The 144,179-nt window shown below is 38.6% G+C and overlaps 8 protein-coding genes and 1 long non-coding RNA gene across 10 annotated transcripts; 4 read left to right on the forward strand and 5 right to left on the reverse strand.

Annotated features, from left to right (window-relative positions):
* Positions 1 to 21,696: 21,696 nt before the first annotated feature.
* On the reverse strand, positions 21,697 to 24,330 carry LOC105439403. The gene has a single exon (XM_030986470.1). The coding sequence runs from the start codon at positions 24,328 to 24,330 to the stop codon at positions 21,697 to 21,699; it is 2,634 nt and encodes an 877-aa protein (XP_030842330.1).
* A 647-nt stretch (positions 24,331 to 24,977) lies between these two features.
* LOC115924334 lies at positions 24,978 to 27,512 on the reverse strand. The gene has a single exon (XM_030986471.1). The coding sequence runs from the start codon at positions 27,510 to 27,512 to the stop codon at positions 24,978 to 24,980; it is 2,535 nt and encodes an 844-aa protein (XP_030842331.1).
* Positions 27,513 to 28,732: 1,220 nt separating this feature from the next.
* Positions 28,733 to 30,616, forward strand: LOC115924335. Its single transcript, XM_030986472.1, has one exon. The coding sequence runs from the start codon at positions 28,733 to 28,735 to the stop codon at positions 30,614 to 30,616; it is 1,884 nt and encodes a 627-aa protein (XP_030842332.1).
* Positions 30,617 to 31,165: 549 nt separating this feature from the next.
* On the forward strand, positions 31,166 to 50,978 carry LOC763212. The gene is made up of 4 exons (XM_030986474.1): positions 31,166 to 33,758; positions 42,992 to 43,158; positions 46,107 to 46,242; positions 47,600 to 50,978. The coding sequence occupies exons 1-4, from the start codon at positions 31,166 to 31,168 to the stop codon at positions 47,668 to 47,670; spliced, it is 2,967 nt and encodes a 988-aa protein (XP_030842334.1). The 3' UTR covers positions 47,671 to 50,978.
* Positions 50,979 to 54,712: 3,734 nt separating this feature from the next.
* Positions 54,713 to 66,494, reverse strand: LOC584869 (galactocerebrosidase). Its single transcript, XM_030985543.1, has 15 exons — positions 66,182 to 66,494; positions 65,851 to 65,919; positions 64,704 to 64,856; positions 63,834 to 63,998; positions 62,113 to 62,291; positions 61,264 to 61,381; positions 60,688 to 60,850; positions 60,184 to 60,317; positions 59,601 to 59,690; positions 59,091 to 59,180; positions 58,625 to 58,766; positions 58,001 to 58,175; positions 56,981 to 57,138; positions 55,807 to 55,883; positions 54,713 to 54,923 (listed from the first exon to the last, which is right to left on the reverse strand). The coding sequence occupies exons 1-15, from the start codon at positions 66,347 to 66,349 to the stop codon at positions 54,771 to 54,773; spliced, it is 2,034 nt and encodes a 677-aa protein (XP_030841403.1). The 5' UTR covers positions 66,350 to 66,494; the 3' UTR covers positions 54,713 to 54,770.
* Positions 66,495 to 69,518: 3,024 nt separating this feature from the next.
* Positions 69,519 to 84,432, reverse strand: LOC584891 (galactocerebrosidase). Of its 2 annotated transcripts, none has more exons than XM_030985545.1 (15): positions 83,971 to 84,432; positions 82,896 to 82,964; positions 81,181 to 81,333; positions 80,030 to 80,194; positions 77,996 to 78,162; positions 76,971 to 77,088; positions 76,294 to 76,456; positions 75,835 to 75,968; positions 75,331 to 75,420; positions 74,668 to 74,757; positions 73,420 to 73,561; positions 72,582 to 72,756; positions 71,960 to 72,117; positions 71,319 to 71,395; positions 69,519 to 70,110 (listed from the first exon to the last, which is right to left on the reverse strand). In XM_030985545.1, exons 1-15 carry the CDS (start codon positions 84,115 to 84,117, stop codon positions 69,958 to 69,960), a joined length of 2,001 nt encoding a protein of 666 aa, XP_030841405.1. In that variant the 5' UTR covers positions 84,118 to 84,432; the 3' UTR covers positions 69,519 to 69,957. The 2 variants fall into 2 exon arrangements, with proteins under 2 accessions (XP_030841405.1, XP_030841404.1); XM_030985544.1 differs by lacking the exon at positions 77,996 to 78,162 and adding an exon at positions 78,674 to 78,840 and having other exon boundaries at positions 83,971 to 84,427.
* Positions 84,433 to 86,045: 1,613 nt separating this feature from the next.
* Positions 86,046 to 90,064, reverse strand: LOC584912 (sepiapterin reductase). Its single transcript, XM_784756.4, has 2 exons — positions 89,206 to 90,064; positions 86,046 to 87,065 (listed from the first exon to the last, which is right to left on the reverse strand). Exons 1-2 carry the CDS (start codon positions 89,718 to 89,720, stop codon positions 86,747 to 86,749), a joined length of 834 nt encoding a protein of 277 aa, XP_789849.2. The 5' UTR covers positions 89,721 to 90,064; the 3' UTR covers positions 86,046 to 86,746.
* A 45,811-nt stretch (positions 90,065 to 135,875) lies between these two features.
* Positions 135,876 to 136,765, forward strand: LOC115924274. The gene is made up of 3 exons (XR_004064251.1): positions 135,876 to 136,008; positions 136,299 to 136,397; positions 136,688 to 136,765. It is a non-coding gene; the product is annotated as an uncharacterized LOC115924274 (long non-coding RNA).
* Positions 136,766 to 141,834, forward strand: LOC105445351 (sushi, nidogen and EGF-like domain-containing protein 1). Its single transcript, XM_030986475.1, has 5 exons — positions 136,766 to 136,786; positions 137,054 to 137,219; positions 137,515 to 137,613; positions 137,909 to 138,007; positions 141,040 to 141,834. Exons 1-5 carry the CDS (start codon positions 136,766 to 136,768, stop codon positions 141,315 to 141,317), a joined length of 663 nt encoding a protein of 220 aa, XP_030842335.1. The 3' UTR covers positions 141,318 to 141,834.
* The last annotated feature ends 2,345 nt before the right edge of the window (positions 141,835 to 144,179 follow it).

Raw genomic sequence — 144,179 nt, forward strand, 5'->3', positions numbered from 1 at the left:
ATACTGATTTTGTGATACTTTTTTAGAGCGTCATCATATTTCAAATTTAAAGAAATTTTTCTTCTTCTCACCCCTTTAACTTTTATCAACACTGCTGATTACTTTCAATCTTTCTTAATAAGAAACAGTACTTCACTAGATTTCTTCAAAAAACAGCTGAAAACTTACCTGTACAACTCCTCTTAAATTGTTGATAGTTTAAAGGGAAAGTCCACCCCCAAATAAGTTTGTTTCGATAGAGGCAGAATAATAAGAAAATCAGGTGAGTGAAAGTTTGAGCAAATTCTGAATGAAAATAAGAAAGTTATGAATTATTGAAGTTGTGATCAATCAAATACAAATTGGCAACTCTGTGACTTATTATACGAGCTCTCCTTCATTTGCTTTGTGCATAATATTCCATAAAATCCTGTTTTCTTCGTTATTGATGACGGAATATATATTTGTTCCTTGCAGGGGGAGTATAGAAACATATTTGCAATTATTATATTTAGGGTGCATGTATGGTTGAAATTTTTCTTGAGGGAAAATGAAAATTTTAGATTTTTTTAGTACTGAGCAAATGGAAGTTGAGCTCGCATGATACGTCATAGAGTTGCCAATTTGTGTTTGATTGATCAAAACTTCAAAAATCCTAACTTCCTTATTTTTAATCGGAATTTGCTCAAACTTTCACTGACTCGTTTCTCTCATTTTTCTACTCCTATTAAAACTAACTTAATTTCGGGGTGGACTTCCCCTTTAAGAGACAGGGCCTTGTAACCTTTGGAAAAGGCGCTATATAAATCCAATTATTATTATTATTATTAATACAACTTTATCTGCAAAACAAGGAATTTTCCTTTAATAATTAGATCAATTCACAGTGTACCAATATCAATTGACCTCAAGGATTATTTCATCTTTATCTCTGTCTAATCCATCTTTCTCTTCTTCTATTTCCTCCCTCCAGCACCCAAGAAGGATAAAGTGAGAGACGGGATTCCTTGTTTTTTCATTGAGCAAAGCATTCCAAATCCCAGAAATCCAAGATGGCTGGCATGGCAGCAAAGATGATTCTCGGCAACAAGCTGAGTAGCGTGAAAGGTAAGAACCTCAATCGTGATATTGTTCCCTTGGGGAAAATTGAAGGCTTTGCAGTGGAAATACTTCTTTAATACGTATACGTTGATAGTAATAACTGATTTGTGCTACTATATAAATCACAGTCATTCAAAAATTCAGCTCAAATTCACTGCCGTGAGGAAGATATTTCTCAAGGCAAAGATCCTCGTATTAGCAACTGTTTTTTCACAATAAACCATCTATTATCCTTAATATGAACCCTTAAATCGATGCCTTGTGGAGAATTCCTTGTGTTGCTGATTAATAGAGGCAGTTTTCTGTGGAATTTCTGGTTTGGTGCTTTGAGTTACAGATACAAACAGTTTTCTGTAATAATACTTGTAATACTTCACAATGTTGGAATTATTAGTGAAATTGTGTTACATAACTAGTAGTTTTTCTGTAACAATTATTATATCTAGATAGATATGTTTAATTAAGATGTAATTGGGTGGTGTGTCTGATGAAACAAACACCAATTAAAGCCAGAATAACTCATAAAAATACTAACAATTAATAAAATATCTCACTGCATTAAATAGCAGAAGCAGTAAACATGTAATGTATGCCATAAACATGACATCTGATAGTAACATAGTACGCTTATCTATTTAATGAATTTACAAAGTAAGTATATCCAATACCTGTCTTGGGTTGAATTTGACATGCTTGTTAGCCACTCAACTGTGTAACAATTGCGAACTATGGAAGATGAACATGTGAGGATCTCAACATAAACTTGTGCCATTCATCAAACTTTTTTTGATAATGATAATATGGTGAATTTTTACACGACTAATACTATGCTTCTAGGCGCCATGATGCTGATGTTGTCGTAGCAGCCATTAGGTGAAGCATAACTTGTTTCGCTATAGAGAGCTAGGACAACAGCACCAACATTACAATGTTACATAATTCATAATATAAATACTGGTATGATATGAACTACCAAAATAGAAGCATAGATAGAGAAAACAGGAAGTGAGTTTCTTTATAGTGGGTTTATAATTATAGGGATTGTATAATAACTTTTTTTTACATGGCTTCGAAGATGTGTAGGGATTGAGCATTTGGAATATGGGTCCTAGCATCTGGATATGACAAACAATTATTTGGTTTGATTGATTTGATTTGATTTGATTTGAAAAGGTATTTATTAAAAACCACATTGCAGCTCAACAGTTGAATTGAGTGGAAAATACATCATAACAATTCAAATAAATGCAATACACATTAAATATGATACAATTTGACATGAAGACTTATACATAATCAAAGAGAAATACATTGTAGGCATAGCATGTAATTATTTTGAATGCCTAGGCTGTAGTTCATGTTTGGGAAGCTTGGTTTCTGGTCTTCACTTAAAACTGATAGCAATCTAATGTTAATGCATACTAAATACCTTTTTTCTACCGCAACATTCATAACGGATCAAGCTACCAATCTACCGAACTGCAGGTATAATGGTGAAATCATATGGAATAAACATGAAAGATGTACCATACGATCTACCGCAAGCCGGTGGAATTCATTGACCAAATTTCCAGACGAGGGCTCTGAGAATTGATGCATGTAATGTAGAAAGCAAGGTGATCGCTGATCAAGATGATTCTGAAGATAGCTGCTTAATCCTTTCACACAAGAGAATACTTTCACACAAGAGAATACTTCATGTATTGGTCACATAAATTAGGCCAATACATGTAACTCAATAGGCCCGTTACACATAACAATTAGTGCGATTTGGATCGTGACGCAAAGATTGATTTTGTTTGGCAACCATTCACACATAGAGAATTCTCGCTCTATGGCAAAATTCAATTTTTAAATCTCACTTTTTTCTGTAGGTGTGAACGCCCCTAATATAGACTGCATGATAAATTATGGTCATTTGAATGGGCTGCAACAATGCTGGATGGCTAAAAGGACGTTTAGCATTGTTTAGTACAAGACTCGGATCGGTATGATGGTTTCATAGAAGACTTGATATGTAAATCAGGTAGAACTTGAGAGTAATACAAAAGACCTTTTATTCTAGATAATAGTGTACACCTACAACAAAAGTCCTCTCGTGTGAACAGCTCCTACATGAACTTGTATGACTTCAGGCACGACCAGATTAAAGAAATACAGGTATGACCTGGTGTTTACTAAGACCTCCTAATTAAAATTGGCATTTATGGACTATAAGATCTTACAACCTGCTTTTAGAAAGTATTACCAGGATTTGCTTGACATATAGTGAAAATTGAATCTCTGATTATATTTTATGCTTAGTTGATTCCTTTCTTCATCTTATAAAAGTTCCAGATGCAGTTGTTAGCCTAGAGATAGAGGCCGATTTATGGGGTTCAAGATGACAATAATCCTTCTCATCTATTTCAAAGTAAATTACCAAAGTTTCCAGGGCATGTTTCTTAATATGAATTTGTCCCGGTAATCCCCGGAAAAAAGTAAGAAAAAAAAAGCTCTAAATCCTCGCACCTCGGGATATTATGATATAAATGATGTACTGTAGTTCCATGGTGCCAATGTAAGTAGGTTGAAGTTTGCTAGATCATATCAAGGTTAAAGACTACATGTAAATTATGAGATGACTTGAAATTGAAATTGGTCAAATGTCCAGAGCCTACTGTAGGATTGGACTGGATGATAGAAGGGGCTTTGATAGTAGAGGGGGTTATTTTCCCAACTAAACTTCATTCAATGAACTATATTTCCGTTCTGTGGCAAGTTGGGCTGTTCTTGTTGCTTGATCTTCTCAATTGAAAGTGCTCTCGATATCATTTTCATATGAAGATACTCCTCTCAACATGTTACTTCATATCTAATGGGTAGAGCCTTTAAAACCAAGAAGGGAAAACCCCTGTTCTGTTTCATCACACACACACACCTCCAGAAAATCCTCGGTCATCCATCACAGGGCGGATGTGATTTGCATAATGGTCTAGATTGATGCATTGCCATTGTATCGTACTGCTGCTTCTTAGGAACGCTGTAGGAAACAATATCCCTGATTAGTGCCTTGAGCATCCCTGGGGTGAAAATATGTTTATGTAATGCTGCTCATTACTTCACTAGTTGAGTTCTTAATACACTAGTTGAGTTCTTAATTCACTAGTTGAGTTCTTAATTCACTAGTTGAGTTCTTAATTCACTAGTTGAGTTCTTAATTCACTAGTTAAGTTCTTAATTCACTAGTTGAGTTCTTAATACACTAGTTGAGTTCTTAATTCACTAGTTGAGTTCTTAATTCACTAGTTGAGTTCTTACTTCACTAGTTGAGTTCTTGATTCACTAGTTGAGTTCTTGATTCACTAGTTGAGTTCTTGATTCACTAGTTGAGTTCTTGATTCACTAGTTGAGTTCTGTTGCAGAGGGTGCTACACAAAATCATTTTTGTGTGAGATAATGAAAAACTGAGTATCAAATTCGAAAGAATATACAATTTAAATGACAAAATCATCTTTCTTTGATCAAAATGGGTTCAGAGAAGACTGAAATATCCATAAATATAACCATTTCTAATATTTGTGTACCACCACAAATATTCAAGAATTTGAACCAGCCTTTGAAAAAAAGAAATAGCCGCGCCTTATACGTTCTATTCCAGTCAATGGCGATGTTAGCTTTTTGTTTGCTTTTTGGTGTTGGCTATAATACGCACAACCAGTCGGCCCGTGTAATTAATCAATTAACGTTCACCATATTTCTTTGAAAGTGGAGCTGAATTGGTATGATCGTATTGGCTAAATTTCATACATTTTGGGGTCTAAAATTATCTTCATTGCAATTTCAGGTCTTAAAAGAGCACTAGAAATGTCATAAACAAGAATAGCAATAACCATGCACTTTGAAGGCATTTGCGGTCTGAAACAAGAACTCAACTATCCCTTTACATTTCATGCTGTTCATTCAGCAGATACTGTACATACTACATCTAAAGACATGATTGGTATACAACAAAATAGAAGAATAGCATTGAAGCATTCAAGAAGAGTTTGAATTTAGGGGGGAGTTTGCTTCGAATCTGTCACATTTCATTTTCTGTCATTGTGAACAAACTTTAAAGCGCGTCTGTACCAGTGTGGACAGGAGGGATTAGACCACTCAGTGAGGTCACTGACAGGTGGCTATCTCATCAACTCAGCTCTCAATTAACATAAGAAAAAGAGGATCATGAGGGACCAACAGGCACCGATTAGGCATTGTTTTCTATATAGAGGGAGCAAGTAGCTACAAGTAGTACAGTGGGCCTTTAAGATATCATCAAAGAGAAGAGATACTTGTAGCACTCTAGATTGATTGAAACAGCTGCATGCCTACAGCAGCCACGCCATCACGTCGATCATTACAAAACATGAAAGATAGTGTTTGATCACCATATTCAGTACAGGCATCAAGTCATACATGTAGGTCTTTAGATTATCATAAACTTGCCTTTTCTGCTTATAACCAAAATGTACAAACCAGAATCCATTTGTAAAATCCAACTTCTCGGAAAGGGAAAAGGTTTGGAGTACAATAGGTTAGTATATTTTTCATGAATGAACGATACATACATGTATGCACAGTTAACTTGTCACTAAGAAGAAAAAACACATTTATTTTATTATTTAAATAGGTAAAAAAACAGGCTTTTATACATGGTAAATAGGGGCTTATTTTTTATTTATTTGATCACCGTCAAAATAGAACTTTAAACTGTTATCTGAAGTCTGTTAAATTGTAAAAAAGAAGAAAAAAAGTTTTTGAAACACTAGTTTTAAAAAGGTATTTGTTATCAAATGATATCAGGAACATCTGACTAGTTGATCCTCCTCAAAACAAAATTGTAATCTGTTTGACATTTTGAACTATTTTTCTGGCTTGCACATTTATCAACTCGACATGAGCTACCAAGTGGAAACAGTGACGCCCGAAAACTACTGGATGCTTGACTTATCTGAAAGTATTTGTTATTGTCTTTGAAAGAATTCGCCTTATCATTTCCTTTCCTTTGGGTAACGTTTATAAAGTCCCTGTTCCCATCGGTTGATAATGTCAAGTATCTGTACCTTCAAATTGTGAGTCCCTCGCGTCAGGTTAATGTATTCTATACTCCAAGCCTTTCTGAACCAGTAAGTGGAGCATGTCAAGTAGTCTTGATGGCACAGACCCTTGTATAGCTCGTGAGAGTGGTCTGTGATCAAAGACTAATAGTAATAGAATAGAGATATTTTTCAAAAGATAGAAATGTTCAAATAATAAAGTGAAGGGCAAGGTCAAATCCATCTTCATATATGTGAACTTGCTAACTAATACACAAATATTGTAATAATAATAATGAAAATACAGCATTTGTTATGCACCATCGATCTTGTAAACTATTCTGAGGCGCAGAGGGATAGAATTAGAATGAGTTACATAGAGAAATGAGAAGGAAAAAAAAGGGAACTGAAAGTTGATTTAGTCTTTAGTGAGTCTTTAGTGGAAGAGGGGTTGGAAGGGGATCAGGATTTCCACCCCCCCCCCCCCCCCAATTGATATTGAAGAGAACACATTTGATAACCATGTGTTCGAAGTGAAAGTTGTTCTTTTTCTGAAGTTTGATAGATTTATGGGGATTATTTACATGTAATCAATTTGAAATGTTTGTGGATTATCTACATCTATACAGTTGTATACATATATTTTACTGTTTGACTTATAGCATCTGATTGCCTGATAAAGATCCAGAGATATCATTCCCAAGACTTCACACATGTAAGCACAGTCTGGGAATTCAAATTATATGAAATCGATATTAGAGGAATATTGAGTGTACATGTAATCCAATTCCCAGGAGACACATCATCATCTTAGAGCCAAAAGGGCATTGATTCTATGTAAATCTTATGAGTTAATGGCCCTTCTAGCTATCAACATATTACAAGTGATTTGATATTAGATCTCTTTATTAATGACAAGCTGATGCAAATATTAACCTCATTGAATTCATACATATATTAAGCATACTGCTCTATAGCATGTCTTTATATAGATCCTACCAAGATGATTAAATCCCTTACAAGGAGTGGGTGTCACTTTTCTCTATTGGAGATGCTACCATATGGTCAGGTTCTTACTGGAGTCCTCTCACTCTCTCTTGCTCTCTCTCTCTCTCTCTCTATCTTGTTCTTTCTCTCTCTCTTGTTCTCTCTCACTCTCTCTTGTTCTCTCCCTCTAACTATCTCTTGTTCTCTCTCTCTCTCTCTCTCTCTCTCTCTCTCATTCTCTCTCTCTCTCATTCTCTCTCTCTCTATGTTCAGTCTGTCTGTCCGGATTCTTTTTCTTAGTATGAAGATGGCTATTTCACTCACAGGGAGTATGTGTCACTTGTCATTCTGTGAGATGGAACCATATGGTCAGAGTCTTGCTGGTAGTTCTCTCAATCTTTCTTTCTTCTAGTTCTCCAGCTCCCCCTCTCTTTGTATATCCCTCCTCTGTGTGTCTCTGTCTCTGTATGTATGTCTGTCTGTCTGTACACATTCTGTTTCTTAGTCTCAAGATGGTGAAGCTGGCTCATAAGGAGTGGGTGTCACTTTTTTTCTAATCTATATACTACCATATGGTCACAGTCTTGCTAGAATTCACACTCTTTCTAACTCAATCACTCTCTTTCTCTCTCTCTTTCTTTGACTCTGTCTGTCTCTAGTTTATCTCTGTTTCTTTCTTCCTTTGTCTTTCCTTGTGTCTCTCTTTCTTTGTCTTCATCTCTGTCTCCCCCATCTTTATCTCGCCATGTCCCTGTCTCTTGATGTCTTTGTCTCTGTCTCTCAGTCTTTCTCTTTTTTGTCCTTCTGTTTCTGTCCCTGTCTAGCGGTCCTCATATCTGTCTTTATCTCTTTCCATGTTTGACTCCCTTGTTTCTGTTTCTCTCTCTCTCTCTCTCTCTCTCTCTCTCCTTTGTCTTCTTTTGTGTTTAATCTCTATCTTAAATAAAATTATATATGGGGCATGTCAAGTCATTATCACCATTATTTTCAATCTACTTTTCTTTGACATAAAAAATCTCACTATCTATGTCCGTTATATTGGCTTATGTTCTTCTAACCCTTTCTGGCACCCCTCTTAACCTTTATCTTTTAGCTGTCCAGGGGGCATTGGTTTCATTTCTTTGTTCTATACTTTCCCATATTATCGCTTTTATTTTTCATTCTCTGCAGTTCACATTTTCCATTTCATTTTCATGTAATCTGCAGGCTTGTGTTTCTGACTCCAAATTAATCTTTCTTTCGAGCATTACATGTTAAATGAGTTGACCATCTGTTTCTTGATTGCTCTCTTTCTTCCCACCCCCTCTCTCTCTTCCCACCCCCTCTCTCTCTCTCCCTTTCTCTCTCTCTCTCTCTCTCTCTCTCTCTCTCCCCTTCTCTTTCTCTCTCCTTCTCTTTCTTTCTCTCTCTCTATCTACATGTATCTACCTCTCTCTCACTCTCTCTCTTTCTATCTCTTTCTATCTCAATCTCTCTCTCTCTCTGTCTCTTACTCTTACTCTTACTTTTTTTTTTCTCTCTCCCTTTTATTTTTTTCTCTCTCTGCCTTACTGTATTTCACCCCTTCTCTCTTAGTCTCTGTACATGCCCTCATGTTTTTAATTCATCAATTCAACAATATATTACCGTCTCTGTATCTCTCCCTTTCTCTCCCTTTCTCTCCCTCTCATTTACATCTAGATCTGCTATAATATTCAGTGTCCTGACAACGCATCAATATCTAGTCTTGATATTCAGACCATGCATGTATATTTGTTGGCTGTCAATATTATATTGACTGTTTGGAGCCAGAAGGGTGTTAACTAGGTGTTAAAGTATATGAGTTAATGCCCTTCTGTTTCCAAACAGATGATATGCAGTATGCTATCATGAAGCTAGGCTGACATTTGTTGTGTAATTTATTCTCTGAAAGCCTTGTTTTAGTAAGTGTGGGCCTGCTTACACATTAGCCAGGACAGTTCATCGCTTGGATCTTTTATTTCATTTGTTCATTCATTTCCATCTTCATATAAAAACAATAGATCATTACAATATTATATACAAATAAAAAAAAATACATGCAATCATACATGTTAACAGTATTAAAAGAGACTAAAATTTACCAGTCGAAAATGAGAAAATGGGAACTAAAATAAGGCTGAAAGGCCTTGTAAAATAAGTTCCCTAACCAACATCTTTAATCCTTTCACACATGTACATCCTCATTGATTGTACATGTGCTCAATCATATCTATACTCAGTAGTAATTCAGGATTCAATGGCATGTGGGGGGGGGGGTGTACACAAGTCTGAACATTTCTGGTACAAACAAAAAAGTAATAAAAAGGCATTGGTTTTGTTGTGTCATGTTTGGCAAAAACGACAAAATAAAACAAAACATAACAACAACATGCCACAAAAGATCATCAGCCCACGGTTCTCCTTTTCTTTCTTCTTTTCACCCCCCTCCTGGTACCCCTTGATCCCCCACCGATATTTCAAATTTTATAAACAGTAGGCTATATGTTCCCGGTTCTCATACCCATTAATAGACAACTAAATAATGTTGTAAACATCAGAATCTATGGTCCAAGTAACAAGCTGTATTGGATTGTTTGTCAGTTATCTTCAGCTGTCATTCCAGACACCATAGCTGACTTTTACAAAGTGCTTAAAAACAATGTTGGGCGCTTTAGAAGAACTATTATACTTATGACTTCATATTCAATTCAATTCAATTCAAGGTTTATTAACAAAAATACAGAATAAAATAATACACATGCTGCAGCAAAAAAAGTTAAAATATATGTGTTTACAACCATCAAGGATATATATCAATAGAAAAAAAATATCTACACTGTATTCACAAAACATAATCGTACCATGAAACCATAACAGTTATGGTACTGGTCTGATTAAAAAGATAACTGTTTATATATTTTCTTGTATGCCTACTGATTACTTGTTTTGTAGTACATCTGCAGTGTACGGTAGCTACTACACTTTCATTGAAGTTGTATCCAATCAACACTAATTAACTATATCATTTTTACAAGCTTTTACATTTTTGGGAAGAAAATATACAACTTTAGTTGCACAATCTATAACACTAATTCATATATCGATACATTAGTAAAAAATTAAAAATAATGAAAATGTATTGTCCTTTGACATGCATGCGATTGTATGGAACCAGAAATGCTTAAAGAAAAAGAGATTAACACAATGAAACATGATAGTAAGTATTCTCACAGGATTACATTGTATTCAGAGTCTGAATGAAAAGACTATGCTTGTCCGCGGTGTCACTTCACACAGTGCAGTACAGCGGGCCTGTGCTGTGCTGCCAATAGCGGGGTGCCCAGATGGCAATTAATATTCATGAGTCTAAGAGCTCTCTACATGCCAACTCAGTCTGAGCATATTGGATTCAGCTTGAGACCAGGCGTGTTGTGTTCTGTACCATGGCTGCGTTATTAGGTGAGTCGATCTCGATCGTTTGCATCTGGTTCAAGAACCATAACGTTTGGAGAATATTCAAGTGGCAATATAGAAATATGGCTAAGTCGCTTTAATGTATTTGTGTTTTGCCTGGGGGTACTTTGATCAAGTCTTGAGATGCTTGTCAGATTGTTAAAATCTAGGTAGTGCCGTAAAGTGCTTCTTTAAGATGATGCAGAGTAGAATGTTTATATTATTATACCAGTGCCAGTAGTTGGGGGTTTCAGGTGAAAGTGGTCGTTGGAAGTAATTTAGAGTTTGAAGGATATGTGTGTTCTTAGTTCTGTGTGATACCATGGGCCTGCAACCTAGTATGACGGCCATGCTCAAATTATGATAAGAGATAATGTATGTAGTAAGGAAATTATTGATTTTCTAACATATCAACTTACTGACGTACCAGATCTGTGTGCATTCCCCAATGGGCAGATTGCCTCGTTTGAAGTTGCAAAATGGGAGCATTTAATGTGCTCTCATTATATAACTCCAAATATTTTTCAATTAATTTGAGTGAGTTGAAACTGTTGTATCAAAGTGATGTTTTTATTTCTCCAAACCTAATATAATATTTTGTTAAGAGCAAGATTGAAAGTGCTCTAGTAACGAAAACACTGCGTGCAAACATGCTTTTATACCAATTGATCTGTACAGTCTTTAGGTATTTCTTTGAATTAATTGCGCTTATTGCATGTCAGTCTTTTTAAAAATAATCTTTGTTCTTTTGAAATGATATATGAATCAGAATCAAATGGACAAACATTCCAAGAAAATTCACAATATTAAACACTGTCACACACATCATACACTGTTGAAGACATATCATCCATCAGTTTGGAGCCAGGAGGGCGTTATGTCATATACTTAATCATACAGTTAATACCCTTCTGGTTCTGAATAGACAATGTATTCTTCTAGACATATTGTACTGCATAGTCTGCTGCTGATATTAACCAGAAAGGCTTTAACTCTGTATAGAATGATATACGACCCAATAGCATTCTGTGTCTGGCTGATTATGACTAAGTATTTTTGCTCGCCAACTGCGAAAGCAATATGCCTCGATACGGTGGTGATAAAGCATGGTTGACTGACCACATTATATCCTGCTGTTTATACATCCCCCAATGCAATATGCATTTGGCGGAGTGGTAGGCATAATGGTGGATTGATAGTTTTATGTCTATGTTGCAATATTATTGCCGACAACATATGATTTGAATTTGAAGCAAGTCAATAGATGTGTCATACTTGACTTTGAAGGAGACTGTCACCAATTTATATTTTGCTCCTTATTTTTTAGGTTTCATGCTTTTATCTGATTAAAAATCAGCTTCAAAAGTAAGCTTTGTCATGAAAGATATATTTGCAAGTTTAAGGACTATAATTGCCCTCTATAGGCTATCCAAATCAAGAGAAAGGCACTATGAGAGTAGGCTAGTAATGGAAAATCTTGAAATGAAAACACCAAGATAACTTAGATGTATATGCAGGTCCCCCCCCCCCCCACTTTGAGAAAAAACGAATCTCCTTCTGCATGGTCTGTATGTCTCATATCAGAAGGGTATCAACTCATATTCATTAATGCAGAGTTAATGCATATCTTGCTCTGAACAGACATTGTAGTGTTTTGTAGACACCAGACACACTTATCACAGGCACTAATGTGATGTAGACCAGTAAGTGATTGGGGGAGGCCAGAGGGGACAAGGCAATATAGATGTTGCACGATCTTCATGGTTACTTGTACCCAAGATATCTGGTACCAAAAATATATGATACCCCATTTTTTCAGACCCAGAAGGGCATTAAATCTTCAGGGGGGGGGGGGGGGGGGGGAGGGGGTGTTTCACGAAGACTAAGATCAACTTTAAGTTGCTCTTACTATGTCTGGCCATTTATGTCACTGTTTGCTCTCATCATTATGATCTTTAGATAATATTTTTATGCCTCCGCCACCGAAGGTGGTGCCGGAGGCATCATGTTTTCGGGTTGTCCGTCCGTACGTCCGTCCGTCCGTCCGTCCGTACGTCCGTCCGTCCGTACGTCCGTCCGTACGTCCGTCCCGTTTGACCGTTATCACAATATCTCAAGAACCATTTAAGATTTAAACTTAAGACTCGGGAATAGTATTTATCACCATAGGAAGACGATCTGATTAGATTTTGGAGTACATAGGTCAAAGGTCACAGGTCACAGAGGTCAACTTATGAAATTCCTTGTATTGAGTTTGTTAGCGCGATATCTCAAGAACCATTTGAGATTTAAACTTCAAACTTAAGGATAGTATGTATCACCATAGGAAGACGATCTGATTAGATTTTGGAGCACGTATGTCAAAGGTCAAGGGTCACAGAGGTCAACTTATGAAATTCCATACATTGAGATTGTTATCATGATATCTCAAGAACCACTGGAGATTTAAACTTCAAACTTAGTGATAGTGTGTATCACTATAGGAAAACAATCTGATTAGATTTTGGAGCACGTATGTCAAAGGTCAAGGGTCACAGAGGTCAACTTATGAAATTCCATACATTGAGATTGTTATCATGATATCTCAAGAACCACTGGAGATTTAAACTTCAAACTTAGTGATAGTGTGTATCACTATAGGAAAACAATCTGATTAGATTTAGGAGCACGTAGGTCAAAGGTCAAGGGTCACAGAGGTCAACTTATGAAATTCCATACATTGAGATTGTTATCATGATATCTCAAGAACCACTGGAGATGTAAAAACTTCAAACTTAATGATAGTGTGTATCACCATAGGAAGACATTCTGATTAGATTTTGGAGCACGTAGGTCAAAGGTCAAAGGCCACAGCGCACATTATGAATGCAAAAACAGCTTGTGATCGCGTTATCTCAAGAACCGATTGATGGATTCATGCCAAAATTAGGTCATGTTTGTTCCTTGCAGAGCCAATGAACTGAGTAGATTCTTGGTTCATAAGGTCAAAGGTCAAAGGTCATGGGCCCATTATGTATGCAAAAATAGCTTGTGAACGCATTCTCATTAGAACTGACAGATGGATTACTATTTAACTCAGAACATCTTGCAGAGCCAATGAACTGAGTAGATTTTATGGTCATGAGGTCAAAGATCAAAGGGTCATATATGTATATGAGAAATTGCTTGTAATCACAATATTCTGAGAACCTGTCAATGGATTACCATTGAACGTGAATTCAATTTTTTTTTTCTGTTTTGGTTTGTAAAATTGCTCTATAACGGAGGCATCATTTTCGACTGCGCGCAGTCGAATTCCATCTAGTTTCCTTCTATAATGAATTATCAAAAAATGTGAATTCTGTGGATTTGTGACCATGACTTGTACCTCCCTTGAGAGACCAATGCCATTAAATGGTGAGAGCAAATAGTGGCATGAATAGTCAGCCATAGTTAAGTCCAACTTAAAGTCAATCTTAGTGTTTGTGAAACACCCCAAGGTTGCTTTGCTAAATGCCCTTCTTGCGCTCTCAGCACACATTGTGCAAGAGATTGCAGGAGTGCACTCGATACAGATCTCGTAAAACAATCCTACGAATGGGTTAGTGAAACAGGGCATAAAGGGGTGAAGGTCGTCATGGGAGTTTGGGACTCATCATGTATTGCTTCTGTATTATTCATACGGAATGCATAGAAGCAGAAATATGTAATCTCACTCTAAATGCATGTCTGTGGAATTTGAAGGCCAGAGAAGTCGTCAGCTTCCCGCAAGAAGGCTGTAAGGGCTGTGCATTGTCAATGTCAGTAACGCCTTCTTCCGGGCAGCCTAGGATATCTTTGTACATGCAGCTGAACATCTATTTTCTACGAACCCTCCTCCTTTGCACACAAGTCATAAATATTTGAATACGATACAAAACAATCACATACCAATAATAGCATGTAATACACATGTCGTGATGATGATAATACCAAAAGTGGCTTCTTGTAGCTATAGTCTAGTGATGCACATAGCATTGTAATGTATGGTTTTATAAATGTACTGTCTAAATGTCTGCAACCCCCTAATTTCCACACTTTTTAATATATTTTTGTGTAGGCACCATACAAAACAACCACACACAAAATGCCATTATCATTAGGCTAATTGTCATAGAGATTGAACACTTGTACATGTAAAATTGCCTCTTGATAATGACAGTAATTATAGCTTGTCTTCCTTTGTGTTGCTGATGTCCGTGACACTGTGACGCTTCCATTGCTCCAATGAAAGGATGATTTTGCATTGTTTAATAGGGGAGGGGCAATTTGTTGTCATGGTATTCATGAGAACAAGAGAAGAGGAATTATTGAAAACTATAGAGAAATCCATTATCCAGCTGGAATGGCAGTCCGGATCAACCATTAATGGCCCATGAATTGTAAATGTTTTACCAAACATTAATTTTGAATTGATGTGAAAGTTTTGTGAGTGTAGGGCTTATGGATGCAGGTTTGTGCTTTACGCTTCAAAACAGCTCTTAAAGAACATCCATTATGAAGTCATCAATATAAGTAATTAGAATATTTATGTATTAATGGTTTTAGGATTTCAGCATTTTAAGAGCTGTATACGTGACCAGAGGCAGAAGAAGATATCAATTTTGGACACCTTGAAGTGCACGTTTTTGTATTTTATGCATAGAACATGTAGTTATGCATAAGATACTAGGGCTATACTTTTGCATGATTTTGGAGACCAGCATCAGGCAGTCACTTTAGTTATTTAGTCAAAGTTCCCCAAATCTGTTCATCTGATTCCTTCAAACCATTACTCTTGCGATTAATTGATCTGAGGTAGATGTAAACTCATCAGACATAATCTCTGTAATTTACTTGAAAACACTTTATGAATTGAGAACCCAAGGAGTAATCAATCTGAATTTAATGAAAAATCAGTTCTAGGATGTTTAATTTTTGTTATCGTAATTAGATGATCTGTAGTAGATGTAGACTCATCAGGTATTTTTTTAAAGCAGATGTTTCTGCTTTTATTGATAAATCAAATATAAAACATTCAAATAACAATAATAGTATATTATATCATCGATTTACATAAAGAGTGACAACTTAAATACACACAAATAAAAATGCATAATTGAAAGCTTGAAAGTATAGAGGTAAATCAAAACAAGTAAAAATATTCAAGATAAATGCAGAGGCCAACTATCATAGCAAGTTGGTCTGCATATTATACATTTTAAATCAATTTTATCGTTTGTTGATTGAGGGCCCAAGCAGTAGTGACTCTGAAGTTAATGACACAAAATTGGAGAATAAAACAGTTTGTGTCATGAATAGATGATCTCGGTAGATTTAAACCTATAACCTCCTTTATATATTATCCGTTTGGAGCCGGAAGGGCGTTAACTAATATCATTATAAACATAAATGCTTGTCTTGTTCTTGTTCCAAATAGACGATATGAAACCTATTAATTTTTGTATTGATGGCTCGAGAAATGTTGTACTTGTTTTATAAGTAATCAATCTTTGGTAGATGTAAACTGATTAAGCGGAATCTCAGTTCTCACATATCTATTTTACTTGTATTATATCTAATTGATCCACAGTAGATATAGACTCTCATAATTTAGGCAGAACCTACTCATTCACTTCATTCTTTACATACTAACAAAGTATGAATCTCTCGTGGTAAACCAGAGGTATCATAAAGTGGGAGGTCACAGGTTCGAAACCAAGTCCATTCTCTTGTGTCCTTTGATAAGGCATTGTTTCTCCATGACTTGTACCAAGTCCTATGAATAAGGCCTAAAGCTCTAGATCCCTGGCTGCCTATCCACAAGCATACCACATTGGTCTACTTGCTTTCTTAGTAGTGAGGTAACATAGAAACAACATCATTTCGTCGGCCGGCTGGCAGAAGGGCGTTAGTGCGCGAGCGACTTGAAAAATACTTTTCGAATTATTAGCATTCAAAGATTTGTTTTATATTTAAACTGCTTTCCATCCCAATAATTGGTTTAAAACTTAAAAGACTAATGGATATGTTATAGCAGAACACGGCCATAATGTTTTTCTTGGAAATAAGTCAGTTTTATAAAAGGTTGAGGCGCTTTAATGCCCTTCTGCTTAACGCTTCATATTGTACCTAAGATTCGAACTAACGCCCTTCTACCAGCCAGGCGACGATTTATAGTAGACAAAGTATTTTGACAGGACATTCTGTCTGTTTGGAGCCAGAAGGATCTTATCTCTTTATCAAAGTATATGAGTGAGTCACTGTCTATCTATCTATCTATCTATCAGGCTATAGTTCATCCAGACGTTGGACAAAGCCCTCCTCATGAAATTTCCATTCTCTTCTGTCTCTAGCTGTCCTAGTCCAAACGGCCATTCCCATGTATGATGTTAGGTCATCTCTCCATCTTCTCTTCTGCCTTCCGCTTCTTCTCTTTCCCACCCGTGGTTGCCATTGTGTTAAACGATTTGTCCATCTATTGTCCTAAAGTCTTGCTACATGCCCAGCCCATCTCCACTTTGATTCTCTGACTTTCTCCATGATGTCTTTAACCTTGATGACTTTAACCTTGATGACTTTAACCTTGATGACTTTCTCTGACTTTCTCCATGATGTCTTTCACTGTCCATCTGGCTCCAAACAAATGTATAAGGTACGCAGATATCAATAAAGGAAAGAAATGTTTGCACAATATACATTACTCATGGAGAAAAGTATATCAAAGGATGTTATTCAATGCTAGCTCTTTTGTTACAAAAGGTGTACAAATAGAAACTCATACCAAGAGTAAATGTCAGTGGTTTGCTTTTACAGAATGTAATCATGTGCAATTAAGTTGTTCATAATTGCATGAATAAGTTATTACACAGTATTATATGTACTGTAAGTGAGTTGGAATAAATTGCAATTATACAAATTAGCTCTCTGATTATAATTAGCCAGAAAAAATATAATTACCTGTACGTAAAACCATACAACTACCTTCATCTCCGCCTTTGTTGAGGTGGAGGGGGGGGGGGGGGGGGGGGAGGGGGGGGGGGGGGGGGGACCTTCCAAAATGTACATGTATGTTACATGCAGTATTGCTTGAAATAAAGTAAACACATTAAAGGTATTACAAAGTTTTGGTATGGGGTCATGAATGTGGTTCAAATTAACATATTGGAAGCATGCGTTCCTACAATATTCATTGATCGTTGTCGCGGTTGAAATCGAGTCTAAAGTTATGAAATTATAAATAATAAACTCTTTATGTTGTATAGCTCCCTCTCAAGGTCAAGATATTAATTTAGCTATGAAACAATATTTCTTGACTATCGACCCATAACCTAATCCCGTTTGGAAATTATATATCACAACTACATATTCTGAGATTTTCATGGTCGCAGCTATCATTGCACGGCCATAGGCGCTATTTGAAATTTATCAAAATTTACAGGGACCACCGGTAAATTTTTATATTCAATTTTTCTCGAAAATAGAAGTATTTTAAGGGCTATTTTTGTTAGAGCTTATAATACATCCACAGGGGCATCCAAATATATAAAAATTGTAAAGATTCACTACCCACCCAATTTTCAAAATTTCCCAAAACTTTGTATTACCTTTAACACCTAGTCTCACCAAAGTCTATGAAAAAATACATGCAGTCACACGTGACACAGACGATTCATCCACATGAGAAAAATGTAATAGAATAGATGAATAGATGATATTTATTTCATTCAGTTAAAAAAGACAACATTTCAAATAACAACCAGCTATATAACATAAAATACACATTAAGAACATATTTGATAAGGACATAAAATAAACTGAATAGGTTGCAACCTGAAAGGAAACACCAAGACTGTTGAAATTCTTTTCATTTTCATTCAATTTTGACAGTTTTAATGTTGCTGGAGGCAAGTGTGATTGGATAAGAAATATGTTGGGGAGTGTTACAACATACCTAGTAATGTAACATGATCCATTTAACATAATATTATAGTACCTGTACGGTATACTGTATACTAATGTTTTCTTGGCAGGTGTTTTCGTAGAGTTGTTGTTGAAAATTCATGAAATTTGATCGTACTCACCAATCTTTTATGAAGTATTCATTTTCTCCGTGAGAGTAGATGTTATATTGTTTGTAGCAGTCAAAATGAATTCCCCCCAAGCATGAGGAAACTTGTTATTTTTTCCTTTTTAGTGTCTCGAATTGATTAAAATGATTTTGTTTCATATCAGATTTGGAATCGTAAAATCTTTTTTTCTTCTTTTCTCAGACGTAACATAGGAGAAGAAAATGCCTGCATAAGTTGAGATATATTCTGCCCTCTTTAAATATTCATTTCTGTTAACATTGTATTTTGAGAAAATATGCATGGTCGGTTTGTGTGATATAAAAATTGTATATTTTATCATCATCATTATTATTACAAAATTAGTTAAAGAAATGTATACCTGTAGATGTAGAGAGAGGAGGAAAGAAAGAATGACGGAGAGAGAGAGAGAGAGAGAGAGAAAGAGAGAAAAGAGAGAGGGAGAGAGAGAGAGAGAGAGAGAGGAGGGGGTGGGACAAGGGAGGAAAGAGAGAGAGAGAGAGAGAGAGAGAGAGAGAGGAGGGGGTGGGACAAGGGAGGAAAGAGAGAGAGAGAGAGAGAGAGAGGGGAGGGGGTGGGACAAGGGAGGAAAGAGAAAGAGAGAGAGAGAGAGAGAGAGAGAGAGCTAGGGCAAGAGAGTACATAAATGAATAGATAAAGAGAAATAAAGGCACCCAGACTTATAGATAGATGTGCATATGTAATAGAAACATACATACATAGACAGAGGTAGAAATAGTTAGATAAAGCTCAAACATGATAGGGAGATAGAGAGATGGAGAGTTGAAAGAAACCAGAGTGAAAACAGTTTTGATTACAAACGCTGCCACCGCAAATCTGCAGCAAACTTGAGCAAAGCGGTTCGGAGAAAGCCCATGGTTGTATTAGAAACCTTAGCTAGTGCCCTGGAAAAACAAATCCTCCCATCCCATTAACGATTACTCCATCGACAAGGTACAGCGTGCTACGGAGAGACCCAGATAAAAGGAATTGCTTGGAGCTACGCTGAAATCCTGATTTCCTTAGCATCCATAGGCAAAGTAGGTTGACATGTGTAGACATACAATAAAAGTTGAAGAAAACTCTGCTGCATTAAAATATGTATTTCTGATTTTAATTAGAACAAGTAGATTAATTTATTAAGAAAATTAATCGAGTTCTCAAGATTCCATCGTCTAGTTTAAGCATACAAGCATGTATTGGACTACCTGATTTTTTTAATGCATTATTTCAGTACGAAAAAAGACAGTCTGTTTTATATTTTGATTGTCACAACGCAAAGCAGCCAAATACGATTTATGGTTTAAGGTTGTTTGTAAGAGAAATGAAATTATTTATTCATATTTTCAACTTGAAGCAGGCAACTGTAACCTAATTATTAGTATTGAATGAAACGTGAAAATGAAAGGAGATATTCTGATGTGTAGAATCATCCAGAATGGCATAGAAATGAATATAATTTAGTGAATACAAATGATTATTTACATAAAAGCATGCCTTTGACCAACAAACAATTGAAAATACAATTACTGTTTTGTGTTTTAAGAGCCATAATGGCGTTAACTCTGTGTTAAAAGCATACAAGTTAATGTCCTTCTGGCCCTCTGCATGAAACTTTCATGAATTTGTAAAACGTTCATAGAAGCTCTCCTGTTTCTCCTACAATGTAGACAAAGGGTTAAAAGGTCATAATTTATCTGAAACAGATATATTTTCGTTCAGTGCCCATAAATGCACTTTGACGTCTATTTATCTTTCGTCTACCGTAGATGTAAATGCATTGCAGTGCTAGTCTTCAGTTTCAGACTTGTTTAGATGTGGACGGGACCACTGTTTTCATCCAAGGAACTTTTCCAGACTTTGCAAATATGATTAATTAATGTCTGCTAAGATTGTTATTGCTTTTCAGGGTACTAGTCTGCTATTCCAGACTGGTTGTGTAATCTTAGAGATTAAACACCTTGTATACAATGTATGTGCATGTCAATGGACAGTAGCATACCATTGTTTCTTGGACAAAATGATTTATGCAAATCTTGTGGTGCAGAAGTTGTATTCTTAAGATAAAGACCAGTTCTGGTCATGCAATTGCATTGTGAAAGAAACGTTGTGGAATCTATCAGAAAAGGTTGATCAGCTCATATAAGTTGGTGTGTACTGCAAGGTTCTGGAATCATCAAAATGATACGAAATTTGGCCCAGTCTTTGTAAAGTTACAAGCACTGTACACAGAAAGATGTATATGGGACTATTCGACACGTGTGTTTATCTCTCACACACCAATAGATAAACTAATTTACCAAATATATCAATTAGTAGGCGGTTTCTCGGCAAAATTTTTATCATCATATATTAGTCAAAACATACTCTTTCACATGATTGGTAATGAGAGCTTCCATTTCATTTTTTGAAATTGGGGCGTTTCCAATACTGGTCTTTACCTTTAAACAAAGAAACAATAGATGATGTTTGAAGGTTTGCATGGTGGTATGAATAATCACGGAAGAGGTTTACGGTACACCATGTGTAAAGTCCTCGAGGGACTGAGGAAAGTGGATAGAAAATAGAAGTGAGATGGAAAGGCGAGAAAGTGGAGGTTGGAAGGAAGAGTATCTTTCGGAAGTGAGTATAGTCCTGAAAAGGACTGTAAACCAGAAAGTTGTAGGAGGGATGAGAGGTTTGAGTAGAAGACTGGATTGAGTTGGAGAGTTGAGTAGACGAGTAGAGTTGCAGAGCAGGAGTAGGAGAGTAGACTCGACGTTTCGGACAGGTTGACTGTCCGTCTTCAGGAGTGAGTGTTCGCTAGGCGTGCGGCGGTTCTTATGGCGTGGATGCGGACTTGGGGGAAAGCACTGGGCCGGCGGGCTCGGCAGGTTGGCAGGCAGCTGTCGGTGGTGGCGCGCGGTTGTGTGAATTGGCGGGAAACGAGTGGGCGGCGGTTATGCGGACGTCGTGTGGTGGGTGTCGGCGGGGTAGCGGGGGGGTTGTGTCGGTCGTTGAGTGGGTGTATCGATCGGCGGTGAGGATGGCTATTAGTGGTGTCGGTCTGTGTGTGTTGGTCGGCGGTTTCGGCGTTGGCGTAGGTTGTAGCGAGGTGTGGGCGTGGGCGGTGCTTGTGTGGGTGAAGTGGCTAGTTGAGAACGTGTAGTGCTTGATTGAGTGGGTGTGGTTGGGTGGTTGTAGGTGGTGTCCGGGCTAACGGATGGATGGATTGGTGAAGTGTTGGTGGTTGGCGTGTTGGTTGTGGAGTTGGTTGAAGATTGGTCGGAAGTAGGATGGTGAGGGAGGATTGGGTGCCAGATACTGTTGATGTGAAGGCCTGGGTCTTGGGGTACGGTGTTGTGTTGGTGGATCTCGATGGCTTCTCGGACTCTTCGGGTGTGCCAATGTCGGATGGGGGTGATGAGGTGACTTTTATCCCAGTGAATGTGGTGGAGCTCTTGTTGTGCGTGCTTGACGATGGCTGACTTGTCCCAGTCGCTGCGTCGGTGGTGGGTCTTGTGTTCTTTTAGTCGGGTGTCGAAATCGCGGCCGGTTTCTCCAATGTAGACTTTGCCGCAATCGCAGGGAATCTTGTAGACGCCTGGTTGTTTGTTGGATGGGTGCTTGTCCTTGTGAGAGTGAAGAGTGGAGTAAAGCTTGTGGTTGGATTGGTGTCTGACGAGGATGTTGGCTGAGCGGAGGATGCGTTGTAGTCGGTGTGATGTCTTGCCGATGTAGGGAAGTACGATGGTGGCGGTGGGCTTAGTATCAGGTTGGGTTCCGGTGGTGCTGGTCTTGTGGTAGGGAGCTCGGGTGTTGATTTTCCTTCTTGGGTACTGGTTGATGGAAGTAAGTGCGTGCGTGATGTGCTTGAGTTCTTGCTGGAGATGTGCTTTATCACTAAGTTGGTGGGCTCGTCTGATGAGTGAGTTGGAGACTGATTGGTGGACTGATGGATGGTGGTGAGATCGGAAGTTGAGGTAGCGGTCTGTGTGGGTTGGTTTCCGGTATATTTGGTGCGAGGGGAATCCTGATGGTGTCTTAGTGATGAGTACGTCTAGGAAAGGGATTGAGTTGTCGTGTTCGGTCTCCATGGTGAACTTAATGCTGGGGTGTTGGTTGTTGATGTGGTCGAGGAAATGGTGGAGGTCTGGTGTGCTGTGTGGCCAGATGACGAAGGTGTCGTCGACGTAGCGTAGCCATAGTGAAGGAGACTTGTCGGCGGACTTGAGTGCTTGGTGCTCGAAGTGTTCCATGAAGATGTTGGCGATGATTGGTGAGAGTGGAGATCCCATGGCTGCTCCTTGAAGTTGTTTATAGAAGTTGCTGCGCCACTTGAAAGAGTTGGAGTGGAGGCAGGTGAGAAGGAGGTCGTGGATCTGGTCAGGTGTGAGCTTGGTCCTAGATTCGAGGTCTGGGTCTGAGATGAGGCGTTGTTTGATGATGTCGCATGCTTGGTCTACAGGAACGTTGGTAAATAGAGAGGTGACATCGAAGCTGACGAGTGTGTCGGATGGCTGGATCTTGGTTTTGGAGAGGATGTCGATGAAGTGCTTAGAGTTCGTGACGTGGTGCTGCGTTTGGCCTACGAGTGGTTGTAGAATATTGGCGAGATGACGTGCAGTGTTGTAGCAGGATGATCCTCGGGTAGAGATGATAGGGCGGAGAGGGATAAGCGGCTTATGAATCTTGGGCTGTCCGAAGAGGATGGGTGACTTAGCTGACGAGGATCTGAGTTGAAAGTAGAGTGCCTTGGGTAGTATGTCGGATCTGTGTAGGGTTAAAAGTTGTTGGTTGATCTTCCTTTCGTTGGCCGGGGTTGGGTCCCTCTTGAGTTTGGAGTAGGTTTCCTTATCTTTGAGTAGGTCGCAGATCTTATCTTCGTATGTATCTTGGTCCATGACGACGGTGGCGTTTCCCTTGTCTGCTTGTAGGATGTGGATGGATTGGTTCTTGCGGAGGTCTTGAATAGCGGATCGTTCTTCTTTAGATAGGTTGGGTTTGGGTGGCTTAGCTTCGGCGAGAGCGTTGGTAATTTTGAGTCGGATGTCGTTAGCAGCAGCTTTGGAGAGGAAACGGAGCTTGGGTTCTACTTGTTGCACGATGTTGGAGAATGGTATCTTCTTGGGGGCTACGGCGAAGTTGAGTCCTAGGGATAGAACCTTGTGTTCGGCTTGGGAGAGTCTGTGTTGACTGAGGTTGACTACTGTGTCCTTAATGGGTTGAGTCGTTGGAGGGTCGTTGGTGCAGATGCGCTTGCGTGAACGTAATTGGTCGAACTTCCTAATTTGCTTGAGTTTGGTGGTCTGAAAGGCGAGTTGGGCGGTGTGGTCGTTGAAGGACTGTACTTTGCTGAGGTCATCAGGATTGAGTTGTTGGTTGATCTTGGACTGAGAAGCAGAGGTAGCGGTGTTGAGATCGTGGAGTTGGTGGCGTGTGTGTACGATGCGTTCTCGGGTAAGGTCAATACCGGCTTGGTGTAGTATGCGCTGGGCTTTGGGGGTGTCAACGGCGGATTTGAGTTGAAGGCCTAGAGGGATGGTGTCGGAGTCGCGGCAGCGTTTGAGGAAGGTTAGGTGGTTGGTGAGCTTGGCTGTCTTAACTAGGTCGCGCTGGAGTTGTCTGACGCTGAGTTGAGTAGGCTCCCCGTAGAGCTGAATCAGATGATGTTTGAAGGTTTGCATGGTGGTATGAATAATCACGGAAGAGGTTTACGGTACACCATGTGTAAAGTCCTCGAGGGACTGAGGAAAGTGGATAGAAAATAGAAGTGAGATGGAAAGGCGAGAAAGTGGAGGTTGGAAGGAAGAGTATCTTTCGGAAGTGAGTATAGTCCTGAAAAGGACTGTAAACCAGAAAGTTGTAGGAGGGATGAGAGGTTTGAGTAGAAGACTGGATTGAGTTGGAGAGTTGAGTAGACGAGTAGAGTTGCAGAGCAGGAGTAGGAGAGTAGACTCGACGTTTCGGACAGGTTGACTGTCCGTCTTCAGGAGTGAGTGTTCGCTAGGCGTGCGGCGGTTCTTATGGCGTGGATGCGGACTTGGGGGAAAGCACTGGGCCGGCGGGCTCGGCAGGTTGGCAGGCAGCTGTCGGTGGTGGCGCGCGGTTGTGTGAATTGGCGGGAAACGAGTGGGCGGCGGTTATGCGGACGTCGTGTGGTGGGTGTCGGCGGGGTAGCGGGGGGGTTGTGTCGGTCGTTGAGTGGGTGTATCGATCGGCGGTGAGGATGGCTATTAGTGGTGTCGGTCTGTGTGTGTTGGTCGGCGGTTTCGGCGTTGGCGTAGGTTGTAGCGAGGTGTGGGCGTGGGCGGTGCTTGTGTGGGTGAAGTGGCTAGTTGAGAACGTGTAGTGCTTGATTGAGTGGGTGTGGTTGGGTGGTTGTAGGTGGTGTCCGGGCTAACGGATGGATGGATTGGTGAAGTGTTGGTGGTTGGCGTGTTGGTTGTGGAGTTGGTTGAAGATTGGTCGGAAGTAGGATGGTGAGGGAGGATTGGGTGCCAGATACTGTTGATGTGAAGGCCTGGGTCTTGGGGTACGGTGTTGTGTTGGTGGATCTCGATGGCTTCTCGGACTCTTCGGGTGTGCCAATGTCGGATGGGGTGATGAGGTGACTTTTATCCCAGTGAATGTGGTGGAGCTCTTGTTGTGCGTGCTTGACGATGGCTGACTTGTCCCAGTCGCTGCGTCGGTGGTGGGTCTTGTGTTCTTTTAGTCGGGTGTCGAAATCGCGGCCGGTTTCTCCAATGTAGACTTTGCCGCAATCGCAGGGAATCTTGTAGACGCCTGGTTGTTTGTTGGATGGGTGCTTGTCCTTGTGAGAGTGAAGAGTGGAGTAAAGCTTGTGGTTGGATTGGTGTCTGACGAGGATGTTGGCTGAGCGGAGGATGCGTTGTAGTCGGTGTGATGTCTTGCCGATGTAGGGAAGTACGATGGTGGCGGTGGGCTTAGTATCAGGTTGGGTTCCGGTGGTGCTGGTCTTGTGGTAGGGAGCTCGGGTGTTGATTTTCCTTCTTGGGTACTGGTTGATGGAAGTAAGTGCGTGCGTGATGTGCTTGAGTTCTTGCTGGAGATGTGCTTTATCACTAAGTTGGTGGGCTCGTCTGATGAGTGAGTTGGAGACTGATTGGTGGACTGATGGATGGTGGTGAGATCGGAAGTTGAGGTAGCGGTCTGTGTGGGTTGGTTTCCGGTATATTTGGTGCGAGGGGAATCCTGATGGTGTCTTAGTGATGAGTACGTCTAGGAAAGGGATTGAGTTGTCGTGTTCGGTCTCCATGGTGAACTTAATGCTGGGGTGTTGGTTGTTGATGTGGTCGAGGAAATGGTGGAGGTCTGGTGTGCTGTGTGGCCAGATGACGAAGGTGTCGTCGACGTAGCGTAGCCATAGTGAAGGAGACTTGTCGGCGGACTTGAGTGCTTGGTGCTCGAAGTGTTCCATGAAGATGTTGGCGATGATTGGTGAGAGTGGAGATCCCATGGCTGCTCCTTGAAGTTGTTTATAGAAGTTGCTGCGCCACTTGAAAGAGTTGGAGTGGAGGCAGGTGAGAAGGAGGTCGTGGATCTGGTCAGGTGTGAGCTTGGTCCTAGATTCGAGGTCTGGGTCTGAGATGAGGCGTTGTTTGATGATGTCGCATGCTTGGTCTACAGGAACGTTGGTAAATAGAGAGGTGACATCGAAGCTGACGAGTGTGTCGGATGGCTGGATCTTGGTTTTGGAGAGGATGTCGATGAAGTGCTTAGAGTTCGTGACGTGGTGCTGCGTTTGGCCTACGAGTGGTTGTAGAATATTGGCGAGATGACGTGCAGTGTTGTAGCAGGATGATCCTCGGGTAGAGATGATAGGGCGGAGAGGGATAAGCGGCTTATGAATCTTGGGCTGTCCGAAGAGGATGGGTGACTTAGCTGACGAGGATCTGAGTTGAAAGTAGAGTGCCTTGGGTAGTATGTCGGATCTGTGTAGGGTTAAAAGTTGTTGGTTGATCTTCCTTTCGTTGGCCGGGGTTGGGTCCCTCTTGAGTTTGGAGTAGGTTTCCTTATCTTTGAGTAGGTCGCAGATCTTATCTTCGTATGTATCTTGGTCCATGACGACGGTGGCGTTTCCCTTGTCTGCTTGTAGGATGTGGATGGATTGGTTCTTGCGGAGGTCTTGAATAGCGGATCGTTCTTCTTTAGATAGGTTGGGTTTGGGTGGCTTAGCTTCGGCGAGAGCGTTGGTAATTTTGAGTCGGATGTCGTTAGCAGCAGCTTTGGAGAGGAAACGGAGCTTGGGTTCTACTTGTTGCACGATGTTGGAGAATGGTATCTTCTTGGGGGCTACGGCGAAGTTGAGTCCTAGGGATAGAACCTTGTGTTCGGCTTGGGAGAGTCTGTGTTGACTGAGGTTGACTACTGTGTCCTTAATGGGTTGAGTCGTTGGAGGGTCGTTGGTGCAGATGCGCTTGCGTGAACGTAATTGGTCGAACTTCCTAATTTGCTTGAGTTTGGTGGTCTGAAAGGCGAGTTGGGCGGTGTGGTCGTTGAAGGACTGTACTTTGCTGAGGTCATCAGGATTGAGTTGTTGGTTGATCTTGGACTGAGAAGCAGAGGTAGCGGTGTTGAGATCGTGGAGTTGGTGGCGTGTGTGTACGATGCGTTCTCGGGTAAGGTCAATACCGGCTTGGTGTAGTATGCGCTGGGCTTTGGGGGTGTCAACGGCGGATTTGAGTTGAAGGCCTAGAGGGATGGTGTCGGAGTCGCGGCAGCGTTTGAGGAAGGTTAGGTGGTTGGTGAGCTTGGCTGTCTTAACTAGGTCGCGCTGGAGTTGTCTGACGCTGAGTTGAGTAGGCTCCCCGTAGAGCTGAATCAGATGATGTTTGAAGGTTTGCATGGTGGTATGAATAATCACGGAAGAGGTTTACGGTACACCATGTGTAAAGTCCTCGAGGGACTGAGGAAAGTGGATAGAAAATAGAAGTGAGATGGAAAGGCGAGAAAGTGGAGGTTGGAAGGAAGAGTATCTTTCGGAAGTGAGTATAGTCCTGAAAAGGACTGTAAACCAGAAAGTTGTAGGAGGGATGAGAGGTTTGAGTAGAAGACTGGATTGAGTTGGAGAGTTGAGTAGACGAGTAGAGTTGCAGAGCAGGAGTAGGAGAGTAGACTCGACGTTTCGGACAGGTTGACTGTCCGTCTTCAGGAGTGAGTGTTCGCTAGGCGTGCGGCGGTTCTTATGGCGTGGATGCGGACTTGGGGGAAAGCACTGGGCCGGCGGGCTCGGCAGGTTGGCAGGCAGCTGTCGGTGGTGGCGCGCGGTTGTGTGAATTGGCGGGAAACGAGTGGGCGGCGGTTATGCGGACGTCGTGTGGTGGGTGTCGGCGGGGTAGCGGGGGGGTTGTGTCGGTCGTTGAGTGGGTGTATCGATCGGCGGTGAGGATGGCTATTAGTGGTGTCGGTCTGTGTGTGTTGGTCGGCGGTTTCGGCGTTGGCGTAGGTTGTAGCGAGGTGTGGGCGTGGGCGGTGCTTGTGTGGGTGAAGTGGCTAGTTGAGAACGTGTAGTGCTTGATTGAGTGGGTGTGGTTGGGTGGTTGTAGGTGGTGTCCGGGCTAACGGATGGATGGATTGGTGAAGTGTTGGTGGTTGGCGTGTTGGTTGTGGAGTTGGTTGAAGATTGGTCGGAAGTAGGATGGTGAGGGAGGATTGGGTGCCAGATACTGTTGATGTGAAGGCCTGGGTCTTGGGGTACGGTGTTGTGTTGGTGGATCTCGATGGCTTCTCGGACTCTTCGGGTGTGCCAATGTCGGATGGGGGTGATGAGGTGACTTTTATCCCAGTGAATGTGGTGGAGCTCTTGTTGTGCGTGCTTGACGATGGCTGACTTGTCCCAGTCGCTGCGTCGGTGGTGGGTCTTGTGTTCTTTTAGTCGGGTGTCGAAATCGCGGCCGGTTTCTCCAATGTAGACTTTGCCGCAATCGCAGGGAATCTTGTAGACGCCTGGTTGTTTGTTGGATGGGTGCTTGTCCTTGTGAGAGTGAAGAGTGGAGTAAAGCTTGTGGTTGGATTGGTGTCTGACGAGGATGTTGGCTGAGCGGAGGATGCGTTGTAGTCGGTGTGATGTCTTGCCGATGTAGGGAAGTACGATGGTGGCGGTGGCGGTGGGCTTACGAAGATAAGATCTGCGACCTACTCAAAGATAAGGAAACCTACTCCAAACTCAAGAGGGACCCAACCCCGGCCAACGAAAGGAAGATCAACCAACAACTTTTAACCCTACACAGATCCGACATACTACCCAAGGCACTCTACTTTCAACTCAGATCCTCGTCAGCTAAGTCACCCATCCTCTTCGGACAGCCCAAGATTCATAAGCCGCTTATCCCTCTCCGCCCTATCATCTCTACCCGAGGATCATCCTGCTACAACACTGCACGTCATCTCGCCAATATTCTACAACCACTCGTAGGCCAAACGCAGCACCACGTCACGAACTCTAAGCACTTCATCGACATCCTCTCCAAAACCAAGATCCAGCCATCCGACACACTCGTCAGCTTCGATGTCACCTCTCTATTTACCAACGTTCCTGTAGACCAAGCATGCGACATCATCAAACAACGCCTCATCTCAGACCCAGACCTCGAATCTAGGACCAAGCTCACACCTGACCAGATCCACGACCTCCTTCTCACCTGCCTCCACTCCAACTCTTTCAAGTGGCGCAGCAACTTCTATAAACAACTTCAAGGAGCAGCCATGGGATCTCCACTCTCACCAATCATCGCCAACATCTTCATGGAACACTTCGAGCACCAAGCACTCAAGTCCGCCGACAAGTCTCCTTCACTATGGCTACGCTACGTCGACGACACCTTCGTCATCTGGCCACACAGCACACCAGACCTCCACCATTTCCTCGACCACATCAACAACCAACACCCCAGCATTAAGTTCACCATGGAGACCGAACACGACAACTCAATCCCTTTCCTAGACGTACTCATCACTAAGACACCATCAGGATTCCCCTCGCACCAAATATACCGGAAACCAACCCACACAGACCGCTACCTCAACTTCCGATCTCACCACCATCCATCAGTCCACCAATCAGTCTCCAACTCACTCATCAGACGAGCCCACCAACTTAGTGATAAAGCACATCTCCAGCAAGAACTCAAGCACATCACGCACGCACTTACTTCCATCAACCAGTACCCAAGAAGGAAAATCAACACCCGAGCTCCCTACCACAAGACCAGCACCACCGGAACCCAACCTGATACTAAGCCCACCGCCACCATCGTACTTCCCTACATCGGCAAGACATCACACCGACTACAACGCATCCTCCGCTCAGCCAACATCCTCGTCAGACACCAATCCAACCACAAGCTTTACTCCACTCTTCACTCTCACAAGGACAAGCACCCATCCAACAAACAACCAGGCGTCTACAAGATTCCCTGCGATTGCGGCAAAGTCTACATTGGAGAAACCGGCCGCGATTTCGACACCCGACTAAAAGAACACAAGACCCACCACCGACGCAGCGACTGGGACAAGTCAGCCATCGTCAAGCACGCACAACAAGAGCTCCACCACATTCACTGGGATAAAAGTCACCTCATCACCCCCATCCGACATTGGCACACCCGAAGAGTCCGAGAAGCCATCGAGATCCACCAACACAACACCGTACCCCAAGACCCAGGCCTTCACATCAACAGTATCTGGCACCCAATCCTCCCTCACCATCCTACTTCCGACCAATCTTCAACCAACTCCACAACCAACACGCCAACCACCAACACTTCACCAATCCATCCATCCGTTAGCCCGGACACCACCTACAACCACCCAACCACACCCACTCAATCAAGCACTACACGTTCTCAACTAGCCACTTCACCCACACAAGCACCGCCCACGCCCACACCTCGCTACAACCTACGCCAACGCCGAAACCGCCGACCAACACACACAGACCGACACCACTAATAGCCATCCTCACCGCCGATCGATACACCCACTCAACGACCGACACAACCCCCCCGCTACCCCGCCGACACCCACCACACGACGTCCGCATAACCGCCGCCCACTCGTTTCCCGCCAATTCACACAACCGCGCGCCACCACCGACAGCTGCCTGCCAACCTGCCGAGCCCGCCGGCCCAGTGCTTTCCCCCAAGTCCGCATCCACGCCATAAGAACCGCCGCACGCCTAGCGAACACTCACTCCTGAAGACGGACAGTCAACCTGTCCGAAACGTCGAGTCTACTCTCCTACTCCTGCTCTGCAACTCTACTCGTCTACTCAACTCTCCAACTCAATCCAGTCTTCTACTCAAACCTCTCATCCCTCCTACAACTTTCTGGTTTACAGTCCTTTTCAGGACTATACTCACTTCCGAAAGATACTCTTCCTTCCAACCTCCACTTTCTCGCCTTTCCATCTCACTTCTATTTTCTATCCACTTTCCTCAGTCCCTCGAGGACTTTACACATGGTGTACCGTAAACCTCTTCCGTGATTATTCATACCACCATGCAAACCTTCAAACATCATCTGATTCAGCTCTACGGGGAGCCTACTCAACTCAGCGTCAGACAACTCCAGCGCGACCTAGTTAAGACAGCCAAGCTCACCAACCACCTAACCTTCCTCAAACGCTGCCGCGACTCCGACACCATCCCTCTAGGCCTTCAACTCAAATCCGCCGTTGACACCCCCAAAGCCCAGCGCATACTACACCAAGCCGGTATTGACCTTACCCGAGAACGCATCGTACACACACGCCACCAACTCCACGATCTCAACACCGCTACCTCTGCTTCTCAGTCCAAGATCAACCAACAACTCAATCCTGATGACCTCAGCAAAGTACAGTCCTTCAACGACCACACCGCCCAACTCGCCTTTCAGACCACCAAACTCAAGCAAATTAGGAAGTTCGACCAATTACGTTCACGCAAGCGCATCTGCACCAACGACCCTCCAACGACTCAACCCATTAAGGACACAGTAGTCAACCTCAGTCAACACAGACTCTCCCAAGCCGAACACAAGGTTCTATCCCTAGGACTCAACTTCGCCGTAGCCCCCAAGAAGATACCATTCTCCAACATCGTGCAACAAGTAGAACCCAAGCTCCGTTTCCTCTCCAAAGCTGCTGCTAACGACATCCGACTCAAAATTACCAACGCTCTCGCCGAAGCTAAGCCACCCAAACCCAACCTATCTAAAGAAGAACGATCCGCTATTCAAGACCTCCGCAAGAACCAATCCATCCACATCCTACAAGCAGACAAGGGAAACGCCACCGTCGTCATGGACCAAGATACATACGAAGATAAGATCTGCGACCTACTCAAAGATAAGGAAACCTACTCCAAACTCAAGAGGGACCCAACCCCGGCCAACGAAAGGAAGATCAACCAACAACTTTTAACCCTACACAGATCCGACATACTACCCAAGGCACTCTACTTTCAACTCAGATCCTCGTCAGCTAAGTCACCCATCCTCTTCGGACAGCCCAAGATTCATAAGCCGCTTATCCCTCTCCGCCCTATCATCTCTACCCGAGGATCATCCTGCTACAACACTGCACGTCATCTCGCCAATATTCTACAACCACTCGTAGGCCAAACGCAGCACCACGTCACGAACTCTAAGCACTTCATCGACATCCTCTCCAAAACCAAGATCCAGCCATCCGACACACTCGTCAGCTTCGATGTCACCTCTCTATTTACCAACGTTCCTGTAGACCAAGCATGCGACATCATCAAACAACGCCTCATCTCAGACCCAGACCTCGAATCTAGGACCAAGCTCACACCTGACCAGATCCACGACCTCCTTCTCACCTGCCTCCACTCCAACTCTTTCAAGTGGCGCAGCAACTTCTATAAACAACTTCAAGGAGCAGCCATGGGATCTCCACTCTCACCAATCATCGCCAACATCTTCATGGAACACTTCGAGCACCAAGCACTCAAGTCCGCCGACAAGTCTCCTTCACTATGGCTACGCTACGTCGACGACACCTTCGTCATCTGGCCACACAGCACACCAGACCTCCACCATTTCCTCGACCACATCAACAACCAACACCCCAGCATTAAGTTCACCATGGAGACCGAACACGACAACTCAATCCCTTTCCTAGACGTACTCATCACTAAGACACCATCAGGATTCCCCTCGCACCAAATATACCGGAAACCAACCCACACAGACCGCTACCTCAACTTCCGATCTCACCACCATCCATCAGTCCACCAATCAGTCTCCAACTCACTCATCAGACGAGCCCACCAACTTAGTGATAAAGCACATCTCCAGCAAGAACTCAAGCACATCACGCACGCACTTACTTCCATCAACCAGTACCCAAGAAGGAAAATCAACACCCGAGCTCCCTACCACAAGACCAGCACCACCGGAACCCAACCTGATACTAAGCCCACCGCCACCATCGTACTTCCCTACATCGGCAAGACATCACACCGACTACAACGCATCCTCCGCTCAGCCAACATCCTCGTCAGACACCAATCCAACCACAAGCTTTACTCCACTCTTCACTCTCACAAGGACAAGCACCCATCCAACAAACAACCAGGCGTCTACAAGATTCCCTGCGATTGCGGCAAAGTCTACATTGGAGAAACCGGCCGCGATTTCGACACCCGACTAAAAGAACACAAGACCCACCACCGACGCAGCGACTGGGACAAGTCAGCCATCGTCAAGCACGCACAACAAGAGCTCCACCACATTCACTGGGATAAAAGTCACCTCATCACCCCCATCCGACATTGGCACACCCGAAGAGTCCGAGAAGCCATCGAGATCCACCAACACAACACCGTACCCCAAGACCCAGGCCTTCACATCAACAGTATCTGGCACCCAATCCTCCCTCACCATCCTACTTCCGACCAATCTTCAACCAACTCCACAACCAACACGCCAACCACCAACACTTCACCAATCCATCCATCCGTTAGCCCGGACACCACCTACAACCACCCAACCACACCCACTCAATCAAGCACTACACGTTCTCAACTAGCCACTTCACCCACACAAGCACCGCCCACGCCCACACCTCGCTACAACCTACGCCAACGCCGAAACCGCCGACCAACACACACAGACCGACACCACTAATAGCCATCCTCACCGCCGATCGATACACCCACTCAACGACCGACACAACCCCCCCGCTACCCCGCCGACACCCACCACACGACGTCCGCATAACCGCCGCCCACTCGTTTCCCGCCAATTCACACAACCGCGCGCCACCACCGACAGCTGCCTGCCAACCTGCCGAGCCCGCCGGCCCAGTGCTTTCCCCCAAGTCCGCATCCACGCCATAAGAACCGCCGCACGCCTAGCGAACACTCACTCCTGAAGACGGACAGTCAACCTGTCCGAAACGTCGAGTCTACTCTCCTACTCCTGCTCTGCAACTCTACTCGTCTACTCAACTCTCCAACTCAATCCAGTCTTCTACTCAAACCTCTCATCCCTCCTACAACTTTCTGGTTTACAGTCCTTTTCAGGACTATACTCACTTCCGAAAGATACTCTTCCTTCCAACCTCCACTTTCTCGCCTTTCCATCTCACTTCTATTTTCTATCCACTTTCCTCAGTCCCTCGAGGACTTTACACATGGTGTACCGTAAACCTCTTCCGTGAAAGAAACAATAGTCAATATTTAATTTTCAAATCAGATGTAGAAATTATTGGTCTTGTACCACCAGGAAGTCAATATGTTATGATCGACTGTTGCTGTCTATTTCAAAACATGCCAAAACTACTCCAAACCTACTCAATGGTAGCTGTTACTGTGATTACTCTGCTTTTACTTGCAATTATTATACATTAAAAAAAATGTACATCTCATCTAATGATTATCTTTCAAAATAAATTGAGCAACATACTACACCCTTTTAATCTGCAAGATGCCTATATTATACATGTACATGTACATGTACAGTTTATAATGATGATAATATTACATTTATAGGGCGCTTTATAAGGCGTTTCTAAGCGCACAGGTGGAACTGTCTAACTCAGTCTAATTATTCAACCTGTTCAATAGCTTAGAAGCAACTAAATAAAATAAAATATTACTAATAAAGTATACTGGTTGGAACAAATTGCACCATGCATCCATGACCGTGTCTGTTTTTTTAGACTAGCATGCCAATGGAGTATAGCCAGGGCTCTATGCTCTGCTAGCTTTCAGACGTAATTACCTAGAGCAAGTCGTCCCGTACCAGTGCTTATAGGGTATTGATCGCATCATATTGTTCCATGATCGCATCCCTCCTGCATATACTCACTCTCTGTGCCATAGACTTATGCATGTAGCATTTCGTCCAACCACTTTCATTAAATATGCGCTCATAGAGGCATACTTGTAAAGGGGAAGGGATGGTATAGGGATCTTTGACTAATTGCATTGGATTATGGATTGGTGTTATGTAATAATGATTAACATACCGCCATGGCTTCTGTTTTGTGTGTTTGGTTAAGAGTCTTTTGTGATTTTAATCCAAATATGGGATGCAGAGAAAGGGATTATATATAGTGAAAGGATGAAGACAAGGAAGGTTGGTTGATGGACCATCTGCTTCCAGAGCCAGCTGGATGCTGTAAATCTATATGAGGGATATTAACTCTTTGGACATCCAGTTTTACAGTGAAGTTGATTGCTATTCCATAAGGGTTATTTTACAGTACCTATTTAACTATCTTGACATTCACTCATGGACATAAATGTAAGCAGAATGTGGCTGCATTAGCATTGTGTAATGACCCCCCCCCCCTCCCTCTCCCCCTCTCACCATCTACCCTGAATCAGAACGAATTCCCCCTCCCCCCAAAAAAAAGAAGAAAAAAAATGGAAAAGAAAAATTGCTTTGTACATATTTGGGGGTATTATGCAGGGACAGACACTGAACAGGCATCGAAAACTGTTTCTGTGTAAGGAGATTTAGCAAGTATAACACCGAAAACTAGATCTGTTGTTAAAGATTAAAGTGACTGTTGGAAGTAGGCTTAAACAGATTTACAAGTAATTCCTCACTAAAATTGAATTTAATTGTGTCAATACCCTCATGCCAAGATCTTTCTTTAAAGAAAAAAAAAAGTTTTTACATTTTTTAGTTTTTGTTTATTTTGAAAGAAACTATCCAAAAGTTATCAGGAAAAGTTGATAAGAAGTAAATAATTGTGCACTGTAAGGTTTTAGAAATTGTCAAAATGAGAACAAATGAACTAAATCCAGCTGAAAATCATATTCAGTGAAAAGCACATATTAAAATAGGCCTATGAGTATATGGGACTATACACACACCTTTACAATACAATAATATGGTCTAAAGTGCGAAGCTACTTCTAAGTATATTGGAGTATAAAGGGCATTAAGGGCATTTCAAGAGAGATTATTTTCATGTGACATCAAAATGATATAGGAAGCTCGCAAATTATTTTTTCACCTGTACCAGAACTGTACGTTCTCCTTAAGGTCCTATTTTGCAAATAAGTGAAGTGATGAATCTGTTTTGAATGCATGAGCTCCTTGTGATAGAAACTATAATGAGTTGTGGTTAAGATGGTGGTTTCCGATGCAATTTCTAATATGTGGGACTATGGTCATTTGTTTGTAACACGCCAGAGCAGTTTAGTATAAAATGGTTGAATTATACCAGGTATTTACGCCTCAATAATTGAGAGATGCAGACAGGAAATTACTGAACATGTGGGCTGGAGTAATTCTTTAGTATACTTTCGAGAGAAACATTGTAAACATTCTCAAAAATAAATGGTTAAATTATACCAGGTATTACATTGTAGGCCTCAATAATTGAGTGATGCAGACAGGAAATTACTGGATATGTGGGCTGGAGTAATTTTTTAGTGTACTTTCGAGAGAAACATTGTAAACATTCTTAAAAATTGACATTTAGCCAGACAAATACACTACAGTCTGTCCATGAGGAAACAATCATGTTTCCAAGTAACCTTTAGACAAAGACAGTTTATAGTTGTGCCAAACTTTTGGGGATTTTCGCTCAATTTGTAGGGAAAAATTCATAGTAGTTATTTGAAAAAGTAAAAATTGCCCAAAGTTGGTCGCATTTGTATATTATTGCCATCCTGTTGGCCAATTTTTTTTAACTGACAGCTTTCTAAAGTGTACATATCTGCTTTTGAGCTCTCATGAAAATAAATGGATAATTGGAATGTTAAAAATACTCACTAAAAAAGGACAGATTAAAGAAAAGGTCTGGTATTGTAGACGAGAACATAATAATAAGTATAAAGGGGAGTTTTGTACATGGACTAATGGCTAATATTTTCATGAATATCTAACAGGTACATGTTCACCTTTCAGGGCTCATGAAATCATTAATCATTTTATAGAAACTCAGAAAGTGAAACTACATGTAGAAACTCATTAACTAAAAGATAGAGCTTAGCAAATGTCTGATATTGCAGACTAGCTAGAGCATAATAACATGTATCAGGAGACGAAACGAGAGGAGACGAGAGAAGACGAGACGCGTACAAGGTCTAGATTTGATGAGTCACATTAATCAAATTGATGGGGCTTGCATCTAATACACTCTAGCTCTTTCATCATAGATGGCTTCTAATTACTGACATGTGTGCGTATGGGGAAAGTGAAACAATGATGAGATCATGTACCTATTGTGAATCTATTGATGAAAGGGTGAATGACCATGTACATGCATGCTGAGTATGAGCATTATATATAGTGATGATACATTATTGATGAAATGATTGTATTGTAGGGGCACATTGGCAAGGGTCAAAGGTCTCTTCCATGGTCACATGTCTTCATGATATGTTATTAACCGCACCCCCCCCCCCCCCCAAAAAAAAAAAAAAAAAAAAAAAAAATCAGCATATTTTTATGTGTATTTATATGAATGGCAACTGCGCTCAACAAAGGTATCGGGCGTACCGGTATTCAGTGAACTATCTGTTATAAGATACACTAAAACTACCCTTTACATCATCATAAAAAAAAACTGCATTGGTTTTGCTGCATCGTGTCTGAACAAGGCCTAAGATACAACTTTATGTAATCTCATTTTATTCTTCATTGCATATATAGACGATGACTGCAAAGCACTTCATCTTGCATCATGCTACATGTACATGTAATAATTAGCTCACCATTATAGGCATGACATTATTTTTGCACCTCAATATGTACAGACAGTTACGATAGAAAAAGAATTATTATCCCTATAATTTCCACACAAAAAATATTGACATATATCATCTGTTTGGAGCCAGAAGGGCAGTAACTCTGTGTGTTTGGATAGACCTTTATGAGTTAATGCCCTTTTAGCTCCGAACAGATGGTATCATACATTGTACATCATACCTAAATCACACAAGACACCTTCTGCATTTCTTGATATCTTGCACTTGTAAAGAATTTCCCAATTTTAGTATTCAATAATATTTGTCAAAGGGTTCATATGTACCTGAAATAAGTAATTTAATTTTAAAACATTGTGATGAAGCTATTTCTATCATCTGCCAAATCATACAGTCTTTGCATACATATACATGCACTAATTTATGCCATGAGTGACACAAATTGCACACTTGAGTGTGCTAGCTTGTAATAATATGCAACTGCCATGGATATTGGCTTTTTCTCGACAAATAAATCAATTTCACCGTCACAGGTGCGACGTCGAGTGCTTAATAAGCCTCGCATAATCCTTTTAAGCTCTTACATGGTGTTAACACCTGTGCCCGTACTTGACATAGTAAATGAGATCAATTAATTTGATTTACTTAATGGAAAAATGTTACAGAGCATTGATTTGAAAGGGGAGGGGGGGGGGGGGAGGGGGTGGGGGAGGGGATGGGGGAGGGGATGGGATGAAAATTGGTTATGGAAATAGGAGTGGCAGTCCTTTTTTATGCAAACAACTTAACATGGGGCTGTCAATATTGGGTGAATTAAAACAAATATACTGTGATGTATATTGGCATGCTGACTGTATGGTGAATAGTAAAAACGTACAATGTATATCATATGTGTATGCGTATACCAGAGGACAAAAAGCACTCATATTCATAAATGCGCCATGCATACAAGATATGAGAGAATTGCAGAAATTCTTGCATTGTACAATTCTTCAGATATGTTGAAAATTCTTGATAATTTGGGAATAATATGGAACATCTGCATTTAATTTCGCCAATTCTATGGAAATGGAAATACCACCTTTAACGAAGGAATTTTGAGTTTTGTGGTAATACTTCTTCAAAAGTTTCTATTTGTATCATCATCCCTTTTGCCAAAACATGATTATCAAGAACTACGCTCATAATGATAATCATAATAATAATGTTGGCTTCTTGTATAGCGCACATGTGCGTCATGTTGTGATGCTTCTGGCGCTGGTGAAGACTTGCAGCCCATGCAGCTCAAGTGTGAATATTGTTACATAAGGATTTATCTTGATGCTATAATAAATACATTAATGGAAAAGGTTTATGAAGAGCTTTGTTGTGATTGGCAAGCCATAAGATGCTTCTATAACCACTCACTTTCCATCCCATTTCTTTAGCTATCTCTCTCACTATCTGTTTCTCTTCTACATGTTTGTCTCATCCTCTGTCCCTTTTATCAACTCTAGGGCCTAACTTATGTGGCAACCTTCTCATCTACCTGTGGTCTCTCATTCTTTTTTTTCCTACTCAACCATCATCACTACACGCACCCCTGTTTTTTTTCTCTCTCTCTCTTCCCTTTCCTCCTCTTCTTTCTTTCTTTCTTTCTTTCTTTATTTCTTTCTCTCTTATCTCTACCTTTCACTCTCTTCCTCTTATCTCTATTCCCCCCTCTCTCTCTCTCTCTCTCTCTCTCTCTCTCTTTCTCTCCCTCTCTCCCTCTCTCTCAATCAATCTGAAGTGTGCTCTTTTATTTATGTAATTATCTACCATATATATGTTTTCTTCATTATTATTGTTCCATTATTATTGTTATTATCTTCCATCTCTTTGAAGAGAGAAGAGTTTGGTTGTGTAACAAAACCCATATTCACTATGCTATGAAATAGGTGGGTGTTTTTTCTTGAGTGGGTAGTCAGGTGTAATTGGACAATTTGCAGCTTTAACTGTTTCGGAGTATTGCCCATAGGCAATAACATGTGACAACTGTTTTTTAAATTTGTATCGTTTGTCAACAAATTGCCTGCTCCCTGATTTTGTTTTTCCTCGGGTAGCTTTTTCCTCTATCTTTCTCTTTTTCTCTCTCCCCTTTCTTTTCTCATTCTCTATCTCTCTGCTTTCTTTCTCGCCATTCCCCTCTCCATCTCTCTCATTCCCTAGGTATCTACCTCTGCTCCCTAACACTTTCTCCCATCTCTCTCTCTCTCTCTGTCTCTCTCTGTCTCTATATCTCTCCCCCTCTGTCTCTGTCTCTCTCTATCTCTCTCTCTATATATTTCTCTGTATATATTTTTCTGTATATCTCTCTTAATTGCCCTCGTTCCCTCTCTCCCTCTGTAGGTTTGTGTTTTACTTTATTCCACATCAAGCAAACATCCAATATATTTTTACATACTATGAAGCCACCTACTCTGTATATTCTGTCATCCCTCCATCTAACTTCACCCTGTTTCCAACCTTCAAGTATATCGTCAAAACCCCTTTTTACTGTTTTTTTTGTTGCTCATTGACTTGTTTTCTATCATTGAGCATGTACCTTTGTATCTCTCTGTCTCTGTCTCCAGTTTTCTCTCTCTTCTCTCTCTCCACCCCTCTCCCCTCTCTCTACCCCTCTCCCCTCTCCACCTCTCCATCCCTCTCCCCTCTCCTCCTCTCCCCTCTCCTCCTCTCCTCTCTCTCCACCCCTCTCCCTTCTACTCCTTCCCCCTCTCCTCTCCCCTCTCACCTCTCCTCCTCTCCCCTTCTCCCCTCTCCTCTTCCTCTCTATTCCTCTCCATCTCTCTCTATTCCCCTCCTCTCTCTCAATCCCTCTCTCCTCTACTTCTCTCCCCTCTTCTTCTCTCCCCTCTCCTCCTCTCCTCTTCTCCTCTTCTCTCCCCTCTCCTCCTCTCCTCTTCTCCTCTTCTCTCTCCTCTTCCCCTCTCTTCCCCTCTCATCCCCTCTCTTCCTCTCCATCTCTCTCTTTCTGTGTCTACTAGCTCCCCCTTTCTGCTTGTCAACTCTCAGACTAAATCTGAGACTAATTTATCCCTTTTATCAAATTTTTTGGGGTGTACATTCAATACTGTCTTGGTTCTCTCAACTTTCTCTGCCTTTCTTTCCTTTCTTGCCTTTCTTCGTTCATCTCTTGCCTTTTATGGCTATCACCTACTGGAAGGTGGCCGGTGCAATATTGCTTGGCAGAGAGCCAATTTTAAAGGTCATGCTCGTGTAGCCCAAGTGAAAACACTGATAGAATTTCACAATTTCTAACTTTACTGGAGGGATGATGATATCCATTTCCAACGTTATTGGGGGGAAATAAAGAGATAGATAACAGCACACCCACATACCCTATTTTTGTCACTTATTGTTAAATACCTTGTGTAGATAGTTAGAATAATTGCCCTTAAAGGTAAACTTTTGAGTTCTATTAAATGGCAGACAATAGAATTTCACAGATTTAAACCAAATTTACATGTTAATCTTCACAACTTCTATGGATGATATTTGCCTAATGGTTTTGTTTGAAAATGTGTATTAGCTGAGTAATGTGTGAAGGAAATAAAAGGAAATTGCAAACCAGTCGTCAGTTTTGTGTGTCAAGTACTCAAACTTGTTGTCATATCATTATGCATACGTGTAGGTAGGGCTTTTGAGTAAATATGACTTTCAGAGAGGTTTGCTAGCTTGTCTATGTTTTGCTGTGCACAATTTGCAGAAGGACAATGTAGAATTGATTTAAGGCAGTTCTCCTCAAGATGCTGTCCATTACAAGAACCTAAAATTGACATTTTCAAGTTTCAAGTTTTATTTGTTCCCCATTTTACAAAAAATATAGACAATTATACATAGAATAAAAATTATACAATACATGTAGTATAAATGAGCACATCTGAATGATTCTCAATTCATATAATAGATTAAGAAGAATGTGAGGAACATCAAAAGCAGTGCTTGTATATTATAGATTCCTTCTAAATTAAGTATTGATGAAGAAAACGTAGCATTTTGTTGCATTTGTATCTTCCCCATGTAAATATGAAAGAGAATTAAATACAATGAACTTCATTTTTTCGAGTTTACCTGGAATAATAATCCAGAAGATAATAACAATTTTTTTTAAAAGAGTAATCATGATTAGACGATCAAAAAACAAGAAGGCACTGCAGATTTATTCTGTGAACAGCGATCGCAGGAAAACATGTCGCTGTTCAGGGTTTTGTTTTTCTTGTGGTTCACATGAAACCAGGACATTTGAAAATCCTGTTTATTTCCTTGGGTGGTTATAAACTTGTAACTAAAGAATCATTATCAGTGGAGGTGGCAAATGAAAGATACTGGTTTTCTTGCTTTTTAACGATTGGAGTATATTTTAATAACTACCAGACTTAATTTGATTACTTTTTTCTTTGTACCTGGATTATTAACAACAATATATTAAGAAATAGATACTACTTTTAAAATCTTGCCATAGTTTGTTCTTTTATTCAGAGTTTGTATTCATACCTGGCATGCTGTGTTTAAAATTATTTGAGTTGAAACCCCTCTGGCTCCAGACAGACATTTTTAGTTCTGGAACAAAACACCTAAATGTAGTATAACACATGAGACTTTTTCAATTTCTTTCATTAGAGCAAAGTTGTGAAATAATGTGGAGTGTGAATACGTATACTTTAATATGACTTTGCATACAGTTTTAGAAACTCAGAGAACCAATCCAGACTAGCTAACTTTTGGTTCTCCCTGTAACCACATTTTAAGTTTTTAAGTTTAAAATATCCTTTATTTGAATCACTTAAACACTATTGAAACTCTGTGAATTTCAATTCTAACTACACTTTTATGTATCTTTGAGGAATCCAACCAAATCTCTACGTATTATCATGTTATGGCTTATTCACAGGTTCGATATGACATGATATATGATTAATTAAATTTGTACATATGGTTCAACTATGGATATTTTCTTTCTCTTTGTAAATTATGTACATGGATATGTATACAACATCAACTGTAATTGTTGTTATTTTGTTACCCACTGGAATACATTTGTAACATTGTGTTATGTTAATAAATTCAAATTCAAATTCAATTCAAAGTAATCGATCTTACAATTCAATCTTATTCATTCTTGCCAGGTGAGCTCGGAAACTTGGGCGGAGGGGACGGAGAAGGGGACGGTAAGGATGACGAGGAGGCCGCTCTCATCGAAGAGGCGAGACAGCAGCAGGAGGAGGAGAGGAAAGCTAGACATGCAAAGATGGAGGCAGAGAGGGAGGTGGAGAGGCAGAGGATACGAGAAAAGGTGTGTTTTAATTCAAGTACCCCCCCCTCCCCTTCCTCGTGATCCACCCAAGATAAATATGTAAATAGGCAAGGGGGTGCCATTCAGGGGAAAGGAGAAGATAGTTGCCCCCCCCCCAAGAGAGATAGAGAGAGAAAGAGAGAGATAGAGAGATAGAGAGAGAGAGAGATAGAGAGAGATAGAGAGAGAGGGGGGTTGAGATAGAGAGAGAGAGAGAGAGAGAGAGAGAGAAAACAAAAACAAATGAACAAACAAACAAACTGGTGTTACCTGTGTGTGTTTTTAATACATAAACCCCATGGTCACTGTCCTACACTAACTAAATTCCTAATTATTCCATGGACCAAACACTAGCCCTACCCCTACACCTATCTCAACTTAACCTAACACCACCCCTTCACCTAACACCCTATTATGCGTACACTGTACAACCCTAAACGAACCCTATATCTTTGATGAAATAAATTCAGGAGAAAATTCCAGTTAACATCAAGTTTAGACCTTTGATTATAAATGTGTTTGTCCCCCCCCCCCCCCCCACTTAAAAATTTCCAAGCCTCAGAGTTTTAAATATTTTTTTTAGTCATCACCGGTATACATTTTAAAAATCACAAGCGCTCATTTCAGTTGAAATAAGAGTGGGTGATATTTCACATAATCTGATAGAATGTATATAGAATGTACTTTAAGTTCTAAGACCCATGTAGTAATCAAAAATGCAATAAAAATGAACATAACTGTTCTAGTATCTCAAAGATAATTTTCTTTTGTTTGTCTTCACTTTTCATTTCCTTTTTTAAACATAGAGAGAAAAAAATTGCCTGTGTTTGTATAAAGCCTTTATATTTCTTGAGAACGTCTAGACTCTATTTTTCCATTTTGGGTCACACATCTTGCTCTCTACCCTTTACATGTTTGAAGACAGAAGGGCGTCAACTCATTAAACTAATATACTTTAACACATCGTTAACGCCCTTCTGGCTCCAAACTGGCGATCACTGTATCATGTTTATGAAACATGACTAGACGTGACTTTCATTTGACAGCCCTCATAAATCTCTACTGTGAATTTTTAATGGGTGTATGAAGCATTAAAAAAAAAAATCCATGAAACCTTGTAAATTTCATCATGACTCACTTGTAATTGATCAATTCATGGAAGGAGAGTGATTAAAACCAACAGTACAAATCTTATATGTACTAGTAAAATTACTCGTAAACATGGTTGCCATTTTTAAGGCTACTGCTAATTAGTTTCATCCCACTATTTTAGGCTTTTAGTTGTAAACAAAATACAGGCTTCAACATTCACGAGTCTCTTTTCAAACTACTTGGAGAAAACCTACTGATATCTCTGTATTTATATACTTCATGTTTGATTTTTGGATTTGAATGATATCTTGATGACATTTAAGCTTGTCATTTGAAATCAGATTACAGGATTTTTGTCAGAAGGTCATTTGATACTGATCGATAATTTCTAGATGCAATTAAGGCTCATGGTCCTAGTTAGATATGAACTTATTTCACTTGACAATGTAGAGAAGTCCATGGAAGTACAGAATGGCCCAAAAGTCTGAATTAACCCACATTTCCTTCAAATTGAAACTATTTGTATGAGTCTGGCATGCTCAATATCAAAATTTAATGAGATTTTCATGATTTACGTGCTGTTTTCTTTAATTTGAAAAGCTCTTTGACAGTGTAATGTCCTGCAACAACTGAATCTTGATGACATTTAAGCTGGTCTTTTTGATTCAATCAGTAGGTTCTAAGAGCGTTCACACCTACAGAGATTAGAAAATAGATTTTTTTGCACAACGATCCAAAAATCGTTTTTTGTGCGTGTGTGGACAGAATAATTTCACTAATCTTTGCAATTCGCATCGCGGTCCAATTCGCAGTAAGTCTTGCAATTTTTCAGAATAATCGTGATAGTTTGTGATAGTTCGGATGTTCTGGCCATCGAGCAGGAATCCTCCGTGTGTAAATGGTCGCCCCAAAAAATCAATCATTGCATCATGATCCAATTCGCACTAAATTGACACGTGTGAACGGTTGCAATTTTTTTGTTGATCTTTGTATCGCGATCCGAATCGCACTAATTGTTAAGTGTGAACGGGCCTACTGTAAAATTGATTAAATATTTTGGTTAAAAGGTCAAAGGCTGGTGTCGATTTCTTGTGATGCAATTAGGGCATGTGATCCGTGTTAGATATGAACTGATTCGACTTCAGGGTTACAAAGCAGAGTTAGACCGTGGATTTTTACAGCATTTTTACCTAGGTCTGAATTTAGTTTTCTATCCTCCTATATTCTTTAATAGGACAAAATAGAATATGAAATGAACTATCCTGTGTGAATGAAAATTACAAAATGCTCTATAAAAATTGCCAAAATTTTTGGTGAAAGAGTGGTAAATCAATTCCATAATATGTTGTCAATTTGAAGATTTTGAGGTATGCTTTTGTTTATAGTTAAATGTTCAGCAACATAATATACTGCAACATAAATGGATTAAAAATTATTGATACCTTGTACTACTTGTTCTTATCATTTATGAAGTAGATGTACAGGTATGTAATTCAAAGCATTTTACATCTAAAAATAGTGCTAAAGAAAAGCTTAAACTGTTTGTTTGAGAACATTGTAGGTTTCTTTACTTACATTGTTTTTGTTAAAGACTGCTTTAATTTCTGTCCCTTTATGTGAACAATTGGTAGTAGTGTACATGTATGTTCTTCATGTATCAAAGAAAATATTTAAAAATGCTAGTATATGCTAGGCATGAATTCCCCTATAAGATTTCATCTATATTAAAGTGAACTATTAGACTGTCTGAGAATAGTGTTCACTGTAGGTATTTACATGTTTTAAAAATAGAAAATGTAATGTACCATAGACAGAATAATGTATGTTTGAATTGATCCCTTTGTGCCTGCATTCAGTATGGACTAAAGAAGAAAGTCGCAGAGGAGCCAGGAATGCTTCCGGAGCCAGATGATGCGGGCCGTATCACGAGAAAAAAGAAGACACCTGCCGAGATGCAGCAAGCGTTACAACAACAGGATGATGAGGAAGAAGGTGGGTCTCTTTCTTCTTTTCTTTCATCTGTCTTCCCCCCCCCCCCTCATTTACTATCTCTTCCTCTCTGTCGTTCTGCTCTGTCTTTCTCCTCTATTTTACCTTTTACTTTCCCCTCTCTCTATCTCTCTCTTTCTATTTCTATTTCTCTCCCTCTCTCTCTCTTTCTATTTCTATTTCTCTCCCTCTCTCTCCCTCTCTTTCTCTTTCTCTTTCTATTTCTCTCTCTCTCTCTTTCTCTTTCTATTTCTATTTCTCTCCCTCTCTCTCTCTCTCTCTCTTTCTCTTTCTATTTCTATTTCTATTTCTCTCCCTCTCTCTCTCTCTCTTTCTCTTTCTATTTCTATTTCTCTCCCTCTCTCTCTCTCTCTTTCTCTTTCTATTTCTCTCTCTCTCTCTTTCTCTTTCTATTTCTATTTCTCTCCCCCTCTCTCTCTCTTTCTCTTTCTCTCTCTCTCTCTCTCTTTCTATTTCTCTCCCTCTCTCTCTCTCTCTCTCTCTCTTTCTCTTTCTATTTCTATTTCTATTTCTCTCCCTCTCTCTCTCTCTCTCTCTCTCTTTCTCTTTCTATTTCTATTTCTCTCCCTCTCTCTGTCTCTCTCTCTCTCTCTGCCTCTCTCTATCCCCCCTCTCTCTCTCTCCAATAAGTTTCTTCCTTTTTTTATATCTACATGTATCTTCAAAATAGATATAAAAGAGAGATAAAAGTGGTATTAACATTAAAAAAAAATCAGTCTTGAACCAGAAGTTTCATCTACACTCTGCCAGATTTGATCTCTCTGTATACTTTTTACTGGCTTTATGATTCTAATTAAAAGATTCATGTTGAATGTCTCTCTCTTTCTCTCTCTCTCCTCTCATTTGCTCTGTTTCTCTCCTTCTTGCCCTTCCTACTCTCCCCTCCATCTCTCCCTCTCTTGTTCTGTGTTTCTCTCTTCTCTCTCTCTTCTCTTGCTCTCTTTCTTATTCTTTCTGTATGCCTATTATGTTTCTCTCCCATTCTGCCTGTCTGTGCGTCTGTCTATTTCTCTGTCTCCATCTAACTGTCCCTGTTTATAAGAAAATGCAGTTTTCCCCCCATGGAACCATAAAGCGTAAACGCTGTTTTAACTACATCATGAGTTAATGCTGTTGGGGTTTCAAACAGACCATGTACTGTTACTCTTATTGGAGTACGTTTCAGAAAACACTTACGGATGTAAACACGCATGAAGCAATACTTGCTAGTCAGTTTCCATTTATAGACTAATCATGGGCACAAATCTAATAAGCTGTGATACAATATATACACCCCTGGATATGTTTTTCCTAGTTTGATGAAAAAACAACAATTCTCTTTTTCTCCTCTCTTCTCCAGGTTTTATGGATACCGTGAAAGGTTTTGTAGCACCGTTTGCGGAGAAACTCGGCCTGGATCTCTTCAAATAGGCAAACATTTATCAGGCAGATGACATTCAGGATTGTATCTTAGTTAAACCGTCAACAATCCCCTCGTGTGTAAACCAGGTCGAACCCATGTTTCTGGAAATGATTCCACGAAAATAGTTATTTTCTTGGTTTTGCTCTTAGTCTGGTAAATCTGTGGCAAATCAAGAACTTGCCATTTGTCTTTTAAGCCCTATTTCTCCCAGTGTACATATATGGTACTAACTATAGATTTATTATTATCTCTTTCCTATAATGATTTACCACAGGTGTTTGATAACTGAAAATATATTTCTAAACAGTTTTGATATATTTGACAGTTTTTAATTTACTTAAAAACTAATTTTGGATTATTTTGGAAATCTGACAGAACAATTTATTGCACTACTTAAAGGATATAATGCAGTATTAAGATTAAATGGAGATGTTCTTTAAAAAAAACAGACAATATCCCCATTCTTTTTACTATGCACAAACCTGTACCTCAGGTTGTTTTTTCTGTAGAATTTTAAGGACCAAATTTGCAGAAATTTGGTCTCTGAAGTTTGATTAAGAGTGTGATATTGGCAGAGCAATATTGAACTTTTTAGTCCACTATTTAACTCCAACAGTGTGTGGCTATTTTGTATTTGACATTGGGCCTATTTGTAAGGCCCTTAAACAAAAAAAGATGATGCCATTTATGCACACAAGATAGCTCCTGAACTTTAAAAAAAAAATCACTGCTATTTGATACTGCATGACCTGTTTAGAGGATTCACAGTTAGAAGGTAGTAACTCCACAAGTGCTAACACTTCACATCTATTTGATTATGCCTGTGCCATGTCACTGATACACAGCAAGATGGTAGTAACTTCAAGTCCCAACACTTTATGTTTCACCATAGTTATTTAAATCCTACGTAGAGGATACACACACAGCATGCTGGGAGCACCTCATTGTATGTGAAAAGAACATCGCTTCACAGTAGATAAGCACTATACAATCCAACTGCTATCCAGTTCTGAAAGAAATTAACCAGGAATTTGTCAGATATGACGTTATGAACATGTTAAATCGTTCATGAACAAAAATATGTGTTTGCAGTCGGATGGTATAAAGTGCGATGGGCTCCATTCATTCCTAATGTTAAGACCTATCAATTAACGTTTATAAGGGTCTGACAAGTTTCCACAGTTGCCCACTCACTTGCACAGCGGTTGTGTGTTTCACCTCACGTTTTAAAAACGTTAATATTACACTGCATGTGTATACACCCTGCATATTTATAAGCAAGCATTCCTACCACATATAACTACCTCCGTAATACTTTCCATAACCATCAAAACCATGAGCATCCAAACATATTTAATTGATTTCAGTATATGAAACCGCTATTGATTAGGTGCTTTTGTTTAAAAAATAAAACGTGCAATATTTTTGTGCATTTATGATAACAAATTTACTCCTTTCACAGAACAGATTTGCCTGTCCAGATTTTTGTTTCTTCAAACATTTGATCAATTTCCTTTCAAGATTATTCAAATTTTCAATAAAGTGATTTTTAAAAAGGTGAAATTTCTAATAATATATTTGTTTAAAAAAGAAATTTCTTTTTTTTAAGTGAAACAGATTCTGACTCCACAAATTTATCTAGTAATTGATTTTTTAAATAAAATTACTGGGAAGTGGATGTATAGACATAGCTCCTGTATGAAATTGATTAAATCTCAACCAAACTTTGAAGCTTGTCTGAGGCCAAAATTATGGTTTCAATTCTAAGTATGATTAAGATTTAAAAAATTAAAACTAATATTACTCTAGATGTTGTACAAGCATTTCTTTCCATTCCAAATTTCACAGACCAAAGAAAGACATGGGGAAAATGATTTTTACTTTACTTATTTAGTAGAAAATTCAAGGTTGGCAATTTTTCTAGTGCAATAGATTTTGTTGTTGTTGGTTTTAAGACTGAAATAAGATAAGACTGCCTGAGAGAGTAGGATTTTTGTGTAAATAAAACTTAAAAAGATGTATGGCTGTGCTTGAAGTAGAAGAACAAACAGTATGATGTCTTTTTGGTTTGTATACCATGTATATTGCTAGTACTGAAAGAATATGTATCATTTATTTGCCAATTTCCAATGCATCTTCTGTGAAGCTTATACCCATATATGTACATTATCTTGGCTGATTGTATATTTATATATTATAACAGTTCTTGATGTCAAATGTGTAAAACAAATGTTCAAAGATTTCTTGTTGTAGCAAATTTTCAATATGCATACTTACAAAATTGAACAATGGTTACAAATGTTTATCTATTTTTCTGCTTTCTCCTGTTGTAGTACCAGTAATAATACCCTTTGTGAAACCTGGTCAGAGCCCCTTGAAGAATTTGATGGAAAGGTTACCTTTAAAAAGTGTAAAACCATAGTTAGATTAATCTTGTATTCCTATTTAATAGCCAAGTACTTAAAACTATTTATTCTTAATGATGTTTGTATAAAAAAATATAGACGTTTTTATCAAATTACTTTTATCTTTACATACAATTTTGTGCATTCTCATTCAAATATCAAGTAGTTTTAAAGATGTGCAATTATTTTCTTCTTGCCACTTCAAACATTCCTGTTAAAAAAGGGACAACAGAGCCAAAATTGTCACTCTTTTACATTTTAAGTACAGGTGTATTTCAGACAAATCACCATTCAAAAAGTTGTTTATACAGATAAATTGTAGGTGACTTAATGTTATTTGCAGTATTGGTACTAAACAATGTACTTCTTTATCTACCCCCTGAAACTATTACATGTTTATACATCTGTATGTTACTATATCACGTTTGTTATCCATTTCTATCTTATGAATGTGATCAGGTGATCTGATCAGGTGATCGTGTCATAGTCGTTTCCATTCTGCAATCAATTCAAAACTGTATTCATTTTTTTTAAATTCACAATTCACTTTTAATTTTTGCCCAAGATTACTATTGCATATACTCTGTTGAGTTCCAGAAGGGCTTTAATGGGAAAGTGACATCAGTTAACGCCCTTAGTGCTCTGAGCAGACGGCATTCATATGGACGAATATTGAATGAAATATGTTTTACTTTGCTTTCTTGCCACATGTTGGTGTAGTGATACGATTGCATAGTTCAAAACTTGTCTTTGTATATGTAATGTGAGGTCCAGCTATCACGCAGTCGATTGTCTTTGCCATCTAGAATTGCACACACAATACTAAAAGCTTTGTTTGTTGACCGTTCACATTGTATCTCTCTGCATTGAAATGTTGATTTCTTCACCAAATGTCACTTTTGTAAAAAAAAGGAAAAAGAAATAGGGCATGTTGATGTTTTTCTCTTCTTTTTCTGAGACGAATTGAAAAGGAAATTGGAGATGCTAGCGAATGAAATCTAAGAAGCACTTTGCATGAAAGCACCGCACGTAATTATGCATGTGGGACACGTATTCGATGCAAACCTCGCAGGTTTGTCTGATGTGTTGAAAATCAAAACTGATTTGACAATCTTCAGTGTTATTGAGACGTAACCTGGAGAAATCGATATTTACCAGTGCCAGCCGAGGTTCTCGAATTGGTGTTGGAAGGAGAAGTTGAAAGGTTCTTCAATGAATTTTAAAAATCTTTCAGTTTGTGGACATTTTGAGACATTTTGAATTAAAATTATGGTGGAAAGGGCCCTGAAAGCAGATTGGGGATGGAGGAAAGTTTTTAACTGATATTTTCTATTTTAATACGAGAAGAAAAGACAAAATATACCTCAGAAATTCCAACAGAATTATCTGAGAACTCAATTAGGATAGTTAAACTCATTTTCCTGCCATCTATTTTATATTATTATATTTGTTAACATTCATTACAAAGTCTACATGAAGTAAATGATGTGCATCTCTTCAAAGTGACTTTGATCATGATTTTCTTGATGTTATAAATGTTGAGGGGTTCACCATATTTTGTGTCACAACAGATGTAACAAGGCACAAGGGAAATTATATCAGGCACCCAATGGCCCCCTCCTCAGTCTAGTATAACAGATTTAACAATAGCAAATAGCCCCCTGTGTCTTCAATCAAAGTGAAAATTGATGATGGAGGGTTTTATAATGAGTCATTGGGGAGACGGTGAAAGAGAAGGCTGGGTCATTTCATTCATTTTGGTGAAGATAAGATTGGATAAAGATACAGAAATTGTGATTTATGCTTTAAATTTCACTCACACCAATACCCTGTACCGGGGTATTCTATTGATCTCAGACTTTGGATAAATCATGATATACAAACACTTGATGCATTGATGTAAAGATTCATTAATGGTCTCTTTGAAAATATAAATCTTTTTACCATATTTCGGACCTATATATGAAATATCAAGCTTTGACTGCATATATATGAAGAGGTAATAAACATAGTTCTGAATTTGATTTATTGATTTTGATTAATTATGCATTGTGTGATGCAATTCTGAATAGATGGTGCGAATTCTCTTTCTTTTTTTCAGACAGATCTATCTACTTTAAGCTGAGTTTTGTATTCTAGAACCAAGTGTGTGCAATATTCAATGTTTTGATTACATAGTACTTTATATCTTTCTATTTGTGAACCCCTGTTATATGATTATTCAACGTTAGTTGTCCTTTATAAGGTACGTTGATTTTGTCCGCTTAGAGCCATAAGGGAATTAACTGTACACATGTAACACCCTTCTGGCTCTCAGCAGACTTTCTATATGAACCTAATCACTCATCTTTCAGTGTGTGCTATTCTTACTGTGTGATCATTTGTCATTCTATCTTGTAATGTACAGTTGTTTATCTACATTAAATTATTCGATAGTATATGTATAAAGAACGCGTTGGTGACTAATTTTGTTTTGTTCACCCGCGTGTTGAGCCAATGCTTCATGAGGTTGAAATGTGATGTTTGCAAGTTGTGTATCTTGTTATTAAGGTTGTCTGGTTTAATCATTTTTGAGGTGCAAAGTGGGAGTGTGTATGTGAGCAGCATTGTGTATAGCGCTTTCAATGCCTCAATCGAGACCATCCAAGAAGGTAATCATTCCTTGGAAGTGAACTTTTTTACAAAATTACAACATTTGGAATAATAGAAATATCCAGGGTGGTATTCTTGAAAGCGGACTAACTTTAGTCCATGGTTTAATCCACCGACTAGGTATGGAATGCCAAGTGTCCTTATGAATATGTTTTTGAATAATTAAATCTGTCACTAAATCATAATAAAATGTAATAACATAATTAATAACCAACAATATAACTAAGACCCGCTCCTCAGGAGCGGTTCTTAGGTGAGTGAGAACGCTCAAAGTGGTCCAGAAAGCGGACTTCTGGACCGCTCCAGAAGTCCACCTTCCGAGGTGGTCTTGAGGAGCGGGTCTTATTAAGAGTGCTCCAGAGCGCTCTAACGTGCAATGTGAACGGAAAGCGTACTTTGAACGGAAGTGACGTTCCGCGCGATGAGCGATCGGGCAGGCACTACACATATACATGTATACGGGACGTGTCGCGAACGGGACATCAGGTGACATAGGGTTTGGATTCCGCGCGCAAAAAAATTGACCCGCCTACATGAGCTGCCATAGCAACAAGACCACTTTGACTCGTGGAGCGGTTTGAGCCATAAAAACTGCTCGGAGTGTGAACGCTCGTGAACATCATCCCGATGTAAGCTTCAAATGATGATAAGAACGCTAACAACTTGAACTGCAGTGCATTTAAGCTTTCTAGCAAGTATCAAAGCCTAATCAGATTCAAATATTTGTAAAAAATTGCACTACCTGGTATGACATCAATACGATTCTGAGCCGATTTAGCCATTCCTCTTCCAAGAAAACGTGAAATCCATTTAAATTGATTAGTCCTACGACTAATAAAATCATTCAATGATCATTAGGAATTTAGAAGTTTGAATGTTCATATCATATGCTCTTTGGAAATTCTTCTGAATTCTGATCATAGTCAGATCGTGTACTGCGATGTGGGCTTAATTTACATTTGCCTTTTTTTACCCCTACTGTTCACATTTTTCCTTTCTCTTCTCTTTCTTCCATTCACTCCTCAAATAATTTCTGTCCAATACTATCCCATTATTCTATTTCTTTCTCCCTCTCCATTCTCCCCTCTTTCTCTTTTCCTGTCCGTTCTCCTCTTATTCTATTTCTCTCGTTCTCTATTGTCCCCTCATTCTCTCTACCTACCTCTCTCATTTCTAACTGTAAATTCATCTGATTTCTACAAATACTATATTATTGATGCTGATTCAATATAACAATTTCTGGATTATAAATGCATTGTCATTTTTATTACATAACTAGAGCACCCTATATTAATTATTTGACCATTAAAATTATGAAAGCGAAAAATAACAATGACTAATGACAAAAATTAAAAAACAATGAAATTGATTGTCAAATTCGAAAGAAAATGAAATATGACTTATCTATCAAAAAATAGATGTACACAAGGCAACTCTGTAATTTCTAAATTTCTAAAAGATTACACATACTCCTTTTATTCATTGATAAAAAGTTCATTATTATATTATTAGAAAAAAAAAGAAACATTACTTGACCACACACCACTGTATTAAAACTTTAAAAAAATACAAAACATGATCAGTTATATATACAGTGCGCCCCTGAAAAAATGAAACCTGAATATTATCACTGTTTTATCATAACTTAATCACAATTATAATTAATAAATGACAACCATTTGTAAAGCTTAGATCCTCCGCTTTCATTTGATGCAACTCATATGATGCAAATTTCACGCATGAGTGATTAAAATCAATTTGAAGAGAGGGAACCAAAAATTCATTTGGCGGACGGTATCTGAATTTTAAAGAGAAAATCAGTTCTAGAAAGTTCAGTTTCTGCCCTTTCATATGACACCTCAATCAGGAAAAATGAGCAAGGAATAACAAAGTTCTGTTTGTTTAAAATAATGCTTGCATTTCCATAATTTGATTAAACAATTTAGTTTTCACTGGCTGCCTGCCGTAGTGACAAGCAGAATCGACAAAAGACTTAACTCTGTTTCGTTGACAATCAGCCATGCATGAAGTATTTCGTCTATGGCTGATCGTCAAGATGCAGAATGGATGGCATAGTTATCAAACTGAGCTGCAGAATAGTCTGGTGTTCCTATAGCGATCCATCCATGGTGAGGTAGTACTGTAGGGATGTTGACCCAGTCAAACACCTCAACACCATTCACAGACCCCTTGGCCTCCCTACCCTATAGACAAAATTGAAAAAGCATACTCATTTGTTTAGAATATTCTTAATCAGAAGAAACGATTTTGACTCCAACTGAACTTTGACCTTGGAAGATGACATACAACAGGACCATGATGGTTCCCATAATGAATCTATGACCCACACCTGGAAGAATTGATTTTGACCCCGACTGAACTTTGACCTTGGAAGGTGACATTCAACAGGACTATGATGGTTCCCATCTATGATGGTTCCTATAATGCACCTATGACCCACACCTGGAAGAAATGATTTTGACCCAGACTGAACTTTGATCTTGGAAGCTACATTTAACAGGACCATGATGGCGCCCATAATGCACCTATGACCCAGACCTGGAAGATATGATTTTGACTCCAACTGAACTTTGACCTGGGAAGGTGACATTTAACAGGACCATGATGGTGCCCATAATGCACCTATGACCCAGACCTGGAAGAAATGATTTTGACTCCAACTGAACTTTGATCTTGGAAGGTGACATTCAATAGGACCATGATGGTTACCATAATGCGCCTATGACCCAGACTTGGTTAAAATCAAAGCTCTAACGTTAACTTGTCAATATTCAAATATAAATTCAATTGATTAAGGATAATCCAGACAAACATAACATTTTTGAAAACTTAACAAATTTGTTGCATGGTTGCAAAACAATTTATATGACATATTGGCTTATTCAGTATTAAAACAATAGTAGACAAAAGACAGAGACATTTCTTAAGAATTACATTTCTTAAGAGTTGGCTCCATCAAAATAAAAGGAATTTAAGCGACATTAAACAGCAAAATAACATGAATTTAAGTGACCTTAAACAGCAAAATAACATGACCTAGAGAGTGCTCTCTCATTGAATACTTACAATGACAGTTAGTTGAACTGTAGACCAGGTATGGCCGATCATGGGAGCTGTACCACTCTTCACGACATCTCTCCCTTCTGCAAAAGAAAAGAAAAGAGGAAAAAGATGATATTTTTCATTACAAAATTTCATAGTCTAAAAAATATCCCTATACAATTAAAACTTAGCAACGGTTGTTCATATAACATTTTCATAAAAGTAACTATAATTCTCAAAGAGCTTTATCTTGTTTTGTGCTATTAGAGTACCGTATTTGCCGGCGATAAGGCCACAGCGTCGCATAGGCCGCACCCCAACTTTGACATTTCAAAGAGGAAAAAAACAAAAAACAAACAAACGGACAAAACAAAATAATCGTAATTTTGTTTTGCATGGGAGCTGTACCACTCTTCACATCTCTCCCTTCTGCAAAAGAAAAGAAAAGAGGAAAAAGATGATATTTTTCATTACAAAATTTCATAGTCTAAAAAATATCCCTATACAATTAAAACTTAGCAACGGTTGTTCATATAACATTTTCATAAAAGTAACTATAATTCTCAAAGAGCTTTATCTTGTTTTGTGCTATTAGAGTACCGTATTTGCCGGCGATAAGGCCACAGCGTCGCATAGGCCGCACCCCAACTTTGACATTTCAAAGAGGAAAAAAACAAAAAAACAAACGGACAAAACAAAATAATCGTAATTTTTTCGTAAAACACTATTTTTTTGGGGGGTACTCTTTCGCCGTAAAGGCCGCACCCCAACTTTTTTGATATTTTCTCTTCCAAAAATACTGCGGCCTTTACGCCGGCAAATATGGTATACATTGCATCAAATACAAACAATGTGCATGTGTATGAACACATTATAAAGTGAGGAGAGCGAAGTAGTTAAGCCATTGCCTACTGGAACCGGGTGGTCCCTGTATTAAGTCTATGGGGATAAGAGAATTTAGTTTTCAACAGGTTAAACAAACGTCTTACAGACCTGAATCTGGGTCATAGTTCAACTTTAGACAATGAAAGACACTAGGGTCTCAACTTGTAGAAAATAAATGTAGTACCAAAATGACTTGAAACACAGTCTTGAACATATTTTCTTATATTATATCATCCATTTTGGGGAGCTGTAAATGGCTGACACAACCGTCAATGGAGGGTACTTTTCCAGGTGCATAGTCTAGAATACTTACCCATGTCCGTGGTTACATTGTACTTCCCACTACCACCAAGCCAGAAGTAGATTCCTTCCGAGCCTGCTGCCCCACAGCCGCCAGCATTCACACGGAGAGCAAGGATAGCTCCAGACGAAGGCAAGACATGAACGTCAATGCTAAAGCTCACATTACGCCTGCGGGAAAGTAGGACAAGAATTCAGATTTAATTGGACAAAACAAAAAGAACTGATTATGACAACATAAATCCCCATTGCCCAGAAAAAGTTTTCCCCTTACGACTGCTTCTGCTAACTGATGGCACCAGCTCTACAACAAGCATAAAGAAGCCAGCATCCAGAAAGCCATTGAGTGATTTCAAGTTGGGTGTATAGGGCTGGTGTTAGCGTTTAATAAACACTAACACCAGCCCTACCCAAATGGAAATCGGCTGGTGTTAAGGCTTTGACCTCTGAATATCCTCAACTTCCGGTAGTTATAGTGTTATCAATTTTGCAAAATTGTTGTCTGCTGAACCGACCTTTGTGGCTGATGTGAATATTTTACGTACAAATGTCCTATTCACTAACACTAGCCCTAGGGATTAAGCAAATGTTGATTTCCAGTTCGGTGTTAGAGTTGTACCTGCACAACAGTCAACACACGAACGACGCTAATTTATTGTCCGACGATCAAATACAAATATGTGAAACAGGTCCTTTACTAATATTCTTTTGTGTAAAATTAGTTATTTTATTAGACCAGAAAAATAAGTGTAACTTTATTCTGTGTATTTCATGATATCTTTGGTTTTGATGAAATATTATGAAATCATTGTCATGAAATCAAGTCAATGTGGCGATCTCACAGTGCTGTTTGCTGGTGGTGTTAAGCTATCGATATTGATATCGGTATCGAGCTCTTAATCTCATCAGCAAATAGAGCTCTTGACTGCTCTAAACACTAACACCCAACTTGAAATCACTCACTGTTGCACCTACCTCACCTCTTCCCAAGGTACTATAGCTATATCCCACTGTAAAGCCTTAACCTACTCACCACGTATGGTTTCCAATCACCGAGATTGGGTGATGGGCGTCAATGCACCAATTGACTGGGAAGGAGGTTGCCACTTGTTGCATGACGAGGTTGTGACTGATGTTCCCGGAGTCTCGGATTTCAAAGCAACCAGCTTGGTCTGTAAAATAGCTAGCCTCACTGTAGATTGGGTACTCTGTTGGAAAGTGGAAAGAAACATGAAAGAAGGAAGACCAAATATTGTCTTGTTTTACTAAAAGATATAATGAAGTCTTGGATAAGCAAAATCCAATGATTAAATGCTACATGTACTTTGGGTAAGAGGATGTCAACTCCTTTAACCCTCAAAAGGTGACAAATTTACAAACCAGAAAATTCACTCCATGGCTTCATGGTGAAATCTTCAAATCTTTATCACGTTCATGAGAATGAGGAACACTCTTGTCAAGTCACATAACTTTTTGTGACCTTATGAGAACCAGATAAATTTTGCTCACTAAACAAATGTTAACTTTTCTTTCCATTCTATGTGAATTTGTTTTTATTTCTGAATATTGGTGATTTCTGTTAAATGGTCACATGATTTAATTCCATATTGATCAAGACGAAGGCCTTGTTAAGCAAAGTTGTGGCAAGATTTCTTACCATCAAAATTGTCTGTGTACATGGTCGGGAAGGGCTTAGTTTGGGGAGGGTCAGGGTATTTGCCCTTCATACCAACGGCCTGAGTGGTCAGTGTGTAGATCTCATCAGGGTCAAGGGTCAAATTGAACTGACCATTTACAACCTGTCAAAGGAGAATAACAAAGATTGAGCAACAGAATATAGTTTCAATAGTTTGTTTGAACCATGTATTTTAGTGTTTTTTTAATTAAAGGAAATACTGCAAGCAATCAATCTTTCTCTCACCCTCTCTCCCTCTCCATTTCTCTAACCCTGTCTTACTTCATCACTTTCATTCTCTATCTCTTTAGCTCTATTTGGATCCACCCCTGTCTCCATACAGCACACCGGATATAGATAATTTCATTATTTGATATATTGAGGGGGTTCTGTGAATGGGTCTAGTTGATCTACATATAATATGACTTGAGAGGATGTTGGAACTTACTTGAACAGGACTTTTCTTCATGAAATAAACTGAAGAATTCCCACCATAGCCAGGCTTGGAGTAGAACACATTGAGAGACTTGACAGAGGCCTGGAAAAAGCAAGTACAGATTGTTACAATCTGATCATGATCATTTTGGCCGAGACATACAGCTTTTAGAAAAATTCATAATATTTGCCACATATTTATATAATAAATGTTGACCTAATATTAGAGTCATTTCATGAAAACTTATTTTTTACTGTCCTATATTCACATTTGACAAAATCTGTACAATAGCCCCAAATATACTGCAGAGATCTAAAAGAAATTAATAGCACTAAATATCTTGGCTTCTTGAGAGAGATTTAACATTACACCAAAGAGAGAGTGAAACAGAATGCCAGAATAAATATCATCATTTAAGATAAAGATAATATAGACGGCAATAAAAACAGAAAAGAAGATCACAACCCAATGCTTAAATGTTTGCCTAATATGGCTTATTTCAACTGACTATATTGTACTTACAAACATGCCTTTCAGGGTGAAGCTAGCAGTCTGTGTTTTTACAGTGTATGGTGGCAGAAAGGGACGGATGCATTTTGAATGATCGCGTGTCTGTTTACAATAAATACAAAATCAAAAGTAAAGAGAATACAATGATAAGAGCACAACAAATTTTACACTTTGTCAAGACTCGTATTTGCAAAGTCTAACATTTGACACAAAATTAAAACGATAGTGAAGGATGCATATAATGACAGAAAAACAGAAAAAGCAAGACAAATGCAACTGCGACTCCCGTTTGACGACTATGGTCTTGACCTACTAGCCCCAAATTGTAATTGGATCGTCCCATACTGTCACCATGTTTAGATATTAAGTGCAATAAACCTAAAATTTCAGAAATTGTCCTCAGTGACCTTTGACCTGTCACCTATTTACCCAAAATCTGATCTAATCATTCTCCTATGGTAATATATATTATCATCAAGTTTAAGCCTCATATCTCAAGTGGATCTGGAGATTTTGCGATAACGAGAAAGCGATGGGGTAATAGCTCAGTCAGTACAGCAGTGGTCTTGTAATGCCAGGGTGTGATGAAACTTACCATGGTTTCTATGATGATGGTGAAGTTCTTGCCATCAGTAAGACTGACATAGCTTCCTCCCTGGTCTAGGTGACCTGCTCCTGATCCTCGTAAGTAATACTTCCAGCCAGGCAAGGTGAACTGGGTGGTGTGTGCTGTTAATAGTTTTACAAAATAAACAATATATGAAGAAATTGATTTCATCAATGATAGTGAGTTCACAAGCTTTTTTCGCATACATAACGAGCCCTGTGACCTTTGACCTGCTGACCACAAAATCTTATCAGTTCATATTGGCTCTGCAAGATACATACATGACCTTAGTTTAGCGGGAATCCATCAATCAGAACGTACAGACGTATCGAGGGACAACCCGAAAACACAATGCCCCTGGCTACTTGAAGCGGAATCATAAAAATACCATCGTACATACAAGATCTGTTTACTATCTATTGATGCCAAATGGAATAATGCTACCAAAGCAATAAATCTAAATCTAACAACATATGGTGATGCTATACATACCAGTAACCCAGATAGGGCCTTCCACCGCGTAGTTGCCTGACCAAGGCTCTCTAGCCGTCATTAGCCCACAGCGATCGTAGGGCAAAGACCCATAGTAGCTAGCAATTAGGTTCCACGATATTGTACTTGTTATATTCCCATTCACATAGTTCCGGTTCAGTATCTGAGAGAAGCAAGATATATTATTGGGTAAGAAAAACAATTGTCACTTGTAATTATACAGTCAAATCTGCTTTAGTGACAACCTGCATGGAAATTCATAAAAGGGAAGATAGCGAAGTCAAAAGCAATAATGTACCCACTTCCCTACTGCTATCGACTCAAGCATTCATGCTTATGATAGTTGGCCTCTGCATTTAACTTGATTATTTTACTTACCTCCATAATTTCAAGTTTTCAATTATATATATATATATATATATATGCATTTTTTTGTGTGTATTTAAGTTGTCACTCTTCAATTATATTATATACTAACTATGTTTTTCAATTGAATGTTTTATATTTCATTAATCAATAAATGCAGAAAAACATCTGCTAAAAAAGAAAGGAGGAATCAAGAAAAAAATGACTTACCCTTGCCAAGCATCCTGCTCCTATGTTGTCATTTTTTGTACTGTAGTCCTCACTAGACCATAACGTTTTTCTTGTCTCTGTGGTGTATTTAGTCACGTATGTACCAGGATAATGAAATCTGCAACAGTAAAAGATTGTTTTAAAAGAAGGTTGGGTTCTGGTAAAGATATAAGATAATCTGTCAGCTCTCCATGTAATCTTAGAAGAACATCATAGTAGAAATGTCCAACCAGGACTGGTCTTGAACTTTTTCAAATGCCCTCATATTTGAAATATACAGTTTGGCGTAAAAAGTACGGTATTTGACAAAATAGCCCAGAAAATTTGTCACCTAAGCATAGCTATACAAATACATGTATACCTGATCACCCGGTAAAAATTGCAGTCATTCAATTAAAACATGTACTCTGGAATGTACTTGTATGAAACACTGTTTGTATACCATGTAGGTTGAAACTGTTTTGCTATGGGACATTCAGTGTACAACATCAGCCTCTACACATCACCTAGTAGATGCTTTGTGTTCCATGATAAACCTGAATGACCCAAGACTATACGGAGAGGAATTCCAGGACGAGTTCTATTCTACAATGTATGCAAAGGCGTCAACCTGAATACAGGTATGCATGTGTGTTTGTACTCTATATCCATGAGATGATGAATTCATGTACATATAGCAGTGGAGATGAGTTCCAAGGATTTATAACGGATGAGCTTCCATCAACATGTTTTTTGTACATGTTTTCATAAAAATAAGTACCCGGTGTACACACTAAACTTTGCACACAAATAAAAAAAAACATTAACTAAGAGACTTCACAGTTCAACTCTGTCAATTTTACTAGTTACCCCAAGATTTCAACAGCTTTAGCAAGATCCTTGTCGTCAAGGATATCTTTACTGATGGCCTGGCCCCCATAGGCGCCCCCATCGGCAGCGACTATTTGAGTTCCCATCATGCCGCTGGAGTCTAGCGTTTGGCGTAACTGCTTTATATAGTCTTTGTTGTAAGCTCTTTCATTCCATATCTTCAGAGAGGAGGGTTGAAGGGTGTAGAAGCAGGGTAGAGATAGGTTGTATTAAAACAAAAGGAAACAAAAAGAAAAGGAAAATTAGGAAAGGCTGTGGATAGTTGGGAGTTAAGATTTGTAGTTTAATAGATGAAAAAAGATGCTAGGCATATTACTATCTCATGATAAATTGAGAATGCAGCAAACAGAGAGGTAAAATAAAGCTGGGTATGATTAATATGAGAGAATGCTCTTAAGGTTATACAGACAAAGAGCTTACTAGGTCAGTGCAACTTCTAAAGACACAAATAAGATGAGAGGATCTAGTTATCCACACAACATGAAAACGTCAAACAAACAGAGAAAGACTAGACACACTAAAATCAGGAGAGCATGAAATGAAAATATATATAAAACAAGAAGAAAAGTGATGAAGAAGAAAAAAAGTGTTGCAGCGGAGTTAATAAGAATGTGGTTAGCAACATGCAGGTCAGGTCATGGCGTGATAAATCACACCCTAGAAGAAGAAAAAAGACTCGAGAAAAAGAGTTAAACCACCACCCAACAACAATGCAGATCTGAAGACTTTTTTACCCTAGGATGCTGACATCAACAGCTAACTCAGAATCCGTTAAATCGTAGCTGATTTCAATTTATCGGTCAGACTCCACCAGCTGCACATTCTGGAAGCCACAGGAATCCATTGTTTTTCTCAAGAGTTTGATGTACCGGTATTCTTTGGTGTAGCTTTTCTCAATCCAAATCTAGATAAAAAAGGCAAAGAAAGTGTTATGGCCAACAGATACTATTGTGAAGGCTGGAATGAATGACATTTGATGCTCACAAATGAAAACTATAGCAACGATAAAGAGGGAAGAAGAAAGAAAAAAGCGTACATGTACAACATAACCCAACACAAACTGCGCTTTAGGGACAATAATGTTGGCGATCATTTGCAAATAATCAGTAAAAGTGAAACATACCCATTCAATGTCTTATCATCATAACACACATGGCTACGAGCTTTGTAACATGAAATGTATATGTAGCACAATCTAAGGCAAACTAGATTCTATCACAAATTTTTCATATCAGCACACTCAATGCCATTTTACTAATATTAATTACTGTTTCAAACTTGCTTTCTTTGTATTTAGGTAAGGCATCCAATCAATCAATTGAGCAATCAATTCCATATTGATTGGTCAATCAATCAATCAACCAACCAATCAAGCAATCAACAATCTATTCCATAGTATTGATTGGTCAATCAATCAATTAACCAACCAATCAAGCAATCAATAATCTATTCCATAGTATTGATTGGTCAATCAATCAATTAATCAACCAACCAATCAATAATCGATTCCATATCGATTGCTCAATTGATGAACTTATCAATCACCCATGCAACCAACCACCCAATTGACCCATCCATCCATCAATCATTAGCATAATAATTACATGTCAAGTGATTTGAAACGTAGTAAGAATTGCTAAATATACGCGTTTGACTATTAGTATTAATCAATCTATTAACTCATCGATCAATATACTTACGCCTAGGTAATCAATGGTCAATCCATGCACTGTCTTTGCTCCTTGCAGCCATTTCATGACATACCCGATGGCCTGCTTGATGTCGGTGTAAGGGCTGTTGGTGTAGTTACCTACCCACCCTGGCCAGCCCCATGGCAGGGCGTACAGCTTGATGTTTGGATTCCGCTGGCAGGGTGGAAGAGAGCAATTGGAGAGGCAGCGGGTTTATTTGTGACCATTATCATCATTACCATGAATTTCATCAATAATATCAGCGCTTATCTAGACGAGCCATCAGGTTTAGACGATACAGTGTCAACTGCTACTTAATCAGCTTCTCTGGTTGTTACAGGTTTATCATGCTGTACCCAAAATAAGTTCAAATATATTTGATACTTTTTAGTATTTACAGTTTATCAATGGATGGTTGTTGCTGTCATCAGTACTTTTAACTCAAATACACACGTATATTTCTTTTCCACAAAATGAACAAAGTTACACATTTACAGCTCTTACCTGTAATACGGGTAATAAAACAATTTTTAGGTTAAAGTTATATGGCTTGAAAATTAGTTTCCTCAATGATCAAATTATATACAGAATGAAAGCTATCTGGAACATGAGCATTTTCAGTATTGACCTTTAAACCAACATAATTTTATGGCTCATTAATTCACTTGGTCATCAATTGCAGTATGACTGTCTTGTGAGGAAAACTGCTCAACTTACAATTTCACAAATTCATATACTGTATACCTTGTAAACTGTAAAAAAAGGGAAAATTAATGAAAACTCTGCAAATCTGCACCACTCTCTAAATTTGCAAAAGTGCTGCTTTTCCGTATCACTAAACTATGTAATTGCATGAACATTCTTCATTTCCATGGTTACCTTCTTTGCCTCCTTCATGAGCCACCATTCGTATCCTCTTTGATAGTTCTCATCGTCAGGGGAGTGCATGTGAGATGGCTCTGTTCCTATTCCACTCTCTGCATCTCCTCCCATTTCAACCTTCAAAATATGAAGGGCTGCACCAAAGTTGGGCTGGAATAATGATGTAGAAAAAAAATGTAATGAACAATGATATACCAATGATATATCATCATAAACATGTAATTAATCCTGACCTGATCTTGTATCACCAAGATCAACAGATTAAACTGCTTTTATTTAAACTACACTATATTCCACGTCGTGGTATAATTTGGGATAAAATACTTGGAAATCAAGGTGTATTTTCAATAGTAAAACAAAAATAACATATTGCATCATTTAATAAGCATATTAACAGATATGGCAAAGTTTATAGGAGACAACTTCTTCAAAACATTTTACTGTATGAATATAGGGTAACAAAATATTACTTTAAGTTAGCCAAGAGCTATCAACAATTTTTGATCAATTGATTGCTATGAATCAAGGAATGATCAAAATTACAGAAGCTCGGTTAATGAGCCCAGGCAAGTTTAAAAACAGCTCTTGAATCCGTTACAAAACTAAACTGCATGAGCTCCTGTGAACATAAAGTAGATGTAATCTTCAACTCAACTGTATCAATCTTAATCTACAATTTATGTACATGTAGAAGAAAAACACAAAGCTGTTTTTGTAATGACAGAATGTCTTATTTTAAGCCATGTTCTAGCTATCTCAACCTAATAATTATCAGCTAAGTTATTTTAGGGACATTGCGCTTCAAACAATTTTTTTGTTTATATGTACTGTTCCTACTATGTATTATATCTCGATGTAATTACCCACTGAATTTTATTTACTGTAAATAATTATTTTACATATGATGAATAAATAAAACAAACAATGTACCCCCCTTGAATTCTGGGTATGTGGGGTTTTTTATTTATCAAAAAAATATGTGAAAAATTAAATTGGGGGCTTACAAAAGGCTTACAGTGAAAATATTGCCCAAGGTGAGATATTTGCATTTATGGGAAACTAATTAATTCTTAGATGTAAGCACACAATATGTTTATTGCGCATGCCATGTCTTAACTATTTTGTTTAATTATCATCAACTCACTGAAAAAAGATAATCCAAGATCTGGCTCCTCTCTGGATCCGGATAGCTGACAAGAAGTCTTGAGGTGGCCTATGAAAACAAGAAAAACAATTGAAAATTAGCATAACAGACAGTAGACGATCTATAAACTAAAATGTTAAATTTTACTAATTTAAATATCATTTATTTCTATATTGGTCATAAATAATACAGTCGAAGACTTTAGGAACAGCACCTTTGAACGTTTCCAACAGAAATACGGCGCAATATAATTATAAATGCTGTGACCCGTCATCATCATCAGATCGTCTAGCACGAAATGTGGGTGCATGATTTTAATTTGAGAACTTACCCCTCCTCCACTTATTCCACCGATGCCATCAAATCGTGGTCCAAGTCCTCCACTATCGTCCACCAAATAACTTGAACCTGACGCCAAGGCAGCGGCAGAGCAGACAACCACACACCAAATGCAAAGTGATATGGTGAAATGAATTCCAAAATGTGACAGTGTTTCCATTTTACTTTCCGAAACGGTTACCACAACTAGCAGAAAAAACTGCTACAGACTGAGTGTTAGCTGGCAGAACTTCCACAAGCTCGATATTTAATTCGATTTAGGGAGAATGAAATAATTGTAAGTCAGGCTAGAGCCTAGACAGAATTGGTTTTCGGTCTCATCCGTATCGTACCTCTACTACCAGGCAACCGATCTCGCCACCACGCACGCTACACAGGTACCGTACTGTACATAAAGGTCATGTGACCATAACAGTCACCTGACCTGGATTAGGTAGTGGGTGTGTCTTGATCCAGGGTTTATAATTGAGAGCATGCAGTAAAGTCCGGAGTAAAGTGGACCCCGTTCTCCATATTTCCTGGACCGGTCTATGCTAGACCTATTCGCACTTTATCACAATTTTGATCCTAATGAGACCCTAATGCTACTTAACTATCATCTTAATTCTCTTCATAGTGTTATTCTTGATCTTTATTCTTTTCTTTTAGTCTTTTCTTATTATTTCGTTTTTATCCTCCCATTTTTCTTCTATTCTCTAGCTCTTTTTGTTATTCTGTTTTCATCCTTCTATCATTTTCTCTTTTAATATTCTCCAGTTTAATATCCATTGTTTGTTTTCCTTTCATCTTCTCTTCTTTATAGTCTTTATATTCATTATTCTTTCTTTTCCTCTTTTCTATTTTTTCTCATGTCGCCCTTTGTCCCCCCATCTCATCTCTTCTTTTCAAATGTTTCACTGTGTATTTCCTTATTACTCAACTATCATCTTTCATTCTACCTCTTCCCTCATTTCTTTGTCTTACTTCCCAACTCAATAATCCCCGCGAAAACACACTCACTTCAGGTCGAAGTACGCTTCCTGGCACTGTTTGTCTTCACACTCACCGTTAGACCACTCGAACGTAGACCCACCAAGCAGGTGAGTGAGAATGGGGTCAACTAAGTACTATTGTAATTAGTCTTTGTAATTAGTAAACAACTAGCTTAGAAGGTTTTCTGCTACCACTCACTCATTGACATTAATTCAATATCACAACTTGTGGATTATTGGTGCTGTATTAATTTTATTACACAAAAATAGAGTTATCCATATCAATTATTATACCAACTAGATAAAAAGAACAGACAAAATGATAATACCTACAAGAAATGAATTTAAAGAAAATCAATTAAATTGGTTAATGTTAAATTTGAAAGAAAATGATATATGACTTTTCTATCAATGCCAGTTTATTACTTGATTTGCCACAAGCACAAATGAAAAAACAATCTACATTATATGCAGAATAGTAACTGGAAAAGGTACACATTTCACGTCTTACATGATTAAAAGTTGACATTTGAAACAAAAGCCATATATCTGTTTCCTCCTGACATTCCTCACATTCGTTACATAAATGTACATAGGCAACTCTGTAATGTATGAATTTCTATTGAAAAAATTACAAATACATCTTTTATCCAATGATATATAGTTTGTTTAAAAACAAATCATAACTGGACCACACACCTATATATTAAAGCTTGTCTGTACTTGTTTGGCTAGAATGGATTAGACCACCCACAAAGGTCACCGACAGGTGGCTATCTCATCAACTCAGCTCTCAATTAACATAAGAAAAAGAGGATCATGGGGGGACCAATGGTCACCGATTAGGCATTGTTTTCTATATAGAGGGAGCAAGTAGCTACAAGAAGACAGTGGGCCTTTAAAAATAAAAAAAATTACAATATGAAAGATCAGAGTCATATGTCATATACATCATCTTTGCCAATGAATAATATAGAGCTATAAATTGGAATATACTAAATTACAATTTAAGTCGACTTTTGTTGATTTGTAATAATGCATACATCACATATCTTTTCACTTTTTGATGTACATTTGTATCATATATTTTCTATTAATTTGTCTATTACTTTTGTTCTACCTGCTAAGCTCCACCCCTAAAAAAAACACCTCCAAATGCAAATGACTTTTGTGACATCATCATGCTATTCAATGTCATTCATCTAGATGAACAAAAGACATTGGTATGTACCTTCCTATCAACTGACCACCTGTTCACAATACCATTGCATGTTTTTATACAATGCTTACTCACAAAATTCAATTATATGTTAAAGCAGTTGCTATGTCAGAAATCCCCAAGCAACACCATGAAAAGAAGGGTTTCAATGGGCTATTATATGAAAACATGCAATGCTAATGAATAAGGTACTCAGTTGGTGAGGACATACCAATGTCTTTTGTGAACAGGTGATCCGTTGATGGGAAGGGACATACCCATGTCTTTTACATACAATGTATTCATGATCCTTTTTATTTCTCTTGCCAGGGTTTTGTTCCCCGTATATCAGATAGTCAATACAAATTTACTTGCCCTACCACTTGGTGTGTGCTGCCTGTTTGTATGCGCCTCCTCCCAAAGACAGACTACAGCAATACATTGACAGAAAAGAATATTTACAAACACTACATCACAAGTAGGAATGTTATTTCAGTTAAATGAATGTTATTTCTTTTGAATTACATGCCATGTAAAGAAATTGCACAGCTCACATAACTAGGGTAAGATCGGATGAAACCAAAGTAATGTGATAAATGTATTTATTGATACACAAGTGAGTATAAACTTCCGTTCTGTTCACCGCTAAATTAAAAAAAATTGAAGGCAGTTTCATTTTTCGTATATTTACTGAATAAACTTAAAAAACAACATTGAATATAGTTTGAATAAAAATGATTAGGAGGTTAGTTAATTAATCCCAGCCCATCATTAGTAGTGATCACAATTTAATAACATTTTTTTTGCCAGTAATTAGTTCTGAACTTAAAGGTATACGGTAGACCAGTTCTGGTCATGCGAATGCATTGTGAAAGAAACGTTGTGGAATCGATTAGAAAAGATTGATCATCTGGCATATAAGTATTGGTGTGTACTGCAATGTTCTGGAATCATCAAAATGATAAGAAATTTGGCCCAGTCTTGGTAAAGTTACACGCACTGTACACAGAAAGATGTTTATGGAACTACCCTATATCTATCCAGTTCAGATATATATAATAATTTACCAAATATATCAATAAGTAGGCGGTTTCCCGGCAAAATTTGTATCATCACGTATTAGTCAAAACATATTCTTTCACATGATTGGTAATAAGAGCTTCCATTTCATTTTTGAGAGGGGGGCGTTTCCAAAACTGGTCTTTACCTTTAAAGCAGTTTCTGCAGTGGGCCTACTGGGAGCCTCTAGAAATCTGATTTTCATGATGTACTGTAAACATGGTAATCTTGCACATGATAACCTTCTTGCTCCTATCATTTGAGAAAAGAAATGTTTCTGCTAATATCATGATTTGGCCAATTTAATGAAATGTGTGTTTTACCAATTTTGTAAGTTTTTTGATATTGCACACAATGATACTGAAATTGAGATGACTACATTTTTGTGCTACTAATTTCATGATTTGCCTAGTTCAATAAAATATGAGTTGACATGTTCATAGTCATAGTCATTTCATTTTTTCCTTTATTGAGCCTGAAAATTAACACAATGCAAATGCTTGTCATGTTTACAGTATAATCCTTATTATTTTCCAGTCATCAAGATGCAGAATGGATGGCAAAGTTATCAAACTGAGCTGCAGAATAGTCTGGTGTTCCTATAGCGATCCATCCATGGTGAGGTAGTACTGTAGGAATGTTGACCCAGTCAAACACCTCAACACCATTCACAGACCCCTTGGCCTCACCACCCTGTAGACAAGATGAAAAAGTCAAATTTATTTCAAATTCAATCCAATTCATTGATATAAATACAAACATTATTGAATATTGTTAGCTTTTACTTCATATTACGGCAGTAGTATAGAGTACCGAAGATGTGACATCATAAAAATCTTTTTGTAGAATTTCTCAATTTTTTCTTCATTTTCTGAAAGAGCATAAAAAATAATGTCCGAATGTCGAAAACCAATTGAATATTTTTAAGTATTGGCTGAGATATGACCATCTGAATAAATATATATCCTATGGGAACTCAGTGTTATAGTGCTCTGGTTCCTAATGTTATGAAATTCTACAAAAAGATTTTTTATGACGTCACAGACTATAAAACCTCTGGGTTTCAAATCTCTTTCTTCCCCAGTGTCAACCATCTGCTTGGGATAACAATGCTTCATAACTAGTTGGAGAAGGAGTTATTAATTGAAAAAAGAAATTGAACAAGGAACACTTTGGACTATTGAAGCCTGTTAGAACCTTTGTTGAGGCTCACATAATACAGCATGGCACACTAGTTCACAGCACGGCACAAAAGTATGTACATACGCTATTAAACTACAGGAGTGTACTTGCACTGGTAGAAGAAGACAAAATGGCTTCATTTGAATAAACCATTGTTGACCCCAAATGACCTTTAACCTTGGCAAGTAACTTTAAACAGTGCCATTACAAGAATGTTCCCACAATACACATATGACCCACTCTTGCTAATATTGAAGTTCCAATGTTAAAGTCTAGAAATTCAAATTTCAATTCATATTCATATTATTGATAGATCATTACCAATTTCTATTTCACACAGAAAAGAAATAGTTCCTGAATAATTCATTATAATAGCAAGGGTTTTATTTCTGCTAATTTCACAAGTTTGTTGCAGCCTGGTGCAAAAATGAGTCTGTCAACTACAAAAAGACCTATACAAAACATATCGTACAACGTACTAAAACAATAGCAGATGAAAGACAGATAAATTTCTATAAGATTGGCTCCAACAAAAGAATTACATTTTAAACAGTCATATACCATGAGGGTTCCCCAAGTGCAGCTGCAGGTGTAATACAAGCTTGAATGCAATTCAAGTTCATATGTTTCGTCAAACCCTGTCTAGGTTTTCAGCTCATAATGATCTTACATGGCCTTTGACTAGTGACCTAGAGTGAGCTCTTTCATTGAATACTTACAACGACAGTTAGCTGAACTGTAGCCCAGGTATTGCCAATTATGGGAGCTGTACCATTCATCACAACACTTTTGCCTTCTGCAAAACAGAAGAAAAGAGAAAAGAGATAATTTTCACTACTAAATTTCAAATTCTCAAAAATATTCCTACGATTAAAACTTAGCAAAGCTGCTTGGATAAAATTGTCATATATCTTTAATTATTGCACAGATTTTAATATCTTGTTTACTGCTAAGATTATACATCGCATCAAATACATACAATGTTCATGTGTTGAATGAAAGAATTAAAATATATTAAATTATATTAAATTATATTCTTGTTTGTATTTACTGACAGAATTAAAAAAAAAAAAATAATAATAATAATAATATATAAAATATTTATTTAAAATATATATATATCTATATATTTAAAAAAAAAAAAAAAATCTCAAAATGTCAATTCCGAGTGTATGTATCAAGTCATTGTCAGGAATCCTTCCAAAACTTCTCAATGTGCAGAATATAAATGAAGTACTGATTTGGCTTGAAACATAGTCTTGAGCATAATTTATATGTCATCCATTTTGGGGACATGCAAATGGCTGACACAACCTTCAATGGAGGGTACTTTTCCTGATGCATAGTCTAGGGTACTTACCCATGTCCGTGGTAACGTTGTACTTTCCACTTCCACCGAGCCAGAAGTAGATTCCTTCTGAGCCTGCTGCCCCACAGCCGCCAGCATCCACACGGAGAGCAAGGATAGCTCCAGACGAAGGCAAGACATGAACGTCAATGCTAAAGCTCACATCACGCCTGCAGGATAGTGGGACAAGAATTCAGCTAGATTAAACTGATGGAGAATTTTTTTTCCTCTGAAATGAGCCAATATGGTTCTCACAGCATGGGCAACTGTTAAAGCCCCACTGCACTACTTACAGCTATTGCGCCCTCTATATAGCAAACAACGTCTAAGCGTTGACCGTCGGTCCCCCATGGTCCCCTTTTTCTTATGTTAATTGAAACTTGATTTGATGAGATACCCACCTGTCAGTGACCATGCAGGGAGGTCTAATCCCTCCTGGCCAAACTAGTGCAGACAGGCTTTAAAGCATGTGAGAAGTACTAATCAGAAAAAAGATAAGTACCTATCCCTCTACACAGCTTTCCACTTTCTGTGGACAAAGACAGAAAGAATCGCCCTGAAACGTTTTCCCCTTCTGACTCCTAAAGAGAAATAAATAAATCAAGATCACATGATAAAGCCTTAACCTACTCACCAGGTATGGTTTCCAATCACCGAGATTGGGTGATGGGCATCATTGCACCAATTGACTGGGAAGGAGGTTGCTACTTGTTGCATGACAAGGTTGTGACTGATGTTTCCAGAGTTTCGGATTTCAAAGCAACCAGCCTGGTCTGTAAAATAGCTGGCCTCACTGTAGATTGGGTACTCTGTTGGAAAGTGGAAAGAAACATTACAGAAGGAAGACCACATATTGTCTTGTTTTAATAAAATATATAATAAAGTCTCGGATAAGCCGAACCCAAAGATTAAATACAATAAATGCTATTATGGGTAAGAGGATGTCAACCCCTTCAACCCAAGGTGACAAATTTACAAATCCAGATAATTCACTTCATGGTTTTATGATGAATTATCCAAATCTTACACAATGAGGAACACTCTCTCAAGTCACATGACTTTTAGTGACCTGGGCCCCGTCTTACAACGAGTTGATATCAATCGCAACTTATTTGCAATTGATATCAATCGCAACTATGTACATAAGACATAGGAGCCTGCAAACTTGCGATTGATTGGAGGACTTGCCATTGATTTGGATTAATCGTAAGTTTGTAGTCTCCTTTCTCTTATGTACATAGTTGCGATTGATATCATTCGCAAATAAGATGCGATTGATATCAACTCTTTGTAAGACGGGGCCCTGGCGACAACCAGATAAATTTAGAGCACAAAACAAATCTTAATTATATTTCTCTTCCATATATATTCTACGTGAATCTGTTATTATTTCCTAAACCATGTTTAATGGTTATTTCCATATTGATCCAGATGAAAGCCTTACAAGGCAAAACTGAAGCAAGATTTCTTACCATCAAAATTGTCCGTGTACTTGGTTGGGAAGGGCTTAGTTTGGGGAGGGTCAGGGTATTTGCCCTTCATACCAACGGCCTGAGTGGTCAGTGTGTAGATCTCATCAGGGTAAAGGGTCAAATTGAACTGACCATTTACAACCTGTCGGAGGAGAATAATGAAGATTGAGCAACAGAATACAGTTACAGTATATGGCATTAAGAAAGAGACAAGTAGCTTGTATCATTTGTGTATTTTCAATTTTTAAAAGTAAAGACCAGTTCTGGTCATGTGATTGCATTGTGAAAGAAACGTTGTGGAATCGATCAGAAAAGGTTGATCATCTAGCATATAAGTATTGGAAGGTACTGCAAGGTTCTGGAATCATCAAAATGATAAGAAATTTGGCCCAGTCCTGGTAAAGTTACAAGCACTGTACACAGAAAGATGTATATGGGACTACGCGACACATGCGCGATATGAATCCGGACGATGTAATAATTTACCAAATATATCAATTAGTAGGAGGTTTCCCAGCGAAATTTGTATCATCACGTATTAGTCAAAACATATTCTTTCACATGATTGGTAATAAGAGCTTACATTTCATTTTTTGAGAGGGGGTGTTTCCAAAACTGGTCTATACCTTTAACCATGTATTTTAGTTTCTTTAAATTAAAGGATATACTGCAATCAACCACTTCTTATGCTGTGTTCCAGTCTCTATCTCACTCGCTTCATTGCTTTCTTTCATCCTGTTTCTCCCTCTCACCCTCTCCATCTCTCTATTGGTCTCTCACCCTCTCTATCTATCTCTCACTCTCTCTCATCCTCTCCATCTCTCTCTCTCACCCTCTCCATCTCTCTCTCTCTCTCTCTATCTCTCTCTCTCTCTCACTTTCTCTACCCCTGTCTAACTTTCTCTATCCCTGTCTAACCTTCTTTCTCTCTCTCTTTATCCCTATCTAACTCTCTCTCTCTCTCTCTCTCTCTCACCCTGTCTAACTTTCTCACTTTTATTCTCCATCTCTTTAGCTCTACTTTCCCTCTTTTTTGTTTAAATATGTATAATTGTTTGTCTATCTGTCTACCTGGAGATAGATAATTTCGTTATTTGATTGTATATGCACATAATCCATAAAAATCATGAACTCTAATGAGTTAACTGCTTCATGAATATTTAGTTTCTTTTAAAGGTATCTGCAACATGGGGTTTTTGTGAATAAATCTAGTCAGTCTACGTATGACTTGAGAGGACTGGAACTTACTTGAACAGGGCTTTTGTTCATAAAATAAACCGAAGAATTCCCACCATAGCCAGGCTTAGAGTAGAACACATTGAGAGACTTGATAGAGTTCTGAAGAAAGTAAAAAGTACCGGTACTGATTGTTACAATCTGATCATGGTCATTTTGGACGAGTCATACAGCTTATTTTCAAAATTCATTAGTCCCGATAATACCTGACACACATCCATACATAATAAATCTTGACTATAACAATCATATCGTGAAAACTTAAGCCTCTGATCCATATATATAAAAGTTAGTGTTACTTGTCCTATACATATCTACCAAAATCTGTACAATAGCCCCAAATATACTGCAGTGTTCGAATTACAGCTAGTAATAACAGTTGATATGAACAGGTAGGAATGACAATTGAAAAAAATTTGCCTGATTTACTATTTTACAGACAGTAAAATGTCATTTTAAAGTGCAGTTTTTACATTGAGAAATATCTTGGCTTGTTAAAAGAGCTAACATTGCACCAAAGAGAGAGTGAAACAGAGTGCTAGAATGAATATCATCGTTCAAGATAAAGATAATATATATGGCGATAAAAACAGAAAAGAAGATCACAACGCCATGCTTAAATGTTTGCGTAATAAAAAACCAACAGTGTATTTCAACCGACCATATTGTACTTACGAACATGCCTTTCAGGTCGAAGGTAGCAGTCTGTGCCCTTACAGTGTATGGTGGCAAGGATGGACGGATGCATTGTGAATGATTGTGTGTCTGTCACAAGAAATACAAAATAAAGAGTAAAGAATATAATTATTTGGCCAAATGACAAAAATAAAGTGTTTCTCGTCCCTACCGCCTCCTTTTTGGCTGCCGCCTTCTTTAAAAAAAAAAAATTTACTATTCAGGAAAAAAAAGGAAAAAAGCCTGTGATATACATTTTGTTTAAATAGCTTCTATAGTGATACAAATCATTTGTTATGTCATACTTTGCATCAGTATACTCACATAGCACAATATCTAGGATTAGGCTTGGCCAGCTATAATTAGCATGGCAGCCATCTTGGAAAAAATAGCAAATATTGCAAAATAGTAAATATTAATGACCTGCCTCCTTTAAAAAAAAAGTCTGGACAAGATACCAGCGAGCCTCCTTCTGATGCAATCCCAGGGTGTGATGAAACTTACCATGGTTTCTATGACGATGGTGAAGTTCTTGCCATCAGTAAGACTGACATAGCTTCCTCCCAGGTCTAAGTGACCTGCTCCTGACCCTCGTAAGTAATACTTCCAGCCAGGCAAGGTGAACTGGGTGGTGTGTGCTATAAAAAGGTTCACAAAATAAATAATGAACGAAGAATTTTGTCTTTCATCTTGGCGATGCACTTATTTCTATACCACATTTATTAAAAAAAGGAATTAATACAGGATATACATGTACCTGCACAAAATAAAAGCATTATTTAAAAAAAAGCATAATAAATTGATCCTAATAAACAAAACAAAAAATGATAATACACACTGTATATCTAATAAAAACATTATACAAACAAGATCTTTTCATTGTCTATTGATGCCAAATGGAATAATGCTATCAAAGCAATAAATCTAAATTTAGCAACACGGTGATCCTATACATGTACATACCAGTCACCCAGATAGGGCCTTCCACTGCGTAGTTGCCTGACCAAGGCTCTTCGGCCGTCATTAGCCCACAGCGGCCGAAGGGCATAGACCCATAGTAGCTAGCGATTAGGTTCCACGATATCGTACTAGTCATATTGCCATTCACATAGTTTTGGTTCAATATCTGTGGAGAGGAGCAAGATATATCATTCGCAAACAATAATGATTGTTACTTGTATTTTTAAAGTCGAACTTGCTTTAGTGACGACCTGCATAGACAGACAGTGATCACATGTTTAGAGAGACCACAATCTTTGTTTTCCTTGAACAACCCTTCTCAGTGAATCATGGATTAAAACACCCTGTACAAATAGACAACTTGTATATTAAGCCATTTCTTAATTGGTCTTTAAATAAATGTTTTACTGTAAAAGCTAGGTGAGTGGAAAATTGAGAAAATATCGAAAAATGAAGTACAAATGAAAAAAAGTGAAAAATAAATTTGTTTATAAAATATATATGCAAATGATGTTTCAACAATATGAAAAAGAAGAAGGAAAAAAAAGACAGGGAAAGCAAAAGAAGATGTTAAAACCAGAGAATTTTACACAAAATGGAAACTTACAAAACTGATACAAAGGATAGATTGTCAAGTCAAATGTGAAGTCAAATGAGAAATCAATAAAAGTAAAACTTACCCGTGCCCAGCATCCCGCTCCTACATTATCATTTTTTGTACTGTAGTCTTCACTGGACCATAACGTTTTTCTCGTCTCTGTGGTATATTTAGTCACGTACGTACCAGGATAATGAAATCTGCAACAGGAAAAGATTGTTTAAACAGAAGGTTGGGTCCTGGTAAAGATAACAGATAATCTTTAAGCATCAGTTTAGAAGAATATGGTACTGTATAAGCTGTTATTTTCACGATTTTCATGAACTTTATATTATCGTGAATTTATCAATAGCGAAAATATTGCCACTTCATCTGACCATTCCGGAGCGTGAAAATATCAGCATAAATTTATGTGCCAGCACCCTTTTGACCCCCATCACCATTTGTCTGGCCTCTGCCACTACTTTGTTCATGTACATGCCTACACTCACTAAGCATGCTATACACAGCTTATCGTGTACTGAAGAAACGATTGCATTTGCACCGCTTGCAACACTCAGTCGGGGATTCCACTTTCTGCGACAGCAAGTGGAGAAGTTATCATTTTTCAAAAGTCTCTTACTGTTTTGTAACCCTTGTCAACAATTGGAATACGTACTTAGTATTTTAATCACCATGCATTATGCTCGCACCCCCGACTTAAAACCGATCAGCCTTCTCGCTCTTTGCCGGATTGGTACTCGGCTGTTTGTGGTGCGATGGGCTGCTCAAACTTGTGTTTGTACTTACGTGTACTAAGTCTGTGTGTGTATGTGTTGGCGTGAAAAATTTTGATTAATTCTAGTGTGTGCTATTTGCAAAAGCAGTAACTCGCAAAAATGGCTCTTAGCCTGTCATTCACGAAATTATCTGTACATGAAAATATCGGCTTATACAGAAGTACAGATATCTCCTGATCAGGACGTTCTTCAATTTTTTCAAATGCCCTCATATTTGAAATATATAATTTGGCTCTAAAAAGTATAATTATCTATTAAACTTTGCACACAAATTATAAATACTAACCAAGAGACTTTACAGTTTAACTCGGTCAATTTTACTAGTTACCCCAAGATTTCAACAGCTTTGGCAAGATCCTTATCATCAAGGATATCTTTACTGATGGTCGAGCCCCCATCGGCAGCGACTATTTGAGTTCCCATCATGCCGCTGGAGTCTAGCGTTTGGCGTAACTGCTTTATATAGTCTTTGTTGTAAGCTCTTTCATTCCATATCTTCAGAGAGGAGGGTTGAAGGGTGTAGAAGCAGGGTAGTGATAGGGTGCATTCAAACATAAATATTAAAAAAAGGAAAGAGAAAATGAGGAAAGGCTGGTGAAGTTAAGAGAAACAAATTTGTAGTTTCCGATAATGGATGAAAAAACGTTTTTGAAGCACATTAGTATATCAGGAGAATGCAGCAAACTAAGAGGTAAGATAAAGCTGAGTGTGAGCAATATGAGAGAGATGATCAAGTTATAAAAAATAATACAAAAACAACAAATAAAAAGAGAAGGACAAGAGGCACACTAAAATTAGGAGAGCACGAAGATGAAATGAAAATATATAAAACAAGAAGAAAAGGGAAAAGTGATGAAGAAGAAGTAAAGTGTTGCAGCGGAGTTAATTAGAATGTGGTTAGCAACATGCAGGTCAGGTCATGGCGTGAATCACATGCACCCTAGAAGAAAAAATGGGAGAGTTAAACTACCAACCACCAACAATGCAGATCAGAAGACTTTTTTACCCTAGGATGCTGACAGCAGCAGCTAACTCGGGATCTGTTAAGATATCATAGCTGATTTCAAACTTTCCATCAGATGCCACCAGCTGCACATTCTGAAAGCCGCTGGAATCCAGTGTTTTTCTCAAGAGTTTGATGTAATCTTTGGTGTAGCTTTTCTCATTCCAGATCTAGATAGATCAAAAAGGCAAAGAAAGTTTGACGCAGACGGTCAAGAGATACTATTGTGCAAGCTGGAACGAATGATGTTTGATGCCAAAAATCTGAAGAAGTAGCGATGATAAAGAGGGGGAGGGTGAAGAGCAAAAGCGCTTAGAGACACAGTATGAAGCGTTATATAAGCGCAGAATTGCCAACCTCTTGACATAAAAAAACAGACTGAGTATCCTAAAAAAATTAGATTTTGGAGAGAAAAATCAAGATTTTCACGAAAACTTGACACTACCATTGGCCAGTCGGCCCCAGGCCAGTAAAATGGCCAGGCCAGAGAAAATTGTATAGCAAATTTTTTTGGGGGGTTTCGGGTGTTTACTTGTACATTTTTTTTAATTTTTAATTTTTTTTTTTTTATAATTTTTTAAATCGTATTTTAAGAGGTGATATCGTATTATCGTATTTCACTCTTAATATCGTAGTTAATAGGATTTAATCGTACTGGTTGGCATCTCTGTAAGGGGAATATTATTATATATGTAACTCTACATGAGTAGTGTATACCACTAGAGACAATAAGAGACTGACTGCAAACATTAGAAAAGGTGATACATGTGTACATGTACATGTATATCATACCCATTCAATATAATGTATATCTATGAGCTATGTAACATAAAATGTCACAATAGTATCCAAGGCATACTAGATTCCACAACAAGCTTTTTATAAGGTTACACTGTAATACAGTTACTACCTATATCACTTACAGTTTAAAACTTACTCTCCTGGCGTTTACTTTTAAGGTAAAAGACATCCTATCTATTAGACAATCAATTTATCAATTAATATAAAATTTTCTATTGACTCATCAATCAATTGATCAATAAATTAATCAACCAATCAATCACCAATCAAAAATCAATAATCAATTTCATATTGATTGGTCAATCTATCAATTATTCAAACTGTGAACAATCAAGTACATCAAACAAAGCGCATTGAAACATAGCGCATGCTATATTTTCAACAAAAAAATTCTTTCGTATCTCTCACTTTTCCTTCCTTTTTCTTTTTTTTTCTTCTTTTCTTGCTCTTAGAAACATTAGTATTAAGCGCTTTATAAATATAATGTATTATAGTGCACAATGCGAGTGTGACTATTATTATTAATTAATTGATCAACTCATCAGTCAATATACTTACGCCTAGGTAATCCATGGTTAATCCATGCACTGTCCTTGCTCCTTGCAGCCATTTCATGACATACCCGATGGTCTGTTTGATGTCGGTGTAAGGGCTGTTGGTGTAGTTACCTACCCACCCTGGCCAGCCCCATGGCAGGGCGTATAGCTTGATGTTTGGATTCCGCTATTAAGGCAAAAGAGAAGAAATTGGAGAGAAGGCTGGTGAAGGCTGGTAAAGTCAGGTGTCATTCAACATCGTTACTTTAATTCCCACAGAATGCACAGATGCAGCAATAGTCTCTTGTGGAAGAAAATTACCCAGCTGCTCAAGACAAAAATCCTTATCCCAATTAAAAAGTAACTGCATTTTTCATGTGTAGACACTATACAGCAGTGAACATAGTAAAGAAAGAGAGGTTTGTGCATCAATATGTACATAAACTCAATAACTGAATTTTTCATGTGTAGACAGCAGTGAACATAGTAAAGAAACACTGGCTTTTGCATTATTATGTACACAAACCCAGTACAAAGTTTTGTTGACAACTCACCTGGAGTGAACACAGTGGGAAAACTATATACATAACATGCACCTTCCTCCAAATGCGATTTTCTTATCCAATACTTACAGTTCCTCATGTATATATGAGCCGATCTTGTAATAAAGTAGTTTGACTTTCTGTTGATTTTTCCATAAATGACTACAAGACGACAGGCTTAAGTATAGTGTCTGTTTTTGTTGCTATTCTTTGATTTTGCAGTACCAATCATCTCTTTAATAAAGTCATTACCTGCATTTACTTTTAAATCATGTCTTGTTTTTCTATATTTTTCTTTTGTGTGAAGAATGCAATGCAATTCTCTCTGTTTAATAGAGTATATGAGTTTAGGACCTCTCGGCTTTACACAGGCATATTTATCATCTCTTCCATATGGTTCTGTTTCAATTTTATTTTCAATTTATTCATGTTTCCAACAAAACATTAAATCAACTATAAGCATTTAAAACAAATATAGAAATACATGTTGGAAATAGAGAGGTCCACTAAAAAGCAATGCTTGTACAAGTGTGAACACCTCAAATGATACTTAGGAATAATGAGTAATTAAATTAACAAGTCTGTTACTACAAAAGGAATTACAAAAAAGGGGGAAAAGGGGGAAGGTTACCTTCTTTGCCTCCTTCATGAGCCACCATTCATATCCTCTTTGATAGTTCTCATCGTCAGGAGAGTGCATGTGAGAGGGCTCTGTTCCCTCTGTGCTCTGAGCATCTCCTCCGATCTCAACCTTCAATATGTGCAAGGCTGCACCAAAGTTGGGCTGATATTATAACCATGTAGAGACGGAAAAAAATGATACATGAATGCATGGATTGTAATTAATCATGATCTGACTTTTGTTTACCAGCAAGATCGAAAACGGCTACGATTCTTTGGCCACGTTAACAGGATGAGACCATCACGATACCCAAAGATACTCCTAACTTCTAATATCCATGGTGATAGACCCTGGGGCAGACCAGCCAAGAAATGGATAGATTGTGTAAAGGCCGATTGTGCTACTAGATGTCTGGGATCCCTCACAGAAGCGACCAGAACGTCACAAGATAGGAACATTTGGCTTGACGTCATGAAGCAGAAGCCATCACACATCTCCCAGATGGTGCGGAAGGCTTAGGTCAAGGTAGGTCAAGATCGAGATTATCAATTTTACTTAAGCTTCAATGGGATACAGTGATTGGTTGTTATTGTTTTATGGACTGCATGTCAGCCATCTTGGCAGCCATTTTGAAGATGTAGTAAGATATAGCAGTGCAGCTCAAGTCAACAATCATGTCAGACTAGTTTCGTCTTGTGTGAATTTTGCAGTATTATGGTCATAATGATGGCAAGAACAAATGATAAAATAGTATCATAATCTTCATTATCTTACTGTACCAGACAAGTTCTTTTAATTAGTTTACAGACCTTATTTTATAAAGAGGAATGAGATATTATTCTAATTGGCCAAGTATTATCAGCTTTTTTAAAATGTCGATTGCTTTAATAATAATAATAATACATAACATTTATTAGGCGCTTAATACTGATGTTTCTAAGCGCACAGTGTTCTGATTAAAAGAAGACTATAACCCGTAGAATTAAATTAGAAGAAAAAGCAAAAATACAAAAGTAACATAGATAAGGTAAGAAAAACAGTGGCAATCAACTAAATAAAGACAAATATGGTGCGCACCTCCATTGACCGACGCACAACTGCAATTTACAATTTGAAAAGATAGGTTTTGAGTAGAGATTTGAATTGAGATACAGAGGGGGCGCAGTGAATAAAGGCGGGCAGTTTGTTCCAGAGAGCGGGGGCAATAACTGAAAAGGCGCGGTCACCATACCGGGTGTTAGTGCGGGGTCCAGGTGTTAACAGTAATGTGGAAGATGAACGAAGCCAGGAAACCACAAATAGATCTACACACGAGTTCAGTGATTGAGCCCCCCCCCCCCCCCCACACGCACACAGTGTTATTCATGGTACGCATGTATGCATGTTCACTCCCTTTAAAAGCACCCTATCTCTGATGTGTAAAGTCAATACAGGATGGATTTTTGTGTATTACGGGCCAGACTTTGTTGCATGAAAAGTACCCCCTTCCCAGAGATTTTGGGAACACGAATGCGGTCCATCCGACCCCGGAGGGGGGGGGGGGGGGGGGGGGGAGGGATTGAGCTCAGGAAAGCTCCAGTAAACACAAAATAAATTTACACTGTGTTAATGTACATGTACGAATAAATGCGTCTGCAGATGTAAGCACACTAAAGTACACTATGCTCATTGGCAGTTATTGCATATATGTCACGTTCCACACTTTTTGTTTATCATCAACTCACCGAAAAAAGATAATCCAAGATCTGACTCCTCTCTGGGTCCGGATAGCTGACAAGAAGTCTTGAGGTGGCCTGGTATGAGAACAAGAAAAACAATTGAAAATGATCGTTAGGAAGGATATGACAAGGTAAAAACCAATGGGGAAACAAATGTCACTGCATGAAAGACGTTGAAAGATGACGTCATTCGTGAGCAGTGACAGTTAGAATACGGCTGCAAGATTTTTTTCTACACAGAGTTGTATTTGACCTATAATTTCTTGAAAAAGGACCATCAAACGCATTATACTGTCAAGCTGGTAAGTGGCACCGATGTATTAAACTACCGGTAAGTATAATATTGGAAAAAAGAAAGTATAAATGCGTCGGATATGCATCCGCTAAAATTAAAGTTTGCACAGCAGACCCTATGGTCCGCTTCTGTCTATCTATAAAGAGTAAAGAGAAAAGCCGACCCTACTCAAATAAGAGGCTTAACGAACGAAAGAGACAGAAAATTCGGGCTAATTAAGCTAGTCTAGATGCCAAATGGGAGTGCATGTCGCAGGGCTTCCAGTTGTTCCGGAACTGGCTTATATAGTTGGCCGTCATCATGCAAGATAAAGTTGAATTCTGGTCATTCTGGCGATTGTATTTTGTAAGAAACAGTGTGGAATCGATCAGAAAATGAAAGTTGATCATGTAGCATAATTATACATGTATTAGTAAGTATTGGTGTGTACTGCAAGGTTCTGGAATTAATCATCAAAATGATAGGAAATTTGGCTCAGTCTTGGTAGAAAAAAGTATTAAACAAGCATTGTCTGTACACAGAAAGATGTATATGGGACTACACATACATGTGGCATAGAAATGTGGTCCTATTTTTTAAGCTGTTACATGTCCTATTTAGAATATAATAAAGGTCTCTAGAGGCATTTGAAGAGCCATGTTCTGGGAACATTTTTTATCTGATGTTCTTCCACACTTGCATGATCACAATGAAAATGCTCACAAATTATTTTTCACCTCTCCCAACAACTCAACCTTCTCTTTAACTTTATTTTTTCGAATGTATTGATTTAATTTGAGAACTTACCCCTCCTCCACTCAATCCACCGATGCCATCAAATCGTGGTCCAAGTCCGCCACTATCGTCCACCAAATAACTTGAACCTGACGCCGAGCAGACGGCCGCCAGGCACCAAAGTGATACGGTGAAGAGAATTCCAAATTTCTTTTCCATTTTAAAAACGTTTACCGCCACTAAATGGCACTGTGGAAGCTTCCCCTTTTACAGAAACTGCTACTCGACTCAGGTACTGTTGGATAGCATGCAGTAGTAGCTAGTCGATATATATTCAAGTATTTCAACCCGACTCCTGAGCCCTAATTTTGAATTCGTTGTGCACTCGGATTGCACTATCAAGAACGAACACCTCCGCTGCTAGCTCCTACTCCTAGCTCTCGCGCTATACGATATACCTCCCCTACAGCTAGCTACGAGCTACATCACATGTGACCACGACCACAGCAATCAGCTGACATTACTCGACTGCAACTAACTGGGTTTATTATACCGAGGTGGGCGTATTATTCAATGGTGGGCGTGTACGTGTGTCGATCCAAGCCAGGGTTCATTCGAGGGGTATTCGAGGGCAGTTCAGTAGGCCGAGCATACAAGCCGGGGGGGGGGGGGGGGGGTGGTGCAGGCACAGTGCCCCCACTCTTTCAAGTTCCCCGGCCATTTTATACATACGAAAAGTGCCCCCTCTTTACTTCTGATAATTGCCCCTTTTCATCTTTGATGATGCCCCTTCTCCGACCTCTCAAATGGGCCCTTTTTTCTGTCACGTGCTTCCTTGTCTTTTTAATAAGTGCCCTTTTCCCTCCTGATAAATGCCCTTTTTCTTCTTTTAATAAGAGCCACGTCTGATAAATGCCTCCATTAAAATGTCATAGGTGCCTCTTTTCTTTCTACAAGTGCCCCGATTTTCCTTTGTAAAAGTGCCCCTTTCATCTCAGGTGAGTGCCTCTTTTCAAATCCGAGAGGTGACGTCCGTTTTATTTTGACAGTTTTAAGTGCCTCTTTTCTAACCAGTATCTTTAAATCCATGTAAAAAGAGAAAATAATGAAATCATCCCTGATAATCTGATCAGAATGTAGGGGTATTATAAGGGCCTACCAATGTATATCTTTCGCTTTGAGGTTTCCCGAGCCTTTTTTTCTTCTTCCAGACAGTGCCTTTTTTGTTGTTGCACCCCCCCCCTCACTTTGAAAAACGCTCCGCCACCCATGTGTCAATCACTCGGAGTCGCCTTCAATTTTATGACGAACAGGCCTTATAAAACTAAAGTGTGTACGTGTATTGCTTGAAGGGACCACGGGTTTAATGTGTGCGAGACTTGTACCCATTAATGGCTCTACCAAGTTTGGTGTTCGCGAGTTATGACTTAATGCACATCTCCCTTTAAAAACAACAATTTTTAAAATCATTATATAAAGTGACACCACATGACCGGATATCTATCTTTCAGTTTTACATTTTACAATAGACCGAATCAAGCAAGTATAAGAAAACAAAATCGACAATAACTGATAAATTTAATAAGATATGATTTTAATCAAGTCCATTACAATCCTTGCATTTGTTTTTTATTCGAAAACTTCATTCACATGGTACATATTTTTTTATACGAAACATATAATTACAAATATGAACAAAAATCCATTCAAAGATACATGAAAACATTATGATTGATTGAATATGATACGGGAAATAATTGATTACAATTGTGTATTTTATTGTTTTTATAATTGAGATCTAACTCATCCACCTGGTATTTCTTTGTCAGTTGAGATTGAGGAATTTTTCTATTTCATTCATAATTACATACATGAATATTACGGACGTGTTATTTCAGAGTCTGTAAATAAAACCGCATTCAGCTCAACATCCCTAGGTCATATACCACTACTATATCATCACCAACACCATCACCACCATTATCATCCTCATCATCATCACTATCATCACCAGCATACACATCATTATCACTATCACCATTATCATAACATCACCATTCTCTTCTGTATTTTTTTTTTTTATAAATATCATTGTCATTATCACCATCATCGTCATCATTGTCATCGTCATCTTCCTCATCATCACCACCATCGTCATGGTCATCGTCGACATCACCATTATCACTATCATCGTTATCATATAGTGTTCATGCTATTATCATCACCATCGTCATCATCATACACATCGTCAACATAATCATCATCGTCCGCACCTAAGTCACGAGGGGCCAGTAACATCTTTACCATTACTGCAAAAAACACTCTTAAACATACGTGATAAAAAAATGACCACGTCGTGGTCGTTTTTAAAGGAGCATGGTCAACTACCAAAACGTGGTCAAAATGACCACGTCGTGGTCGTTTTTAACCACGTTTTGGTAGTCAACCATGCACCTTTTAAAAACGACCACGACGTGGTCATTTTTGACCACGCAGTTTTAAGACTGGATGGAGGCCCACGATTATACAGTATACGAAACAGTCCAGAACATGTTTCCTACTGACATCATAATTGTATAAATCAAACATTCCAAAATGGATGTGTCCACTGGATCTACAAGTCAATCCTCATTATCAAGTCCCTTGGAGAGGACTTAAAGCTGTCGGTCCCCTGGTAGTTTACTTACAAGCATTTAATGTACTTTCTTAGCAAATGGGTAAAACAATCGTCAAATATTATCATTTAACAAGTTAGAATAGATTTACTATTTTCCCAGTAATATACTTAGGTATGCCGGTGTTCTGAAATTAAAGCCCTTTGAAATGTAATACTCAGAGTTCAAATTACTTATTTCTTATCAAAATCATCGACTGTCTTCGCCAAATCATCGCTATAACTGAGATGAGCGCCAGACTCAAACGCATCTTTCTCCAAGATGCTAAGCAGCATTGCGGCGGTTTGATCCGGTTTGAGCAATTGCTGATCGTTTTCAAGACGCTCCAACATCTGCCTGACATCCACACTGGCATTGTTGGTGGCATTGTCTCTAAACATCGCCGTATCCACCGCACCTGGGTCATAGTTCAAGACCCGGACATCGGGTTCCTCTAGGGCTATGGTCCTAAAGAGCATATGTCTGGCAGCCTTTCCCATGCAGTATACGGAGCTGCAAAAGCAAGGTACATGTAATTAGACATAATTATGAACCCTTCATCATACTCAATAAGAATTCAGTAAGATGCATGCGTCTTTAATTTTAAAGAGAACATTGCGAAATATCAATCCTGTGAATCATCATCATCGTCATCAATTACTATCAAATCACTAAAAAAAAAAAAAAAACGTACATTCTAAATGTTTTGATTGAAAGTTGAAGCTTGAAAGGTGCAACATCTCTTGTGTGTTGTGTCTGTGTCTGTGTGTGTGTGGGGGGGGGGGGGGGGGGGGGGGGGGGGCTTGTAAGACGTGTGAAACGGGGATAATTATATGTATACATAACTTCCAAGTGGGGATACACTAGCAACTGTGGATATCCCCAGTTGATAACTTTCTTATTTTTGGCTAATTTTGGAAAAAGTGACCCGAGAGGAGTCTACTACCTAATTCCTGCAAGAGTTCCAAGACAACCACATTTTCATAGTAAGACGCCACATTTTCGAGCGCTACTTTGTGTATCATCTGAGATTTTACAAGTCTGATAAATGAACAGCGCCTAGTAAGCTCTTGCGTAAAAACAGGAGGCTAAATTCTTGTTATTCTTTGACAAAATGTAACATTATTCAATTATCTGGCCGCCAGATAAATGAATGGAATTACATTTTGTCAAAGAAAAAGAATTTTATGAAAACACCTCAAATTACAAATCCCCAATTTCATAGTTGAAGATAGTTAAAGACAAATATCCCTAGTTGGCAGTGTGTGTGTGTGTGTGTGTGTGGGTGTGTAATGCGTGTAATGACGAGAATACTATCAACAAAATCTGTAAATCAAAACAAAGAGATGGTGCAGACAAATATATATTTGTGTATTCTGACTTATAACGCGCAAGAACGAACAAACATACTGACACATGCACACACACACACACACACTAATTCATATAAGGCTACAATCATGTACAATAATGCCTTTAATGATTTACATAGAAGTATTGATGAAAGGTATGAATCGAAACGATATCCATATACAACATTATAGTTTAAATATATATAATTTAAAGATACTATGTCCGTTGTAGAACTTTGCAGGAATTATGAATATGTCATGTATGCCCTATCTGTGAAATTCAAACGTTAGCAGTGTCCTCATTTTCAAATTATGCAAGAAAACCCGTTTACTTGCTAGACTTCACTGTCAGACACTATTGGGTGAGTGACTGGCTTTTTCTTCTTTGGTAATAACATACATAAACTGAGCTGTAAAGGGTACATAAGCATTTGTCTACATCAATAACCCACTTCTTGTGATGGCCAAAATTTAACTGATTGAATCCTTGCGCAGCATAAAACGTGCGACCATTCGGTACAATGGTCTGAAAATCAGACTATTACTTACATGCTCTGTAGCTTTTAAGTCGATTTGACAACTGAAAGTCGTTATTAAAGACATTTTCAAGCCCCCTTTTTCAGGGAAGTTCTAAATTAGTATTATCTTTCAAATGCCGTTGGAATTTAACCTTTTCATTTTGTAGGCCTGCAAATGGGACATAGTACCTTTAAGCTCATGTTTTTTTTTTATGTCATGGATATCCTGGCAAAGACATGAGATCGAAGCTTAAGCTATACCAAAGGAGCTCCACATGGTGAGTAAGAACTAGGCCTACATCGACTGCATATTTCATTATCCTTTTTCTTCCATAATTCTACCTTGTAAAAACGAAAACATGATCGCAGTGGCTTTCGAGAAATCATTGCTGGAAACCATGATAATAGGTCTTTGAATGAATGTTCAATGTGTGCTTTGGAACAAAGCCAAGGCGGCCCAGTTGTTTTATTGATAAAGATAATTGATGTTTGTACAAACGGTTAACATAAAGATATTAATAAAAGAGAAAAACTTTGAAGGAGCCTCACATGGTGAATAAGACTTACATCGACTGCATATTTCATTATCGTTTGCTTTCAAAATTCTACCTTGTAAAAATGAAAACATGATCGCAGTGGCTTTCGAGAAATCAATGCTGGAAACATAATAGGTCTTTGTATCAATGTTCAATGTGAGCTTTAGAAAATGAGCCAAGGCGGCCCAGTTATTTTATTGATAAAGAGATGTTTGAACAAAGATATTAATAAAAGAGAAAAACTTACCAACCAGGGAAAGGCACCAAAGCAGCGAGTGATGATATATTAACGATCGTTCTGGACGCTCCATTCCTCTGAGGAAATGTCTTCAGGTAATGAGAGGTTAGAAGTAGCGCTGAAGTGATATTCAGCATACAGAAGTCTTGCAAGCTTCTCAGATCAGACGTAGTCGACTGCCCAGCATACCGTGACACATCCCACATGCTAGCGGCGTTGTGGATGAGAAGAAAACGCTGAAACTCATCCGGACTGACGTCCTTTGTGATCTCGGAAAGAGTGCTGGAAATATTACCCTCGTCCGAGTGATCAGCGATGACAACCTTGCATTGGACGCCTGGAGCAGCGGCCTGTACCATCCGCTGTGTCTCGTTCAATGCATCGACCGACCGTCCTGTCAAAACTATATGAGATTCCGCAGAAAATTTGCTAGACAAGGCGATAGCAATGGCACGACCAATGCCTCTGCTTGCCCCTGTAACTATACAAAACGATTTCAATGAAGATGTTTCCGACGAAGCCATGTTTTCTCCAAATTGAAAATGAACTTTTAAATCTGTATTTTTCTCGTTATGATAAGTATATGCCTATACTTGTCTGAATCGTGAACTTGCTCTGCATAGCTAAAGCGCTGGCGGAGACGGAGCTGCCAAATGCTAATCGGGGTCAAGTGTCGATCTAGCCGAAACGTCAATAGAGACAGAGGTCAGTGTCACCGAGGGTTTGAAAGCGCAACTGATTGAGGAATTATTTATGGTCCTCATAATTAATATTCATCACGAGGCTAGAATTGCCATTGATATGTGCGGAATTTTAAAGCGAAATGATAGCTTCTTATCTCCATTGTAAACTCCTAATAATTATTTATGTTAGGCCCCATGATTATTATTCGAAATATGGTTTTAAAAAAGTTATTCTCTGTGATTCACATGACTTGTTTTATTTGTTAAATATATTGCTGCTTTCAGTGTTGCCTCAAAATTTGTAAATTTAGTTTATTGATGTCTTATTACCGTCAATATTGTTTAATTAGCAATGAATTTCGAATAATTAGGCCAAGCCGTCGAAAGCTAAACCCATTAAAATTATTGGTTGTTATCACATGGACCTTATACCATTATTTATACATTTTGGGCAGCACACGCTCTCGTCTGAACATACACATAAACTTTGCCCCATATATGTTATCTGCCTGCCCTCGACAACAAAGAATTAGTAAAGGTCGAATATTTGTTAAACTAGCTAAGTAGGCCACTTCAATCTGATGTCACGGAAACTGTACTGGCTCGTCTCCGTGCATATAGTCTCGTGATTATAAGGCAGTTCGCGTTACAAGCCGAGAACCAGGGTTCGATTCCTGGTAGATTCATTATTCAGCATCAGTATCACACAAGTCATCATAAGTCAAGACATGATTCAGAAGATTTTAATTTTTAAGTTTTCGAAATCCAATAACGAATTAAGAATATAAATAGGTTGTGATGGAAACGTAAATAATTAAATTAGTGAGCTATCCAATAAGTGGACATTGGAAGCGATGTAGGGCCTAATTCATCTATCTTTTATCACCGCTAAGGGATTAATTCAATCCCTGTTCTCATGGCCAATTCATTATTAATGTTTCTAGAGAAAGGTCTTTTTTGTACTCCAACAATCATGATAATGAACCGCCAATTTTCGTATATGAGTCCATTCTACAACGAGCCTTCATTTTACTCAGCCACAATAAGGACTTTTTCAGGAATAGTGCTGTTTCAATATTTAATCAAACGGGGGGGGGGGCATGCGTTAAGAACTTTGATATTTGTGTCCTCAGGCGTTCGACGGGTAATTAGAGGAAAGGGGGAGAGAGCCCCAGCAAATGGAAAATTATTAATACTACTGTATAGTATTCGGGCCAGGGACGGATCCAGAGGGGAAGGTGGGGCCAGGGCCCCCTCCCCTGGCCCCCCAAATAGGTTACAAAAAGATGGCAACGTTAATTTTACCTTTAAAAAGAAAGAAAAGAAAACGGTCCCCTGGCCAAAAAAAAGATAGAGCCCTATACCCCCCCCGCGATTTTAAGTTAAATAATGATAATTAAAAAAATGCTCACTACCCCCCCCCCCCCCAACTTATACGTCCGGTTGGCAGAGTCGCCGCTAAATATTTTCTAACGAATTGGAATCCCTCTTGGGGCCCTCTCCCTCGCCGACGGCTGGATCCGCCCTTGATTCGGGCAACCGTCACCCCATATTAAGGCAGCATGGAGATTATTATAATATAATATTATATGTATTCCTATTTTCTTTTAGTATAATATGTTTATACAAATTACGTTTATACCTGTTGTAGTGTCAAACATGAACACCTTTTTTGATAGTAAACGTTTACTTAATTATTTCACCTTCTCACGAAGAATAATATAATAATGATAATATTTTATATATTTATAGCACAAATGATTCACCACACAAGGTGCTCGAGGCGATGCCCTCCTTTAATATGCTACCAATTTCGATGCTCACATCATTCAAGGAATTCTTGGCTATCGGTACCCATTTAACCCCCCCCCCCCATTTAACACCTAAGTGTTAGAAATTTAGATTAATGTCTTGCCAAAGGACATTAGTGCCGCAGAAGGACTCGAACCGCAAACCGTGTGATCAAGACTCCGGTTACGTATCCACCAGACCACGACACTTCTCAGAAATGAATCCCGGGGCAATTGTCGCCAGAGTATTAATTATGTATAGGACAACCCATGGCACACCGTATCACGAGTTGCGGTTAAAAGCACAGTGAAACCTATTAAATTAATGAACATGTCTATTTATAATTTCTCTATTATGGATGACTTTTCGGGTACTGTGAATATTCGCTGGCTCATTAGGTGACGGGTACTTTCTGTCGTGCAATGTCATTGGTTGAAATCTCGCATCACGTGGTATCAGTTACTAGGAAACATAACCTGTAGCATAGGCATAATCTTGTAATCAGGATAGCAACACGTTTAACATGATTGTTAATGATTTTGTGGACAGGTTTTTGCTGCTTTGTTGATCGAGCTCCCGATCGAGCTGTTCCTCCTCCTTCTGGTTGAGGTATTGCTACATGGGCATCAATGCAAGGACGGTTGATTTTAAATTCACGTTATTGAAACATGCATGTGTCAATACTGCATGTGCCAATCCTGTTTACAATTTCGCTTTGAAAATATTTGTTTCGGTCTAAACTTTCGCAGACGCTTAGGACAACTCAGCAGTACTAAGTGAATAGAAAACAACAACTAATTTCCCCATATGAAAGTGTATCTTCATGAGGGAAACAATTCTTACAGTGATTTTCTTTGATTAGACGAATTCTTTGAAATTGTTTGGACCATTGCTTAAGTCAGAGGCAATTGAGAGGTACTCCCAGCCATATGCAACCCAGTCACATTCAAGATGGGATGGACATTCATTCTCCTTTTGGCGCTGTGTACAGTGGTAAGTCATTTTATTTAAAGGTAGGCTTTACTACTTCAGCCAGAAGGGATTAGGCCACCCAGCGAGCCAGCGAGGTCACTGTGACAGGTGGCTATCTCATTAACTCAGCTCTCATTTAACATAAGAAAAAGAGGATCATGGGGGACCAACAGGCACCGATTGGGGAAGTTTTCTATATAGAGGGAGCAAGTAGCTACAAGTAGGACAGTGTGCCTTTAAACACTCCGGTATCTGATAAAATGTTTGGGAGACAAGATCGTCGTGTGTCCGGCAGAAGGACGCGAACGCCTGCGCGCACGAAAAACCCAGTTTGGAGAAAAACACCATAATATATAATGAAGATAATGCGCCTTTTTGCAGCACATTCCTGAAGTAATTACAGTCCAAATACAATTTAAATTTAACCCAATGATAAGTTTCTTCTTCGGGAATCACCAACTTCAATATTATTACAAATGATTTTAAAGATATAAACACTTTTTCCGTTCACGATCTTCTGCTGGGGCAAAGTCGGTTAATCAGGGGCAAACTTTGACCAATGTACAGGTGTATTGTCTGTGGTTATTCGGTAGTAGTATTTGAGTGTTAAGTACACTGTCGCTCATATATTTTTTCCCCCTGGTCCCCAACAACAAAAATCTTCTGTGTGCCCATGCCTTGAGCCATAATGCATGGCCGTACAGAAGATGTTTTATGTTGGGGACCGGGGTAATTATTATTCAATAAAACCTGAGAATGTATACTATTATCTAGATCTATTAGGAATAATTCATTGTCAAAATAATTCCATAAATTGGGTTAAAACAAAAATATTCCAACTATATGAGCGACAGTGTATATTTTGTGAGTTTTTATTTTGATAACGTATTTATACGAATTTGGCGATTCTTAATGTTGTGTTTATGTGCCTGCTTAATTGAGTACCTCTACATGTGCCCAAGGAGAGGGAAGTGTAATAAGGCATACAGCTAGACAAGTGTTATATAATATCGAATATCCGAGAGATAAAAGATGAAATAAAGTTTTCTGAGATACAAATTAATTTCAAAAATATAAATGCAACTTCTATTCATTGATTTTCTTTGGATTATACGAGTTTTACGTAGTCAAAACAGGGTCAAAACATCATCTCCCTGTAAATGTGCCCGCCTACCTGTACATGTGCCCAAGGAGAGGGGAGGGTAATAAGTCATATGTCGAATGTCCGAGAGATAAAGGATGAAATATTTTTAAAGCATATTGTCTGGCGTTTTATTTTCAAAGCTCCAGATAACTGAAGGTACATCAGAAGTGTCTCTAGATAGTGTTTAGGATTAATTAGCTTGGCAAGCAGCGGTATAATATGACTTGGTATCAGTGGTTATTGATTTTATTGTATAATGTTGATTACTGGAATGTTAAAATTCCAACAAGTTTCCCACTCCATGACATGTAATATACAACAAGTAAGAAGATTTTGTTTTAAACCTGTATTGCATACATTTATTTTTAGGTTAATTGTGTTTTTTCATCAGTATCAGAAATGCTTGTATGTATGCCTCATTTAGGAATGGGCCATGGGGTGGGAGGAAGTGGTGCAGTATATATTGTAAATTAGTATGTACTGGTAATCCTAGCCTTTTTTTTTCCTCTTGTGTATTGACTACGTACGAGCACCATAGAAAATATGTTCCCCCCCAAAAAAAAAAATACACTGAAAACTTTAACTAGTCAGGCGAAGGCTGGACTAACATTAAACTAGTCGGGCAGATTAGGCACGAATGCTGGACTAGCTTAAAGTTGCATTCCAATCTTAGTCGGACCTGCTGGACTAGCTGTTAGCCTGCTGGACTAGTTTTTGATTTGTCCAGCTTGATTAGTGTGATTTGCTCAGCTGGACTAGTTTAAGAGGAACTAGCTTTTACGATTGGTCCACCTCCTTGATGAACTAAGATAAAAAGCGAACATGTGGTGTGCAACAAGTTTCAATTTCTTCCTCTAAAATTGACTTTTGCGACTTTACCCGCGTGCAGTATATATTCACTAATGCAGTCACAAACATGAATTATTTATATAATACTCTAACATGATTAAACTTCAAACTAAGACCCTTACAGGTGGTGAAATTCAAACGGTATCCATATCTTATCTATCTGGTTCTCTCTCCCCTCTCTCTTTCTCTCTCTGTCTCATTGTCTCTGTCTATCTGTCCGTCTTTCCCTCTGCCTTCTCTCTTTCTTTTGCTCTCCCTCTCTCCGTATGCCTGTCTCCGTGTCTCTCTTGCCCTGCTTCCACCAACGAATCCATTACATCCTCTTTCCCTTTCGTCATCTCCCTCGCATTTTCATGCTCTCCCATCTCAACACTTGGTCTTTTATTCTTCATCTATAAATCATTTCTTATCTTGTCTTATTTTATTTTAACTTTTCTCCTTTATTTTTCTTTTTCTTCTTCTTCTTCTCATGGGTCTTCCTCTAATTGGAGGCCATATACTTCTTCCTTTCTTTTTTCCCAGTGCGATTGCATGTCTATACATGAATTAAAAATTTGATATTTATTATTAGTATTAGCTCTCAGATGAATCAAACTTTATCATTGTCATATTTAAATTATTTTGTAATGATAAAGTGACGTCGTAAACTATGGAGGCCATTTTCTTTCTATTTGTTTTCCTCTTTTTTGTTGGGGGCGGGGGTTGCATTTTAAAATTACATATAAGCATAACTGCGTAAATTGTCATTGAATAAATGATACACATCGCTTTTCCTACATTATTATATACAGTGCGTCTCCCAAAAATATACACTTTTGAAATGGCTGCCGAATAAAAAATATATAATTCTGGGGAAACAATTTTATATGTATGGAAAGCTCATAAACTCAACTTTCATATGGCACCAGACAGTCCGAAAATAATTCATGCTTGGGTGAGCACTGCTCACTTTTGTAAAGGGTATGAAAATTAGGTTGCGCAGGAATTAGCCTTCCAATTTGTGAGAGGTAAATCCTTTGGAGATTACAAAGTTGAGGGTGATATGATACATGAGGGAACAGGAATTGCATTTTTTTATTGTAGCATTGTACTTTTCTCTGGTAGACTTAGTGGTGCGTTCATGGATGTCGGGATGGGGTGATGGTACATGTTGTAATTTCCATGTTACAAACTTTACTTTTTTACATCTGTGACTTTGAATAAAAACCTTCACCCCACATTTCAGTTACCATTTACCTGAATAATAAGTAGCCGACATCTTGGACATTCCTTTTTTCAACAAACCGTATTTGAATATTCAATTTACATAATCCCTACCTGGGTATTAAAGGTGAAATTCAAAGAAAATCACAAATATGTCGACTAATTTATCACTAGAAACTGGTAAGCTAACAGATGGCCATCGTACAAGCTTTAGGTCAACTACATATCGGGTGATTTATAAAAATACAAATACAACCACCTCCATAACAGCTGGGATATACGAGAGATTCGCCGGAAAATAACGATGTTTTAATGACGTCACTATATGGACCAATACTGCCCGAGCAGACGACATCCAATAAAGAATGAACATAATTGCAATGCTACTATTTGTCAAATTATAATGAGTTCAGTGTATATAAATGTAATGGCGTGTCAAACCATTCAAAAGGGGATATGACCCGATTTTGATAACTAAAATCTTTTGCTTGTAAATACACAGGATAGGGGTTAATTAACAATCAAAGAAACCAGACTTTTAAATTGAAAACCCCCCGGAATGATTTTAAGGACGGCATTTGTTCCCTCTTGAAACGCCGAACATACCGCGATGTGTGCAGCTGAATATACAATGGCGTCTTATTTTGTTTACAAGCGACAGATTCCTTTATTTTTGTATCGCTGCATTTGTCAGCAAAACAAAACCATGCGCGGGGTTTAGAGTGAGGCAATAGCAGGCGCGGATCCAGGATTTCTTAGGGGGGGGGCCCAAATTTGAAATTTTGCGAGCCAAATATTGGTACGTAATGGTGACCAACAGTGACGTAATGCGGGGGGGGGGGGGGGGTCGGTGCAGGGAGGTGCGATTTTCCCCCTCCCTCCTCCGCGAAACGCGGAAGCTTTGACGTTTCATTAAATTATTAGAGAAAAAAGACGATTCGTTGTACCGAAAATAATTCTCGTCTGAATTTAGTTTTCCCCCTCCCGCGCGAAGCGCGGAAAATTTTACGATTTATTAAATTATTAGAGAAAGAAGACGATTCGTTGTCGAGTTCTCGACTCTTTATCCTCGTCTGAATTTAGGTTCCCCCCTTCCGTGGGAAGCGCGGAAGCTTTTACGATTCATTAAATCATTAGAGAAAGAAGACGATTCGTTGTACCGTTTTCGATTCTTAATCCTTGTCTAAATTCAGACTCCCCCTCCCCCTCCCGCGCAAAGCGCGGAAGCTTTTAAGTTTCACAAGATTATGAGAGAAAGAAGACGATTGGCTGTACAGTTCTTGACTCTTAATCCTCGTCTGGATTCAGGTTCCCCCTCTCGCGCGAAGCGCGGAAGCTTTTAATTTTCATTAAATCATTAGAGAAAGAAGACGATTCGTTGTACCGTTCTTGAAAATAATCCTCATCGGAATTAGTTTTTCCCCTCCCGCGCGAAGCGCGGAAAATTTTACGATTTATTAAATTATTAGAGAAAGGAGACGATTCGTTGTCGAGTTCTCGACTCTTAATCCTCGTCTGAATTTAGGTTCCCCCCTCCCGTGCGAAGCGCGGAACCTTTTAAATTTCCTTAAATCATTAGAGAAAGAAGACGATTCGTTGTACCGTTTTCGAAAATAATCCTCGTCTGAATTTAGATTCTCCCCCAACCCCCTCCTCCCGCGCGAAGCGCGGACGCTTTTACGTTTCATTAAATCATTAGAGAAAATAGACGATTTGTTGTACAGTTCTCGAAAATAATCCTCATCGGAATTTAGTTCCCCCTCCATCCCGCGCGAAGCGCGGAAGCTTTTACGTTTCATTAAATCATTAAAGATTCGTATTACCGTTCTCGCCTCTGAATCCTTGTCTGAATTCAGGTTCCTCCCCTCCCGCACGAAGCGCGGAAGCTTTGACGTTTCATAAGATTATGAGAGAAAGAAGACGATTCGTTGTACCGTTCTCGATTCTTAATCCTTGACTGAATTCAGTCCCCCCCTCCCCTCCTGCGCGAAGCTTTGACGTTTCATTATATTATTAGAGAAAGAAGACGATGCGTTGTATCGTTCTCTATACTCGTAATCCTTGTCTGAATCAGGGGCCGTCTTAGGGCCCCTGGGGGGGGGGGGGTCGAGGCGGCGGAGCCGGCCCCGGAAGCTCAGGGGTTTTAGGCGTTTAATTAAGGTCAGATGAGCATTTTTTTGTATACCTTATTATTTTGTGAGACTGGCACGTCACTATTTGGCGTGGGGTCCAGGGGGCGGAGCCCCAAAAAATCAGGGGTTTTAGGCATTAAATTACCGTCAGATGAGCATCTAAGGGCCCGCCGTAGGGCCCTAGGTGAAATCCAGGGGCAGAGCCCCCGGAAGCTTAGGGGTTTTAGGCATTAATCACGGTCAGATGAGCATATTTTGATGCCTCATTATTTTTCAACACTGGCAGTTAACTATTTTTTCTTTCTTGCTCTCATTCTATTTTATTTCTCTTTAATATACTTTTTCAAAAAAGTAGGGGGGGGGGGGGGGGCTCGGGGCTCCCGATCCCCGCCGTACCTCGGGCCCTGACATGTAGGAATCTACTAAAAAGTGAGGAAAAATCTCGGAAATTATGTCATTTCAGCATTATTTGTAATCCACTGTTGTGGAATTAGAAATAAACCACGTTTGAATTTGATTTCCCCCAAGCCCCCCCCCTATCAGTACGCCAGTATCTCCTCTTTTCCTTTTTTCTTTCCCTTTCCTTCCTTCTCTCTTATTTTTTTGATTGGGGGGGGGGGGGGGGTCAACAGCCTGGGAGGCAAGGCCCTTTCGCCTTCCCCGATCTCCTTCTTCCCCCTTTTCTTTTCTTCTTCCGCTTCTTTCTTTCCCTTTCTCTCTTCTTTCTCTTTCCCTTCTTTTCCTTTCTTCTCTCTTTTTTTTTTTTTTTTTTTTTTTTTTTTTTGCGGGGGGGGGGGGGGGCCAAGGCCCGCTCGGCCCCCCCCCTGGATTCGCGCCTGGGCAATAGATTATACATTTAGCCTGACGGTAGTGAAGTAAGAGAAAGAACTCCAGAGAAGATGAAAATACAGGCACTGGAAATGTGTGAAATGTCATGGGACATCGTCTGCTTGTGCAAATCATGTCCATACTGTGATCTCACACATCTCAACAGCGTTTGGAGAGCTCTTCAGGTGCTATGCCGGGGCCGTATTTAAGCGTTTTGTAATTTCTAATAATCATTACTTCTAATGTTTCCAGGCATTGAATTTTGATAAACTTGTCGAATCAAAGTGTCAACTTTGCAATAATGAAAATAAAGTTAGTTTTAAAATCAATGAATATCTACTTTAAGTAAATTAATGAGATGTTCAACTAATCTTACAATAATTGAAATGTGGGGTGAAGGTTTTTATTCAAAGTCACAGATGTAAAAAATAACAGTTTGTAATATGGAAATTACAACATGTACCATCACACCACCCCGACTCCCATGAACACACCACTGAGTCTACCAGGGTAAGTTACAATGCTACAATAAAAAATGCAATTCCTGTTCACTCATGCATAAAAGTTTGGTTTAATAAACCATGAAATTCACTCAGCAAATCATGAATGTATCATATCACCCTCAATTTTGTAAGCTCCAAAGGATTTACCTCTCACAAATTGGAAGGCTAATTACTGCGCAACCTAGTTATCCTACATATGACAATGAAAACAAATATGTAGATTAGAATCAAAGTGTCATCTGAATTGAGAAAGGCAAAAAATGTATTTTTATCAAAGGTTTATTGATTGTAGAATTGATCTCAAGAAAACATGGCGATTGATTAATAATATATTTTAAAAACGAAAAGGCATCTTACCACAACACTTTATGAACGAAGGAAGAATACAAAATGATCCGCAATTGATATCCAGTGTTTTCAACGATTATTTTAACAATATTGATGCAACTACTTGTAACGATTTAAATTTCTCCTCTTTTATGACATCTCCGATAAAGGAAAGTTTATTTCTGAATCCTATTAATGAAGATGACATTTTGAAAATAATGTACTCTTTGAAAAAAAAATGGAAAGTCGTGTGGATGGGACGATATTAGTCCAGATATTGTGAAGTGTGTCAGATATGTTATTACAAAACCTTTAGCTTATGTTTTTAATCTCTATCTTCAAAAGGGAATATTACCCTCTGGGAAGAGGTGAACAATAATTTGTGGGCGTTATCATTGTATTGTGCAAGTGTGGAAGAACATCAGATAAAACATGTTCCCTGAAAAGCATGGCTCTTCAAATGCCTTCATATTCTAAATATGACATGTAACAGCGTAAAAAGCGGGACGGATGTTTATGCCACATGTTCATATAGTCCCATATACATCTTTCTGTCTACAGTGCTTGTAACTTTACTATGACTGGCTCAATTTTCTTATAATTTTGATGTTTCCAGAACCTTGCAGTACACACCAATACTTATATGCTAGATGATCAACCTTTTCTGACCGATTCCACACCCGTTTCATTCACAATGCAATCGCATGACCAGAACTCAACTTTATCTTTAAAAAGGGGGATAAGCACACCATTGGTAATTATCGTCCTATATCACTTATGTCATGCTTCTAAAAAATCATGGAGAGATTAGTCTATGATAGAATATACAAATTTGTATCTAAACACCATATATCACATGATAATCAATTTGTATTACGAACCCATTATTCCACTGACCATAGTTTAATATCTGTTCATGATATCATTGTTAGTGCCTTGTATTCAAAACAGTTTATATTTGGTGTCTTTATGGACCTGAGTAAGGCGTTTGATACCATTGATTTTTCTATTCTCTTTAAGAAATTAGTTAATTATGGTATTAGAGGTATTGCGTTGAATTGGATTAAGAGTTATTTTTCACAAAGGTACCAATTTACTGAATATAATGGATACAGTTCTACCAAATTACTGATTAAATCTGGAATTCCACAAGGGTCAAATTTAGGGCCCCTTTTTTCCTTTTATATATAAATGACATATGCACTCTTCTCATTCCTTAAAATGTGTACATTTTGCTGATGACACTTTTTTGTTCTTAAGCCATAATAACTTATACTCACTGATAGACCAGTTTAATGAACACGTAAAGAATGTATCTCTGTGGTTAAAGGTAAATAAACTATCACTTAATTTAGACAAAACCAAATGTATTCTTTTTAGAACAGCTCAGTGTAACAAAAGAGAATTAAAAAACCAAGTTCCACCATTATATATTGATCAAACAATTATTGAAAAAGTCTAAAATATTCATTTTTTTAGGTATTCTTATAGATGAAAGACTGTCATGGAAATCCCATATTGCCATGATCTCTACAAAGATTAGTAAAACTACAGGATTATTGTCAAAGCTGAAGTATTATTTACCAGGAAATGTATTGTTCATGATTCATAATTCACTCATTCTCTCATATTTGTCATATGGTTACATCGTATGGGCAAATACAAGTCCTTCTAAGTTGAAACCCTTATTATTACTTCAGAAGCGTTGTCTACGATATTGTACAAACTCTAATTATTTGGCCCATTCTAAACCTTTATTTAGACAATTAAATATCCTCAATATTTATAGCCATATCAAAATGCTGTGTTTGTATTCAAATGTATTAAAGGTAATACACCGTCTTCCCTTGCCACTATGTTCCAAACTAACTCTAAAATTCATAAATATAATACTCGAAATAGTCTTAAGTTAAAAATCTGGAATATTTATAAACAGTACATGCAACAATCGGTAAGATATACAGGGCCCACAGTATGGAATTATCTTCAATCTTCTGTCACACAATATGTTTACTTGAACTCCTTCAAGAAAAATATTGAAATATATCTACTATCCCTTTAATTTGTTTTAGTTCAATACCTATTTTAAAATAAGATACAATGTTGTAAATTACCATGAGAGAATGAAGGGGGAGGGGGAGGTGATGGAGAGGGAGGGGTAGATGAATCCATGCGCACTACTCATTATTATGCTATTATATCTGTGTAATTATTTTACTTATTTGGACGCCTGAATCAACAAGCTAACATAAGCTTCCTACAGGTGCTCCCTTTCCCTGCTACTCATTTTCACAGTTTGTTTATATTAACTTAATAACATAATGCTCATGATTTGTATATTTTGAACTGTCTGTACTACATCACATGTATAAATACGTTGGTTTTTTAATGGAAATAAAGTCTTTTGAATTGAATTGAATCATAGTATCGGTTTTCAACGATTATACTAATAGCGGTGTTCATGCCATGGCTCATTGAATGGATAATGATTATATGTGTATATCGTGCACGACTCATTGTATTTCTGGTCGCCATGGCGTTCATTCTTTCTTATCTCGTTTCTATTTGTTACCAATGCTGAGAAATAATGATTTCATTTTGGCAGGTTTGCAGTTCAGTGACAAATTGCCCTTTTAAAGGTACTATGTCCCATTTGCAGGCAACATCAAATTCTGTAGGACTTTGCAGGAATTATGAACTTGTCTATGTCTCACCTCCCTGGTATATCCTATCTGTGAAATTTAAACGTTAACAGCGTCCTAAAATTCAAAGTATGCAAGGAAACCCGTTTACTTTCTAGACTTCACTGTAAGACACTAGGGACTTTTAGATTCGCACGAAGACAATGGGGATTGCTACGGTCGACGTCCTTTTAATGCACTGCCTTGAATGGACGTCGCACGTATCAGTCCACGCAAATCTAAAAGTCCCTACTATTAAGTGACTGACCGACTTGTTTCTTTCTTTGTAATAACATACATAAAATGAGCTGTAAAGGGTACATGGGCATTGTCTACATCAATAACCCAACTCTTGTAATGGCCAAAATTAAACTAACTGAATCTTTGCGCACCACAAAACGTACGACCATTCGGTGCAAGGATCTGAAAATCAGGCTATTACTTTAGTGCAGGCGCGGATCCAGGGGGGGGCCGAGCGGGCCTTGGCCCCCCCCCCCCCCCGCAAAAAAAAAAAAAAAAAAAGAGAGAAGAAAGGAAAAGAAGGGAAAGGGAAAAAGGAGAAAAAGGGAAAGAAAGAAGAGGAAGAAGAAAAGAAAAGGGGGAAGAAGGAGATCGGGGGCCAAAAGGGCCTTGCCTCCCAGGCTGTTTACCCCCTCCCCCCCCCCCCATCAAAAAAAAATAAGAGAGAAGGAAGGAAAGGAAAAGAGGAGATACTGGCGTACTGATAGGGGGGGGGGGGCTTGGGGGAAATCAAATTCAAACGTGGTATATTTCTAATTCCACAACGGTGGATTACAAATAATGCTGAAATGACATCATTTCCGAAATTTTTCCTCACTTTTTTAGTAAATTATACGTTTGTATGTTTTTGTTGAAAAATGACAAATTCCTCAGTTTACAACCAGGCAAAATATATGATTCTTGAGATTCGTACATGTCAGGGCCCGAGGTACGGCGGGGATCGAGAGCCTCGAGCTCCCCCCCCCCCCCCACTTTTCTTGAAAAAAGTATATTTAAGAGAGATGAAATAGAATGAGAGCAAGAAAGTGAGAATAGTTAACTGCCAGTGTTAACAAAATAATGAGGCATCAAAATATGCTCATCTGACCGTGATTAAATGCCTAAAACCCTTAAGCTTCCGAGGGCTTTGCCCCCTGGATTCCATCTAGGGCCCTACGGCGGGCCCTTAGATGATCATATGACGGTAATTTAATGCCTAAAACCCCTGATTTTTTGGGGCTCCGCCCCTGGACCCCACGCCAAATAGTGACTTGCTAGTGTCACAAAATAACAAGGTATACACAAAAATGTGCTCATCTGACCTTTATTAAACGCCTAAAACCCCTGAGCTTCCGGGGCCGGCTCCGCCGCCTCGACCCCACCAGGGGCCCTAAGGCGGGCCCCTGAATGCTTATCTGATCGTAATTTATTGCCTTAAACCCCTGAGCTTGCGGGGTCGGACAAGGTATCAAGATGTGTTTATCTGACTGGACTGAATTCAGACGAGGATTCAGAGGCGAGAACGGTAATACGAATCTTTAATGATTTAATGAAACGTAATAGCTTCTGCGCTTCGCGCGAGATGGAGGGGGAACTAAATTCCGATGAGGTTTATTTTCGAGAAAGGTACAATGAATCTTCTTCTTCTTTAACGATTAAATGAAGATTAAAAGCTTCCGCGCTTTGCGCGGGAGGGGGAAACCTGAATTTAGACAAGGATTAAGAGTCGAGAACTGTACAACGAATCGTTTTCTTTCTCTAATGATTTAATAAAACGTAAAAGCTTCCGCGTTTCGCGCGGGAGGGGGGGGGGGAACTGAAATCAGACGAGGATAAAGGGTCGAGAACGGTATACAACGAATCGTCTTCTTTCTTTAATAGTTAAATAAAACGTCAAAGCTTCCGCGCTTCGCGCAGGAGGGGGAGGGGGAGGAACTGAATTTAGACGGGGATTAAGAGTCGAAAACTGTACAACGAATCGTTTTCTTTCTCTAATGATTTAATAAAACGTAAAAGCTTCCGCCCTTCGCGCGGGAGGGGGGAACTGAAATGAGACGAGGATAAAGGGTCGAGAACGGTTCAACGAATCGTATTCTTTCTTTAAAAGTTTAATTAAACGTCAAAGCTTCCGCGTTTCGCGCAGGAGGGGGAGGGGGAGGAACTGAATTTAGACGGGGATTAAGAGTCGAAAACTGTATAACGAATCGTTTTCTTTCTCTAATGATTTAATAAAACGTAAAAGCTTCCGCCCTTCGCGCGGGAGGGGGGAACTGAAATGAGACGAGGATAAAGGGTCGAGAACGGTTCAACGAATCGTATTCTTTCTTTAAAAGTTTAATTAAACGTCAAAGCTTCCGCGCTTCGCGCAGGAGGGGGAGGGGGGGGGGGGGACTGAATTTAGACAAGGATTAAGAGTCGAGAACTCTACAACGAATCGTCTTCTTTTTCTATTAATTTTATAATAAATCGTAAAATTTTCCGCGCTTCGCGCGGTACGGAAAAAACTAAATTCAGACGAGAATTATTTTCGAGAACGGTACAACGAATCGTCTTCTTTCTCTAATAATATAATGAAACTTCAAAGCCTGGGAGGGGGAAACTCGCCCCCCCCCGCATTAAGTCACTGTTGGTCGCCATTACGTACCAATATTTGGCTCGCATAATTTCAAATTTGGGCCCCCCCCCCCCTAAGAAATCCTGGATCCGCGCCTGCTTTAGTGATTGCAATCTATGATATTCATTATACAAAACTAGCTGTATGGTTTATTACCATCCCTCTCCTGGGTCACATGTAGATGTAAGCGGGCACACCTACAGGGGGTGGGGGGGGGGGGTGAAAACACGTATACTCTAGAGGAAGTCAATGACAAGAAGCAAGAAGTTGAATTAATATTTGTGAAACCCATTTGTATATTTGGAAACTTTATGTCAACCTTTATATCTATGATATTCAAAGTACAACACTAGCTGTAAGGCTTATTACCCTCCCCCTTTCCTCGGGCACATGTAGAGGTAGGCGGGCACACCCACATAGAGATGAAAACACGTATACTCCAAAGCAAATCAATGAAAGAAGTTGAATTAAAATAATTTTGTGAATATATAAAAAAAAAAAAATTGTGGTAATGGGTAATCTCCAAAAACTGACCTAACCCCCCGCCCCCAACGAAACGAAATATCGACCGGCCAAATTTTCACATTTTGAGACACACACACACACACACACACACACAAAAAGTCCTCTTACCCCCCCCCCCCCCCCTCGCTTATTCAGCGGCTGGCTAAGTCGTTGCGAAATTTTTGGGACCAAAAAAAAAATATATATATATGTCCTCTTACCCCCTCTTGCATTTTAGAATTACATATTGGCATCGAATGGCAGAAATTGGTTTTGAATTATTGATACACATCATTTTTCCTCCATTATTATATACTTGCTCTTTCTCGACACTGCATTCATCAGTTTATAATCACCTAATTATCCTAATCATCCTAATTATCCTAATTAATTCGGTTTTCAACGATTATACTAAAAGCGGTGTTCATGCCATGGCTCATTAAATGGCTAATGATGATATGTGTATGTCGTGCACGACTCATATTGTACTTCTGGTCGCCATGGCGTTCATTCTCTCTTATCTCGATTCTATTTGTTATCAATGCTGAGAAATAATGATTTCATTTTGGCAGGTTTGCAGTTCATTGAAAATTTCCCTTTAAAGGTATCTTCATTTTTTCTTATGGAGGGGGGGGGGTAGCTGAAAGTAAAACAAATGAATCATATTATTCGCGAAAGATAGTGTATTCAGTGGAAATGATTAAATATCCAATACTTTGACGTAATACAATATTTAGATTTACACTGTTTGCCCAAATATGTAATAACATAAATCCCAGGACATAATGTCGGTGATAAGAGTACATTGATGAACATTAACCAAACTCTCTGTATCGCTAGGTTGTATTTCTTTAGAGTGTATTTTCGGTATTTATATTTCCAAAGTTCTTTACAGAAATCCATTACAAGTTCATCGAATATACAGCCACTAACCCATAAGCAAACAAAACAAACTTTCGTTTCGAAAAAGTTCCTCTTTGCTAACCTTCTTCCAACCGCATAACATTATTTTGTTTCAAAACACCATGCACAACCAATACCATCACAATGGATTCTTTCTTTTGTCTAGGTTTGACACATACATTTCAATTTCATCTCACAGTAAGCAACAGCAAAGTAGAAATGAAAGTATCTTGAACATTTATATAACATTCTTTTATGTTATTAATTACTTTGATTCACAATTAACTTTAAGATATGTCAATGTTTGTAACATGTATTATGCTTTGTTATATTTGCATCGAATATGAATAAAAGCAATCAATCAATCTCTCATTTGCAACAAAAATGCACAAATTTGAATTTGAAAAGTCATGTTTCTTAAATGTAATGAAGTTTTGACCAATGCCGAGCATTTAAAGGCCTGTTATATTACTATTGTGCTATTTTACAAACTCGGCCATGGACCAGACGCAGAGAATTGTACAGTTAGGTGTAAGCATGGTATACGATACCCACTTATCCATCACAATACTCTACATGTATTGCGACACTACCGTGTGAGTCAAAAAAAAGTTTACACCTGTAAATTACTAATTAAATCATGTATGAACAGTAAATTATGATACATCTTATGAAAGAACGTTTTATCCCAAATCAAATGGTATCAATTTTGTGTGGTATGTGTTCACGCTTGGATGAACAGGAGGCATTGTTTGCGAGAGGGCAAAAATCGACTTGCGCCAAAGTGATGCCTACAGTATGTGATATGTTGGGATTAAAGCGAGAGAATGAATTGAATGTATCAAATGAGATGCATTGCATACGCTTTTTGCAGAAGCAAAGTCACAAACACAAACGCACACACGCGCACAAATGTTCGTTGATATTTGATATTAGATATTTGATATTTGTGGCATGATTAATTTTGTTAGGGATGTTATTTGGATCTGCAATGACCGAATTAATACCCAAATCCCAATTGTTTTATTCAAACATCACATACGCAACTTTGGCGCAAGTCGAATTTTGCACTCTCGCAAACAATGCCTCCTGTTCATCCAAGCGTGAACACATACCACACAAAAATGATACTAAATGATTCGGGATAAAACACTCTTTTATAAGATGTATAATAATTTACTATTCATAGATGATTTATGAAATAATTAGCAAATTTCTAGGTGTAAACTTTTTTATGACTCACACTGTACAGCCATGAACCCATAAGCAAACAAAACAAACTTCGTTCTGAAAAAGCTCTTCTTTGCTAACCTTCTTCCAACCGCAAAGCATTATTTGGTTTAAAAACATGATGCACAACCATCACAATGGATTCTCTCTTTTTTCTAGGTTTGACACATACATTTTAATTTCATCTCACTGTAAGCAACAGCCAATTCGAAATGAAAGCTATCTTGAACATTTACAGAACATTCTTTCATGTTATTATTACTATGACTCACGATTTCTTATTTCCGTACACGTATTAACTTAAGATAAGTGAGTACTATTTTTGAGTTTTTTGTTGTTGCTCAACGGGGGTCGGGGGGAGGGGGGGGGGGGTGTGTGCGCGAACCTAGTTTATTTTTTCCGGGTTTGATTGCTTTATGGCTTATTAACATCCCCTCTTCTCGGGCACAGTCATGTAGAGGTAGAAGGGCACATCTTCTGGGAGGTGATGTTTTGACTTGTAATCGTTTACTAGTAATGGAACAAATGAACACTGCCTTAAAAGAGTGATGATTGAAATTCGACTAAAAAATAAGATTATGATAAAGTAGCTTGAAACAAACTCTTTTTAATGACTGCCTGTTACAATAGTAGTAGTTGTTGTTGTTTGGTTTAAAGGCTGTCCAATTTGAAAAGATTGTTTTCGCCTGGCTATACTTTTCTTCGAGTTATTCATCAATGATGATCAGATGGCGCTGTTTCTTTATCTCTGGCTCAAATATTGATTCAGTCATTTGAGGGTTTCATATTTTTCTTCAATATTGCTCCTCGAATAAATGAAATAATATAAATACAAAATAAACATTGGCGCATAGACCGATATATAATATTTTTCAAAAAAATACAGTTTGCTCTTTACATCACCTTGGCAAAGTTAGTTATCACTCACCAGCTACAATGAGTGATATCTATATGTGGCTTTTATAAGATGATCTTCTTTCTCCAATAAATTATGTAAACTAATTTTTTAAAATTTTCAACCTTGAAAACAACTTTTTCCTGTCTCGTATGTATTTCGTACAGACCAATATATAATGTTCAATTGTTTCAGTTTCATGACAAAAATCACAAAGGTCTTTTTCATGTTCATCATTTTATACTGAATTAGAAAAAAATTAATTTGCATTTTCCCATTCTCATTTGATGTAATAATCTTTTATCTTTTCTACAAAATCCAGATAAGCTAATAAGTCTTGATATATCAATTCATATAATAGATTAAGTAGAATGTGAGGAACCTTATAAAAAGCAATGCTTGTATAATATAGGTTCCTGGAAAAAATAAGTAATGTAGATGAAAAACAGTAGCAGTAGAAAAAGACGTAATTTAATAATAATAATAATAATAATAGCCTAATAGTCCACTCAAAATTTTATTAAACCGAAACGGAAATTAAAACACAATGAAATAAGCACATTTGTATACAAATTAATGCATTAGCACCAATACCCAGAGTTACTAAAAGATAGTCGTCTATCCATTGTAAGGCTGAGATGATCGCTGTCAGTTCGGCAGTCATAATATTTACTGGGGGGGGGGGGGCATGGGCGTAGATCTGTAATTGATACCTATTGTTCAGGGGGGATGATCTATTCATTCATCCCCCTGAACAATAGGTATTACGTAAGGATTGAGGCCCATGCTGGGGGGGGGGGGGGGGCTATAACCTCTACTTATCTTAATTTTTGGAATATAAAAAGCTTTACCAGTTAGACCATCATCGAGATGGATCCATCTGTATATATTTTGAAACAGTTCCATTTTATTGAAATGTTTTCTAATGCACAATTTAACTGCTGTTTTGGATGCAACTCTTTCCTTTTCACTTGATCATGTATACTGAAAGAAACATTTTTTTCCACAAAATGCCAAGAAGGAGTCGGATACTAATATTGTAAACCACCCTGTTAATCGCATCGTGTCCCTCCCCAATGGTTTGGAAAACTCGAAAAGAAAAAGACGAAAAATCTAAAACATAATACTTCTAAAGCCAATCTCTGCCTGATAATCGGAAGGGGAGGAAAGTGCTACAGTCCTTCCATGCACCCCTCACCCTCGCCTCGTACCATGGACCTATTACGAATGGACATTCGTCGTTTTGTTAACGAATTCATTGTGAGTGTCTCCATCAATGTCGTCTCAATAACATTCCGTACATGTTTCTTCACTTTGATCTCATAAGGTCCACCGCCAATAAGCCGGGACAGAATCAAGAAAGTGATTTTAAACATGTTAATATACATGCGCAGAAGATAATAAATCGCTTAAATCATGGGAATCGATGTGCAGTTGTGGTTAATAATCGGAAATTGTTGTTCCGTGTACTGTGTGCTATTTTTGAGATAACATGTTGATATATTTATAGATAGGTTATATTTGGATTGTTTGTGATTTAAAAATCCGTTTCCCCCAATTTCCTCATAATATTCCAGAATTACAACGCTCATGGCTTATACAGATCATGGCCTTCTAATTGTTTTATAAGGTCATTGGTGCGTGCGAAAGTGTGCGAACCAGTAATAATAAATTTCATATCACCAAAATCGTCTGCTTTTCAACTTTGCAGCTCCCCATTGGTACTTCCTTTTATTTAAGACACACTCTTACAGAGCACACCATCCAAACAAAACCCAAGAGAGGGAAACTGCTCCTTTGTCTATGACCGAAATGCTTACGCAGTCGTTATTGTTAAACAGCTGAATGCTCTTATAAGATGCAAATAATCAGAAGGCGGTGGACCTCATTGGATCAAAGAAAGAATCATGTCGAATGTCCATCCGTAATAGGTCCATGCTCGTACACACCTATACAAATAACTCTAAAAGGAAACAATTTTGTCGTGTACGCAATAATCATGGTTATTGCAGAAAATGAGCAACAAACGTCTGCATGATGGACCTCAATGAGAGTTGAACCTGTTATGTTATCACAGCTAGGAATTATTTACCTATTCTTTGTTGTGTTTACAACCGAAATTTGTTTCACGTGTAAAACTGTGCCTTTATCTTTTTTCTCTCACATAACAGATCCATGGCAGGGTGAAAGTGACATTTAGATTGGTAGAATTCGGAAACACCGGTCAGATAGAACTTGTCGGGTTCGATCTCTGCTTCGATGTCTTCAAAGGGTAAGAAGATTCATGATTGCATTTAGTTCTGTCTTATCGCTATACACTATGAACATGACAGACAATGAAAGCGGACAAAATATACAATTCCTCAGGTAGACAAAGGGACATCCTTTCACTGCTATTATGTAAAAATGTGTAGAACAGGTGTCACATGCATATTCACCTGTTCTACACATTTTTACATAATAGCAGTGAAGGGATATTTCTTTGTCTACCTGAGAAACTGTATATTTTGTCCGCTTTCATTGTCTGTCATGTTCATAGTGATAATAGTCACCACATTTTCCCGATTTCATCCAAACACCTGTTTTAATCGAAAGACAATTTTATTGACATACAGGGTATCAAAGAGAAGATATTTCAAAGTGCATCAACCTGAACGAGAACAGTACCCACCTTTATTCGAAGCAGCGAGGAAACATCGTTTTTAACCGATAACTTTTGTAGATGGTTATATGATAATGATGATGATGAGCGATGAGCAAAAAGAATTTCCATTTTCGGTTTAACTTAATAAAATTTGGAGTGGACTTTAAAATATTATTATTATGATTATAGTTTGTTATTATGAAATTAGTATTTGTAATACTCATACAGCAGAAGTTTGAAAAGAAGACCCTATATTGAAGACAAATATATAAAGAATTAAGAAAAGAATTTACTTTTAAGGCACAAAGTCACTCTCTTTTTATCGTTGAATAAAATGTATCACAGCATATAATTGAAATCCCTATACATTTGAATGTGTATGCTCATTTAACCACTTCATCATGTTCATCGACGAGCCAGTATTGCAGTCTAAAAATGCAGTTTCTATAATCACTGGAATTGTAATTTAATATTTGTCTTTAATCAGGAATTACGATATGACCAGTTGTCCTCATGGCAAATTTCAAATACGCCCCCCGAATGCAAGCAACGATGATCACTCCTACCCATCATCTCTAGCCAGCAATCTAGACAACCCTATTGTATTGACTATTGACTCATGGTCGGTGAGTACATTTAGAAAAAAACTAATAATGATGATAAGAATAATGGATAATAGTTAAAATAATGATAATAATAATAATGAGAAAATGATAATGATAATAATAATCATGATAATAATAGTAGTAATCTGAAATTTATATAAAGCACTTAATACGATAACCGTCTCTAAGCGCTTTACAAATATTTTTAACCCGGTGATCGGATCCATTCACGCACGATGTGCACCATCTCCACTCTCTTGGGGAGTATTAATACCATTAAGGTCACCGATACGAATATCCGTACAGTTTGCACGGGTCATTTTCGCCACAGGGGCTAGCCCGAATATCAACTTTTCAGTTTCTAGATTTCGCAAGCAGGTGAAGGGAGTGAGCAAAGAAAAGCAAGTTTATTATGGTAAGAAAGACTTCGCAATCACATATAATGTACAGGCATGAAATACAAATTACATATTCAGCCAATCTCGTTGCCATTATAACCGTGAGGTGACGGTTGCCCGGGTATTGCTATTTTTTTTTAAAGTTCATTTTGTATCTTCCATAGACTGGATTTAGGTTCAAGATTGAAGTTTGGGCTAATGGTGAAGCTAATCGATACAAGCTATTCCGCAATTACAAGTGTATTCCCGATCGAACATCAGCTTTGGCAATAGAAGACACCGTAAACCTAACTACAGTAGGAACACCGCTGTGAGTAATTTCAACTTGTAGTGTCCATCTTCAAATACATCAACTGTATTCGTCTTTGAGATTATTAATTTTGTGGTACTCGGCATTCTTATTGCGCCATCTTTCTAGAACTTCTATTCCGGCGCACACAAGGGAAATATAGATTGGATTCGGAACTCTCTAATTATATTATAATTTTCAACTGCCAAGGTAACTGCACTGTAAAAAAAATCTGTATTTTTACAGGAAAAAAAATACAGATTTGTAACGTTTTAACTAAATACAGCAATTCTGATGTATTTTTTACATATATCCCGTAAAAATACTTCATTTTTATTGTGAGACTGATTTACATCAGAAATGTGTAATTTTAAGGCAAAATACAGGTACTAATACAGTTTGCCTGTAATTTTACAGATCTATCTCGTAAAAATACTTCATTTTTATTGCGAAACTTACATCAGAAATTTGTAATTTTAAGGCAAAATAGGGTTACTAACACAGTTTGCCTGTAATTTTAAGGCAAAATAGAGTTACTAATACAGTTTGCCTGTAATTTTACAGATGAAATTGTTTACCTAAATTTATTTTTACAGATGTCTGTATTCGTACAACGATTTCTTAAATTGAATGGATATGGTGCAGTTTTACTTCGATGTGATTTAATTTGAATGCAGTTACTAGATTCTTTAACAAACTTCTGTTTTTATATGTCGTTTTGATTGGACAGCATTTTACATTTCATGAAACTTATTTCACATAAATAATACTGTAGCATATTTACAGATTCCGTTTTCCAACATTGCTGTCTTAATTAAATTGAATGGAAATGATGTAGCCTAAACGTACTAAATGTGACTGAATTTTGTCGCATTTTCTGTCTTTACTCTTTACCACTGATATGTTTCACACAAGTTTTATGCGTTTATCACAAGTTTCTCACAAAAAGGACTTGTAAAGTTTATGTTTGTATGTCTTATAAGTCATAAAACTAAAATCAAGGAAACATTACAATATTTTGCAATATTTACAAGAATTATAAAAGTTAATTTACAGGGGGTGAATTGCCGCTTGGTTTAATCCCACTTTGTCTAATGCCCGTTTGGTCTCATCCCACGTGGTAATGGCCATTTGGTCTAATAGACCAGTTCACTTTTTAGCGCACGTGTCCCAAATGACCCCGAATAACCACAAATCTTCAAAACATGAGGAGGTCCCACTTTGTACATTTTGAAATAATCCCTCCTACAGCCATGGAGGTTCTACATAAATAGCCCTTGTTTTCCCTTTTCAAAGAATACTTCCACCTCCATGGAGTACGTGCACTGCTTGTGCATAAATGAATACTGATTACACATTTCTTTTGAGAATCTAACTCTGAAACTTGTTATGCTCATCGCCCTCATATCTGGTAGACGATTGCATACAATTGCTCATATTATTACGCAAGACTCTACTGTGTCGAATTCGTCAGTTTCCTTTTACATCAAGCAGCTGATAAAAACCAGCAAACCTGGCCGGCGCCTGTCATACAGCTACCGGCCTATCCGGAGGACGAGCGGATATGTGTTCTTCAAACTCTTCGCGAATATCTAAAAAAGACATCGCACTGTCGACATAGTAGTCGATACCTTTTCGTGTCCATTAATCGTCCTCATCGTAACGTTTCATCTCAAACTGTGAGCCGGTGGTTGAAAAAGGTCCTTCATCTAGCCGGCATCGACACTTCGATGTTTAAGGGACATAGCACTCGTGCAGCATCAACCGGTGCAGCCTTTCGAAGTGGCACAGCGATTGACACTATTCTTTCTACTGCAGGATGGAGTTCTGTAAGAACATTCGCACATTTCTACAACAAACCTCTGAATTTGACGAAAAACCCATTTGAAATTGCATCGCTGCAATAAGTGATATCGAACTTTGTTGCTCTTTTTCGAACTCTAAGAATATTATTGACTCTGACAAGCAGGTCAGCATGTGCTTACGGCCCGGTCCCACTGCACTTACGGATGCAAAGAGGATGTAAAACGTAAACAAAATGTTGCCATCCGTTGGAAAACGCTATGCATCCGTTGTGTACTCATTGCATACGTGTTTCATACACTCTATCCATCGAGCATCCGTCCACTGTGATTTCATCCGCGCAAAAAGTTTTGAGCTGCACAAAACTTTTAGAACGGATGAACTTCCGCCGTGTACGATGTAAATCCGCGACAAATACGAGCAACAAACGTTCTATGTCCGTTATCGTCCGTTAAACGTCCGCTGTATCCTCTCTGCATCCTCTGGGCATCCTCGCAACTCACATCCGCTGCAGCTGAAAACGGAAAGAGGGAGGAAAGATAAGGTACATGGAACGTCTATACATCGTAAGTAGCACGGAAATAGAAAGGATGTAAGCGTATGCATCTCGTATATAAAGTATTCAAAGCTGTCATCCACTTCCATCCGCTTTCATCCGCTAGGCTTCCGATGAACATCCGTTTAACATCCCCGCTACATACTACCCACGTCCGTTATTTTCCGTTCTGTTTTTGCAAATTTTCGCAAATTTTGTCCATTTCTGGAGCGGATGAAAACGGAGGGAGCCACCCGCGAAATTTTGCTCGTCCGCTGTGTCCTTTATGCATACGTTTTGTGTCCATCGGCCAGTGGGACCGGGCCATTAGTCTACATGTTTATGCCAATGTTTTCTTCATACCTGAATTCTGTGATAAGGCTCACAGTTTTATTTGTCTATTTTTAGCAATCACATACAAATAGCTGTGCTATAATGTATGTTTTGATCTTTTAGGGCATGTTTAGCCCGTTAAAGAATAAAAGAACGGAAAAGTTTTATATCAAAATATGGTTCTTTTCTATTTTGTTGTTCCATCTCATTCAATATTGCTTTAAAATCCCAGACATGATTTCGAATAATTAGGCGTTACGAAGTAGAATAATTAAATTAAACGAGATTTAAATGAAATTTAATATTGAAGTTTAATTTATATTCTACGAAGTATAAGCCTAATATGAGGAATCATGTCCCTCCCTGATTGAATGTTATGTCAGTGTGACTATTAATACAATTGATTTTGTTGTCTTTTTCCCGCCCTTCTTTGCATGATTGAATGAGCCTTTTGTCTTTGAATACTGATGCACGTGGCTTTGAGTGGGCTTCTTATACATGATGCGGAGGATGCTCATTTGCATATGAATGAAGTCCCAGAGACTTTGAATGTGTGGTATTTCCGATCGGTGGCAGGTGTACTATATTTTTACATTCATGCTGTAGAATTACATGGTGGTGTAAACAAATAAAACAAAGTTGCTTCAAATACAAATACCCAAAAAGGTACTTCCACACCAAAGCTGTAAACCAAATTAACAAACATTTGTATTTATACAACGTTTTTGTACTATATTTCTACATTCATGCTGTAAAATTACATGGTGGTGTAAACAAATAAAACAAAGTTGCTTCAAATACAAATACCCAAAAAGGTACTTCCACACCAAAGCTGTAAACCAAATTAACAAACATTTGTATTTATACAACGTTTTTGTACTATATTTCTACATTCATTCTGTAAAATTACATGGTGGTGTAAACAAATAAAACAAAATTGCTTCAAATACAAATACACAAAAAGGTACTTCCACACCAAAGCTGCAATCCAAATTAACAAACATATGTATTTATACAACGTTTTTGTACTATGTTTTTACATTCATTCTGGTGTAATATTAATCAACATACAATTTGTAAAAGAAAATACATGAAATGTTTGTAGGGAAAAATAACAACCAATCTGTATTTTTACATCAGAATTTATGGCGACTCTGCTGAGATTTTTTTTACAGTGTGGGGTCTTGGAATTTGAACAGGTATATATTAATAAATCGTGAATCAGAATCCTAATGGTAATAATGATATATTCTGAAGATCACATTAACATAGCATGTACAATCAATGGCAAAGTCTACAGACGAAGTGTCATTCATCTATTCATGATCAAACTTGATGTACTAGAAACATCCAAATAAGGCTAACGAGTAGTAACACATCAGCTTTGCATCTGTGTAAAAATATCATGAAAATTACATTTTTAGAATGGATATGTTGGTTGTAAGGATAACTCATTATCCATCTCCAAATAATACATGATTTGATTAATAATTGTGTTTACGGTATTTGTAATTAGCTTAATCATATACTATCTTTAGATAGAACAAAGCATGCTTCTTCAGAACTGATATTTACAAAAGAACAGCATTTCAAATAGTAAAACTAAAGATTTGTTCTTTTTATTCTGATTGCTAGATTTATCGTTGCAGTTAAGGTTTACTGCGATGTGCATTACTACGGAACATCTTCAGGCTGCAGCACTTATTGTTTAGCGAGAGACAACTGTGAAGGCCACTATGATTGCGAGGATACTACAGGAGCTAGGGTTTGTCACTGCGGATGGGAAGGATCTTACTGCAATATAGTAAGCCACGTTTTAAAAATAATATTAATTTGGAGTAGGGTTTAAAATGGTTGATGAAAAATTTGTGTAGATCTAACGCTTCGTCTAACTATGCAGTGTGTACATACCCACCCATAAGGATAAATTGGCGACCTTACGTGTTTTTGTGCCCTTTTACCAGGAATAAGTAACATGTCGCTCAAGCCGATGAATTTAGTATGCAAAAAAAAAACAATTTTGAAGGGTGCTTGGTTCTTTAGTCGATGTGTAATATTGTGTGTGTGTGTGTGTGGGGGGGGGATGGGCGTTTGTTATTTTACTGTGTTGTAAATTGGAATTTATGTTGTAAATTAAATAGGAATTATGTGGTGCCCCCCCCCCCTGCTTCTTCAGTCAATGACAAATTGTTTCCCCTCTAGAGGGATTCCCATTGTATTGTTTCCCCTCTAGAGGGATTCCCATTGTACTGTTTCCCGCCTTTTTTGGGGTATCTCTATTGAACTCTTTGCATGAGTGAGTGCATTTCTTTTAAATGTGATTGCTAGCATTGGTGCATGCTATAGCAGGCAGGAGCCATTCTAAGCTATGTTATAGGACTGCAAGCACTTGTACATTTGGCCTGCTGTAGGAGGAAATGTGATCAGACTTTGTTTAAAGTAAGTTGGATTGTTTAATGATTATGATTGTATTTCATTTAACTTATTGGAATGATGATATATACATGTACATGTACCTATAAGCATTACTAATGAGAGTTTTGATGGTGAAAGTAAGATCAGTATAATTGAATCATGTCTTGCACTGTATTTGCATGGGAACAATGATGCTTCATTGAAATACTCTTGTCATTTATTTTGTTATATGATATATGAAGGAATTGCAGTATAATTGTGTTAAATTGAACAAATCATCCTTACAACTTTGATGAGAATAAGCTTCCTTTTATAAGTCATTGATTTTTAGTATTATAAGAAATTCCATTTGATCTTATTTCTAGGTCTGCTGTATTTCTACGAGCTGTGGATATGATATTTGGTAGCATACATACGGTCGCTATTGTTTAGCGTTTTGGCTAGTATTGGCCGGTGAGTTGAATTTACTATGTTATGTTGCTTTATGATTATATATGTGAATGAATCAATACTATAATTTATTGTACCATATAGTTCATGATATTGGACAGAAGAAGAAAACAATGAGTGTAATGTATTTTGTATAATAGTAAATGGATTGATTGAGATTTAGTTACATGATATTACAAAACAATGTCAATGAATAAATATTTGTTCTGTTGGTATCAATAATATAACTGTTCCATTGATGTAAGTTCACCACGATTTAAATATTTTGTTCAACTTTGGTTATTGTTACAGAGGCTGTTTAACGACGAGAAACAATAAAGTACAGACTCTACTTCACTGATTCCGGATGCATTATTTTGTCGTCATGATCTCGAACCCTTTCAATGGTGTCAGAAGTGGGATTTTGACTGACAGCGAGGGACAATCCACGACGATTTAGCAGTCCATACCAGACTCACCCTCTCCGTGGCATCGGTGATGGCATCGATGACAGCAACATCATATCAGAGTGACAGAACATGAACTTTAGACCGGGTTTGTGTTAAAACAGCCTCGGTCAGATACTTGATAGTTATCTATATGCTCGTGTATGTTTTGATTTAGTTGATGCATCGATAATATGTTCTTGTTTAATCTTTATGCATGAAGTACTTGGAAACCTCAGTACAGGAAAATGGCTACCACTACGACTACCTCGACAACTACAACAACAACAGCAACTATCACGCCAACTGCGCCCACTACAAAAACTTCCCCGCCAACAACCCCAACGACATTCAGGGAGCAATCATCAGAAATGGATACGCTGTCTCAATTTTTTCGTCGATCCATCGGGCTACAGAGCATTCTTCAGAGTAACTTACCAAAATTTCGAGGGCTACCGCAACACGCGAGTGATGTCTCATTGTCAGAATGGCTTGAGGAATTTAATGAGATCACGGCCCACCACAATATGGAAATGAGTAGCAAGGCTCGACTGCTTGTAGATCACCTCGCAGGACCAGCGCGAGAGGAAATCTTGTGTCTCAGTGAATCAAAGAGGCGTGATATTGACGAAATCGTAAGTTGCCTCAAATTATGCTTTGGTTATCAAGAGACCACGCAGACCCTTAGTAGCAAGTTTCACAATCGCGTTCAAAAGGAGGGAGAATCGCTTTGTGATTTCAGCCGTGTCCTGCTACGCACTTACAGCAAGATGGAAAAAGCAGCTACCACACAAGCTCAAGGAGAAGCGCTGAGCCAACTAAAAGATAAGGCTTTGAGTGACCAGTTCGTCAACGGAGCACGTGAGACTTGGGTGAGGAGAGAGCTAAGGCGAATTCAGTTGACACATGAATCCAGCGGGTTCGCCAAAGTAAGGGAGGAGGCTCTCCAACTCTTTCAAGACACCCCCACTACCCAGAGGCCCAGAGTGCGAGAAGTAGATGTTGAGGTGGGAAGGGTAGTCAGTAGTGATTCTACACCCCTCGTGCAACAGATGGTTGAACAGCAGAAAGCAATGATGATAGAACTAGAGCAACTCCGAGATGAAGTAGCCAGGCTAAAAAGAGCGAGACCTCCGCAGAGAAGGAAGACAGATGGAGCATGATATGGCTGTGGCCAGAGAGGACATTTTAGGCGAGACTGTCCCAACGTGCCTCCAAACCTTCCAATGCCTCAGTACAACTTTCCCGCTGGCCCCAGAAACCAGGATAATCAAAACTTCCCTGCTTGGAGTATGGAACAGAGAACAAGGAGGCAGGAGAGTTACAACGTGCCGGCAACACTCTATCACGCTCCACCCCAACCAAATACCGCCATGCATCACCAACATGCTCCACCACAAGAGGAAAACTAGTTTCCTCTGTTGTTGAAGGCAAAACAGCGGAGGACATTAGACAACAGTGTAACACAGAAGAGCCCATGGAGGAAACCACCCCCAACCCACAAATTGGTATGTCCTTAAATGATAATGGAAAGGATGATGCAGAATTGAGTTTGACCCACAGTAGACAGACTTCAGTAGCAGAAGTTGCGATAACGTTTGAGGAGATGAGGAACACTGCAGGATTAGTGTCCTCAAGCCCGACCGCTATGGCAGAAATTGCTGGAGTGAAAATTGGCTGTGTCCTCGACACTGGGGCAGAGGCTTCAATAATACCCTCAGATGTGTTCCACTCACAGCTAGAAGCAGCAGTAGGAGAAGTGAGCCCATTTGATTTACCAGTAAAAATTGTTGGGTCGGTCCAACGAAGGTACCAGTAGAGGGCTTTGTTCGAACTCGCGTTTTGGTGAAGGGACAAGAAGCCACTGTCGGATTTCTGATTGTACAGCGCGAGTCTTGTGGGGAAAGACAAAGAGACTTCCCAATATTATTAGGATGTAACGCACTTCGAGCTCTCTTTCCCTCGGAAGAGGCTCGGGGAGAATTCCAGCTAGTGAAAGACTGCTTAGACTTGGAGAAAGTAGGCAACGCACATATACGAGAAGTGGTTACTGGTGCAATGGAGGAAGTATTGCCAGCAAGGACTATACAACATGTGGATTGTGTAATGAAGCCCTCTCAAAGTGGTGAAACTACAGAGTCAAGGGTCTGGCTTATTCAGGGCATCACAACGCTTGAACCCCAAGTTCACGTCATAAAAGGTTGTAGCTCTGAGAATGGAGAGATGCATTTACTCCTAATCAATTCTGGAGAAAAGGAGTTCACCCTACCACCTAACTCAACAATAGCATCTGCCATACAATTGGAAGAACGAAATGAGATTCAACTTCATACTAGAGATGACCAGCTTGAGGTGAATATATGTGATGTATTGATCACCACGACAGAATTGATGAAGGATGAAGAAGGAAGTCGACCTGAACTCACAAGAAATATTCAACCACCAGATGAATCATCGGCACAGGAAAAATTCACCTTCACTGATAGAACAGAAGTTAAGCTTCCTCATGGCATCAGCCTTCATGAGATGGACTATCAAGATGCATCTAGGATTGCTAAACTTCTGACAGACCATGAAGCGGCATTCTCCAGAGACGAGTTTGACTTGGGACAATGTGACCTTATACCCCACGAAATTAAGGTGACCTCTGACAAAACAGTACGTCTGCCATATCGAAGAATAACTCCCCATGAAACTTCAGAAGTGCGCAGTCTATTGCAAGACATGCTGGAACGTAAGATCATAAGGAGATCTGCTAGCCCTTATGCCAGTCCAGTCGTCTTAGTAAGGAAGAAATCAGGAGCCCTACGCTTATGTATCGACTACCGACAGTTGAATAAGATTACCGTGAAGGACTCTTTCCCAATTCCCAGGATAGACGAATCACTAGAAGTCATGGATGGAGCCAAATACTTCTATTCACTCGATTTATCCCACGGGTACTTTCAGATCACAATGCATCCAGACTCTGTTCCCTTAACCGCCTTCCGTGTCCCGTGGGGCCTCTTCGAATTTGATAGAATGCCACAGGGTCTGTGCAACAGCCCAAGCACATTTCAGAGAGTGATGGAAGTGATCTTCAGTGACATGAACTTCACAAAACTTATACTGTATCTTGATGATGTTCTGGTGTTCTCCAAAACGTTTGAGGAGCATCTAGCAAGACTTGGAGAAGTCTTCAACCGGTTAGTGAAACATGGCCTGAATCTGAAAGGTGGAAAATGTCAGCTTTTCAAGAGGGAAGTGGCTCACCTAGGGCATATCGTCAGTGAGAAGGGTGTCATGGTGGATCCGAGCAAGGTATCAAGGATCAAGTCTTGGCCAACACCCCAAAGTGGATCGGAATTGAGCTCCTTCCTTGGCCTCGCATCCTATTATCGGAGATTTGTCCCTGACTTCACAAGACTGACAGCCCCTCTACATGCACTAACCGAGCAGAAGTCTAAAAAGAAGAGGAGGAGGAAGATAGAGAACACTGTTTCAGACCTAACATTTGTGTGGACCACAGAAGCAAAAGTGTCCTTTCAGGAGCTGAAAGACAGACGGTCTTCAACGCCAGTCCTGGCATACCCAAGGCTTGGAGAAGAGTTTATACTTGAGGTTGACGCTTCTCTTAAAGGACTAGGTGCCTGTTTGTCACAACCGGATAGAAATGGTCATCTGCATCCAATTTCTTTTGCAAGCCGTAGCCTACGTGGAGCCGAAAAGAACTATCCAGATTTTTCAAGCTTCAAGATTGAGCTGTTAGCTCTCAAATGGGCGGTGGTAGAGAAATTCAAAGGTTACCTGATAGGTGCAAAGTGTATTGTCTACACAGATAACAACCCCTTAGCCTATCTTCAAACTGCACAGCTGGGGGCAACTGAGCAAAGATGGGTAGCACAGCTAGCACCCTTCCAGCTGGATATCAGATATCGTCCTGGGAAACTCAACAGATGCGCTGATGCTCTAAGTCCTGGAAATAGCGAAGAAGAAGTGAAAGAGTTGATTGGAGCTCTGACAGTTAGTACTGTCCTCCCAGCAGAAGTTGTGATAGATGGAGAGCAGCGGCCAGAGGAAGAGCCTCAAATAGCTCCTGGAGTGTACCCATCGTATTCTGCAGAAGAACTTGAGACCATGCAATATCAGTTTGTAGACAATATATCAGAGGTGAATGGAAGTCCGACAGAGGATGAAATCAAGAGAGAGAATACAGAGACAAGGTCCTGGCTGAAAGAACGTAACAACATCATAGAATGTGGTGGAGTATTGTATAGACAACCACCAGACTACAAACACCCTCAGAGGAGGCGGTTACTTGTTCCAAAGAGCCTCCAAGAGAAGATGCTACAGATGGCTCATGACCAATGGGGCCATCAAGGAATTAACAGAACTTTTGCAATTCTGCGAGAGAGATGCTTCTGGCCAGGCATGTGTAGTGATGTGAGAGGACACGTCAAGAAGTGCTTTGTCTGCATTGCATCTAAGACGCCAACACCAGCATTACGAACTCCAAGACGACATCTGTTGGCATTCAAGCCCCTTGAACTTATCGCAATCGACTTCTTGAAACTGGATAAAGGTCAAGGTGGATACGAAGATGTCTTGGTAATTACTGATGCATTTACCAAGTTTGCACAAGCAATTCCCTGCAAAAACCAAACTGCAATAATTACGGCACGTGCCTTGATTGATGGTTGGATTGTCCACTATGGTGCTCCGCTGCGAATTCACTCAGATCAGGGACGAAACTTCGAAAGTTCTCTAGTCCGGGAATTGTGCAAGCTGTATGGTATTGAGAAAACACACACCACACCCTACTACCCACAAGGCAACGGGCAAACAGAAAGGTTCAACCGAACGTTGTGCAGTATGATCCGTTCACTTGAGCCAGATCGCCGAAGGAAGTGGCCTGGTCTTATTCATCAATTAGTATTCCTGTACAACTGTACACCTCATGGGACGACAGGACTATCGCCATACCGACTCTTATATGGGCGAGAGCCCAATACCCCGCTAGACCAACTCATCGGGAATGGACAAGCAAATTGGGATGAAGACTTTGTGACAGAGCATTCAAAGTCACTCCAACAGGCGCACATGGTTGCAAAACAAAATATGGAGACGATTCTGAAAAGTGAAAAGACAAGGCATGATGCCCTCCCAATGAGTTCACTACTCAGCATCGGCACGAGGGTGCTACTGAAGAAATGTGCTTTTGAAGGCCGTCATAAACTTGCCGACAAGGTCTTAAGGGATCCCTTCATAGTGACCGCAGTTAACGAGACCGGTGATGTGTACAAAATCCGTCCTATGCTGGGAGGACCAACAAGGGTTGTTAACAGAAGGCTGTTGATCGTTGACCCACGAGAGGAGGTACTAGTTCTTAATCCACAGGCCAAAGCAAGGGAGCACGTGAGTTCACAACAAAAATCGCTGGCTACTACAGATGGAAACAACCCCTACTTCGCCTTTTTGTGGGAGCCCTCGGATTTGAGTAGGCCTACCCCAGGTGAAGAAAAACAAGTTATCCTCAATGAAGAGGACAATGTGGATGAAGATACCACATTAACTGGAGATGAATCTCATGAGAGAGCCAACCCTCAACAAGAGAACGCGAACTATGAGTTTGAGTGTCGGAGGTCTCGCAGGATAAATAAGGGACAACACCAAATCCGCATAATCTCCCTGTATATGTATTACCAAAATGAGAAGCGAACAGTTTTGAATAGAGATTTGTTGATATTATGTGTGTTATATATGTACATGACTAATTGCATATGCCATGCATAGAAATTGGAAGTATTATTATTATTGTACAATGTTTGAAAATTTGAGGGTTTTGTATTTACTGCTCGTAATTACATATATTTACTGCTCGTAATTACATATATTTACTGCTCGTAATTACATATATTTACTGCTCGTAATTACATATATTTACCAAGTGCAGTCAAACATTACGACATTAATTGTGGGGAAGTTGTTGTAAATTGGAATTTATGTTGTAAATTAAATAGGAATTATGTGGTGCAAAGATGCCCCCCCTGCTTCTTCAGTCAATGACAAATTGTTTCCCCTCTAGAGGGATTCCCATTGTATTGTTTCCCGCCTTTTTGGGGGTATCTCTATTGAACTCTTTGCATGAGTGAGTGCATTTCTTTTATGTGATTGCTAGCATTGGTGCATGCTATAGCAGGCAGGAGCCATTCTAAGCTATGTTATAGGACTGCAAGCACTTGTACATTTGGCCTGCTGTAGGAGGAAATGTGATCAGACTTTGTTTAAAGTAAGTTGGATTGTTTAATGATTATGATTGTATTTCATTTAACTTATTGGAATGATGATATATACATGTACATGTACCTATAAGCATTACTAATGAGAGTTTTGATGGTGAAAGTAAGATCAGTATAATTGAATCATGTCTTGCACTGTATTTGCATGGGAACAATGATGCTTCATTGAAATACTCTTGTCATTTATTTTGTTATATGATATATGAAGGAATTGCAGTATAATTGTGTTAAATTGAACAAATCATCCTTACAACTTTGATGAGAATAAGCTTCCTTTTATAAGTCATTGATTTTTAGTATTATAAGAAATTCAATTTGATCTTATTTCTAGGTCTGCTGTATTTCTACGAGCTGTGGATATGATACTTGGTAGCATGCATACGGTCGCTATTGTTTAGCGTTTTGGCTAGTATTGGCCGGTGAGTTGAATTTACTATGTTATGTTGCTTTATGATTATATATGTGAATGAATCAATACTATAATTTATTGTACCATATAGTTCATGATATTGGACAGAAGAAGAAAACAATGAGTGTAATGTATTTTGTATAATAGTAAATGGATTGATTGAGATTTAGTTACATGATATTACAAAACAATGTCAATGAATAAATATTTGTTCTGTTGGTATCAATAATATAACTGTTCCATTGATGTAAGTTCACCACGATTTAAATATTTTGTTCAACTTTGGTTATTGTTACAGAGGCTGTTTAACGACGAGAAACAATAAAGTACAGACTCTACTTCACTGATTCCGGATGCATTATTTTGTCGTCATGATCTCGAACCCTTTCAACTGCATTTCAGGACCCAGTTTGCCCCCTCCTCCTGATAGGCCTGAAATTTAATCATTTTATCTGCAATTTAGTAGTTTGAGAAGTGTAGTACGCATATACTTTACTCTTATGCCCTTTCCCATTCCAGATCATAGAAACAGGTGGTATGTTCATACCTTCGGAATACTATAATGATTTTTAAAAATATTATTCATATTAAACAGAAAACCTGGCAGCATTAATAAATACACCCATCCCTTGGTAATTTGTTACCAAGTTGATATTTAGCTATTAATATGTTCAGCTCTATTTTTCATCTGTTGCTTTACATAATATTGTTCTTCATAAGCATGTTGTTCTTTTTCGTTATACTTTTATTGCAATGACGATCTTCGTCATTGCTTTATTTTCGTTCACATTCTGCCCTATAAATATTCTTCTTCTTCTTCTTTATGTCAGGAAATCACATTCGTTTTGCACGAAGCGCTTGTTATTCCTATCGAGGTCTTTTCCTTTTCCCCATTCTTTTCAAATTTCGTAGGCATATTCTATAGCATCCCATCAAGGTCACTATGTCTTTTTTTCTTAGAAATCACTCATGCGTAACCATCCAGTCGCCATTTTGTTCGTGTCTGGTCAATTTTAAGGCCTTTCTTTCTTTTTTCCTATCTCCACTATCCTAGATCCTTAAAACTTTTAACAAATTCCTCTAGATAGTCTGAGAGATGTTATTTCATCTGCGACTAACAACCTGACCTTCAAAATGCTATCTTCGTACTCAAAATTCAACTCTGAAACCGACTCCGTCAGAAATTCATAACATTCTTGAAAAATTGACCCCTAAAAATCTAAAACTGCCATAACTTTCTCATATAAATTTTATTTTGTTTTTAAATCGCACAGTACCTTTAGTTTATAATTGCACATAGCCATGCAAAATTTCACGCTCCCAATGGGTATGCAAAAAATAAATAGCGCCCTCTAAAGTTCTGGGAATTGGCTGTGGCCGGCGTATCTCCATTGTTTCTAGCCAAACCCGTACCTTTTTTTGGATTTAGATACCTGAAGATATGCCCTTTCCAGCCAAATGCAAAATTATATACCCTAACACTAACCAAACTTGAGAAAATCCCCCTCCAAATTCGCCATTTTCAAGAAAATTGTGAAATAACTTCAAATTGCTCTAAAATTACGATCCTTCTACCTAGTACGTCAATGAAACTTTGCACACACATGTATCCAAGTACAAAATAACTTTCTGTCAAAATTGGTAAAATTTGACGACGTCAGCGCAAAGTTATTGCCCCAAATGATGAATTTACTATGCATTACGTGACATCCCGTTTAATGCGCGCAGTACAATGCTCGTATATGACAATAGTGTCAAATTGACCGCAATGAAGTGCTCTTTCGAATGATACCATAAACGTCATATTTTATCACATAAATATTTGAGTAAATCGCGTTTGAACAAGGGTCACTATACGAATTCTGCTGAGTTTCCGCAAGGTTATAACACGTATCGGCTATACCGCCAATTTGTCAGACTGCTTTTTGCCCCTTCCCCGTCCTTTTCTCTCCTTGAAATTTTGAAGTGACATTCCGAGTTGCAATACACAGTGCACCTTAGAGCCAGCTTTTTAAAATCTGTCACAGGGGCTATTTTAGACGCCATTTTATACTCTTATTTTGTGCGTGTTTATGTTATACAGTATGCTTGCGGGTGCACCGTGTGAGAGAGAGAGGGAATTCCCGCCACTCATCCACTCCAAGCGCTATAGTTCTCCTTAGAACTATAAGCTAAGCATATTGCTCCGATTGTCTCATTTTCGCTCGCGTGAACATTGCCAGCACAAAAAACTGACCTCTACCTCCTGGACGGATCATCGCCCATTCCCATTCACTATACGTTACGTACTAAAAGGCTGTATCGTCTGACCGTTCATGAATATTCATGTTTTTGCTAAACTCGGCAAAATGTTTGCTTTTACTAAATGGAAAAATTACGGTGGGGGGTTGGATGAAATGGACATAATGAACATAGCAGAAGTGATAATTGATAATTCATGCTTCTTATCCTTCGTGTGCTTGACCTATAATCTTACAATCACTTGGCAGACTGAGTCCAAAGTTCGACTTGTTTCACATGTGTATTATAGGCAATGGCGAGCTTGCAACCTATTTCGAAAAATTACGGTGGGTGAACTTTCAAAAGTCAATGAGACATGAGAGCTCCAATGAAAGAGCTAGTGATAACGTACGTCGGGGTGGATGTGCTTTTCGTTGAAACAAAAAATGAATTTTTAACGATTAAAAAAAAATAACGTCCATAGGCTAACATGTATGGCTGCTGACTCTGACGATAGGGGGCGTTGTGAAATGAGACTAAACGGAGCTATATGGAAAGATAACCAACAGTCTTTTTCAAGACTATACCAACAGTCCTTTTCAGGACTAACAAACCCTAAAGAAAGATTACCGAGAGTCCTTTTCAGGACTCCTCAATCCTCCCTCTCTCTCACATGGTTCACCCACAAGCCTACTGTATATCTACATCACCATGCAAGCCGACACTTACAAGCAGCATCTATGCTTATGTTAGTATTGATGGCTGTCAGTGCCTGAATAAATGATGGCAGCCGATTATTAAATGCGCATACTATAAAGGTAATACAAAGTTTTTAGGAAATTGTGACAATTGGATGAATAGTGATTCTTCACTATTTTGATATAACTGGATGCCCCTGTGGATGTATAATAAGCACCAGAAAATTAAGCCCCTAAAACACTTCTGCTTTCGAGAAAAATGTAAGATACAAATTTACCGGTGCTCCCGGTAAGTTTTGATTAATTTCAAATGGCGCTTACGGCCATACAATGGTAGCTGCGACCATGAAAATTTCAGAATATGTAGTTGTGATACATAATTTCCGAAAGGGAATGGCCATTGGTCTATTTTAGTCAAGAAACATTGTTTTACAGCTTAAATAATATCTTGACCTTAAGAGGGAGCTATACAACATAAAGAATATTTAGAATTTCACAACTTTAGACTCGATTTCAACCGCGACAGCGATCACTGAATATTCTAGGATTGCATATGCTTCCAATATGTTAATTTGAACCAAATTCATGACCCCATACCAAAACTTTGTATTACCTTTAAGACACATTATTTATCATTAACTCTATACATTATTAACTCTATAAATTGACACCAAAACTTCATGATATTAATTCAAACCAGTCTAACATTTAATGAATAACAAATAATGAGTAACGAGCACATTAATCCTCCATAACCTGCACTTCGCAAAGGTCAAGGTAAATCTTTATCTCACACACCGGGCAAGTATCAGAATCACAGAAACGTAGAGCAGCAGAAGTGAGAGCAAAGACGCCCTCACACACAGCCTGGCGGAAATCATCGGAATCGATGGATAGCGCCATCGAAATCCGATAAGCTCAACAACAACAACAACACATGTGCAGCACGCGTCATCACGTGTTCATCATGCACCCAGATCCCATTGTTTTTTTTCTAGGTCCCTTCCTTTATCCCAACTCCTTTTAAACTTTTTGAACGTAGTCTCTAGCACCCTAACACGGTCACCTAAATCTTTGCTTTCTAAAATCACTCATGCGTGATCGTCCAGGCGCCATTTTGTCCGTTTTTACGCAACAGCCCTTTAAATGCGTGCAGTACAATGCGCGCAGATGAGAATGGTATCAAACCGCTCGCGAAGAGATGCCCTTTCGAATGATACCAAATATGGTATATGTTCACTTAGAAAACGTTGGTAAAATCACATTGGAACAAGAGTCTCTATTCAATTCCCGCCGAGTTTCCGCCCTATTATAACACGTATCGGCCATGACATCCTTTTCAGACTGCTTTTCACCCTCTTTACGTCTTTCTTTTTCCTTGAATTTTTGCAAGCGTATTCTGGGTGGCCAAACGCAAGGCTTGACGAAGCCTGATTTTTAAAATCTTTCAAAGGGTCATTTTAGACGCCTATGCTCTGCATGATTATGTTAGTATGAACGGCCGTTAGTGCCACACAGGCATTTACGCGGGGGAAGGGGGGGGGGGGGGGTCGAACCCCCTCAATTTTTATGCCTCCGTTACGAAGTAGCCGGAGGCATTATGTTTTCGGGTTGTCCGTCCGTCCGTTCGTTCGTACTGAAGAACCGATTGATGGATTTCTGCCAAACTTTGGTCATGTATGTATCTTGCAGAGCCAATGAACTGATTAGATTTTGGGGTCACAAGGTCAAAGGTCAAAGGTCACAGGGCTCATTATGTATGCAAAAACAGCTCGTGATCGCGTTATCTGAAGAACCTTTTGATGGATTCCTGCCAAACTTTGGTCATGTATGTATCTTGCAAAGCCAATGAACTGATTAGATTTTGGGGTCACAAGGTCAAAGGTCAAAGGTCACAGGGCTCATTATGTATGCAAAAACAGCTCGTGATCGCGATATCTCAAGAACCAATTGATGGATTCCTGCCAAACTTTGGTCATGTATGTATCTTGCAGAGCCAATGAACTGATTAGATTTTGGGGTCATGAGGCCAAAGGTCAAAGTTCACAGGGCTCATTATCTATACAAAAATAGCTTGTGAAAGCATTCTCATTAGAACTGCAAGAAGAATTACTATTTAACTCTGGACATCTTGCAGAGCCAATGAACTGAGTAGATTTTAGGGTCATGAGGTCAAAGATCAAAGGGTCATATATGAATATGAGAAATTGCTTGTAATCACGATATTCTGAGAACCTGTTAAAGGCACACTGTCCTACTTGTAGCTACTTGCTCCCTCTATATAGAAAACTTCCAAAATCGCTGCCTGTTGGTCCCCCATGATCCTCTTTTTCTTATGTTAAATGAGAGCTGAGTTAAGGAGATAGCCACCTGTCACAGTGACCTCGATGGCTTACTGGGTGGTCTAATCCCTTCTAGCTGAAGTAGTTAAGCCTCCCTTTAATGGATTACAATTATTGAACTTGAATTTGAAAATTTTCTTTTGTTTTGGTTTGTAAAATTGCTCTATGACGGAGGCATCATTTTCGACTGCGCGCAGTCGAAGTTCCATCTAGTTTTGTTATGTGTGTGTTTTGGAGGAACCCCCCCTCAATTTTTGGTTTTTAAATAAAAAACTGAACTGAACGAAAAAATTGGTCGGCTAAATTTTCGAGACCCCCAAAAAACAAATTGCTCTTACCCTCCCCCCTCCCCCAACACCCCCCGCTTATTCACCGTCTGGCTGAGTCGTTGCGAACTTTTGGCGCGATTTTCAAATTTTAACCCCCCCCCCCCCCTCAAAAAAAATCCTTCCTTCGCCGCTGGTGCCACAGCACGCGTCATCACGTGTTCTTCATTTACCACAATCCTACTTGTTTTGCACGCAGTGCTTGTGAGCCCTTTCTATGTTCCTTCCCCTTTCCCAATTTCTTTCAAACTTCGTAGGCGTCGTCTACCGTGTGAGTCAAAAAAAGTTTACACCTTGAAAGTTGCTAATTATTTTAAAAATCATCTATGAACAGTAAATTAGTATATATCTTATGCAAGAGTGTTTCATCCCAAATCATTTGGTATCATTTTTGTGCGGTATGTGTTTACGCTTGAATGAACAGGAGGCATTGTTTGCGAGAGTGCAAAAATCGACTTGCGCCAAAGTGAGGCGGGGGCGGATCCACGTAGCGATTATTCCGGCCCGACCCCCCCCCCCTAGCCCCCCAAAACGATAAAAAAAATAGGATAATAACGTAAATTTAACCTTTATAAAACAAAAAGCAAAAGCGCGCCCCCCCCCGCTTATTCGCCGGCCGGCTGAGTCGGCACTAAATTTTGTATTAAGATTTGGCTATCCCCCCCCCTTGACGCCGTCTGAATCCTCTGCAGGCGCGGATCCACGGGGGGGGGGGGGCGGGGCTGACGGGTCAACAACAAAAGAATTAAAAAAAAAAATCTCACGAATTAGGTGAAAAAAACAAAACTAGTGGTCTCACCCCCCCCCCCCCCGCTTATTCACCGGCTGACTGAGTCGGCGCAAATATTTTCTGAAACATTGGACCAAAAAAAAGTGCCTCCTACCCCCCCCCCCCCTCCCCCCCCCCCCGCTTATTCACCGGTGGCTGAGTCGCAACTAATAATTTCTCACGGATTGGCCCCCCCCCCTCTTCCCGCCGGCTGGATCCGCCACTGAAGTGAGGTCTACAGTATGTATTATGTTGGAATTAGCGGAGTGAGAGAATGAATTGAATGTATCAAATGAAACGCATTTCATATGAGTTTTGCAGAAGCAAAGTCACACAGACAAACACACAAGCGCACAAATGTTCTTTGATATTCGATATTAAAGGCCATGAGTTGCATGATTAATTTTTTAGGGATGTTATTTGGATCCGCAAAGACCGAATTAATACCCAAATCCCAATTGTTTTATTCAAACATCACATAAGCTACTTTGGACTCACACTGTATAGCATGCAATCAAGGTCACTGAAATCTTCGTTTTCCGTTATCACTCATGCGTGACCGAGATTTGAACTAACTCATTATAATAAACATACGAAAAGAGTTCTTAATATTTTATTGTAGTATTATCATCTGTGGTAAATTATTATGTCTGGAATAACTGCTCCCAAATACTTATAATTGATTTTTTTCTCATATACGAACCACGATAATCTACAGACTGGATCCAATTCTGGAGAAACCAACATCTGCAGTGAAAGTGGTAAGAATTAACAATGCTTTTCTTTTAATTTAGAATTATTAGTGCACTTCCTAAGACATGATGAGACAAGAAGAAATAACAAAAGTTGTCAACTTTTAATAGCGAAGCGTCATTTTGTTTTGACTATGATCTTTGACGTGCCATGTGACAGTGAAATCATAAGACAAGTGGGGGAGGGGGGGGGGCATGGGGGCGTTTGCCCTCCAAAATAAAATTAAACCATGACTTATTTTCAATTCCATACAAGTGATTTATAAATGTTCGTGATATCGCATGATTTTCAACAAAATGCGCGTTTCTCCATTTCTGTTTCAAACTGACACATTCCCAAACAGCCAGGAAGAGCATATGTTTTTTATATTCACTAATGGGCCATGGCCACTAACAGTAACACTAGTAAAAACATTCCTTTCCAGAAGCTACTGCGACAAGCACTGCCGGGAGATAACATGCTACCGGCTACCCACCACTCGGGCAGCGCGTGCACAGATTTGCGAAGGAACGTTCCATACGTACACACACATATATATATATATATATCTATATATATATGTTATAGTAGTCGAAGAAGATGATAAAATCAAATAAAAAACTTTTTTTTTTTAATTGACCCTCAGGAATCGAACATGGGTCACCAGAGTGGGAGTTGAGTGCTTTAACCAATATACCATGTGAAAAAAAAAACCCAAAACGGCATAGAAACCCTCCATCCGGCAGGCGGAGGGCAATGACTTGTCCAAATAAAGAAGAAAAAAAGAAGAACAAAAACAGGTTAGTGTCACACTCTTCTTCAGTGGCCAGATGTGACAGATGTTAACAAATTAAATCCGTTTCTGATGCAAGCACACATAAAGTGGTCTGCATCTGGCCAGACGGATTTCAAATTAACCTGTTTCTTGAATAATGCGTCTATGTCGTTGCTTCAAAACTGCGCAGCTAGTGATGCTGTGCGTATGTAGCAACGACGCGTTGTCATGTCTGATTAAGTAGATATAGGGCGTGTCCACTCTCGCTCATCATTCCTGAGCCATAGATGAAATGACGCCTTTACTGCACCGGTACTGCACATGAGCAAGAAAGTGACACTATCTTGTTTCGCAGCCTTGCGCCCACACCAATTTGACCGAGAGCACGGAGGAGTGTGTTGTTGGAGAAACCACGACAACCTATTTCTATGGGCCAAAAGTTCAATTCTCCAACTGTTCTGCTCAGCCTCTATGAGCAGCTCTTCGTATTTCCTGCTTTTCCTCTCGTGAGCTCGTTGCATATTTTCCTCATGAGGTAACGTCTGTTGAGGTCTTAAAGTGTAACACGGTGCCTAAGTTCTTGAAAAATTAGTCGCTGCGCACAGCGTCTCGGCATAATACTTCTAGCTACGTGTATGCTGCTCACTCGAACTCTTTTAACACGTATGGTCCAACTACTTTTTAAGCATCATTTTACGCTGCATATTTTCCTCATGAGGTAACGTCTGTTGAGGTCTTAAAGTGTAACATGGTCTTAAAGTGTAACACGGTGCCTAAGTTCCTGAAAACTTAGTCGCTGCGCACAGCGCCTCGGCATAATACTTCTAGCTACGTGTATGCTGCTCACTCGAACTCTTTTAACATGTATGGTCCAACTACTTTTTAAGCATCATTTTACGCTGCATATTTTCCTCATGAGGTAACGTCTGTTGAGGTCTTAAAGTGTAACATGGTCTTAAAGTGTAACACGGTGCCTAAGTTCCTGAAAACTTAGTCGCTGCGCACAGCGCCTCGGCATAATACTTCTAGCTACGTGTATGCTGCTCACTCGAACTCTTTTAACATGTATGGTCCAACTACTTTTTAAGCATCATTTTACGCTGCATATTTTCCTCATGAGGTAACGTCTGTTGAGGTCTTAAAGTGTAACATGGTCTTAAAGTGTAACACGGTGCCTAAGTTCCTGAAAACTTAGTCGCTGCGCACAGCGCCTCGGCATAATACTTCTAGCTACGTGTATGCTGCTCACTCGAAATCTTTTAACATGTATGGTCCAACTACTTTTTAAGCATCATTTTACGCTGCATATTTTCCTCATGAGGTAACGTCTGTTGAGGTCTTAAAGTGTAACATGGTCTTAAAGTGTAACACGGTGCCTAAGTTCCTGAAAACTTAGTCGCTGCGCACAGCGCCTCGGCATAATACTTCTAGCTACGTGTATGCTGCTCACTCGAACTCTTTTAACATGTATGGTCCAACTACTTTTTAAGCATCATTTTACGTTGCAGTTCAATGTGATAGTCTGAATATTAACTTGCATGGAAGAAAATTTTTCAAGATTTGTGAGGTCGCAGTGCAAAAAATTACAGCTTATAAAGAAGGAAAACCCCAATCCTGATGGGATTTTAATCACGATCTAATCGTGAAAGACTGAAGACTATATAACACAATTATATCAACTATAGATGTGATCGAGCGTAGACACAAGCTTGGGGGGGGGGTAAAGAAAAAAAAGTTGCTCTCAGTCGCTTAAAAAAAAAGGGGCACATGTTATGGAGAAATGAAAATTGAAAACTCAGATGGAAAAAGGACATATTTTATAAGAAAAGAAAAGGAACATGTGTCTAAGTAAAAGGGGCAGTAATCAGTGGTGAAAATGGGGCACTTCTCGCACCTGAAAAGGCCATTATGATGACGTCATGAGTTAATTGAGACATGAAATCATATCTCCGATTCATACTCTATCATATACCTATACCTTGCATCCTAAAGAGCTACAATGGATTTTGTATAGGCATGGTTTGCCCATATATGCTATGTATTACAAGAGCTCGCACACACGGACATGTATCTTAAACGGACGCTTATTCCGTTATTATTGATCTGTCGTTGACAGACCACCTAATAAAGAATAAATAAAGAAAGAAAGAAAATTCTGACGAAAACAATAGGTGATCAGACCACCTAAAATAAAAAACCCACAATAAATTACATAGAAATACTAACATAATTACAGAAGGAGAAGAGTGCAGAAGTCCTATTGCACTTTTGAGAGTTTACAAAGAAGGTAGAATAGTTACAGTAAATGCATAGAAAGACGGCATTGCTTTTTGAACAAAATATGTAATGATATGCATGACTGAACAGAAAGTGGGAGTTTGTTATACAACAACGGACCATAATAGGCAAAGCTACGTTTCCTATATTCAGTGAGTGACTCTCCATTATGGAGATATGATCATGAGTTGATTTTCACAAAATGGCGCCTAGATGACGTCACGATAACTTGATAAAACTTGCAAATGTTGATAACACATCTTAGGACAATTACCTATGACTGTGCCTAAAAAATGAAAGAAATTGACCGTATTAATTTGAGAGTTATTGTCTACAAAAAATAAATGAAGAAATAAATAAAAAGATAAAATAATACAGAAAGAAATTATGACGAAATCAATAGGTGATCTGTCGAATACGACATAAAGAAATAAAGAAAATTCTGACGAAATCAATAGGTGCTTTTTCGATGAAAGACCACCTAACAATATTAATGTCATGAAACAAACCCATATCGTGACTGTAATCCTTTAATACATTTCAAGACTGTTTATATAACTTAGCCCTCCTCCTGAGATTTCCATAAAGAGTGTGACAAAGTCTACCCACTTTCTAATTTGACAATGTTAAGTACACCACTCTTAAATTCTAAGCTTTTGGAACGGCTCGGTCGAGAACGATGAATATAAAGATCGTACTCACTTTTAGGATATTTTCTTTCCTCTCTGTAGTTGACTGTTCTGGTGCCAACCCATGTCTGAACGGAGGTACCTGTGATACCGATGCATGTACATGTGCTGCGGGATTCAATGGAGCTTTGTGTAATATAGGTATGACAAAAAGGATGGTATCATACATTTAATGCTATCGGGATTGTTTATATTTTGTCAAATTAGAATTTGCTTTAAGGAATATTAATGCTGACTTAGTATTAACAAGATTAATGTCGTGAAGTTAACTCATATTGTGACTTCACACTTGTGCACTATTGTTCATAAAGGTGGAATAAGTTTTTAAACTCCAATTTATGGAATGATTTTGACAATGAATTATTCCTAATAGATCTAGATAAGAGTATACATTTTGAGATTTTCGTCTTCTTTTTCTTTTCTCTCTGTAGTTGACTGTTCTGGTGCCAACCCATGTCTGAACGGAGGTACCTGTGATACCGATGCATGTACATGTGCTGCGGGATTCAATGGAGCTTTGTGTAATATAGGTATGACAAAAAGGATGGTATCATACATTTAATGCTATCGGGATTGTTTATATTTTGTCAAATTAGAATTTGCTTTAAGGAATATTAATGCTGACTTAGTATTAACAAGATTAATGTCGTGAAGTTAACTCATATTGTGACTTCACACTTGTGCACTATTGTTCATAAAGGTGGAATAAGTTTTTAAACTCCAATTTATGGAATGATTTTGACAATGAATTATTCCTAATAGATCTAGATAAGAGTATACATTTTGAGATTTTCGTCTTCTTTTTCTTTTCTCTCTGTAGTTGACTGTTCTGGTGCCAACCCATGTCTGAACGGAGGTACCTGTGATACCGATGCATGTACATGTGCTGCGGGATTCAATGGAGATTTGTGTAGTACAGGTATGAAAATAGATGGTATCCTACGTTTAGAGCTATCGAGATTCTTATTATTTGGTCAAATAACATTTATCTTTATTAAAAGAATATTAACGTTTACTTAACAATAACAAGATTGATATCAGAAAATAAATTCATATTGTGACTGTAACCTCTAAATACATTTCAAGATTGGTAATGTATATTGACCCCCTCCCCCTTCCCTCCTGAAATATCAACATAAAAACAACGGTGAGAGTGTCTTCTTACTTTCTAATTTGACGATCTTAGGTATACACCATTCTTAAATTCGTAAAGATCGTACTCGATTTCAGGATATTTTCTTTCCTCTCTGTAGTTGACTGTTCTGGTGCCAACCCATGTCTGAACGGAGGTACCTGTGATACCGATGCATGTACATGTGCTGCGGGATTCAATGGAGCTTTGTGTAATACAGGTATGACAAAAGGATGGTATCATACATTTGATGCTATCGGGATTGTTCATATTTTGTCAAATCAGAATTTCCTTTAAAGAATATTAATGCTCACTTAGTATTAACAAGATAAATGTCGTGAAGTAAACTCATATTGTGACTTTACACTTGTACACTGTTGTTCATAAAGGTGGAATAAGTTTTTAAACTCCAATTTATGGAATGATTTTGACAATAAATTATTCCTAATAATAATAGATCTAGATAAGAGTATACATTTTGAGATTTTTCTCTTCTTTTTTTTCCCTCTCTGTAGTTGACTGTTCTGGTGCCAACCCATGTCTGAACGGAGGTACCTGTGATACCGATGCATGTACATGTGCTGCGGGATTCAATGGAGCTTTGTGTAATACAGGTATGACAAAAGGATGGTATCATACATTTGATGCTATCGGGATTGTTCATATTTTGTCAAATCAGAATTTCCTTTAAAGAATATTAATGCTCACTTAGTATTAACAAGATAAATGTCGTGAAGTAAACTCATATTGTGACTTTACACTTGTGCACTGTTCTTCATAAAGGTGGAATAAGTTTTTAAACTCCAATTTATGGAATGATTTTGACAATAAATTATTCCTAATAATAATAGATCTAGATAAGAGTATACATTTTGAGATTTTTTTCTTCTTTTTTTTCCCTCTCTGTAGTTGACTGTTCTGGTGCCAACCCATGTCTGAACGGAGGTACCTGTGATACCGATGCATGTACATGTGCTGCGGGAATTAATGGAGCTTTGTGTAATATAGGTATGACAAAATGTATGGTATCATACATTAAGTAATATTAGGATTCTTTATATTTTGTCATATACGAAGTTGCTTTTAGGAATATTAATGTTTACTTAAAGGGTTAGTTGAGTTCTGTTGCAGAGGGCATTACACAAAATACTTTTTTTGTGAGATAATGAAAAACTGAGTGTCAAATTTGAAAGAACATAATATTTAAATGACAAAATCATCTTTGTTTGATCAAAATCAGTTCACATACGGCTGAAATATAACAATTTCTAGTACTTGTGTACCACCACAAATTTTAGATATTTTGAAAATTTGAAAAAAACCGTTGAAAACCGTTGAAAAAAAAACGAAATAACGCCTTTTACGTCGTTTTTCAGCCAATGCCGATGTTGGCTTTTTGGTTGGCATTTTCGTGTTGCTTTTATTATCCACAATCAGCCGGCTCATGTATTATTATTTTTAATTGAATAATTAATTAACGGTCACCGTATTTTTTTTTAAAGTGGAGCTGAATTGCTATGATCGTATTGGCTAAATTTCACACATATTGGGGTCTAAAATTACCTTCATAGCAATTTTAGGTTCTAAAAGGGCACTATAAATGTCATAGATAAGAATAAGAGCAATAACCATGCACTTTGAAGGCATTTGCGGTCTGAAAACAGAACTCAACTATCCCTTTAATAATAACATGATCAATGTCGTGAAATAAACTCGACTGTGACCTCTTAATATATTTCAAGATTGTTTATGTAACTTCCCTCCTTTTCTTCTTGAGATATCCATAAAAACGGTCAAATGTCTACCTACTTTCAGTGGCGTAATGAGCAAAAACGTTTTGGGGGGCTGACAAAAAATCAGCATCACCCCACTCTTACATGCAGGTCCCGCTGCAAAGTGGGGTCTAGGGGCAAGGCCCCGGGAAGGGTCAACGGGCGCAGCCCCCCAAGCTTAAGGGATATGATATCAATGGCGGATCCTGGAATTTCCTACTGGGGGGGGGGCCATTTTTTTTTTTTTTTTGCTCCCGAAAATGAAAAACGCGCCGGCCGAAAATTCGCTCAGTGGGGGGGGGGGGGGGATGACTTAACTGAAGACAAACCAACCTTCAATTTCGGCAGCTCACACGGTAGCTCACAGGCTCTATGTCGATTCGACAACTAATGTTGAGAAGATGTTTTCAAACCGGTAAAAAATTAGTTTGTAATCAACACACTAGAAGCGATTTAAAGTACTGGATGCGGGCACCTTGCCGCCGAATGTACATGTAATGTCTGTTCTTTGGCTTAGTGGCAAAACTACGTGGGAATTAGGCAACTTCCACCCCCACATCGAATTGAATAATTTAAACGACTGAAATGAACTTCAAAAATAACTTCAAAAATTCAATTCAATTCAACAAGGGTTTTTATTCACATGAAGTTCTGGCAGCCGAAGCTGAATTGCAGGTCATTCACAAGGTATGATGGTTAAAATACAGCACTGTACATGTAAACATAAAATTAAATTAATGACATATAAAAGGATAAATATACTAGATAAATTCATACGCATAATAGACAGCATCATTAAACATAAAAATATACAAAATGCATGAAGTTTACTTTTTTAAATAATAATCATTTAAGATGCGAGCAAACAAGTGAAAATGAAAGTTTATGAAATTTCCTGTAAATAGCAATTTGGAAAGAAGCTCGCATTATTCGTCACAGTGTTACAAATTCCTCGGGGTGATTGTCCTCGGGAAGGGGGGGGGGGGATAATTGCCTTCGGGGGTAGTTTTGCTCGGTGAGGGGTCAATTTTCCAGGGGGGGGGTAATTGTCCTCGGGGGGGGGGGGGGTAATTCTCCTGGGAGTAATTTTCCGGGGGTTATTTTCCGGGGGTGATTGCCCAGGAGGTAATTGTCCTGATACGTTGTAATACATACATATTTGTGGGGTATTGCATCCCCCATTCCCCAGATTCTACGCCAATGCTATAAAATACGGGTTTCCATTATAGCTTAGATTTGTTGAAGGAATCGTTTTACAATGTTAACTCTGAGATGCACGGCCCTACGTGCTATCAGTGTCTGTGGTATGGTGTAATATTGAAGCCCTAAAAAAAAAATCCGCTTCAATATGATCAAGAAGTGCCTCAAAAAAGTAAAAATGTTTGAGTGACCGGATACTCGTTTTCCCCAATAGACTGTAGTGTTATAAAAACGGTTAGGCAAACGCAAATTTTGGTTTCGATTTCCAATCATAAATATCTTGATAATCAGACAGGCTATCGGCTTGTAAAAGTCATGGGGTTCCTTACTGACCTAATATAATTATCATTGTAGCATGAGCTAAATCCAGGATTTTTATTCAGAATCTGAGACAAAGTTACCGGATCCCTTTTAGGAACAGTAACGAATGGGTGGGATTGGAGGCCAATCAAGATAATTGTTACTTTACCCACCCCCTCCCAACAAATTAGTTTAGATTGTGATTTTCTTATTTATTCTAAATTAATTTGTTATTATTTCGTTATGTTTATTTCTGGAGGGATCCCGAGTGAGATTCAATTTATGCCTAGGATTAATATAACATTGTCTGTAAAATATGTCGATATCATATAGGCCTATATATGTAAATACATATTTAGTACATAATTATTCATATGTATTTGTATACATACACATGTACGGACACATGTAGGGACATATATATATATATATATACACATATACATACATTTATTCATAAATATTTGTATGTGTATGTATGTTTACAGTTAACAACTAAATTATTCGTAACCTTACCAAGTTTTGTAATTTTTTAAGTGTGTGAAAATTCATTTGTCCTGATTTAAGAATAACATTTTACATCTAAAAGTAAATAAAAAAAGACCCTTATTCAACCAGTCCAACTTCCATTCTTGAGTTACGAAAAACATTTAAAAAAAAACAAACAAGTTTACAAGCGGTATGAATAATTTAGTTATAAACTGTAGTTTTACATGTAATTATATCTGTTATGGTCGTTTATTTCTCTATCTTTACTTCACAATCTAGTTAAACCGACGGCCACCACCAAATCTGCAGGCTATTTCTCCGTTGCTAAGGACAACAAGGGACGCCCTCTTATTGGCCACTGTCTAACTGATCACGTAATAAAGACAGTGCCAGCGAAAACCATGCTCCGTTGCGCCGCAGAATGCATTCAGGAAGTTGGTTGCAAGTCCATCAATTACAAAGACGGAGTATGCGAGCTGAATGAAGAAACAAGGGCGAGCGCTCTTTCTAGCTACTTCTCCCAAAATGATGGATGTAGTTACTATGAGCTTATATGACAAAGGAATAGAGAGCTAGCACTGTGTGACGAAGTCGAAGTTCTATAATGTCTTTTTTGTTTAAATTTGTTTTGTTTTTACAATATCGTTTTACAGTCGCACAGAATAAACAAAATTATATCATAGAAATTTACCTGCATGAGCGATATAAGCACACTTTCATTTCTAATGATACTTTTTTGAAGCTGTATTTGAGACATGTAAACGTTATTTATCTATACAAAATTTCCCGATTCACTCATCCTATTGCAATGAGCAAGTTCTACTTGTTGATATCGCTGCCTCTTAATTTTCCCATTTCGGTCAATATTTATTATTAAACTTTCACGTGATCAACTTTAGATTATGATAGAGGATTTGAATTTGTGTGTCCTCTGTTATATTCGCATTTTAATGATTCCATGGTACTTTAACGAAAACGTTGAACAATGATTTTACTTGTATTTTTCTCGTCTACATTTGACTAAAAGTTTCAATTGATTTTTTGTTCTCGGAATTTTTCAGTATTTTTTGTTGTTGGTGTAAATCTAAAGTAGGGTAGGTGTAGGAAATTGGAGTCCACCAAGCTTGAACCCATCACTGTCTGTCCGTGTTGGATCCAATATTGCTATAGCGCCATATGTGGCCTTTAACAACGCTACTGCATATATCCAATTAATTTCGAAGACTGCAATGCGTTCTTTCTCCGAGAAAATTGGCAAAATTTACCAAGATAAGCGATTTTGACCGTAAAATTTTGCTCTGATATAAAAACACAATTTTCATTGAATGTTGTGGTGTATGCAGATATTTAGAGGTGGCTCTTAAAAGTATTTTTAAAAGGAAATTTACCATCACAGAAAACTTATGGACATTGTGTGTCGTGAATGAGTGTTGCAATGCAGATCATGAATGTTGGCTGATCAGAAATGTGTGTAGGCAATGGGAGACACCATGTTCAAGATGGGGGCCTACTTTCCCCCAGTTCATTTCATGTTGAAAGGCACTATCATGAAACATATTTGGTTGTTCGTGTCACCATTCTAATTTGAATGAATTTCATTTTAAGAAGTTCTTTCTATGCTGTGAGTTTCATCAATGTAAATGTCACATTTTCAGAACATTATTCTGAAAGTATTTAAGTATAATTTAGAGCATCTTTATTACTGTAAACAAAAAATTACAGAAATATTTTGGGCCACATTGTTTTAAAATTACAGTAACTTCATTGGCTGCATGTATCTCTCTTTCAAAAAGTGTTTGAACTAACTACAACAATCCCATTTTCATTCAAATTGTATTTAAAATGTATTGATTTGTAACTGTCCTTTATTACCTACACATGTAAGTAATAAGAGACCCTTGGTGATAACGTCAAACCATTTTTATCTTATTAATCAGTTACATCATGACCACAATTTTGTTACCAAATAAAGAGAAGAAGTTACTGAAGAGAATACAAAACTTTCTGAAAGTGTAACATTTTCATGTTTATGTAAATTATGCAAATGTGCTTAAGGGTTTCCAATTCTTCCCCATATTTGGTTAGTCTAGATGTGTATACATTATGTTAAAACAAACGCATGGATTTATTCAAGAATCAGAATAATGGATCAGACTGTAAATTTTAATGAAAATTGTATAGATTCACTACTCGAAAATCACAAGGTGAAGTTGATAATCATACTAAATTATCCGACCTCTTAAGTACAACTCTTCTTCACGTTTAACAGTTTGTGTGTGATATACAATTCATTATATTATGGTTTGATATTAATATTGTTCTTAATTTGTGTTGATGTTGTTGCTTAACTAGTAAAAGTGTTTTCAGTGTTAATTATATTCAGAATGCTGTGAGAGTGTTTGAAAACATCCGTGGAGTAAATCATCAAAAACTTGGATAAGTATTTTTATCAATCATAACAAATCATAATGGTTATGAGTTTCCAGAACTTTGTAGCTACAACTCACCGTTATCCTTGTTATGCTGTGTTTGCTTATCTAGTCGTGTTAAAAAAATTATACTAGTTTGCATCTTTCGCAAGGCTTAATAAACCAATTTAGGCTATATAAAATAATATATGCGGACTTAAATGTGAGGAAAAAAAGTGTCGCTGTGTTATTAAGAGGATGAAGTCACGTGAAAATATCTAAATGTCAAAAGAGATCACAATGCTTATAATATACACCCGTTGAGCACGAGGTGTCATTTCGATTGTGTTATTACTTGCATGGGGTTAAGTGGACTGTGAGCCACAGGGTACGGGGTTCAAATATCTGCTTTCCAAGTACTAATATGCATTTTCATCAGCCATAATGGTTTATAGTTCCCATACCGCTTTAGCTATCAACTCACCATTATCCTGACTATGTGATGTGTGCTTGTTTGCTTGCTTGTTTGCATCGTTAGTAATAGATATACTTCGGCAAAATATTTTTCGTGGACTTTAATGTGAGTATTAGAAATAAGTTAGTGTCACTTTGTTATTGAGAGGACGAAGACACGACTGTATCTAAATGTAAAAAAAAAAAAAAATCACAATGATTATAATACGCCCGTTGAACAAGAGGTGTTATTTCGATTGTATTTATTACCTGCATGCATGTGGTTAAGTAGACTTTGAGCCGCAATGAATATGGTTCGAATCCCTGTCGCAGTACAATAGGTATTTCCATCAATTTTTATGGTTTATGAATTCCCAGAACTTTATAGCTACCATCTCACCGTTATCCTGATATGCGTTGTTTTGTTTTACTTGTTTGTTTGTGTGTTTGCTTGTTTGTATCGTTATTTACTTTAATGCTTAATAAACCAATGCATATACTACCGGCAAAATAATTTTCATGGACTTTAATTGGAGTCAAATATGTGTCTCTTTATTA

Source organism: Strongylocentrotus purpuratus, unplaced genomic scaffold (genome assembly GCF_000002235.5).
Source record: "Strongylocentrotus purpuratus isolate Spur 01 unplaced genomic scaffold, Spur_5.0 spur5_scaffold_15, whole genome shotgun sequence".
NCBI classification, from domain to species: Eukaryota; Metazoa; Echinodermata; class Echinoidea; order Camarodonta; family Strongylocentrotidae; genus Strongylocentrotus; species Strongylocentrotus purpuratus.

Bases quoted from the DNA above. Each gene is read 5' to 3' on its own strand.
- LOC115924335 (XM_030986472.1), top strand. From the start codon at position 28,733: ATGTCTTGCCGATGTAGGGAAGTACGATGGTGGCGGTGGCGGTGGGCT.
- LOC105445351 (XM_030986475.1), top strand. From the start codon at position 136,766: ATGGAGATTTGTGTAGTACAG. The intron at 136,787-137,053 runs GTATGAAAATAG...TGACGATCTTAG, and splicing joins TGGAGATTTGTGTAGTACAG to GTATACACCATTCTTAAATT. The intron at 138,008-141,039 runs GTATGACAAAAT...TTCACAATCTAG, and splicing joins TGGAGCTTTGTGTAATATAG to TTAAACCGACGGCCACCACC.
- LOC105439403 (XM_030986470.1), bottom strand. From the start codon at position 24,330: ATGCAAACCTTCAAACATCATCTGATTCAGCTCTACGGGGAGCCTACT.
- LOC115924334 (XM_030986471.1), bottom strand. From the start codon at position 27,512: ATGCAAACCTTCAAACATCATCTGATTCAGCTCTACGGGGAGCCTACT.
- LOC584869 (XM_030985543.1), bottom strand. From the start codon at position 66,349: ATGGAAACACTGTCACATTTTGGAATTCATTTCACCATATCACTTTGC. The intron at 64,857-65,850 runs GTGAGTTGATGA...TCATTATTCCAG, and splicing joins TCTTGGATTATCTTTTTTCA to CCCAACTTTGGTGCAGCCCT. The intron at 55,884-56,980 runs GTAAGTATTCTA...TTTCTTTTGCAG, and splicing joins CAATGTAACCACGGACATGG to AAGGGAGAGATGTCGTGAAG.
- LOC584912 (XM_784756.4), bottom strand. From the start codon at position 89,720: ATGGCTTCGTCGGAAACATCTTCATTGAAATCGTTTTGTATAGTTACA. The intron at 87,066-89,205 runs GTAAGTTTTTCT...TTGCTTTTGCAG, and splicing joins TTGGTGCCTTTCCCTGGTTG to CTCCGTATACTGCATGGGAA.
- LOC763212 (XM_030986474.1), top strand. From the start codon at position 31,166: ATGCAAACCTTCAAACATCATCTGATTCAGCTCTACGGGGAGCCTACT. The intron at 33,759-42,991 runs GCCGAAACCGCC...CATTCTTGCCAG, and splicing joins TCGCTACAACCTACGCCAAC to GTGAGCTCGGAAACTTGGGC. The intron at 43,159-46,106 runs GTGTGTTTTAAT...GCCTGCATTCAG, and splicing joins GGCAGAGGATACGAGAAAAG to TATGGACTAAAGAAGAAAGT.
- LOC584891 (XM_030985545.1), bottom strand. From the start codon at position 84,117: ATGGAAAAGAAATTTGGAATTCTCTTCACCGTATCACTTTGGTGCCTG. The intron at 80,195-81,180 runs GTAACCTTCCCC...TTGCCTTAATAG, and splicing joins TCATGAAGGAGGCAAAGAAG to CGGAATCCAAACATCAAGCT. The intron at 74,758-75,330 runs GTAAGTACAATA...TACTTTCTTCAG, and splicing joins TCGACCTGAAAGGCATGTTC to AACTCTATCAAGTCTCTCAA.